Below are 133,089 nucleotides of genomic sequence, written 5' to 3' on the forward strand. Positions count from 1 at the left end.
CAACTGAAAGCCGGGTCAGACCTTGGCAAGGAAAGATAAATGCTGAAGCCGACGAGTGTACTATTCAGTTCTATCATTTGTTTGTTTCTTTTTCTGTTCTTGGGGTGAGGGATGGGGAAGTTAATATTGTTTCAAATGTATTTTTGTCTGACTGAAGAAGCATAATAGCTTAGGTTCAGTTTTGCCATATTACTGTAAAAGATGTTCAAATTTTACAGACTTGAATAGAAAGGCCTTTTCATTCTTAATGAATTTGGTTATTTGTTTGCTTGTATCTCAGTTACATTCATAACTTCTCTAATAATTAAATATATTTATTCTTAATTAATACTCTGTTATTGTTATTATTATTATTGGTTATTGTGTGAATTCAGTCTTACCGTGTACTAGTGCAATTTTCTTTGGTTATTCTCTAATCTATTCAGATGGGAATTATCATTGTTGTGACTTACAAATGGGTATTAGAAATTAACTACAAGCATAATAAAATTACTAGCTGAATTCCTGTTTTTTCGTGTTGATTAAATTTTAATTTTACATATTAAATTTTAATTAATCTAATGAATTCCTTTTAAAATCTTAAATACAGTATAAGAAGTTTTCAATATTCTTATTTGTCAATATTCATATTATATAAACTAAAATTTACTAAAAACCTTTAAAGTATTAAACACAAATAAAAAATAAAGACATCAAATTAACATAAATTTAGTAATAGTAACATATAACATTTATCGCACGGACTTAGTCTGGTGATAAATGATAAATATATATCTCAATTTGAGCCTTATGGACTTAGTCCGGTGATAAATATCTATCTTGACTTAGCTAGGTTTCAAGTTTGAATTCCTATTTCCTCATTTATAATTCAAAAGAAAAAAAAAAAAATTATCATTCAAAATAATAAAAAATCCTGAAATTTTGTTTCACTGTGAAAGCAACTTCAGTAACTAATGAGCTGCATGCTTTATATCATCAAGAATCTCCATTGGAGTCCCATGATTTATAATCTGAAACAAAACCCCATTTGCTTGCAGCTTCATAAATTGAATCTGCAATTTCTTGTCATCCCAAGTTGACATCAATGATGGGCATGGATTGGTGGGGTATATGACTTGGCTTGTATTGAATCTTTCTTCTTGTGGCTGGATATATTGATAAGGAGGGAAGTCAAGAACCATATTGCCATTGCTTGGTACACTACAAAATCAAGAACATTACAAGTCTGAGGTGGTTGCTGGCATTCTTAGAATTAATGGAGGAACCAGACTTGTGGGAGGTTGCAAGGAGGGGACACATCTATTGCTATGAGGATGGATGGTTCCACTTCAACTAGTCTTGTATATTACATCCTGCCAATTAATAATTGCCACTTAAATATCATAAATATCTAATGTTGTGCAACTGTATATCAATTAATTATTGGGCAAATCAGTACACTGGGTATTCTATTTCACACGCTTTCAGATCATGTACTAATCACAAAGCTTGTTAACACATTCAACAGACATTCTAAATGAGGCCTGCTTTAGTTATAGCTGATACAAGCAAATCTTCCAGGCTGCAAGCTCTTGCTAGTCAAAAGTTTTCAGATAGAATATTTCCACCATGACCCTTAAATAACAAGTGGAAATCCTGAAGACCATTACAACCATGAATGCCCATGAAGTAAAACCACTATATCCAGTCACTTTATTAGATCTTTAAGATAATGTACAATCTTTCCAGCAAGTAAATAATGATTTTGATTTACAATATGGGTTTGTTGTACAGCACTCATCAAAGAGCAAGCAAAAGTGGGAAACCATTAATGCAAGGAGAAATAAAGTTGCATAGTGCAGTACATGGGAAGCTATATGAGAAACTTAAGAGATTACTTGAAAGAATTGAAGAAGTTGATTGTGTCATTGAGTGCCTGGATGAAATCATCAACATCCTCTTTAGTGTTGTAGAAATGGAGACTAGCGCGTGCACTTGCATTTACTCCTAAATGCCGATGAAGAGGTTGCGCACAGTGGTGACCTGATCTGATAGCCACTCCATGCTGAGATATAGCATATTTTCCCAAATCATTTATGAGTTGTGCCTTCAGAATCTCTTGTAGCTCAAACTTGAAGGGATCTAATAAAGAATAGCACTAAGAGTAAGGAACTAACCTGTTGATCCAAAAAAGTTGCAATATCAGTTGGGTGAATATTCTCAACATTGAAGGAACAGAGAGCTGCTCGATGAACATTTTCTGAAGGTTTTGGACCATAGATACGAACACTGGGGACAGAGCTAAGGCTTTCATACAGATAATTAGCCAACTCCATCTGCAAATCAATGAACAAATAAACAGTGACCTTAATTAAAATTTCATGTATGATGCTTGATGGACAGCTAACACGATAATAAAAAATGGCTTGGTTATTTCATTCTCTTGGAGCCCCATTAAATCCAATCCATTTTGATCTTTCATCACGAATCAAGAGTTTATTGATCCAATTTTAATACTCTCTCTGTCCAATTTTGATAGACCTTTTTGACTTGCCTAAGGATTAAAAATTCAGTTCTTTTTCAATTAATAATACCACTGTTTTAAACCATTTTCTTACTAAAATACCCTTAATAGATTTTTTAATACAATGCCCGGTAATCCAAATATTGGTGGACTTGCCAATCAATCTATAATTTTTGAGACTTAAATAAATTTTTTTTTGTATTGGAACTAAAAAGTTTTGTATAATAATTTGCAATTTCAAAATCAAGTAAGTGAAATGAAGGGTATTTTAGACATTTAATCATTAAACTAACAACTAGAAAAGGAAAATTACCTTTATTTTTGGACAGACTAAAGGAAAAAATGGCGTATCAAAGTTGAACGGGAGAGTATTACTTAATGTTTAGCCTCAAGAAAAAGGAGGACATGTGATTCTGATAAACAGTCTGACGTATAAAACAATTACTTCATTGATGCTATGTTTGCAGAATACATGATGGACAAAAGACTATACTTTTAGCACTCCACCACAACCAGCTGAGTGCCTTGAATCCACCCAAATCCCCAAAGAGAAAGAGAGGAGGTTGTCGAGATAAGGGGTTTGACATTTTCACTTGTACTTGCAGAATAACTGAAATTACAAAATACAGATCTGTGCTTAAACTCTCTTCATTTCTTTTTCTTTTCTCAAGATATATCTCACATTGACACAGTTCCAGAGACTTGTACAAATGAAAGGAAAAAGACTTTGATTTAGCTGAACATGAAGATGAGAAACAAAATATAATGACTTTCTGAACTCACAACAACGGAATCATCCCCAACTTTGCAAGACTGCATGAAGCAAGAAAAATATTCAATACAGGAGGTCAAAAAATGCAACTTACCTCATAGTCATGAATCTTTTGCATGCCAATTCCTAACAAATAATCAATTGCTGCTCCTAGCCCAATTGCTTCTCCAATTGCTGGAGTTCCTGCCTCAAATCTATTCCACATAAAGATCAATTTAGACCCTAAAGCATTTATTTTAAAAAGCAAACAAAAAGTACAATGAACAAATTTCATCAAATGGCAAGTATTTCAAGCAGGAGTCCTTTTCACCATATAATTAAACTTAATATGCCATCTTAAACTCCTTCAAATCTTAGTCTTAAATAAGAAGATTCCTCAACATGAAGATACAGTTAGAAAGTGCAGTATGAATGCTCAATAAATACTACTACATCACTAATTAAAGCCTTAATGATAGATGATTAATGATGTATGTCAAAATGTAAATGATTAATATGAAGTTGAAATTAGGATGTAATAATGGACAAGTACCAGAATAATGCAAGGAAACCCCCTGATGAAACCATACCCTTGCTTTCTTTTTTTGTTTCTTTACTTGGGAGATAGGGGGTAAAAATATCTGGACCCTTATAAAACTTTTTTTAAGGTAGATGGAAAACACATCTTTCATTAGGTGACCAATAGTAATAACTGCATGGATACAATGTAATCTAATACGATCCTAAAAAGCTCCAAAGAAGAATACATGGTAGCAAAACGCTCCTTCTTTTGTTACAATAATAGTTCTTTTGATTTTAGGGAGAATTAGTGATAAATAATAATGGATCTGATCTTCTAACTGGCTTGAGCGTATGGAACTGCTTTGACTGCTAGGTAATAGGAGTATATGGAGAATCCATATAAACTTAAGAATATATTAACCCCCAGAACCAACCTTTATTCACAATTTGACATTCAAGTAAAAGAGACTCCTTTTTGTTGTCAACATCAACAAATAAAACATTCACCTTTTAGGATAGAATTAGATCCTACAGAGCAAACACAAGGATAAGCTTTTATTGGGCCAATAGTCACTGCTGCAGGAAAACTAGAGGAACCTGGGGTGATAACCCCTGCATGAATGGATCACTAGAAAGGAGGTACATGGTTGTATTATTTATTACTCAAAAATTTTGAACTTGAAAACAAATAGAAATGCACCGTCTGAAATATAAGAGGATTTCCTGTAAATAATTTTCAGATAGACAGCAGATATAAAAGAAGAGGCACAAAAAAGTTAAGAAAGCAGGTTGGAGAATTGTACAATAAATGCTGGTACCTCTTAGTTTTTGTTTCTCTCAAATTCTTTTATGGGTTTCATAAGAATATCTGTTTATTTCTCAGATGTATCTCATTCTGCATCACAGATGAGTTAAAGGAACTTTGAAGTTGAAAATTCATCACTAAGTTCGAGGTCTCTGCTTGCCCATTGCTAATCCTGATATGTAGGTGGCATTTAATATACATGCCACAAAATCCTTTTAACCTAATGTCAGGGAAAGGAAAGAAAACAGAGACTGCTAGTTCCCTCCCAGTCCAATCATTTAGTTCAAGATACTATATGTTGACAAGCAAACAAGTACACTAACCTTGATGGAGGATCTGCATAAGTAGAATGATCTAAGAATACATCAGCGATCATTTCTCCACCACCTGTGAAACCCAGCATCAAAGAATGTTAATATATTCTCATCCACTTCTTTTCCAAGAGCTATATATGCATAAAACTCTTAAAAATGCATAATGAAACTCTAGGAGAAAAAAATATAAGAATCCTATCTCCAAGTAAAAACTTACCTAAAAATGGAGGCATTGTGGACAAGATATCACTTTTACCATATAAGAATCCGATGCCTGTGGGCCCACACATCTGGAGCATGATTATTTCTTAACTTCATATACTTTCCTAAAGCTCATATTTCAGTATACATGACAACAATCTAACCTTGTGAGAAGAAGCAACAAGGAAATCAGCATCCAGCCCCTGGACATCAACCACCATGTGCGGTACGCTTTGACATGCATCTATAAGCACTTTTGCTCCAGCACCATGTGCCCAATGGATTATGTCTTCAACAGGAAGGAAAGAAGCTACAAAAGATGCATGCTTAGACCATATTATTAGCCATTTGCTCTATACATCAATAACCAGTTAATGAACTGGATCCAGAAATTTAATCATATAAATGCTAATCAACTGCACATCCTAGGACCAATTTCTTTTTGGGTCTTCAGTAGCAATCCGTTTTTTATTGGATTGGATTTGACTTTAGTAATTCAGTTTATCATGAGAACAAGTAAAAGGAACAACACAAATTGAGAATGTCAAACTTAACGTTGCACATGATTTCTTGAAATAATACTAGAAGATAAGAAATTTTTCCTAGTATAGTTCAAACTGTCTTCATGAAATAATCCAAGAACTTTAATACCATTTTCCTTCTTTCTTTTACAAGTTTTTATTAGAACCCAAGAGTTTATCTCATATCAATGGTAGTTTGTTCAATTTTAGTTTTTTTCATTGTTAATTTGCTGTGGATTACCAATGTTTATTTTCTATTATTAGCATGCATTTTACAACATAACTTGAACTTCAAGAATATCATTTAGTTCCATTCATCACCCTAATACATAGTCTGCCAATTTGATTTTCGGATGAGTTCAGAAAAAAGTGTCACCAAATGCTTTTGTAAGATTTTCACTGTTTTTAATTTCTGAAAGATTAACAAGTAAAGCACTCTTATGTTTCAGAAAATATTAGTTTGGGAGGGATGTCTAAACTTTCCTATTTGGTGGTCTTGAAGAAGAACGAGAAAATGTAAGATCTTTAAGATGTAATTTATGACCCCTTGCATCCCTATCAGCATGACTTAACACAGTTGGAAAATGATAGAAAGAAGAGAAGAGAATGAAAATCAGAATCAAAATGAGACATCAACTTCCATCCATCCTACTAAAGCATTTACAGGACCAGTCTGGCTATGTATTCTAATCGACAAAGATGGAGGCGCTAGTTTCCAGTCATGGTATTATCATTGAGTTCTGTGTCAATTAATTAGGTGAAAACTCAGAAGCATACCTTCTCCTTTATTAAAATTCTTCACTATGAAAAAGATACAAATATTACACATTTATGAGCAAAAGACTAGACGTGCATGTGAAAGAACTTCCATAGGCTTGCATGGATGATAAAAGAGAAAAACTAAGAGAAAATGAACAATATAAAGACATAATAGTTTGTGGTGGAAATATTTAGATATATCAACTGTCACAAAATGAAATTACTAAAAGCATATTGCTTTTCCTCCAATTGAATTGTTAGAGAAGAAGAAAAAAAGAAAGCAGTAGAAAGATACTAAAGCAGACAAACCTACCAAGAACGTTAGAGATGTGATGAACAACTACAAGTTTTGTCTTCTCTGAGATTGTTTCTTTTAACTTCAGTACATCAGGAACCTCATTTTCATTTAAATCTACAAATCTCAGGACGGCACCAGTTCTGTTAGCTACAAGTTGCCAGGGAACAATATTACTGTGATGCTCAGCAAGTGTGAGTATAACCTGGAAAAGAAAATGATACAAAGTAAGATGCTCATTCAAGATCTAACTCTAACAGAAACACCATGATCAATTCAAGTAGTAAAAAATTAAAATTGAAGACATCGCTATTAGGATATATAACTAGAGATTATTCCCAGCCAGGACATCAATAAATTGCCAATAATTAAACAACTTAAGCTTCTAAGTTTTCTCGACATCACAATCACATACTTGGGCTTTTGACTGCCAAGTCTCCATATAGCATTGCATGCCTTACAAAACTGGCAAACTACACAAACATATCATGTGTCCATGTGGTATCGTAAATGATCTCGGCAATTCCTCTATTAGGTCCAGCTTTAAATTACAGCTAAAACAGTAAGTACCTTGCTTTGCTTTTACATAATATTAAAATAACAGAAGTAGATTATATCAATACACAATTGCTTTATGACCTGATCCAAACTCTGTTGAAATGCTCCGTGCACCTATTAGAGGAGGAGATACTACAAAAGAAAACAAAAGAATGACGCTCAAAACTTTTCATTTCATTAAAGAACAAGGAATATTACGAGTCAAAAGTTGTACAAAGGAAGAACAAGGAAGGCTTTTCTCCAAGGTGCAAAAACAAACTCAAGAAGGCACGTTGTTCTCTATCTTTTCCTCTCTTCTTTCCATCCCAAACATAGGGAAGGAGGAAAGCTGACAAGATCAAGGTACCAGAGCAGAATACTCCCAAATACTGTCACCAAGTTGTCAAATTTAAGAAATCGTTAGAAACTTCGGTCATCTTTTTTGAGGACAGGTCTATATTAGGCATTCTATTGTCTGGTTGTGTGAAACCCGAGTGGGTCAAGGAGTTGCTTTTGATACAGGTTCTGATTTTTTGATTGTTACTATTGTTTTGGATTTCGTTGTGCATTGGTTTGAGGTTAAGTTTATTGTCCATTGCTTTAGTTAGCTAGTTTCTCTGAATTCTTGAAGTATGACTGATAAAAAGTTCGGTGATCATGCCTGAAATTAGGGTCAAAAATCACTGAACATAAATTTAATAACTCTAATTATTTTGATTGGAGTAAATCCGTGCGTCTTTATTTACGGACTGTTGATATGGATCACCATATGACGAATGATCCGCCTAAAGATGAGTCTAAACAAGCTTGGCTACGGGAAGATGCTCGTTTATTTTTACAGATTAAGAACTCTGTTGACAATGAGATTGTTGGCCCGATAAATCACTATGAATATGTGAAAGATTTACGAGAGTATTTAGAATTTGTATACTCTGGGAAGGGAAATATAAATCGCATGTATGATGTGTGTAAAGCCTTCTACCGAGCTGAGAAACAAGACAAGTCTCTCACGGGCTATTTCATGGATTTCAAAAGACATAATGAGGAGCTTAACATGGTATTACCATTTAACCCAGATGTGAGAGTTCAACAAGCTCAAAGGGAGAATATGGTTGTCATGAGTTTTCTAACTGGTCTTCCTTCTAAATTTGAGACGGCTAAATCTCAAATTCTCTCTAGTCCTGAGGTTACCTCCCTCCAAGAGGCCTTCTGTAGAGTACTTCGCATGGAAAATCCCCCACCTGTTCAACCCAACAGTGCTCTTGTTGGACGAAGTAATACTGATAGCAATAGTTGAGGAAGATCCAACAATGTTGATAATAATTCTAATACTCGGAGGCAGGATTCAGGCGGGGTTGTGTGTTACTATTGTCATAAGCCTGACCATCTGAAACGTGATTGCAGAAAATTGATGAATAAGAGTCAAGGAAATCAATCTGCACACGCTGCATCTACTCATGATGCATCTGAAAACTCTATTTTGATCTCTGCAGATGAATTTGCCAAATTCCAGCAATATCAAGAATCATTGAAGTCTTTATCTACTCCCGTCACTGCTATTGCCGAGTCAGGTAAACCAAACACGTCTTGTTTCCTTATCTTCCAATTGGGTCATAGATTCTGGTGCCACAAACCATATGACAGGTAATTCTAGCTTATTTTCTACCTTTCAACCATATAAATCTTCTCCTATGGTTACTTTAGCAGATGGATCAACATCTTCTGTTCTTGGTTCTAGCACCATTAACCCTACTCCATCACTTTCTTTAACATTTGTATTGAGTCTACCTCAATTTTCTTTTAATCTGATATCTAAGGAAATTTACCCGTGCTCTTAATTGTTGTATCTTATTTTATCCTGATTATTGCTTGTTTCAGGATCTTATGACGAAGAAGATTATTGGTAAAAGACATGAATCTATAGGTCTTTACATTCTTAATAAAGAAGTGCCAAAGTCTGTAGCATGCTCTGGAGTGGTCACCGCCAAGAGCCTTATTATTTCAAATGAATATTCCAAATCACTTTTGGGCTGATGCAGTTTCAATAGCGTGTTTTCTGATTAACCGTATGCCTTCAACTGTTCTTAATGGCGAGACTCCCCGTCATACCCATTTTCCAACCAAGTCAGTATTTCCTATTGAATCTAGGATATTTGGTTGTACTTGCTTTGTTCGTGATGTTCGCCCTTAAACCACAAAACTTGAGCCTAAATCTTTGAAGTGCATCTTTCTTGGCTATTTTCGTGTTCAAAAAGACTATAGATGTTATTGTCCTAGTCTTAATAGGTATTTGGGGTCACCTGATGTCATTTTTCTAGAGAATACAACATCCTATCCATCTTCCACATTACCAAGTCAGGGGGAGAATGGTGATGATATGTTGGTATATACTACCACATCTCCTGTTTCTATTTCAGATGTTTCTGCTCCTACTCGTCCACCAATCACTCAGGTCTACTCTAGAAGGCAGAATCCTCCTAATGCATGTCCTAAACCAGATCCTTCGCCATCGGATCCCGTGTCAAGTGATGATCTTCTAATTGTCATTCGCAAAGGTAAACATCAGTGTACTTACCCTATTTCTTCCTTTGTGTCTTACAACCATTTGTCACCAACTACTTGTTCTCTCATTGCATCTCTTGATTCTGTTTCTATTCCTAAGAAAGCTCTAGCCCATCCTGGCTGGCATAACGCTATGATGGAGGAGATGAATGCTTTAGGTGATAATGGTACTTAGAATCTAGTAGATTTACCTGCAGGGAAGAAGGCCATTGGGTGTAAGTGGGTTTTTACAGTTAAAATAGACCCTGATAGGTTAGTTGCTTGTTTAAAAGCTCGTCTTATAGCAAAAGGATATGCTCAAATTTATAGAGTTGATTACTTTTTTTCTTGTTGCTAAGTTAACTTCTGTTAGATTATTCATATCTATGGCAACCATTCACAATTGGCCTCTATTAAGAATGCTTTTCTTCTAGAGATCTCTAGGAGGAGGTGTATATGGAGCAACCTCCGGGTTTTGTTGTTCAGGGGGAGTATAGGAAAGTCTATCATCTTCGGAAATCTTTGTATGGCTTGAAACAGAGCCCGCGTGCCTGTTTTGGCAATTTCAATAAAACAGTTGAGAAATTTTGGATGATGAAAAACAAATCTGATCATTCTGTCTTCTATAGACAATTTGAGGGTAGAATAATCCTGCTAGTTGTCTATGTGGATGACATTGTTATTACTGGAAATGATGCTTTAGGTATTTCATCTCTTAAATCCTATTTTGATAGTCAAATTCACACAAAGGATTTAGGGATGTTAAAGTACTTCTTAGGTGTTAAGGTGGTGAGGAATAAGAATGGGATTCTGTTATCTCAAAGGAAATATGCGCATGACTTGCTATTTGAGACAGGTAAGTTGGGTGCTAAACCATGTAGTACTCCAATGATGCCTAATCTACAACTCACAAAAGATGGTGAATTGTTTGAAGATCCTAAGCAATACAAAAGCTTAGTTGGGAAGTTAAATTACTTAATGGTGATTCATCCAAACATTGCATATTTAGTTAGTATTGTGAGCCAGTGCATGTCTTCTTCAGGAGTTGATCATTGGAAAGCGATAAAATAAATTTTGTGTTCTTTGAACGGAGCTCCTGGGCGTAAAATCTTGTATAGAAATCACAATCATTATAGGATCTAATGTTTTTCAGATGCTGATTGGGTAAGATCAAAGATCTAGTTTTGGATATTGTGTCTTTGTTGAAGAAATCTAATGTCATGGAGGAGTAAAAAGCAACATGTGGTCGCACATTCGAGTGTAGAATCAGAATACCGAGCTATAGCACAGTCAGTGTGTGAAATAACATGGATTCATCAGCTTTTATTTGAATTAGGTTTTAAGATTTTCGTACCAACCAAGTTCCGGTGTGATAATCAAGCAGCTCTTCATATTGCATTAAATCCAGTATTTCATGAACGAACTAAATACATTGAAGTTGATTGTCATTTTATTCGTGAGAAGATACAACAAGGACTCATTTCCACAAGACACGTGAAGACTGGAGAACAATTGGGAGACATTTTCACAGAAGCTTTAAATGGGGCTTGAGTTGATTATTTGTGTAACAAGCTGGGTATGATTAATGTCTGTACTCCAGCTTGAAGGGAGTATTATAGCCTGTATATAGCTTAATTATAGGAGACTAAATTAGATTCCTAATAGGAGGTCTTCTTTGTATAGTTTTCCTATTTAGTTTAGAAGCCTTCGTAACGTGTATATATATGTGTGGTTATTGTCAATAAGACAGGGGTGAGTTTTCCAATTTTGCAATTAGAACTGGCATCGGTCATTGAATCTCAGAAAAGTTTGTTGGCTTCAGCTTCAACGTGGGTTGGTGACGACCAGAATAAACCTATAAAAATTTCTAAATGCATACAATGACATAAAATAAAATTTTCCACTACAAGTAATTGGCATGATAGCTTCTAGCCTTTTGAAAGATCAGTAACAGTTACCTTCATTTTTAGAAATTGATGAGTTAACAAAAGACATCATAAAAAGAAGCTAAAAAAAGTATAAAACACCCACCTCATCTCCTGGTTTTAAATTCGTAAAGCCCCAACTGTAAGCTACGAGATTAATGGCTTCAGTAGCATTCCTAGTAAAAACAATCTCTCTAGAGTCTGACGCATTTATGAAAGCTGCCACCTTCTTTCTAGCCAACTCATACTCATCAGTTGCTTTTGCACTGTACATAAAAACTCTTTTAAGAAAATTCATACTTTCTGCTAAGAAACACCAAATATAAATACAAAACAACATACCTTAAGTAGTGAATTCCTCGATGAACATTAGAATTATAAGATTCATAATAATTCTGTATAGCCTTCAATACAGAATTAGGCTTCTGGGATGTTGCAGCATTATCTAGATAGACAAGTTTTGATCCATTTACCTCCTGTACTGGAAACAAAAAATAAGTAAATAATTCACATATTACTATAAGTTGCAACTATAACAAGCAAACCCATAGAACTAAACTTCTCATTTTTTTTTTATTTTTAGAAAAGGGTTTTCATAAGAGTGACCTACCTGATGGAGAATTGGGAAATCAGGTCTAGTGATGTGGCCAAGAGATAAAGAAGCGTGAAGAGCCTGATCTCCTTCTGTCCCAGTTGTAGCTAATGCTGGTATAGCAAAAGAAGAGAATTTGGCTAATCTAATTGGAGAAGAATGAGTTGTGGATTTAGGATTTAGGAGTTTAATTGATGGAAGTTTAAAAACAACGCCATCCATCATCATCATCATTGTCTTCTTAAAAAACAGTATCCGAAGACACAATCTTTAACTAAAGTTTCCGACTTTTTCTTTTCTCTCTCTCTGTTCTGTCTGTGGTTCTAATAAAATTCTTTTAACTGTTTAAAGGGTTCAAATTTTAATATATATTTTTTTCTTCTGGAGTGAACCTGGACAGGAAAAGAAACCAGAAGCAGCCACAGGAACAGGTGAGGTTTCACTGTTCTTATTTTATATATATACAAATAATATATTCAATAATATATAAGACACTGTTAATTTATAAACATATTAAATATTAGCCATCAAAATTTATCTTTTAAAATAACTTACAGCATGTTGAATACTTACATAATATTATTTTCACTCCACCACTATAATTAAAAACTTTAATTATCTAAATATAATAAAACTAAGGATAGTTTATCATTTTTACATGGACTTATTGGTTTTTCAAATTTTAATATAATCTCATGCAACACTAACATTTCTGACAATATCAAATATATATATCAGCCACAAATTTAAGTCGACTCTAAACTAATTATTATTTTACTAACATTTTATAAAAAAAATTTGTATAGCGACGCCAACATGGATGTCTTTATATTATTTTTAGCTTAAAAAAACATCAAATATGTATATTATAATTTTTATATTTCTTTTTTAATTTGTAGTTTTAAAAAATTTATCTAATTTTTAAAATTTTAAAATTTAATTTTTTTAGTATTTTTTTGATTGTATATAAATTTTTATATATATAATTAATAAAGCTAGGAATTGTTGAATTCATGGTTGTTTTTGTAATGGGTTAAGAGAATAGTGGTGTCCTAATGATCTTAAAAGATTGGAGAGAAGAAAAATTTATAAGCTATTATATTGGATGTTGGTTTAATTATTAGTTCCTAGGATAGGACCAAGTATGAGAGAGTAGAAGAAAAAAGCAAAAGTATAAAAACAAAAGAAAAGAAATATACCTATGAAGCAAATGGAATATGATTTTTATTAAAATAATAATATATATGTAAAATAAAATAATAAAAATATTTATATAATTTACTTGAAATTAATATTATTTGATGCAAATGAAAATAATACATCATTGATCGAGAAAAAAATATATTATTAAGGAAAAATATACAATTCTAATTTTATGTCGATTTTTAGTAAATTTTGAAATTTAAATCTTAATTATTATTTTATTTTTTTATCTATAATACTTAAAAATATAAAAAATAAAAATAATTTATATAAATCTAAAACAATATTTATCCATAAAAGAATTATATAATTTTTAGTTAAAATTATATAATTTTAATATAAATCAATTAGTTCGGATGCAATTAAAAATTAAAATCATTAAAAAAATATAATATACATGCCGCAATTACAAATCTAATCTAATTATTATAAACTAAAATCATTAGAAAAATACAGCATGCATGCCACATTTTCAAATTTTAATCTTGTATCAATAATTTAATTATATTTAAAAACTGAAATAAAAAATACATTTTAACCATATTTTTCCATTCCAAATCATTAAAAATAATATTTATCAATTTTTTTTACAGACACCAATTTATAGAAATTAGTTTCTTTTTTTCTGTTTTAATCTACAATTCTAAAACTAACAATTTTTATAAAAATGAGTCTTTTTTCTTTTTAAATTATAATATTACTTTTAAAATATTTATATTATAATCTCCACTTTTGCATGGTAGAAAAGTTATAAAATTTAAAATTGAGGTATATATCAATAATTTTTCTGTTAATAATTTAATTTATATTAGAAATTATAATAATTTAAATAAAATTGTTAAATATAATAATATTTTTCTACACAAATATTAAATTAATTCATTAAGTTCCGTCTAAGCGCTGTGTTGTCACAAGCCTCCACCTTCTAACCACTCGAGCCTCCACCACTCAGCAGTCTTCTTCAACCTCGCAGCAGTCTGTTTCTTTTTTTCTTTTCTTTTTTGAACTCAATAGCAGTCGCAGCAGTCTCCGCCTCCTCTCCTCTGCATATTCCCAAGGTACTTCAATCCAATGCTACCAATCTAATTGATTATTTACAAAGTTCTTTCATATGCGGTTTTTGTCTGGCTCTCAGACAACTATCTTAATTTGATTTTAGTAGCTAATATGCATATATTTATATTTATATCCTTTAAACTAATTTACATGTTGGCTTTGCATTTCATTAGTTTACTTGCTCGAGCATCCTTGTTCTGTATAGTTATGGCTTGATCTAGCATCACTGTATATTCATGAGCTTAGCCACCAATTAAATTATTTTTGCATTCCTGTTTATACTCACATCTAAGTTCGTTCCTTTCTTAATGGAAATGCATATACTTAAAACTTTTCCATCTTTTCAGTTCAAATTTTCTTCATCTAGGTCTTTCTTTAACCCTTGAATTTTGTGTTTGCTTATGACTTCAACCCCAAAACTTGTTCAGTTTGTAACTGGACTCGATTTATGTTTTATCATTAACCCTCAATTTTATTAAATGACACTTGGAACTAGTACACTGAATACTGGGTTGGTATATCTTTTGGTGAAAATTCTATGATTTTATACTGATGTCAAGATTTATGTTTGTGCTGTTAGTGTTTGAGTTATAGAGGGGCCTACTGAAATGAGATAAATTATAGCAAGAAATTTAAGTTCTGATAAGCACATTTTGTCTTTTTCGTTACTCTCTTAAATATGTCTTCTAACAGTTTTAAGATTTTTGGAAATGCTAATAACTTTTCTTTTGTTGTTTGATATGGTGCACAATTCAGTCTGGTTTGGTTCTCATTTCAATCTTTGATTTTTAGTAATTAATTCTTTTGTCTGTAATGCCTTTTCCTTTTCTTTTTATTTGTGCACTTTGTGGAGATCATATTTACTATATGCTACAAATCTTTTATTGCATTTTAGTATTTAATATGTTAATTGTGATTTAATTTTTTCTTTCCAAAGGTGGTAGAAAAATACCCTTAAATTTGGAGTTGAAAGATGCATAAATTGGAATATTAGATATTGCATCTAATTTGTGTTTGATGATTTAGAATATTATTTTAAATAAGAAGAATTTATGCTTGGGTTGTATTAATATGTTGAACTTCTAATTTAGGATTTGATTAGTTTAGATTTTGTAATTCTTTTTTTTTTCTTTTATTAGTTTAATTTCTAGTTTTCGTTATCATTAATATTTGTTAATTTATTTTAGAGTTTAATTATTTTAAATAGGTTCGGTAAACGGGTACCTGTTCAATTGTCCAAATGTTCATATATAAACGGGTATCTAACGGGTAGGATACCCGCTACCCAATTAAAATATCCATAAAATTTATTTAAGAGCTATAGATATTAAATGGGTTTGGGTAGGTTTGTGGGTATTCCTATTCGGATCTGGGGCGGGTCTAAGTATGTGTATTCTAACCGGCTCAGGGTTCAGATATTCTTAAATGTGCGGGTACCCTACATGTTGCCGTTCCTATTTTGTTGCTCCCATGACAAGGCAAAGTATGGCTGTCTTTTTGATAGGTCAGTTTCTTTGTTTGTTTGTTTTAACATCCCATTTCATTCATGTGGGTGTGTGTTCCAATATGATCAGTTTTCTTAATTAATGTCTGTATCCTTTTGACTTTGTTGTGCTTTGCAATGAATTTTCAGTTCCACTTCTTTTTACACCAAAATGAATAAAATAGATAAAAGACTGAAGCTGGTCTTTTTTGTTACAATATTTGGTGTTAGATATTTAAAGTTGATTTTCTTGATAATTTTCTAGGATTCTGTAGATGCAAACATCCATGGGAGTGATTGATATCTACAACACTGCTTCTCTCTGCTTGATCAAATCTAGCCACAGTCTTCACCAATCTTTGCTTCCTCAAAGACGTATTTGCTCGTTTGAAGTGAATAATCGAAGAAGGGTTATTGCTATGGCCTCCTTCACACCTGTAGAGCATATCAATGAAGCTCAAGAGAGGGTAGCTGGCGATTCATTTATTCGTTCCCATTTGAGGAAACTGTCACCTTATCAACCCATTCTGCCTTTTGAGGTAATTTTGAGCAGCCTATTTAAGATTTCTTTTTGTTTGAACTGATTGGATTAATTCTTAATGGTTTTCCTTTTCTTTGTCAGAATTTGTTAAATATAAGAAAAGACTTTTATATTACTCAGAGTGTACAGTTGCTTTCAGTTTGAGGTGAAGTGGGTTAGGCCTTGCATATTCTATTTGTCATGTGTTTCTCTTTTATAAGTTTCTTTGCTTGATTGCACCACTACAAGTGTCCACTGTATAAGGTTTCCCATTTATGACTCCAAGGGAAGTCAGATGCATGTTGCCTTTCCATGCATTGCAAAGAGGTTTTTCTTTTTCCATGGTTTAAACCCATGACCAGTAGGCTAAAATGGAGCAATCTTACCATTGCACCAAGGCAACCCGTCTTCAATAAAGATGCGTGACCCTTCTTTTTTGTATGATTGATTTGATTGTTTGAGTAGCTCTCTCCTCAAGTATATTACTGCTAGATAAATTGTAATTAATAGTTTCTTGCTAGTGTTGACATTAGCTGACATTGTTTTTCTGAAATCATCACCACTAATATCAGTAAAGGGTGAGCCTTGATGCAATGTTGAGCTTGCTCTTTTGTGATCGAAAGGTCACAGATTCAAATCGTGGAAACAATCTTTCTTCATAAGGGCAGTGAGAAGGTTGTGTACAGCAAACTCCCTTCCTCTACTGTCACAAAAAAAGGTAGTGTTATACATCGAGGATGATGTGCTATCTATAATGTGGGCATAAATCTAGATTGTTCTGCAAAGCAGCAGTCTGATATGGTAAAATTGAGTACCCAAACATTAAAAACGTTGTAATTAGAACCATTGAGATAACCAAAAAGCTGCCACAGATGGTCACTTCAAAGTTGAGTTGGAGGTCTATCACTAGGTGGTCTCTAATGTGTACCAATGATGTCATGAGCACTAAATGTGATGCATGAACTGAATTTACACATTTAAGTGTACCAAAAAGAAAAAAGGAGTGGGTGCTGATCTGAATTTACAAACTAATCAACTTCAATAACTATGGAACTCAAGCAGAGGCATGATGTTGCTAACTAGTCTATAATTTTTGTGACCACCAAATCAAATCCGCTTTTTTGTTGGCTTTGAAGTAGTGTATCCTACATGCGATATCAGTAGTTAGCTAAAATCACTTGGTAGGGATCAACTGTAATAAATTAAATGGTTGAGGACTTCACGCCAAATCAAAATCTAAGAACCACACTGGATAATAATTTTAAGTTCAGGGTAAAATTGTGGACTTTTGCCCATAATTTCCAATGACATTGAAAGATAATTTACCCAGTTGAAGATTGCTGTTCATTTATGCTGAATCTAAGAAATGTTTGACTGGAATATTTGACATTGACGCTTCTACTGTTGTATAGCTACTAACCTTTTGGAGCCATGATATTAAATAATTAACTGCCTTTTTTCACTTCAATTTTCTTACTATGAGCTTTAAATGTATACATTAATTTTGTTAACTGCTTGTTGGTTGCGAGTTTTGTGAGTTTCCTATATGTTAGTGGATGCATGTTTGACTGCTTTCATATGTGATGTTGGTAACAGTATAATATCCTTTTTAATTATTTGGCCTTTCTACTTCAGGTTTTGTCAGCTAGTCTTGGAAGGAAGCCTGAGGATATTGTCAAATTAGATGCGAATGAAAATCCCTATGGTCCACCTCCAGAGGCAAGTCATAAAGCCCTCATATGGCCTTCATATCTTGAAAAGTAGAAAGTCTTTATTTGCAATAAGATGTAATGAAATTTTTATTTGGTTCTTATGATAAATAAATTTCAAAGAATAGTTGTTAAAATGGCAGGCGTCCGGTCTTATAATAGATAAATCTCAAACAAGTCTAGTGACATTTTCTTACAAGGTATGAATACCTAAATACTCTTTCATATTGTCTGCAGGTAGCTGAAGCTTTGGGGTCTCTGAAATTCCCTTACATATACCCTGATCCTGAAAGTCGCCGACTTCGTGAGGCTCTTGCCAAAGATTCAGACCTTGAATCCAATCACATTCTCGTAGGATGCGGTGCTGATGAGCTCATTGATCTAATTATGAGGTAAAACATGGTGGATCATTTATAATTGGCATTATCCACCTAACTTCAACAACTCACAATTTTAAACCTTTTGTTATTTTGATTGATGATATACATTGCTGGCAGATGTACTCTAGATCCAGGTGACAAGATTGTGGACTGTCCTCCAACCTTTACAATGTATGAATTTGATGCTGCAGTTAATGGGGCAGAAGTCATTAAGGGTAAAAAACAAACTTCTGTTAGTGCCTAATGTTGTCTCATTTTGAAGAATTCTCCTAGTTCATATATTCTTTTCTTGACACATGGATCTGAGTTATAATGGCTATTTAGTCCCTAAGAATCTGTTGTGCAGTTCATATCCCCACTGTAGCTCATAATCTTTTTGTCATGACTGCAGTTATGAGAAAGCCAGATTTTAGCTTGAATGTTGAGCTCATTGTTGATGCCGTTCTACGAGAAAAACCTAAATGTATATTCTTAACATCGCCAAACAATCCTGATGGGAGGTAATGTCTGTATGCTTTTCTACAGTGCTTCTTTTGTGGTTCTCTGACATGATAAAGTTCGGATTTCCCCTGTGTCCTTTGAATTCAACAGCTGCCGCATGATTACCTGTCTTTCACTTTGTAGCGGCACTTATCCATAATAGTCTGCATGTTAAGGAATTTGGCGTTTGTCATTTTTCTTCTTCAAAATTAGGATCTCACAAACTTGTTATTTAACTCACGCCTCTTGCTGTATTAATGATTTGGCAATCAAGCCGTGAACCCACACAGCCAAAAAGATCATGTCTAAGAAAAGAACTTCTCTGATAAACATTTTACTCTTTCACAAGTTAGTTAGGATCCTATACTGACTTAATTGCTGGTCCTTGACATGGCCTCAAACTCAAATGTATCTTTGAAAAATAGAAATTAGTCAGATAAAGCCAAAGCTTGTTACATTTCGACAATTCAATCATATCAATTTTAGGCAATTTTGGCCTTTCTTTTTCAGATTAGTTTCTTGTTTTATCCAATCAGTTCAAACTCAATACTGTATAGAAACAAATATTTTATTACTTAGTAAGATAACCTTCACAACCCCCCTCCTCCTCCTCTTAATTCTCCTGACTTTTTCTTGAATAATAGTAACTATGACGTTATTCATATTCAATTTTGAAAAGTTGTATAAAATTACAACTAATTTGAAGTTTTCCAAAATATAATTGATTGGAATCGTTAAAACACATACGGTCGGCTTTTTTGACCAATAGGCCCAAAAAGAGAGTGTAGTGATCATAAATTGTGCCAGTGTTTTCTCTCATCAATGAAGATGTCAAATGTGCATTTGCTCATGCAACCAATGATTCCTCAGACTTTAAATTTTACATTAATGTGGTTAAGCTGCTTGGTGTGTAAATTCTCAAAATATAGAATTTTAACTCCATGCATCATTATATTGTGAATTTCTAGATTCTATGCTGGCTTCTATGCTGACTTATTTATGTTGCTTGTCGCCTTTTGCTTGGCAGTATTATCAGTGACGAAGATCTCTTGAAAATCCTTCAACTTCCAATTTTAGTGGTACTTGATGAAGCATACATAGAGTTTTCAGGACTGGAATCTAGGATGAAATGGGTGAAGAAGCATGATAATCTAATTGTCCTGCGCACATTTAGCAAAAGAGCTGGTATGTCATCGGAGTCTGGTTACTGCAACAATTCCATTTCAAATTTGTCTTCATAACACCTTTCTGATACCATTGAATTCATTGAATAATAGAGAATGAGAATTTCTAGTTAATGACATCAGAAAATTTTATGATTGGTTGGCTTGCTGGCAATTACTACTTGCCTGATGTTCCTAACCAACTAATACTGATCTGTATGACATTTCAGGCTGCCTTTTAGATAGTCTTGTCCTATTTTGATTTAAATTCAGTGAATGGGATGCAGTCATCCTTTGATTGTAAGTCTTTTTTCTGTCTGTTGCTCGGTTCATTAACTTCCTGAATGGCTTTATGTTTTTGTTTCTTACACATGTTACAGTTGACATTAAATTTGGGAATTGATATAGCTTTTTCTCATCTATATTTCTAGTTTATAGATCCATAGGATAGTTCAAGAAAAAGGTTACTTTATCCACTGAATGCCCATATATGGTTGTATGCTTCCATGTTCTGAAGTTCATATGTGCATCTCTTTTTATCATGCCACCGCGTGTCTGACCACCACCTACATATCTTTTTGTTGCTGCTAGCTAATTGGGTGATTGCCAATTTGCCATGTAATCCACTGTAGATTTTCAACTTGAGGCTGGCATCAAAATTTGTTTTTCTCTGGAAGCAACCTCCTTGATTGCAGTTAGCTTAGATGCATTAGAACAGTCTTATTCAAGCTTTACATATTAGTATTTCCTTCTCTATATTTGGTCTTTTGGGAGCTAGTAGGGTCAACAGTGCAGATTAAAATCATTAGAACAATTTGTACAGGTTTAGCTGGACTTCGTGTTGGATATGGAGCATTTCCTTCGAGTATCATTGAATATCTGTGGAGAGCAAAGCAGCCTTATAATGTCTCAGTTGCAGCCGAAGTTTCTGCTTGTGCAGCATTAGAAAATCCTACATATTTAGAGGTTTGATTCTGTAATTGCAGCTTTATGTGATGCTTATTTAACATAATGCCTATAAACTGTATAATCTAATGTGATCACAACCTCCACAGACGGTGAAAGATGCTTTGGTACAGGAGCGGGAAAGGCTTTATAAGCTGCTGAAGGAAGTGCCATTTCTCACTCCATTTCCAAGCTATTCTAATTTCATTCTCTGTGAGGTTAAATCTGGAAGAGATGCTAAGAAGCTTAAGGTACATCTAAGCTTATGTTTCATTACTAAAATAACAATGGTTTTTGTTTCAACATGCATTTATTAACATCATTACCTAGCACACAACTGAAACAGTGCTTTACTTCTCTCAATTAAATGAGATGTGACCAGGCCTAGCTAGCATCATGTGTTTTCATGTCTTAATTTCTTTTTCTTTTTAATCTTTATCAACTCAGTTATGTTTGCATCCCCTGTAGGAATAAATCAAAGTATAGGAACTAGCACTTTCATTCTGTTCAATTTGCTTGGCAGAATCTCACAGGGTTTTCTTTTTTTTTTTTCCTTTTCTGTAAATAGTCAGGTTAACCCTGAAAAAGTATAAATTTATTCAGTGTGAAAGTCAGTTATATTCTACTGTTATGTATGATATATTTTGGGTTCAGGAAATATACACAATTGGTTTAAGATTAATGTTCCAGGCACTTTCATATTTGCTTTGTTTTCTTGTATATGAACTATCGATAACTTGTGTGAAAATCTTTATGGCTGCAAATGAAATTTACTGCAGGATGATCTCGCAAAGATGGGTGTTATGGTCCGCCACTACAATAATAAAGTGTTGAAGGGTTATATTCGGATATCTGTTGGGAAGCCTGAACAAACAGATGTCTTGATGAAGTGTCTCAAGACCTTGTATTGATTGATTCAGTGGTCAATTGTGTTCCACTTTTGCAGCCCTTCGTGGAAGCCAGAACAAACAAGATACTTGAATTAATTTTTTTCTTTTTTCTCTCAAAATCCCCCCAGTGTCGTCACAAGTGTATCTGGGTAGAATGTTCTATAATCATAGCAGAAGTGCAATTGCAGGGCTAATTTGGTTTTACCTCTTGCAAATTCTGCAGAATCCTAAGAATTGCCATGTAACCATTGAACAAGCTCACTCATCCGAACTAAAGAACCAGAAAACTGAATCGAATCAAACCTATGTTCTGTATATAAATAGTACTTGCCATGTGTTCAACTCAACATGTTCTGCATAAGTAGGGCTTAAAAATGTGAATTGACAATGACAAGAACAAAATTAGTTATGTTTTCTGATTTGTAACAAAGGGTATTCTCTAGGATAATTTCATTTATTTCCTTAACAAAGGTCGATTATGCATAAAGTAATCTAAATTTAACCACTAGACTGTAGTTACCAAGCACTTGATCTAAATTCAAGATTTTTTTTTTCTTTAAATGCTGTGATTATTTTTCATTTTATAAAAGAATTTTCTCTCTTCTACTAAAATAAGAACCATATTAAAAATAAGAAATGTCATGGGACAGTTTTTTTCTAAAAAAAATTATTTTTACAAATTGATTTTTCACATTTATTTACAATTTTTTCAAAATTTTTTATTTATATAAATTTTTATTTTTTAAAAAAATTTCATCAGAAAAAAATTAAGAGTGTATATGAAAATTATTAAAAAAAAATTATTTAATTACATTATTGCGAAACTAATCAATCAAATAAAATAAATTTTATATTTTTATTTTTAATATCTATAAATTAAATAATATTACATATTTTTTAATAGCAACTAATTAAAAATATATAAAAATATAATTAAAATAAAACTTAAAACGTTATTTAAATATATTAAAAAAGATAATAATTTTTTATTTATACCAGCTATTTGAATTTTTATGACAATGAAAAGGGCGGAGGAGGATAGAGATGAACGAGTATTTCGTAAGAATGCAGCCATTTAATTGGTTTCTTTAAATATCCACGTCTGCTGCCACAAATACAACCACCCTTGAGCTACAGTTCTGTTTTCTGCTGAACCGCAAATAAGACTACCATGCAAATTACCAAGTAGCTACAAGGATAAGAAAGACACAGAGCATAATTCTGCACTTTGACTCTGCAATTTTCATTACACCGAAGCAATTCAGAAAGATTACATTACAGCTGTTATGATAAGAATATAACCAGCAGAAGCAAAACCAGAGTGACAAAAAGGAACATCTAACAAATGTCAATGGAAAATCATGAACTTTTCAGAGCATGTGACCATGTGAATTCAAGTCCTCGACGCTCCTCGTAAAATTGAATCATACAGCAACATAGCCACATGGCGTATGCCTTTTTTTTTTTTTTTTTTTCTATTTTATTTTCTAAAGTGGTTAGTAGAGTTTCGGCAAAAAAGAAAAGCTATTATCGTTTCAATGAAGGAAGCAAGCACTCATAGACACGCTCCATTCGCGATGTCACCACAAGCTTGTATGTAGTTTGAATACTGGGTTTTCCCAGATCAAAGATATCCTGTTTCAAACTGTTGAACATAATAACTAGTTAGCTCCACAATAATTCATTTTCTTCCTACATACCCTGCAAACATAGTGACGTTAAAGTTAAATATGTAAAGATGGTAGACTCCACTAACCTTTGCCATTCACCAGTTTCTTTTGCATGTCTCTCAACAGCATGAAATAGACGATCTAAACTGCATAACATCAATCCGAACATGCATTGTGACTCGTTCTCCTGAAAAGTACAGAAAACAAAAATTTCTTATGCTCTTTAATTTAGCAGAATACTACTTATATCAATCCTCTCTCTCTCTCACTCTACACCCTAAACAGTAAGAGTAAGTCTCTGTCTACACTGATATAGTGTCCATTTAATTTACCTATAATAAAATGATAGGTCCAAATCACATGGGTTCTTGAACAATGGCTGTCAGATTCTTTTTGTTTCTTCCTTATACGTATATGCAGATATCAGATCAGGTTCCGAAAAATGATAGATGTTGATGACATTCATTAATTGAGATGACTATATTTGCACACAGGATATGCATGGGCAAGGCACAAGCATCCTTTACTGTAGGTAGAGATGGTAGAAAAAATTAATAAGGTCCTTGGGCTTTTGGCAAGTGGTAAAGGATGGCATGTAAAGGTTGAACTAGATGGTCCTCGTTTCAAAACTCTTTGCAGGCAGAAGATAATCCTTTAGACTGCTACAACTTGCACTGGAGAAGATAAAGAGAATATTGTCTTGTGCATATTGGTGCTTAAATATAGTCAATATATGGAAGTTCGAGAAACTAGGGAAAAAAATTCATTGCCACTTTTAAACCTTAGCAACTAAGAGAAACAAAAGACTCTTTGCTATTCTCAACTATGAAAAATGATAAATCTCTAATTTTCCCCTTTTCCTTTAAGCAGGGAACAGGTGAGAGAAAGAAGAGGAGGAAAAGAATAAATCAATAGAATCACAAGTAATTTATGCCTGCTAACCCACAGCCATGGATTCTCAATAAGATTTAACCAGACCAAATCTAGTTTCTTACCAGTCCTTGGTCAACAAATGTTTGGTACTGCATTATCCTTTTCTCAACCTCCACTAAGAGAAGCCTCCTTTGGCGCCGAGCAATTCTCCCCTTTCCTTCTGCTTTAGTATCCTGATTTATGCAGCCAAAGGTAGGAAATAGCATATGAGCAACCTGGAAATTAGTCGATTTGAAAAAAATTGATTGCTATAAAAAAAACGAAAATATTGGTTTATGTCAAAATCAATTAGCAGAATCTATCGATCTCAGTTATAATGATAAAAGCAAAGGTCCAGAAAATTGAATATTATTGTAAATACTGGTTCATTACAGCCATTGAGCCACTTCACAAAAAGTAGCAGAACAAGAAAACAGATGGAAAGAAACAAGACTTACCACATTAATACAAGTATTTAAAGGCAGTAAATTCCATTAACTCTGAAAAACATAGGCCCCAAATAGATAAAGGAGGACAAAAAAAAAGAACAAAGAGCTGAATATGCACGTGTTGAACAAATAATTCGTTTTGTATTCAAATCTTCTTTTCACTTGAATCATTATTTATCTAACATTATATTCTCTAAGTTGCTAAGAAAGGGATAAGATCAGTTGGTATACATAAAATTCTAGCATTCACTTATTTGTGAAATAGCATAATGTTACTCTAGCATTAACAATGGCACAAAATTTTATACTCCAAAAGTTGAACTATCAATTACAACGTTGGCTAATGTATTGATAAAGTGAAATCAAGCAAGTCAACCACAAAATGGGTCATAAGATGAACCAGGATCCCTTACCCCAGTGTGAACCACAATCCGGAACATGAAAATGTCAACCCCAAACTCTTGGAGGATAAAAATGCATTTGTGGGAGATGGGATAGTCTATATTAAATGAATAAATATGCTTTACAAGTTTCCAATTCTTGAAGAACCAGTATTACCATTGTCCAAGCAAAAGCACGTTTACCTTTTACCTTTGTTACCATTATCATTATCTTTTTCATATTTTTCTTTCATTAATAATCATATATCTATGAATTGACTTCTCATAAATGAACCTTAACCGAAACTGTCAATCTAAGCCTACTCACCCCGTTCAGCATAACATGAATTATGTGAACCAAATTCTAGGTTGAACCAAGTTCTAGGTTACATTGAACATAAGCAACTCAATGATTTGAATTAAAGTAAGAAGAGGCATCAACTGAAGTCGGATTGTGCAGGCTGAATGGAGAGTTAACATTTAGCTAATGGAAGGAACCACATCACCCATACTGCCCAATGCTAAAATAACATATAATTCAATTCTAACAGTAGGCTGAGATGAAAACTGGATAGATAACTATTATTTACCCGTTTAAACCATGCACGCACTAACATCAGCAAAGAAAGAGAGAGAAAAAATGCTGGCAAGGCAGCTAGAACAGCAAAGTTGATTTCGTTTGCCTTGAGAATCTGATCCAATTCAAGCATTGCCCTGTTCAATAAGCCATTTAGACAAACTGGAAAATAAGTTAAGATTGGATCATCTATTCAAGGTACCAGTTCTTAAACTCACGTCTCAATGTCCAGTTTTAGCTTCTGAACCTGCAATGGAGAGAACCCACTTTAACATCAATAAAATTACGAGCAGAATTTAATCTTAAACTAGCCTGTAGTACCTGGATGAGCAAAGCACGAGCAAGCTCTCCATTTAGCAGATTTTGAATAGGATGCATAAGTTCTTTCTCATACCTACATTTCAGAAAACCAAGGAAGTTGAGATTTATTCAAGAAAAAGAAAACAGAAAATGAACAAGTAGTCTAGCAAAAGTGGAATTACAAGTGACAATAGGACAGTAGTAGTTTCTTTTTAGATATTTAGAATTACGAAAGGTCTTAGGTATTTACCACCCTGCAAATCATTGAGGACAGAAGATCTGCATTACCCAACAACATTCAGATAGACTCAGAAGAGAGGACATTTGCACCCTTAATTTTTTTACAGATTTTCAATATTTCATTCTTTCAGTGGGATTATAGCCAGCAAATATACTTTAAAGAAGATAAATGCCAATATTATCTAACCACAACATTTTCCTGGTTTCAATGACCTACCCATGCTTGGAATTGTTGTTAATCATTTGGCAATAGCACACTACTTCTGGAGAATTTAATTAATGATAGCTAAGTCCATCTAGAGGGGTGTTAACAAGTTAGGAAGACATCATAAAGAAGAATATGTTTAGCACTATCATAATGAAGAATATATGTTAAGCACTAAAGGCCACCCTAACATTTTTGACATTGTTTGAAGGAGAGCAGTGAAGGCATCTCGAGATGTTTTCCCATCCATTTTGTGAGAATAGGTTTTTCAAAAATGTTGATCGCTAGCAGTTGAAATATCTCTCTCAGAGACTGAAACTTGTAACCATTTCAACCATTTCCTAATGCAGTTACATACTCCCATATGCATCTATCTTATAGCTTCTTCTGTATCTGCAATCAAAATATAGGCATCTACTAATAAGCTTAGAAAGGGAAAGGACCAAACCTGTTCATAACAATTTCAAGTAGTTCCTGATCTGATGCATTCTCTGGCAACATCTGACCCTTTGTCTGCTCACTAAAAGCCAATAACATTCTGTAGCCAAGTGAATAATTAAGTAAATATTAATTGTAAAATGAGCTCAGCAAAGCCAAACTATTATGTTAGAGGATTGGAGATTGAATGATAATAACAATCCTAATGATAACACTATAATGAAATATAGAACCCTTTCTGCTTAGCAAATCATTTGCTTTTTTCTCCATGATGATATGCAAGCTAATTACAAACCTGTTTCTGAATCCATCTGACATTTATTCCTTGTTACTTGTTCCTAAATTTCAACATCCCTCCATAACCTTCAATTATTACAAGCACAGACATAACTCCTGAATGGCCAAAATCCTTTATTTTTCAACAATGAATAAATAAAAGTCACTATAGGCACATACAGGGTGCCAAATACAAAGGAACAAAGATTGACATTAAGCAATGTGATCTAGGGTTTAATATCACAGATTTCTAAATATATAGTCCTAAACTAAGCAAAAGTATCCACCTAGCCAACCCCAAGTAGATTGGGATTGAGCTGAGTTAAATATGCTAATAGCACAAGGCCATAGTATTATGTTCAATTAAACCAAAATATCTTCCCCTTATCATGGTGAACATCTTATGCATTCTTCACCATCCCTGGGTCTTCAATTGTCACAAATAATTAAGCCTGTCTGTGACTCAAGCTACACGTAAGTAATGGATTTTGAGTGAGGTAAGATGCAAAGGGCTCAAAGCGAAAAAGGGTACAAAGAAAATTCTGTTCTGCTCAACCCAAAAGGATAACATAGGTTTTTTCTTTTTTTGAGTGAGGTAAAATGCAATGTTGTAGCACAATGAGGCATCACTATAGACTTTCAGGAAATGTGCTTGTTAAAATTGGGAAGCAGAATTTAACCTGTGCAAAGAATTGGCAGTCAACTGGACTTCTTCTATCTCCATCACCCCTTTGTGTCTCTTCCTAAATGTATCAAACAGTTCATCTCTTATAGACACAAGCTGATCATAGATAAAGTAAAAAAAATGATTACAACACATGATGTTTTCATATAATCTCTCAAAATAAAGGAAAAAAAAGAGGTACAGATGTTAGAATTCCGAATAAATGATTCACAAAATAGGCAAACAAATAGTAATACTGATATAGAACCTACCTTCGCACATGCAAAATGGCGACAATCAGCTAAACAACCAAATTTTGACTAAAACTATATCGCTTAGTATACCAAAAATAATCAAAAATTGCTAAGGAAGGTCACAAAAGTACTCCAACCGAAATCAAGTCCCTCAAAACATCCAGCATTTTCAAAATTTCAACACATTTCATTTACCTATAGCCCACTTAGTTCAGGAAAAGTGAGAAAGAGTAAGGTGAGAAATTTTAAATGTAAAGTTATGGAAGGGAAGGTAGTACTTAATGCTGATTAGTATCTTTAGCTTCATTGAGTTGAAATATTAAAAGGAAGAACGGTAAAGATTATTCAGAGCAATTGGAAGAAATTATTCTTGCAGCAAACACACCTCATCAACTAACTAATTTGGTGGAAAAATGGGAGGACTTTAGGGCTTGGAAAACCTTCCAAAACCATAATTCTTAATTAAAATTTTTCTCCCATAAAAGGAAGCATAGTTATCAATGGAAAATAGGTTAAAATTGAGAAGGGCACTTTTAGAGCCAATTACCTATGAAAAAGCAAGAAGAACTGTTTTTAATAATTAAGAGGTTTGGTCTTTCAGGGTAGCTAGCGTTTTTCTCTCTTCTACTCACCCTACCATGTTGATAAATAAATGTTTTGAATGTCTAAGAAAATGGAAGAGAAATTCTTTTTAAGGAATAATAATCCAACATTAAAAAAAAAAAAGACTATTGCAATGGATTCAAAACCTCCCATATGAAACTATAATTCAGGGAGGGAATTTCAACAAATATTAATCAACATGTTATTAATATCTAACTTATTTTCCAAAAGACCAGCTGGCTGGCTTTTTTGAATTCAGTATTGAAGACAACAGAAGTAAGTCAGAAGTTCTCAAAAGTGCAACTGATAACACAAAAGCAAGAGTTCAGAGGTCAAAGCAGCTTATACTGAGCAAGTTAGAATATACCGGTTGCTCCACATGTTCACTAAAGAAGCTAACAGTTGAGTCCTTTGCTTCACGAACCCAATTGTCAATATCTGAACTTCCCATGAAACGACTATGCCTAAGGAGCCACATAGAACAAACAGATAGACCAATTGCACCACAAGTGTAGCGAATCCAGTACTGAGTTACTTTCTTTGGCTTTTGGTGTTTGGCCACCTAGAAAAAGATTGCATATGCATTATGCACCTCAAAAACTGAATATACTGCTGCAAGAATTCTACTAGGGAGAGTAAACAACAAGGTGTCAATAATTTGTTTGCATGATAACAGGATGATGGAGTATTCTTACAATAACAGAAACATAGGAGTCCAATTTCTGTAGATTTTTGTTAACTAAGTTGATAGCATCTTTGATTTCACAACCCATCCACTGAGACCCTTCTGAATTAACTTCTGGAAGAGTCTCAAATAGTAAAGGAAATGAATAGCTTCCGTCAACAGAAGAATCAGTCTGCATAACAGTTGCATACGGAATGACAAGAATTAATTTGGCTGAATACATAATAAGTGGATAATGTGAACACTTAGGATATCTTGCAGCATCGGAAAAGCCAAGAATGTGGGGGAGTCAAAAAACCTGGCGTGTTGCATGTAGATGACCAATTGATGCCTCCAAATTTGAAAATAAACCATTTATTGTAACTAACAATGAGGAAAATGACTTTTCTGGATCCTTCACCAACGCTTCTCCACACCTGTCAACTTCCATGTATACCTGCAGGTATAATAAAAAAAATTGATTGACAATCAATTCAATATGTTCTTGAAAATATTATTACTCAGAGCTGCATCCACTAAAATCAAAAACGTTATGTATCTTGGTAGACTTGATATTTTTTGCTTATGAAAGATGCATGCAAGTTGACAAAGAGGGACTCAGGAGCCCACCTCCTACTAAAACATGCAACTTCATCTACTACAAAAACTAGAGAAGTTTATAATGTCAAATAGGTCAATAACTAATCAATACGCACCAAGCCAGTAAAAAAACTTCAAGATGTTTTCTACACTTCATCGCATTGCAAGAAAAAGAAGTTTTGATGAGCATTTGAAAACACACCAAATTAATATACCAAAGTTTATGGACAAGAGTCTAACATGCTTGTCTTCTATATAAAGGTCCTAATATTCCTCCCACTTATACAAAAAGTGAAAAGAATATTGGGGCGGAAGATATGGAGACAGAAAATTATAACCAGGGAAAGTCAAGATCTATCAAATTCATACATTATAAGGATTTCCTCTTCTAGTTCCAATTGGAAGCAAAAGGCCAGAAAGTAATTTGAACTGTACGGCTTGATCATGAATTCATAGCAATAAACAGGCTCAACTTATATAAATATTGAGAATTCATGCAACTAACCCCTCATTTGATAATTAAAATTTAATTAATTGTGTTGTGGTGTGTTGCAGAGTCGGGAAATTAATACAGTTCTGGTGGCCCTACTCCCGTTATTTAATAGCAGTATATTTGATGTGCCTTTGGCAGGTTCTGGACCCGTTTTACGAGGATAAATGTCCGTAATTTAGGGAAAGTTCTGCCGAATTTTCGACATATATCTCGAGTCTAAATAAATTTTAGGCAGTGTAATCTAAGGGTCTAGGCCTAGAAAAAATTTAAGAATGCCTATTAATTGAGTGTTTTCGTGAATAGATAATTCATCCTTCCCGCCAGATCTACCCGAGGCATAGGAGCGGACTGCGGGAGCGCGTCAAAACTGTGAGTTAAAGTCACATAATCTCTGCACTATTGTCATTTCTAAAAATTTAATACGATGCTTTAGTAATTTATGTATAACATGATTATCAGTATCGCATTATAAATAATTTCATTTAATTATTAATTTCTAAGAATAATTTTAATATTATTATTAGTGAAATTATATCATTATTTTAATATAATAATTAATGTTATTTGAATACAATTACTATTATTTTTACACACAAATTGCATGTTTGCTTTCCCCGAATTTCTAAATTTTTATTTCGGTATGTGTTGAATGATTATGTTAGACTATGATTAATATATACGTGTTATGATTATGACATTGGGATGAGGCAATAGTAGAACATGCCACCTAATGGGCTGCATTAGAACCGCATGCGCATCGGTAATAATCAGAGATAGGTAACAATGTTATTTTCGATTTTTGCCCCGGTCGAGTATAACTCTCTAGGCTGTGAAAGTTGACTACCGGAGAAAGGTCATTGGTCGAGCAATGCTCTCTAGGCGCCGGCTTAGTTGGGAATCAAGTGTTCAAACTGGATGTAAGAATTCTGGCCGAGCTTTGCTCTTTAGGCGCCAGATCTATTGGAATAAGAGAGCCGAAAGGCTGCTAGTAATTGGAGTTAGAGTCTATTGAGTCACTCGTCCCATAAGTGTTGAAATATATTTTAGTTTTAAATTATAGCATGTTATACTGAGATAATAAATATTATTTTATTGAGAAGACTGGAATGGAATAGTCACAGGATTATTTGATTTTAACTCATTCCCGAGACTGACAATTTCAGTTTTATTTTTCAGGTGACAGTTAGAGTTCTTTGTCGTCCTGCATTGTGATGGTCCAACTTCTTTCTTCATCGGGCTTATTGTAAATAATCTGTACTTTCATATTTTTAGTTATTTTATACTCTAGACCTTCCGCAGTAAAGTACTTTTAATTTGTTATGATTATTCTGGTCCACGATGGACGTGGAATGTTATAAAGACCAGTTAAAATTATTTATGACATGTCAGTCAGGATTAATATGATATTTTATAAGCATTTTATTGAATTATCGGTTAGTAAGGCTTACTACGGAATTCGGTGGCCTTAAGCCTACCCATTCCCTAGTGCCGGTCACAGACCCATAGGTCGAGTCGTCACAAAGTTGCTCACAGGTTGGTTTGACCCTAGCATGAAATCAAACATATAACTAACACTCAAGTTACAATCGTCACAAATAAAGCCTCTTATAGGCAATTCATCTTGGAGAATAATCTATCAGTTAATAACATAAAAAAAGACTATTGATATTATTAATGAGTTAACAAACATCATAAAGACATCCACACTGAAATATGGAAATGAAACAAAAGAACAAACAAGGAGCAAACCTCAGCCAAAAAAGTAGCAAGGCCGCGTCTTAATGTGGTTAAAACAGTGAGCCTTTCAGATATATAAGAAGATGCAGATTGGCAAACATGATGCAACGAAGGACCACCATCAGCTATACATTGTTGCAACAACTGAAGTGTTCCATCAATAAGAGCCCGTGGCCCTCTCTCAAACATCATAAAGTATAATTTCCGCGAATTTGATCCCTTAAAACCAATAAAAAAACACATAAATATTATTAACATTAAACACTAATAAACCAAACAACAAAATATGACTTACCTCAGCTCTGCTTTGCCAAAAGTGCAAATTCTTTTGAACACTATGCAAATTGATCAAAATGTGTTCAATTATATCCTCCAGAACATCATATACACCAGATGCCTCTTTCACTACCCTGTATAAACATCGAGCTACTTCAGTTTAGTTTCAGAGTTATCAATATAAATAAAAATCAACTGTTAAGAGTTATTCATACAGAGAAGATTCAGGAGAGTAGGAGGGTAAAGGAAGAGGGAGACAAGCTCTCCGCCTGCGAAAAGTGGAGAAAGCTGCTGTTTGGCGGCTGAGAAATGAGATTTTCCTGAGAAAATTGAAATTGGCTAGACTGTTCCATAGATAGTTGGAGTAGAAAGAGATTAGGAATTTGACGCCTTTAGTTTCTTCTTGAATAGCATGATCATCATCCATTGATGCTGCATTTTGAAGGCTTTTAGGTTCGTCTTCTGTAGCTTGATCGCTCATTGATACGGTGCTGTTGTATGCGTGATGACTATTTGGGATTTTGGGTTTATAGCGAAGGAAACTTCTCGTTCATTTATGGGAAAAGTTACACATAGACACTTCAACTATAGCTCCTAGACTATTTGAGCCCTTCTTTTTTTGGTTCTCAATAGGAACTTTTTGTTTCAAATTCAGCCCAGTTAAAACCCTTATATTAAAGGAAAAATTACAAAAATATCCATATTTTTTATATTTTAATAAAAAACACGGTATAATTTTTTTTGTTTTCAATTTTACAGTATAAAAATATTAAAAATATAATTTTTTTAATTTTTTTTAAAATACGGTTTTGATTATTTTTAAAATTTTTAATTATTTTTTAATAAAATAATAAGAAAATCAAAAAATAATTACACCGTATTTTTTTTATAGAAAATTTAGACAGTAAAAATAATATTTTTATTGATTTTAAGATATTTTTAAAAAATTTCTATATTAAATCCAACTTAAAGGTATAATTTATGCATATGTGGATGAGGGGCTCACCCGATTTAGTGATATGGAAGCTGAGTTGGCAATTGGATCCTACCACCTTTTAATTCTTTCTTTCTTTTTCTCTCCCTTGCAACTTAATCATAACCCTTTTTTTATTATTTGACTTCTTCTTTTCTTAGTTACTAAATAATCTCTTCTAAATTCTTTTCTATTAATTAATATCCATTTAGAAAACCACATATATATTCAAGAAACTCTCTTCCACACCAATGAGTGGAAAAGAGGTTGGATCCATTGTTATAAAATGCTTGTGCAAGGAGCATCATGGTTCAGATCAAAAGTCTTTCACTTCCCTTAAGGCTACGCCAAGCTTTCTTAATCACCATTTGATCTCTTTTCAAGAATCTCTTTGTCTTGTCATTTGCAAATTTGCTAGAGTTAATTATCTCAATAATTCAAAAAACTAATATGCAAGGATTAGTCTTTTCCGGTTGCTAACTAAAGATGTTGATTTTGGAAATGGAAGTGGTTTAAATTATACTATTAGTAACAATATTGAGAGCATATAAAAGGTTGCTTCTTTTTGCTAAGACATTAACTCAATCTCATGCTAACAATGGTGATGTTTTTTTTTTATATTCTAAGATATTGTGTTGAGACTATTTTTTTCTAGTTGGATTAATCTTTTTCCATAGTTGGATTACATTCTTAAGAGCTAAAAGTGGCTATTAATTTGTGTTAATCTTTTTTGAGGCCTTTTCTGAATTTTTCATGTCACTTAAGCAAAAGATGAAGAGAATAATAGTAATATGGTGGAATCATGGAATGAAAGTTAGATCACAAAAATTGGTGGTTTGATTGAATCAATTTTATTTGATTAATTTATGTTATGGAAGAGAAAATTAATATAAAAATAATGAAAGTAATAGAGATGTGAGGAAGGAAAAGTGAGATCCAAATTACCAATTTAACTTGTACACCTCGATAAAATAAACGGTTGTTTTGAATTGGGTTTAACATAAGTGTTTAAGTAGACCGGTTTTGAAACAAAAACTTTCTAGTGGATAAGGCTGCAATCGAACTAAGCCGAGCTAAATATCAACAAGTTTAGGCTTGGTTTGTTTAATTCTGGCAGAGAGCTCGAGCTTGATTCAAGCTTTTATAATAGAGCTCAAGCTCGGCTCGTTTGGAAAAAAATTAGGCTCACAAATAGCTCGACCTTGGTTCGCAAATAACTCGGTCTGGTGAATAACTCGAGCTCGGTTCAAATTTTATTCATTAAATGGTTGCATAATGAGAAAATTCGAGCTTGTTAAGCATAATTCGAGCTCAGGCTCTGTAATACCCGGAATTTTTATATATTTAATAATGAGTATTTATTTATTTAATTAATTTAATTTAATTTTTATTTTTATTTTTATTTGGTTTAATTTGAAATGATTCAATGGAAATTTTAATATTAGTCAATTAAATAAATTATTTTTCTATACCCAATTAGTTGAAATTTTAAGAATTAATTAAGTAAATTATTTGAAGGGTAGAATATATTTTTGGTTATTCTAATTTTTTTCCCAATGTATATGCATATGTATATGTATAAATAAAAATTATATATTAGAAAATTATTGTAGAAATTGTAAAGGATGTTTATAAAAGAATTTTGGGAAAATTGGTATTATAATTGATTAGTAGTATTAAATTTTAAGTTGGAAATTTATTACTTAAATTAATTTTGTGTTAGGACAAAATTGGAAATTTATTTTGGAATAAGGATTGAAAGTATAATTTTATTTTTATAGGGTTTTAATAGAAATTTGTGAGTTTGGTATTTTCGTAAATAAATATCTCGGTCAGGAGTATTTATGTAATTGTATATTTTCAATAATTCGGACTTGGCCCAAATTAAATAGTTAAGGGCTTAATTGAAAGGATAAAGAAAGGTTTAGGGGTTAAATTGAAATTCTTCAGGATGAAATTGTAAGTAATTAAGAAAGTTAAGGGACTAAATTATAATAATGAAACGTTCAGGGGTCAAATGTCGATATTGAAAGAAGAAAGAAAGAAGGAAGGATCGGGGAGAGAGAAAGAAGATCGGGAAAGAGAGAGAGAGAGGGTGTTGGTAGAAGAAGAAGAGGAAGGCGTTGGTCGTGGGTGGCGGCCAGTCGTGAGCAAAGAAAGCAGGCACGAGTGAGCGGCAGAGAATGGCCGGAGGAGAGAGTTCCGGCGAAGGAGAGGCAGCCGGTGTTTTTGGGTTTTTCCGGTGAGCTCCGGCGAGCTATGGAAGATCGGAGGACATATCCCGACTCTTCTCAGCTCAAGCTTTGAAATGGCACCGGTTTCGTGGCGATCGGGCTCCGTTTGCAAATCGACGACCGAGATCGTTTGAAAATCTCTCCGGTTGATCGGGTGTCAGATCGGAAAATGGGAAGTGGGGATCGTCATCAGTGCGTCGTTGTGAGTCCGATGGTGTGTTCGGATCGTCGATCGGACTCGGACCGAGCGATCGAGCGCCCTTAATTTTTCTCTGGCCTGTAATTTTGGAAATTCTTGATTTAATTTTGTGTCTATTGATTGTGTTGAGTATTTGATGATATTTGTGAGTCAAAAATAATTGTCTGTGTGAGTCGGAAAATAGTGAAGTTTGGGGACCCGACTTTCGTTGTTTAAATTGTTGGATATTTGAAGTGTTTTTCTGGCAGGTCCTGGATCCATTTTACGGGGGGTAAATGTCTGTATTGTAGGGGAGATTCTGCCGAATTTTCGGCAGAATTTATCCGAGTCGAGATTCTTAGATAGTCAATCCTAGGAATCTAGACCTAGGATTAATGATCGTTTGTTTAAGCATTTTGATAAATTGTTTTCCGTGATTAGATGATCTGTCTGTTCGGCTCGCTCCAACTGAGGCACCGGAGCAGAGCTAAGAGGTCGCCCAATCCTGTGAGTTAAAGTCACATAATCTCTACACTATTGCCAGACCTAATTTTGATATGTTATCTTGAAATTCATATTTAATATGATTATTAGTATCGCAATATAAATAATTTTATTTAATTATTATTTGCTGAGATAAATTTCAATATTGTTACTATTATATCACTATTTGATAGTTAATGTTATATTCACACAATTGTTATTATTATTTTTCCACATATCGCACGTTGTTTCCTCAAAATTCTGATTCTTTATTTCGATATGTGTTTAATAATTTTGCTAGACCATGATTATTATTATTATATTTGTTGAATGTGATTTGGGATGAGGCTTTAGTAGAACATGCCATCTGGTGGGTTGCATCAGGACTGCGTGCACACCGGTAATGATCAAAGACAAGTAATAAGGTTATTATGGATTTGTTTGCCCTGATCGAGCATTGCTCTCTGGACTGAGTTCAGTTGATTGCCAGAGTTAAGGTCCATGATTGAGCAACGCTCTCTGGGCGCCGGCTTATTTGGAATTCAAGTGTTCAGGCTAGAGGTAAGGACCCTGATCGAGCTTGCTCTCTGGGCGTCAGACCTGTTAGATTAAGAGAGCCGAAAGGCTACTAGAATTTGGGGTTAGGGTTCTACTGAGCCACTCGTCCCGTAAAAGTAAAAATATATTTTTATTTATTTATTTATTATGGTATGATTATAGTATGATTGGTATTTATGTGCATGGTTTGATATACTGATTTGAATAATTAATATTTTCTGTGAAGACTGCAATAGTCTCTAGATTATTTGATTTTAACTCACTCTCGAGACTGACAGTCTCATTTTTACTATTTTTCAGATTCGTGATTGTTAGTCTTCCCGCGACTCTCATTCGGTAACCCGACTCCTTCATCATCGGGTGATGTATTTGATTTGGTATGTAAATTGGTAAATCTTAGATTCTCCACAGTAGTAATAGTAGATGTATCAGTTGTAAATTTTATGAGTTTCGGGTGTTGCCTAATTTTTATGGCAGACCGAATTTATTATGTAAAATGTAGCTATTAAGATAATTTGTGGCTTTAATAATATTAATTTGAAATGAGATTTGTTTGAGTTATGAGTGTCAGGCTTACTACGAGATTCGGTGGCCTTACGCCTACCCATTCCCTAGTGCCGGTCACGGGTCAACAGAGTGGGTCGTGACAGGCTCGTTAAGCATTGTTTAATTAAGTTAATCAATATCAACATTTAAAAATATAGCAAAGAATGACGAAAGTATCAAATTTAGTAAAAAAAATATAAAGAATTTAAATTTACAATAAAAATAATCAAAATCAGTTTCTAAAACTATAGCAAAATATGCAAAAAAATATTACTAAAATAACATGAACAGTGAAAGTAAAGAACATCGGTGCATAAAAATTACAAGAAGACTATATTAAACATATCATAAGTCTATGATCATTTAAAAAAGCATATCAACTAGCCTCGCTGTTTCATTTTCAAGTGGCACTCATCTTTTAATGAATAATATTTATAAATTTAAAATAAATTTTTAAATATAAAATAGTCAAAGTGTGATATAATAAAATACCTAAATTTTTTTTATAATAATAAGTTAACTTATATAAATTACAGCTTTAATTTATTTTAGTTTAGTTTTCAATTTGAATATCATTTATAAATATAAACGTAAATTCAATCCAAAATTTTAATTAAATTAAAATTTTCTTAAAGAAATTGTAGGATCTAATCTAGACAAAACTGAAGAGCACGAGGTTAAAAAGAAAATACTTTATGTTAAGGTTAAGATATATATAAAATTTTACAATAATGGCAATACCACTAACTATATTTATTTAGACATAAGGTTTAATTTTTTCTTTCTATGCTAATACCTAGTTAGTCATGACCTATTATATACAAATTAAGATTTTAATAATAAATAATTTCTTTATTAAATTAGTTCAATTAGAGTATGCATTTAGAATATTTTTACCATTGTAAAAATGTAATTAAGTTTATAATACACAATAATTCACAAGTAAAATAAAAATTGTATTAATGAGTCAACTTTATTTTATTTAATTTGAAAAATACTCATTTTATTAAATTGTTATAGAATATATTTGTTTATTTATTTATTATTTTTGTTGTAATTCTTACTAATAGTAGTAGCTATATTTAAATGTTGTAGTTATATTATTATTGTTATTTTGAATTTAAGGTCGAGTTTATAAACGAGCTTGCTCACGAGCCTGCTTGTCGAGCTTATAAACGAATATGTTTACGAACTTTACAAACAAGCCAGATTGCGAACCTATTAGCAAGTTTTATAAACTAATCGAGCTCGAGCTTGAGCTCCCGAGCCAGTTTGCTAGCCAGTAAACGAGTAGATCTGTGAGCTAACGAATCAAACTCTGTCAAGTTCGAGCTTGGCTCGATAAAATTATCGAGCTCGAAATTAAGCTCGGGGCTCGGCTTGTTTAAATAAATGAACAATCTCGAACGAGATTTTATTGATCCGAACTCCGAATAACTCGTGAGACATTTAGTTCATTTATAGCCATACTAGTGGGAAAAAAACAATAAAAGCCTAAGTGGCTTACGGACCATAGATTAGTGCCTGTCTGGACCTTTTCTCTTTATTTATTGGCAAATTTCTTAATTTTCTAGTAAAGTAAGACTAGATGCATAAACTTTAAAATATTTCAATTATATTTCTAAAATTTTAAAAATGAAATAATTATATCTTTAGAGCTAATTCATTTTTTTAATAATGATGATGGTTTGATTTTTATTATCAAAATAAAAATATTATTATTTTATAATTTTTACTCTTACTCACTAAAAACATAGCTAATATTCCCTCACCTGTAAAAAAAATATAAATTGAAAAGAATTAAAGTAATTTTTTTGGCGTCCAACTACATCTTAACTCATGTTATTATACGTGAAATAAATAGAGTTAGCTTTAAGAACATAATTGTTATATTTTCTAAATTTTAGAGTATAATTGAGGTACTTTGATGTTTAATACTATGCATAGATAGAGGATAATCTAAAAAGAATGGAAGGAAAAAAAAGGAGAATTAATTTTAATCAATAGTCGGCAGCGAACCAATGTCTATGGGGTGCTCAGTTGTTCCAAGAGCTCGGCTGGTACTTACTAGCGTAGGCTGCCTTGCAAGTGTTTGAGCCAGAACACTCATAATATTTTTTTTCTTTATCTCTTTCACCTGCTAATTATACATAGTAATGGCGTCCTCTGGTGATAGCTGCCAAGGACTTTGAGGAAGACCTGGGGCCGGAGGTCGGTTATGAGGTGTGACATGCGAAGTAAAGATTAGAGCCTGAGACAAAGGTGTTGGAGGTCTTTATCCCATCTTCCTCTTCCAAGCAACCGAAAGATATTTGACTGGAGGCGAACCTTTTCAAGTGTAATTTCCACTGAAGATTTGCTCAAGCATGAAGTTGTTGAAAATATTTCTCCTCCAAGGCTGGGAGGACGGAATGACCGGTCTAAGCGGACCTAAGGATGACAGATTGCCTTGCGGAGGAATTTGGGGTCCAATTGGAGAATCACTGGTTCCATCCGCAGTTCCTGGTGGACGAACATCTCCACTCTGACCTTGATCAGATGCCAGTTAGCTTGGTTAGGTAGAAAAATGAAGCTTTTTACGCAAAGTTTCCCATAGACAACGCCAATTGATAACTCGGTGAATAAAGGCGAACTATCAACAAGATCTTCAAAGGTTGACCTTAATCTCCGAAATACCTGCAAAGATGGTTAGAAAGCGTCATACGGAATTGTCCGGCCACTCACTCTGATGATAAAGTCACTAATTTGCAAAAGGGTGGCTAAAGTGTATAAGGGTGTATGATAGCATGTACCTGCAAGTGTGGTGTCCCAATTTCTTATATAGACGTTGAAGGTCTTTTAGTCCTTTTAGGAGAGGAACTCCATAATTATAGGTCGTCCCAATCATATTAGATTTATATTCTTGTTTATTAGCAGAGTTCTAGGCCTGGTCGGATTCTATGACTAGAGTCCACCTAAGACACGATACCTTTCTCGGGTGGGACATGTTGGCTTTATGGTACTCGATTATCAGTATGTATGAGAAATATAATATTAGTAATTTAAATCTAAAATTTATTAACATTGTTAATAATTTAAATTGCTAAATTTTAAATATAATTTGATGGCTGCAAGTCAAGTTTAAATTTTCAGTGAATTCTAAAGCGCTGTAGTTATAGTGATTTTTTAGTATTTATATATATTTATTAAATATAAAATATAAAATTTTAGATTAATTTAGATTAAAATTATTTTTTAAAAAATTAATGTAAAAATTTTTATTATGTAATTTTATATAGAAGTTACATATTAAAATATTTTATATAAATATGATTCAAATTTTATAATTTTTTTTAAATAAACACATAAAGATATTGAAAAGTCACTCTACTCCAGAATTCGGCTAAATATTTTTATAATATCATATCTTTTTTAAATTAATATTACTTGTCATGTGCTTAAATTATTATTATAAAAATCTTCATATAAAAAGATTTAAAAAACTAGTATATAATATAATATTCATTAAATATATTTAATTATTTTATGAGTGATTCTTTTGTATTTAATTATTTTTATTTTTCAAAAAAAATAGTGAAAAGAAATATAAAGAGAGATAGAGTTTTAGATTTTTATGATAAAAATAAGAAAAATATTAAATAGAAAATATTAAATAGTAAATAATATTACAAATGAAATATTATAATAATGAGCATATGGTTAATATATCAATAAATAAAATTAAAAATATTATATCTTTTTTATTTTTTGTTTTTAATTTTTATAAAAATTTATGAATTATGTGAACTAAATAATTAGATTAATTAAATATATAATTAGAATAAGAAAATATTAATAATTATTTATTAATTCTAAGAATATGTTAGTTAGTTCATCCTTCGTTGCAAGATTTTATTAAAAATTACCGTTATATATATATCTCGGAAATATATAATATTTTTTGACATATATACTTATCTTTTGACATAGAAATTTATTTTGATACATAAGAGTCAAATTTATGGTAATCTATAGTTTTTCTATTAATTTACTAATTAATAAATTACATTTCTAACTAAACAATGATTCTAATTCTAAGAAATATTTTAATAGTATATTAACTGATAATTTAACTTCTTAATTAGATAAGAATTTTAATTCTATTTTAAGAAATAGCATATTAATTATATTTTAATATTATATTAACTAACAAATTAGTTTTCTAATTAAATAATAATTTTAATTTTAGCATACTTTAATATTATATTCACTAAAATTACATAATAATTATAATTCATAATCATAAAAAATAGTAATATAAATTATATTGATAGTATTAATTTATATAATACTAAAATTAATAATAAATATTTCAAAATAATTTTATTTTATTGCATTAATAAAATATTAAAATATTAAAATATAAGGACATCTAAAGATATTTAATTTAGTGTTATTTTAAAAATATGATAAATAAATATTAAATTTTTAATATTCTGTTAAATCTTAGGATAAAGTTCAAAAATCTACACTGTGATTTAAAGCTTGTTTCTTGAGGGATAAATATATTTTTTTGTATCAAATAGTATCACATGTTATATTTTCTTATTATTTTTTAGATACATATTTATATTTTTATTATTTTTTACGTAATTTTACTTGTATTTAATATATAAACTATTACTAAATTATGATTCTATAAACGACGTGGCATCTAACAATGATCAAAGAATTTATAAATATATTAAAATTTTATTCTGAAAAAATTATTTTTTAAGTTTGATTATAATTAAAGAATATATATTTTAAAATTTCTTATGATCACAAAATATCTAATTGGATGCTAAATTAATTAAAATTACTTATTTTATCAAATATTTATATTTCTATTAATATTTAGAATCTAAAAAATGATAAAAATATTGAATGTACCTAAAAAATATTAAAAAATAAAACACATACTATTTCTTTGATATAAAAAATACAATATATTCCTGAAATATAAAAGCGTGAAATCAAAAAATTATTTTTTAAATTTTATTCTATGCAATCTACCATTTATCACCTACATATTCTTTCTATTTAAATTGTTATATCATGAAACCCATGTCTATAATTTATTATGAACTAAATGTGCAACGCACGTGTAAATTTTTTTCTATACAAACACTACTTTTTCTTTATTATATCTCATCTCTTTATTTTCTTCTTATTATTATTATTATTAATTTATTATTATTCTTTTTATTTAATTTTATATTTCATTTTATTAGGACACTAAATTTATTTTTTTAGTAATATACTAGTATTTTTATAATGAAATGTCATATATTCAAAAACAACTCTTTGATTCTAACAAGCTACAACCGGGTACCTTAGACATATTCTTTTCTTGCATCGAGTCCCTAACCATCTCAGCCTCATGGAATCTACCCACTCCTGCATACATATTCGCCAAAAGTACATAATATCCAGCTTTTTCTGGCTTCAACCTTATTAATCTTTTTGCAATTCGTTCTCCTACCTCAACATTATTATGAACTCTACATCCTGCTAATATGGCACCAAGCACTGCTTCATCAGGTTCCATAGGTATATCACTGATAAACTTCTCTGCCTCTTCGAAACGTCCCGCTCTCGCCAAACAATCAACAATGGTAGCATAATGTCTCAGTTCAGCAACCAGTCCATAGTTTTGCATCATTTTGAAGTATGACCGTGCTTGTTCCACCAGGCCACCATGACCACACGCTGATAAGATGCCAAGAAATGTTACATCATTAGGTTTGATCCCTCTCATATGCATCTGATCAAAGAGACACAAAGCAACACTCACATTTCCACTCAATCCATATCCCAAAATCAAAGAGCTCCAAGAAAACACATCTCTTTCAGGCATTTTATCAAAAAATCTATGAGCATAAGCTAGCATTCCACATTTAATGTACATATCAACAATTGCATTCCCTAAACTTAACTCCAACCTCAAACAATTTCTCACGCACCACCCATGAACACTCTTACCATGCTTTAACGATCCCAATTGATCACACACCAAAAGCAAACTCACCATAACAACCCAATCAAGCTTAACTCTTGTACTATTATCAACCATCTCTCTAAAAACTTGCAAACCCAACTTTGGTTCCCCATTCTGAGCATACCCAGAAAGCAATGCAGTCCATAACACAGAATCTCTCTTAGCCATTTCATCAAACACTACTCGAGCATTAGACACATTACCAAAAGTGACGTACATAAAAACCAAAGCAGACCCGACAAACAAACTCACAGCCAGACCCATTTTCACACACAACCCATGTACTGAACTCCCCAGTTTACCCAACCCTGAACCAGCACATGCTCGCAAAACAAGAGGAAGCGAAAAATCATCAGGTTGAAAATGGGAGTCCCTCCTCATATCAATAAACAGATCCACAGATTTCTCGGGTAAATTGGAGCGAGCAAACTCACCAATAATGATATTCCAAGAGTAGATGTTCTTACATGGCATGTGGAAGAAAGTAGAGAGAGAGTGAGGGGTGAGTCTGTTGTGATGGGAATACATCAAAACAAGCTTCGAACTAAGGACTACATTGTCGTAGAGAGAGGTGCGAAGTAAACGAGCGTGGAGGTGGCGGAGATGGGTTAAATCAGGGGATGAGTGGAGAAGAGAAAAATAGTGGGAAATGAGACAAGTAGCACGCGGCGGTGGGGCGGTCCAAGTGGTGAAGAGCTTGTTGAAAAGACGAGGCTTTCTGGTTCCTCTTGGAGCTAGAATTAACAATGGCACTTGCATAGCCAACAACGCTGTAGGATTGCAGAAACAAGTCAGCTTCCAACAAATATGATTCCCGATTTATGGAATTCCTTTTTATATTTGATATATTAAAGTTTTTAATGTTTTACAAACTGTTTTTCCAAATTTATATTTTGAAAAGAATATCACTTTATTTGTTTTTTTTATAAAAATAATTTTTAGAACTCAAAAAATAATATAAAATAAAAATTAAAGTTAAAATAGATATTACTATAACATCGTTTAGTTTGTTGATATGGTGATTACATGGCAAAAGAAAAAGAAGTGTATGGTGATCCACTTCATCACAAATGTATGCTATGCTATGCCAACAAAAAATTAATAGAGGTCTTGATTTTATATGATTAAACCTTGTATGAGTTTTTTGTTTGGGGGCTAAGAAAATTTATAAGAGTTGCTTGTTTGGATGCTGAGAAAACAAAAAAAAAAAGTCCATTACTAAGTTTGTAATATTATCTCATTTTATTCTTTTTTTCCTTTTAATTTTGAAATATTTCAATGACATTATTTTACAATTTTTAATATAGTTTTTTTTTTAAATAAGAAAAGTGACGTTGTTACAAATTGTAATAAAAAATATATTTCATTATCAAAACATCTCAATTTGTAAGGATTTAGCTATTTTTACTATGATCAACCGTCATTATTATATTTTTCATGTTTGATAATATGAGTTTAGACCTTAACAACTTAAAATGTTATTTTTTAACTGTTAAATCGATATTATCGGATGAATAACTTTTTAAATTACGATTTAATGTTAAATATTGAAATTATAAATTATTAAGCTCCAAACTTGCGTTATTTGAACAATATAATAATAATAACAGCCGATCAATGTAAAAGTAATTGAATTATTATAAATCAAAATTTTTTGGTGGACGAGACACTTTCTTTTTTATCATTATTTATAACCATGTATTTCTTTTATTTAAAAAAATTACAATACTAAAAATTATAAAATAAAGAATCCACGTGCTATTTTTATAGGCTTAAAAAGAACTTTTGAAAAATTAAATAATGTTGAAATAGTATGAAGTGTCCCCAACGGTGGGCAAACCTATTGATTACCACGTGCCAAATACCTGCTTCTTATCATATCCGCAAGCAAACGAATACGGTATCAGCTATCCATCCCATGGACCACACAAAATCTATGTGCGTTATAATAAAATTTTATTATTATTAAATTCCAAACAAACAATCCAATAGGATCATGTTACACATTAACATGGACTATTTCTTAATCTAAAACAATCCAAGTCACATGATCTAACTAGAGTTATGATTGTGTCACACACACCCAATTTTGTCTCAATCCACAAATATATAAATTTTAGAAGGCAAAATTCTTAAACTTTCAGTCAAAGACAAATTTAATTATCTCTAGAATTTATAAAATAATTGATCGAGTTTAATTAGAGTTGATATGTAATTGTAGTAAATTTTATTTTTATATTGAATAAGATTATACACTTACAATATATTTAAAATTTTAACTAAATAATATAAAAAATAATAAAAATGATAAAATTGAATATATATTTTAATATTATGAAATGTGATGATTTACTAATGTAGAGCTCATTTAGAAATTTTATATATTTTATTAGAATTAAATTTAGATATCATATGAATTTGATTATATAGAATCTTAAATTTAATTTTTATTTGAATGAAAATACATAAATTTTAAGTTTATAAATGAGTTTTTTTTTTATGGATTTCAACCAAACATAATATTAAATCCTAGTTAAAGCGATAAGAATGTTTATTTTTAGATATGTGAATTGAGAGTATGAAGAAATAATAACTCTTGTTATTGAAAAGAAATATTAAAAAGTTTACTTTTAAAAGATATAAGAAAAAAAATATAGAAACAATTTCAATAAACCACCCTGTGGCTTAATATATTTTCTTTTTGCGGCTCAATATATTTTTATTTTTGTCACTTTGGTATCTTATAAATATAATTGTTAATAAATAATTGTTAAATTATATAATCATGTTCATCTTGATATAATATGAAAAGAACGTTGGCTATTTGCATGTCACGTTGGAATTTCTTAATAACATTATACAATTTGACTGTATTTACTGACAATCATACTTATAAAGTACTTAATTGGAAAAAAAAAAAAAAAACTCACAATACCTAAAGTAAAAATATATTAAAATACAAAGTGTTTAATGAAGTTTTCTCAAATATCTATAGTATATATAAAATCAAAAAGGAAAAAAATTTTAAACTGACTAAAATATCCTTTTAATTAATTAATAATTAATAATTTTATTTTATCATAATTCCCTTTTAATTAATTAATAATTAATAATTTTATTTTATCATAATTCTATATATACTTAATTTAATTTTCTATTTTTTAATTGAATTAATTAGTGATTGATCTTTTAATCTTAATAAAATTAATTAGTGCTTAATATATTTTAATTTTAATACTATCATAATTTCATATATAATATATTATAAATATAAAAATAAACTAAAATATCATATTTTACATTTTTAGTTGTTAATGACATCAGCCACCTTAAAGTAAAATAAATAATCTAACTAATCATATTTTGAGTATTAAATAAGGGACAACATATAGAATTTATTTAGGAAATATTCTATAGCATTATGAGCCATTGGATTAAAGAAATCAATGGCTAAAACCTTTTAAGAAATCTCAACTTAATCATGGGTTAGTATTAGAACTTTAAAAAGGCATAATTTTTTTTTAAAAAAAGTTATTAGCAAAATTCTTTTCATTTTTTTATAAGTTTCAATTAAGCTGTGTTTTAGTTTTTAAATATCGTTGTCTATTTTATAAAATTTTATTTAATATAATATTAATTTTTGAGGTCGAGATTTTTTGACATGTATGCTTAATACATAAGATTTTTATTTTGAGATGTGTACTTATTTTTAACACAAGATTCAAACTTATGTGTAATTTTATAGTTGTTTCTATTAATTAATTGATTCATAAATCACATTCCTAATTAGACATTGATTCTTATAAATTTCTAAAACCGAAATTTCTTTGACATGTATGTTTAATTTTTGACACATAAATTTTTTGTTTTAATATGTATACTTACTTTTAACACATAAGATTCAAGCTTATATGTAATTTAATAATTTTTTTATATTAATTTATTGATTCATAAGTTATATTTCTAATTAAATATTAATTATAATTCTAAAAATAATACATTATTTATATTTTAATATTATATTAACTAATAAATAGTTTTCTAATAAGATAATAATATTAATTTTATTATAAAAAATAACGTATTAATCATATTTTAGTATTATATTAACTAATAAACTAATTTTATAGTTAGATAAATTCTAATATAGAAAATAACATCTTAAATTATATTTTTGATATTCTATTTAATAATATATTAATTTTTCAATTAAATAATAAATTTTTAATTTTAAAAATAATAACATTAATTAATATAATATTAAAATTAATATAATTTTTTAATCAGATAATGATATTAATTGTATTATAAAAATAACATATTAATTATATTTTAATATTATATTAATTAGTAAATTTATTTTATAATTACATTAATAAAATTTTAAAATTTTAAAAAATTAAACATACATAAAATTTTATAAATTAATATTAAATATTAATTTTTATTAAATTATATCTATTAATTTAATTTTATAATTAAAATAATAATACCAATTATACAGTGCACCGACTAATTTGTCTGTAGCTGAAAGAGCACTTGATTTTGTAATAAATTATTAGTTATATATATTATATTTATAAATTACTACTATTTAATAAAAAGATATCCATAAAATAGTTAAATATTTTTTAATAACTTATATTATAATAATTTATGCGTATATCATACACGAGGAGCTATACTACTGTGTGCATATACATATACATATATGCATGTAAAGTATAATTTTCCTTAGACCAAGAGCGAAAACACTGTGACACGTACGGATACAATGAAATCTGCAAGTTAGCTCAAAAGTCAAAACAGCGCCAAAATTGACCAAAAAAATCGAGAGCACCAACTGCGTTGCACCATATGATTAAGATTCCCTTATATAAATATCTACGTCTCTTTTTCTTTATTATTATTTTTTTAAACAGCGACTTCTTCTCCTATATAACATCGTTTCTTGTTCTTCTTTTCTCACTCATTTATAAGCAAAAACAAAAAGAAAAAATTTCTGAATTCTGAAGAAGAAAATGGCAACTGCAGGTGGTATTCAAGAGGTACAAGGATCTGCTAATAGCGTTGAGATCGATAGCCTCGCTCGTTTCGCTGTTGATGATTACAACAAGAAACAGGTTTGGTTTGGTTTGGTTCTGTTTTCTTTTCTCTTTCTAGGGTTTAATTTTATTACTATTTCTTAAAAATTTAATTAATATGCGTTGAATTCTATATATGATTCAATTTAGGGTTGTAATTGCCTGTCATAGTAATATTGTGTTCTTTTCCTTTCTGCCTATTTGCTTGTTTATATTTATTATTAGCACTGAAGAAATTGAAACTCATTTTCTCTTTTTTGTTTTTAAAGTTTGATTTTAATGATAAATTATCTCTATCTTATTCGCTGTTTAGTTTAGTTTAATTTTTATTTTTAGGGGTATAATTATATTCTAATGATTATATTTTTACTAAATTTGCTTTTTTTCTTTTTCTTTTACATAATGATTGACATAATGTTTGGAAAGTCTAAAAATGCAAGAGTTCAGTTCAATCGAATTCAATTTATCAGTCAATTCTCATGTTTGGAAAGTTCATAGTTGATAGAATTCAATCTTTCATGCCAAAAATCACCATGATTTTGAAAGAATTTAATTTTTTCAGTTTGATTTTTATTATCTTTTGAATTGATGGTTTGCTGAGGATAATTTATTATTATTATTATTATTATTATTATTATTATTATAATTATTTGTTTTATATATTCTTTTTTAAATTTTGGGCAGAATGCACTCTTGGAGTACAAGAAGGTGGTGAATGCCAAGCAGCAAGTGGTGGCTGGGACAATGTATTATATTACGTTGGAGGTAATGGATGGTGGTCATAAGAAAGTTTATGAAGCCAAGATTTGGGAAAAGCCATGGTTGAACTTTAAGGAGGTTCAGGAATTCAAGCTTATTGGTGATGCACCTTCAGAGACCAGTGCTTAGCTCTAGGTTAGTGTTATTATTATACATGTACATCCTCTGCTTTGATTACTATTTCAAAACTTAGTGATTTGATATTATAACATATCAAACCGAAATTATTGGCCCAAGTTTCAAAGTGTTGTTATGGTGGTCCTTATTTCTTAGACAAATGATTTACTATAATTATTTCAACTCTCTCAATTAGTTACACCTATTTTATTGACTGTTATCTGTAGAAAATTCATAGTACAGCTGTTCTTGGAAGAAAATCATTACTTAAGCCAGTTGCTTTCCTGTTTATGCTGTATTGATGTAGGGCACATCCACTGAAATATCCTTTTCGCCCTTGCGGCGGGCCAGGGTTTGGTGAAATTAGGGATATTGAGGAGAATATATAGATTTTCTGTTGGATTAAAGATTGGCTATTTTAATTTTGTTATTTGACTTTGGCTGGGTTGTCTGGGGTACGTCTCCCCGGAAGTATCAGCCATCTGCTTTTTCCTCTACCCTTTTGCATGCTCTATAATCTGGTAGACTGGGGCAGTAATTTGGCCTTGTTGGACTCCGCTCTTATTTCTGGTGCTGATTATGTGTTCTCTATTCAGGTGGCTGAAGACTATGTATAGGATCTTGTGCTTGGAGTTGATGCTCAAAATAAAAGTAGATAATAATGTTAGACAGTAATTTCCTTTAATGCAACTGGATATAGTATTTACGACATTTCATATCCATCTATGTAATCTTGAAGCTTCTGTAAACAGATACTTATGAATGATTAATATATTTATCTGTGATCTTTATCTTTATCATCCTTACCCTGTTCCTCTTCTATATAGATTAGAGAAATGGCATGTGCCAAAGTATTTATTTGAGTAGGAATTGCATCTTGTAACATAACAAGTTCTTCTAATTGTTAATTAGACAATTGTGGTCTTTCCTTTTATTTCAATTCAATTTTGTTTGATAAACTTTCAAAGCATGGAAATTTTCATCAGAGACCCAGAAAGAAAATACTTGTTCTAACTGCTAAAGACACCAATTCAGACACTTTCTCAAAATTGAATCTTCTGCACGTAACAAGCCTCTTCATTGTCATTCTGTAGAGACACCATAAATTATAAGCACCTTCTTCTTGTAAGATAGACTACAATTCTAGGCAAAGTAAATGCCTTACTTAAAGAAACTCAGGAAAATGGATTGCTACTAAAGTTGTTACAGAATGTATACAAATAACAAGCTAAAAGAATGGAGAAGAACCCTTCTCATCCATATATATCCTTAACTACAATTGGCTTCTAATAGGTTCTTACATTCTTAACCACAGCTGTCTCTCTAACTATACCCTGCATAACTACCGTACCATATATACACACAAATTATTTCATAACCAAATCAAGTCTTCAGCTAAGAACCGTTTGCCTGGTATAATAAAGCATGCAACAGTCATGATTCAACTACACTAACCTTACCTCTTTAGAATTATAGTTTCATGTATATAAATCGCGAGAGGCAATTCTTTGGGTTCCACACAGGTCTTTTTTTCTGTTTCCTTTTCGCAGAAAGCCATGATTAAGGATGGATAATTTCATGACTGTATTTACTCAGCATTGTCATTTTTGAGGGTGGCTTTCTCTGATATTTGATTCTTGATGCTTCTATTCTATCTTCTAGTGAGCAACATATCAACTTGGAGTAGGTGTGTATCTACTGGTACCAATTGTATTCTGAAGCATCTTGCATTAAATATTTGATAATTAGTCAAGCTGAAGAAGACTTGAGCTTGATCTTGTAATTGCAGTATCAATATCATATGCTATTTAACTGACTTATGGTTTGAACTGTTCATAATACAGTTGATACAAATTCCCAAACATAGTTGCCTAAACCAGTAATCACAGTTTTAGTTTTAGCAAAACTGAATGATCTAATATGTTTTAGATCATTCTTGCATAGAGTAATCCTTGTGTCACTCATAGCAGTCTGATAGATCATCTTTATTGCAGAATTGTGGTTCTTAAGGAGAAATCCTGAAGGTGAGATCAATGGTATAAACTATGTGAAGTAGTTTTCAGTTCCCAATGTGTTGGTAGTACACAAAGCGTACCATTTTAACAAATTGTTTTCTTCTCACATCACAAAGCACCATCTTTTTAACTGTTGCATGTGGAAATATGAGTTATTTACAGGGCAGGTGGTAGGTTACTTGGAACTTTGGCTGTGCAAAAGCATAAAAACACCTGCATCTTCTATATTTCATCCATCCTGAACAAAGCACACACATTGTTACCATGTTAAATGTCTTGTTTTTGTCCCTTTTTCATCTTGCATTTAGATACAAATCTAATTTTAGATATCTAATTATTTTCCTTATCTAGCCTGTCCGTTTGCAATCTAAAGCTTTCTATGGAAATAAAAACAAAACGTAGGGCATGATGTGTACTATAACATGTAGGCATCATTCGATTTTAAGTTGCCCATGTTTGTTCATTAGTTGAAAGACAAGTCCATGTGATACATTCAGGCATTGTCTTGAGCAGTAACCCTTCAAGATTCTTGGCCACTCATTCCAAAACTTGAAGATTTTTCACAAAGTAATCTCATCTGTATCATGTCCATACAATCAACTGCAATGAACTCAACTCTACGTATTCTCTAATGATAGCTTGTGTTCAAACCAAAGCAAATATAACCCTCAAATTCTTGATTTGTTTTCCAAGTAATAACAACATTACGAAATGGGTGTTCGTCTTCCTGGAGCTGTTCTTGCCAAGCAAATGCTTCGCTGATCTGTCCTAACTGCAAATAAAACAGCTTCAACATCTGCAGAAGTACCGAAAGGATTCCTTTCTGTTTATGTTGGACAAACTGAGAAGAAGAGATTTATGGTACCTGTGTCCTATTTGAATCAGCCTTCATTTCAAGCTTTACTACGAATAGCTGAAGAAGAGTTTGGCTTTGATCATCCAATGGGTGGCTTGACAATTCCTTACAGAGAGGACATTTTCATTGATATTACTTCTGAGTTGAATAGATCATCAGACAAACGCATTGAAGCTAATTAATGACAACAATTTTGTACAGAAAACATTAGCCATGACTTGTAAAACAGTTTCTTCAGAACTGACTATAAAAGTAAATGTAGAGATTCTTATTCACTTACAAAATTAGAAGTTGTTTATTGCTTCCCTTTTCATTTTCATCTCTTTCCATTGGATTTGGAAACAGACATGGTTATCGAATTCCTTTTTCAGGAAAGAAAATGGCAAGAACCCTTGTACTTTCAAAGAACAAAGTGCAGGGAAAAGATTCCACTGTGTCAAACGACAGGGAAAAATTTTAAGATATTTCAAAACGAAAATGTTACCTGTTCTGTGATTTTATTTCTTTTCGAATAAATTAGGTGATTGTGGTTCAAACTTGAGACGTCACAACTCTGGAGACAACTCCAGTGCACTGAGCTAAAGCGCATTGGTACCTGTTATGTGATTCTTGTTGCTTTCTGTTCCTCTAACCACTATCTTTATTTCTACAGATAGGCTCTCTGGCAGAGTTCATCTTTCTGGTCTAATTTTCCTTTTCTTTTTCTTAGGATTATCATAAATCAACCGTCATAAACACCAATAGTTATCAAGAACGTTCATAAGAAAATCAGGACTCGCAGGGTTAGGGATCTAACTCAAGCTATCAATACTGGCTGGCCATTGGCTTTGTAGGCCATGCTGTTTCTCAACAAAAGCAACTTGAAAGGTATGAATGAATGATCAGGCCCCTAATTGATTGCTTTGAAGACAAGACCATGTGATTCCCTTATGAGCAATGCCCCAAGCAGATCCCATGAGATGGTGTTCAGCCATTACTTCAAAATTTTCAGGATAGGTCATTATACTATACATGTTCCCTACTACTTGATCAAAATCAGCTCAAGCATTCACAGTCTCTACTAGAGAACCAATCCAATTGTCTTAACCATGTCAGTGATCTAAAGATAACTTGGTCTTGCATCCAATTCAAAATGATATCCAATCTTTATATGGTTTTTCACTTAGTTTACACTGTTTCCTCATCAAATAACCATGAATGCATAAAAGGGTGCCTTTACTGTAGAAAGGTAAGACCAAGTAAAGAAACTATGTAAAGAAATTATTTTAGTTCCAATATATATAAGTAGTACAGGGCTGGTGGTAGGCTACTTGAAACTTTGGTTGCGCTAGATAACAAAAACAACTTCTATTTCTTTCTACCTATTTTTCATCCATTCTGCATAGAACAGACATTGTTACTATGTTATCTGTCTTGGTTTTGTCCCTTATCCATCTTGCACTTCAGGGTATACACAATGTCAGAAGTCATAATTATTTCCCTTATCTAGTTAGCTGTTAACAATTTAAAACTTCCACTAGAAAAGAAACATGTAGGGCATCCTGTTCTTTAGAATGAAGACTTAATATGAATCCTGTGTCTGTTGATTAGTTGCAATGACAAGGCCACGTGATCCCCTCAAGCAATGTCTTGAGTAGTGCCCACATCATGATTCTTGACCATTCATTGCAAATTTGAAGATTTTTCACAAGTTATATGATCTATATAATGGCCAGATAATCGATCACAATGAACTCAACTCTACACATTCTGTATTGATAGCTCTCATTCAAACCAAAGCAAACTCTACACACACTCCTCAGATCCTTGATTCGTTTTCCAGGAACTATATTGACATCAGAAAATGGGTATTCGTCTTCCTGGAACTATTCTTGCCAAGCAAATTCTTCGCAGATCTGTCCTAACTGCAAATAAAATAAGTTCAGCATCTCCAGAAGTTCCAAAAGGCTTTCTGGCTGTTTACGTTGGACAGACTGAGAGGAAGAGATTTATGGTACCTGTATCCTATTTGAGTCAGCCTTCATTTCAAGCTCTACTAAGAAAAGCTGAAGAAGAATTTGGGTTTGATCATCCGATGGGTGGCTTGACGATTCCTTGCAGAGAAGACATTTTTATTGATGTTACTTCTCAGTTGAATAGATCATAAGACAAGGCATTCAAGCTAACCAATGACAACAATTTTGTACAGATACATTACAAATGACTTGTTGGCTGTAAAATACATACGTTTTCTAATAGTAAAATTAGAGAACTATTTTGAAATTAGAACTTTTTCATTGCTTCATATCTCATTTTCTTTACTTCTATTAGATTCTGCAAAGATACATGGTTATCATATTCCTTCTCAGGAAAGAAAAATGGCAAAAACCCTTGTAGGTTTAATGAACAAACTACAGGGAAAATTTTCACTTTGCCAAATGGCGACAGGCAAAATTTATGACATTTCTGAAGGAGATTGTCTGTCTTTTTTTTTTTGAGCCAAAGGAAATTGTCTTGTGATCCTTATTCTTCTGGGATTGATTGGCCTTCGAACTTAAGATGTCACAGTCCTGGACGTGACTCCATTAATCTAAAGCTCATTGGTACCTATTCTACATCTTTCTTGTTTTACTTTCCATTCCTTTTTGGATTTATAACAAATCAATTATTATAAACACCATCTAGTTATCAAGAATGTTTAGAAGAAAATCAGGATTCGCGTAGTTATGGATCTAACTCGAGCTATCAACACTAAATTGCAATATGCATTGCTGGCCATTAGCTTTGTAGGCCATGATTTTCAACAGAAGCAGCTTGAAAGGTATGATGGGTCAGGCCCCTAATGCAATACTTTGAAGACAATACATATGGTTCCCTTATGAGCAATGTCTCAAGCAGACCCCATCAAATAGTTTTCAGCCATTACTTCCAAATTTTCAGGATATGCCACACTTATCATGAAATTAATTACATGCTGTAAATGCAGAAATGAAATAGAACTTAGCTGGGTTTAAGCTAAAGTTCTTATAAACTGAGCTAAATCTGAGCTCAAGTTCTTAAGAAATATGGAAATGATGAAGAGAAATTGAGAGGAAAAATATGTTTTTTTTCCTTATATTTTCAGCCTTTAACATTTGATTTAAATAAAGAAAGAGATTACAAAAGTTGTAATTCCCAATGCCACTAACGTAGGAACTTGTACAAAGTCAAACAAGAAATTAAATACTACATGGGAACTTACAAGCTATGGAAAATTTGCTGGAAACCATGTGCTTATTTTCAAGACAAGCTCACATGTTCCAACACTCCTCCTTGAGGTTGGTCTTGGAAGCTCCTAGTTGATTCTTCAAAAAATCAATTCTTGGTCTTGATAATGGTTTAGTAAAGAGATCAGCAAGCTGCTCTTTTGAAGAGCAATGCTGGAGCTTGATCTCCAAATTCTTCTCAGCTTCTCTAATGGAGTGAAACTTCACATTGATGTGCTTGGTTTGTCCATGTTGAACTGGATTTTCAGCTATAGCAATTGCTGACTTGTTGTCACAATAGATTGTAGTTGGTTTGTCTAGCTCAACACACAAATCTGACAAGAGCTTTCTAAGCCATATAGCTTGATTTGATCATTGATTGAGCTACAACTTCTTGTTTCTCTGAGTTCCAGCAAATTGCACCTGAGCCTAGCGAGAACACATAGCTTGAAGTGCTCTTCATGTCATCCACACTTCCAGCCCAATCACTATCAGCATAACCTTGTAGCTCAATTTGGTCAAGCCTGTGATACCAAATACCATCCTTCACAGTACCCTTCAAGAACTTGAGAACTCTTTTAGCTACTCCTAGATGCACACTCGTAGGATAGCTCATGAATCTTGAAAGAAGGCTAGCTAGATACATTAGGTTAGGTCTTGTAGCTGAAAGATACAGCAGACTGCCAATAATGCTTCTGTACACAGTTGGGTTTTCTAGCTTTTCTCTATCATTCTTTGAAAGCTTTTCATTCTGAGCTATTGGAGCTGCAACTTCTTTACAAGCTTCTAGCTTAAACTTCTTCAAAACATCAAGAGCATACTTTCTTTGAGATATGAAAATTCCTGAGGAGCATTAATGAATTTCCATCCCAAGAAAATAGTTCATTAAGCCCAAATCGAACATCTCAAAAACACTTTCCATTTGCTTCTTGAGTTCTGAAACAGCTTCTTTTTGGCTACCAGTAACAAGGAGGTCATCAACATATAATGAAACCACACTTCTTGCTTCAAATAAAGAGTAGCTTCATTATCACTTCTCTTGAACCCTTGTTGCATCAAGTGAGCATCAATTTTCTGGTACTAAGCTCTTGGAGCTTGCTTCAGCCCGTACAAAGCCTTTCTTAGCTTGTACACCTCATCTTCTCTTCCTCTCACTTGGAAACCTTCTAGTTGCTCTATGTAGAGCTCCTCCTTGAGCTCACCATTCAAGAATGCTGATTTCACATCGAGATGGAAAACTTTCCAGTCCATTTGAGCTGCAAAAGACAAAAACAACTAGATAGTGTCATGTCTAGCTACTGGAGCAAAGGTATCTCCATAGTCACTACCCGCAACTTGAGCATAGCCCTTCACAACTAATCTGGCCTTGAGCTTGTTGATTGAGCCATCAGAATTGTACTTGGTTCTGAACACCCATTTGACTCCTATAGCTTGCTTATTTTGTGGTAGCTCAGTGAGCAGCCAAGTGTTGTTCTTTTCTATCATTTGAATTTCAGCTTTCATAGCTTCAATCCATTCTGGATGCTTGGAAGCTTCATCAAAGTTAGCTGGCTCAGCGAAGACAAAATTGCATCTTTCATACACCTCAGGTAACGGTCTTATTCTGAGCACTTGAGTGTCACTAGTGTTGTGCACATCAAATAGCTCGTCATTGACGTTCTCTTCTTCTTCCGCTTCAAAAGTAAGAGCTAATAAGGAAGGAAGCTCATACTTCTTGACTTCATGTGAATCCCAATTCCAAAAAGAGCTCTCATCAAAGCTCATATCTCTGCTGAGCTCAATTCTTTTATTGTTGAGCTCAAAAATTCTGTAGCCTTTGGACTCTGTTGAATAACCCATAAATATACCCTTCATAGCTCTCTGATCTAGCTTCGTTCTTTTGACTGAAGGAATGTGAAAATAGCATATTAAGCCAAAAATTCTGAGATGCTCAATTGAAGGCTTGACACCGTTCCAAGCTTCATATGGGGTCTTGCCTTCCACTGCCTTCGTTGCAATTCTATTCAACAAATATACTGAAGTAGCTACAGCTTCAGCCCAAAAAGTCTTTGGTAGCTTCTTCTCAAATAGCATGCTTCTAGCCATGTTCATCACAGTTCTATTCTTTCTTTCTGAGACTCCATTTTGTTGTGGAGAATATGGAACCGTGAGCTGGTGTAGGATGCCTTCTTCTTGGCAAAAGGAGCTGAATTGTTGTGAAGTGTACTCTCCACCATTGTCAGTTCTCAACACCTTAAGCTTGCAGCTACTTTCAGTTTCCACTAGCTTCTTGAAATTTTTGAAAATTGAAAAAACTGAGGACTTGGTTTTGAGGAAGTGCACCCAAATCATCCTTGAAAAATCATCAATAAAGAGCACAAAGTACCTGTTTTCACTCAAGGAAGGTGTTGCCATAGGACCACAAATATCTGAATGCACAATTTCTAGCTTTTCAAGAGCTTCCCAGTGACTCGCCTTTTGGAAAAGGAGTTCTTTGTGACTTTCCGAGCTTATAGCCCTCACACTCTACTTCTCGAGCTACAATTTCAGGCAGACTCAAAACTAGCTCTAAATCATGCATCTCTTTTAAAGTTCTAAAATTGTAGTGGCCTAGCCTCTTGGGCCATTTCAAGCTATCATCCTCTTTTACACTAAATGCACATGTCTGAATAACATCTAGCTTCAAATAAAAGCTATTACCAATCATCTTGACTTTAGCTATCTCAACACCACAGGTATCTAAAATATAGCAGCATGCGTTTTTGAAATAGACACCATAACCTTTTCTAATCATTTGAGGCACACTAAGCAAATTTTGATTGAGCTCAGGTATGTAAAGAACATCTGAGATAGCTTTGATACCTTTCTTAGTGTTGATAGAAATTGAGCCTCTTCCTCTAGCTTGAACCGTTGAGCCATCTCCCAGCTTCACTCTGGTTGTTATTGACTCGTCAAGGCTATTAAAACTTGTAGCATCTGGTGTCATGTGGCTAGTACATCCACTGTCTATGAGCCAAGTGTAATTATGAGCTGTTTTGTTAGCTTGAGAAGCCATGAATAAATGCTCTCTTGGATGTGATTTCTCCTCCTCAGCTGCAAGGACCTGCTCTTGAGCTTGCGTTTGAGCTTGTTGAGCTTTCTTGGCTCTGTAAAACTTCTCGGTGTGGCCAATCTTGTTGCAAAAGCTGCATTTGTACTTTGGTTTTTCACCATCTTTGTACCAACAATCTTTTTCAACATGGTTTGTTTTCTTGCAAATGGAGCAAGGAGGAAGCTTGCCCTGTTTTGAGCTCGAATTTTCTGGAGCTCGATTTTTGTAGCTAGTACCTCTTCTATTTCTACTGTTTGGCTTCTTTCCTTTATGAGAAACAAAGAAAGAACCTTCAGCTGTCTCTTCATCTCTCATTGAGCTTCTTTGTTCTTGAGCTACTAATTTGCTAGTGAGCTCAGCTACTATTAGCCTCTGCAAATCACATGACTCTTAAATAACTGAAATTTTAGCTTCAAATTTTCTTGGTACGCTGACCATAATCTTCTCCACCACTCTCTGATCAGGTAGAGCTTCACTATACAGCCTAATTTGGTTTACAAGATCCATCATTCTTGATGAATAATCTTTCACTAGCTCATCATCCTTCATCTTGAGCAGCTCAAATTCTCTCTTGAGCGTCAAGAGCTTCACAGCTTTCACTTGGTCTGTGCCTTCAAAGCTCTCTTTGAGATAATCCCAAACAGCTTTGGGTTTTTCCAGGTCCATGATGCTGGTGAAAACATGATCTGCCAAGCTTGAGTGGATGCACGTCAAGGCTTTATCTTTCCTGAGGAGCTGTTCTTCATGGTCTCTGAGCTGAGCTACTGTTGGATTTGGCCTGAGAGTGGGAGGATCTTCATCTGTCTCAACCACTTTCCATAGACCTTGAGATTTGAGGTAAGTTTTCATCTTCACCGACCACAAATGATAAAGTGATCCGTTGAAGGTAGGAGCTGCTGGAGCTAATGAGCTACTTGAAGCCATTTTTCTGGTTTTGTTCTTGTTCTTGTTCTTCTTTTTCTTTTTCAAAAGTCTCACAAATCTTTCAAACACTCGGTATTTCTCTCCCTTACGTGTTTGATTCTCTAGATTTTATGTTTTTAGCCTCATAGCCCGTAGGACAAGAGCTCTGATACCACTGTAAATACGGAAATGAAATAGAACTTAGTTGGGTATGAGCTAAAGTTCTTATAAACTGAGCTAAATCTGAGCTCAAGTTCTTAAGAAATATGGAAATGATGAAGAGAAATTGAGAGGAAAAATATGTTTTTTTTTTTTTATATTTTCAGCCTTTAACATTTGATTTAAATAGAGAAAGAGATTACAAAAGTTGTAGTTTCCAATGCCACTAACGTAGGAACTTGTACAAAGTCAAACAAGAAATTAAATACTACATGGGGACTTACAAGCTATGGAAAATTTGCTGGAAACCATGTGCTTGTTTCCAAGACAAGCTCATATGTTCCAACACATGCCTGTTACCTACTACTAAATCAAAATCAACTCAAGCATTCAAAGTCTCTAATGAGGAACTAAGAATTGAATATTTAGCAATGTCTATGATCAAAAGATAATATGGTCCTGCATCTAATTCAAATTGATATCCAGTCTTTATGTGTTTTCTTTACTTGATTTATCCATGTACTTGTGGGTCACACTGTTTCTTCGTCAAAGAGCCATGAAAAGAAAGGGATATGCATGAATCTGTAACTACCATTTACTTGGTACAATCCTTGTTTTCCACAATTGAACATGATAATTTATTATCAGTTTAAAAACCAGGGAAACATTTTCTGATTTATTTGTTTAGTATTGCTTCTATCTACTAGAGCAACATACCGGCTTGACCTAAATGTGGGGCTTGGTGGTACCAATTGCATTCCTGAAAGCATAATGAATTTCCCTGAAGAAGGACCAAGGTTTGATCTATGAAAGGAAAGGACAGAAATCAAAGGGATTTGAATCATAATGAAATGCGTAAATATGCATCAATAAGCTGCTATAATTATGCATTATTTGTTGGACATAATTGACTTTGTACATTATAATGTCGGGCTGTTGCCCAAGAATAAGACATTGAAAATCATTGTCTTCTCTGTTCGTTGCACTTTCTTGGGATACTCTGAAACTCAAGAAAGATATCGATTTTATGATTTGGGAAGCAAAGAAAATAAGGATCTCCAGAAATGTCATTTTTTTAAGATACTTTTATTTTTTACTTCCTCTCTTTCTTTGTCATCTTTACATTCATCTGTTCCCTTATCCTATTTTTCTAACAATGTGCGGCCTGTCTTGACGTACCACCAAAGACCTCGAGTTCCCCTAACTACGCCTCTACCATCACCAACTTTGGACTCAGGTAATCTTTCTTCCTCTCCTTAACTTGTCTCATCCACTTCACCACTATCATCACCCACTGCACCATCATTATTGCTTGCTTCATCACCAACTCCACATGCTACACCACCTACTGCACATTAGCACCATCACCACCCATTGCGCCGCCCCTACTTGGACGAGATCCATCGTGTAATTAAAGCTCTTGATCGTCTTTGTTTATTTACTACACTTGATCCATTTTCTATTTCTCGATCTAATAAGCAAGCAGCAACAAGTGCAGAGTGGTGCAATGCTATGACAAAGGAACTCAAAGCATTGGAAAATAACCACACCTGGAAAATAGTTCCTTTTCCTATAGATCATCCTGTGGTGGGTTGTCGATAGGTCTATACTGTTAAAGTAAAGGCTGATGGTTCATTAGATCATTATAAAGTCCATATTATAGCTCAAGGCTTCAATCAAGAGTATGGCACCGATTATGATGAGCCTTTTGCTCCGGTTGTAAAAATGAGTACTGTTCGCACTTTGATAGCCGTAGCTAGAATGCACAATTGAGACATCACCCAAATGGATGTGAAAAATGCTTTCATCAATGGTGATCTATCCGAGAGACTGCTTATATGCGTCCACCTCCTGGATATCCTACAACATCAAATATGGCTTGCAAATTACGTAAGGCTCTCTATGGCTTGAAACAAGCATCTTGTGCATGGTTCTTCAAATTAAAAAGCGTGTTGCTAGCTATTAGTTATCAACAGAGCAGCAATGGTTACTCCTTGTTTATCCATTCCACTTCTCAAGGCAAGGTCTTTATTCTCATCTATGTTAATGATATTTTGATTACTGGAGGTGATCATTCTCAACACCATCAGCTCAAGAATCTCCTTCAACAATCTTTTCAGATGAAAGATTTAGGGTCTACTGCATATTTTCTTGGAATTGAGATTTCTAGATCATCGACTAGCCATTTTCTTAGTCAATGGAAATACATTAAAGACCTTATGTTGGAAGAGTCACCCGTGTTTAGAACTGGTTCAATTCTTGTTAGTAACATTCCTATTATTTAGCATTACTTTACTGTTTCCAATTAGTTATTACCATTTTAATGGGCTATTTTTCTCATTTTCAATTAGAGTTGTTAGACTATTTAAGTCTCATGTGATTCATCAATAAATTAATCAACTTTGTCTTCACTTTATATTGCTATGTTTCTAAACTCTATAATTGGTATTAGAGCCATAAACTGAAGCTTGATTTGTATGTTTAAGTGTGAAGTTAGGAACTGCAGTATCCTAACGCAAGAAAGAGAGTAAAAGAGGGAGAGTGAAACACTTAAGAGTAAACACTTAGGGAGTGATTGAGAGATGGCAGAAGAAGGAGCAGCAGCTTTCTTCAACCCAGCATTCCTAAGTTCGATGAAGATTACGACCATTAGAGTATACTAATAGAAAACTTCATGAGATCAAAAGAGTATTGGCATCTCATCGCCATTGGTTACACAGAGCCCAAACATGGAGAAGTTTTGACTACTGCACAAAAGAAAGATCTTGATGACCTTAAGCTCAAGGATTTGAAGGTGAGAAATTATCTTTTTCAGTCCATTGATAAAACAATATTAAAATCCATTCTTCAAAAGGATACTTTCAGACAAATATGGGAGTCAATGAAACGAAAGTTTCAAGGAAATGCAAAGGTTCAATGTATACAGCTCTAAGCACTACGACGTGAATTTGAAGTTTTGGAAATGCAAGTTGGCGAACTTGTCTCAGATTATTTCTCAAGGGTGACGATAGTCGCTAATAACATGCGAAACAATAGAGAGGACATGTCAGATATTTAAGTTATAGAGAAAATTCTACGTTCTTTAATGGAACAATTCAACTATGTTGTTTGTTCTATTGAAGAATCAAAGGATATTGATGTTTTGTCGGTGGATGAATTGCAGAGCTCTTTCATCATGCATGAACAGAAATTTTGAGAGAAAGATAGTGAGGAGCATGCTTTGAAGGTCAGTTTAGATGAGAAATCTACCTTACGAGGAAGAGATAAAAACACCACCAGAGGACGTGGAAGAGGAAAGGGAAGATCGAGTTTTAATTGAGCCACAATTGAATGTTTCAAATGTCATAAGCTTGGTCATTTTCAGTATGAGTGTCCATTATGGGATAAGGAAGCTAATTTTGCTGAGTTTGATGATAGTGAAGAACTATTGTTGATGTCATATGTGGAGATGTCCAATATGAGAAAAAAGAAAGTCTAGTTCTTAGACTCAGGATGCTCAAACCATATGTGTGGAGATAAATGTGGTTTTTGGGAGATGGATGGTGTGTTTCGGCATATGGTGAAACTTGGAAACGATACTAAAATGAATGTACTCGGGAAAGAAAATGTGAAGCTGGTGGTGAATGGAACAACTCATGTGATCACAAATGTATTTTATGTTTCTGAACTTAAGAATAATCTCTTAAGCTTAGGGCAATTGCAGGAGCGGGGCTTGACCATTCTTATCCAATCAAGGATGTGTTGCATCTATCATCCACTCAAAGGTTTGATTATTCAAACAAATATGATAGCAAATAGAATGTTTGTGGTAATTGCTAAAGCATAACTTCAAAAGGAATCATGTTTCAACACTACTACACAAGACATCACTCACTTGTGGCATTGTAGGCTTTATCATCTCAGTTATAGAGGATTGAACACGCTGAAATCAAAAGAAATGATTTCAGGGCTACCAATGTTACCAGAGTCTACAATAATGTGTACTGATTGCATGAAAGGCAAGCAACATTGAGCTTTAATTCCAAAAAAGAGTCAATTGGAGAGCAACTCAGAAATTGCAATTAGTTCATGTAGACATTTGTGGTCCTATTTCACCGGCTTCCAATAGTAAAAAGCAGTATGCATTGTATTTTATTGATGATTTCACTAGAAAAGCATGGGTATACTTCTTGTTAGAGAAATCAAAAGCATTTCATCCCTTCAAATGCTTCAAGATGCTTGTAGAAAAGGAAGCAAGTTTGCCTATTCAATGTCTGCATACAGATAGAGGAGGTGAATTTAACTCCATGGAGTTCACTGAGTTTTGCAAATTGAATGGAATAAAGAGACAATTAACGATGGCTTACACCTTACAGCAAAATGGCGTAACAGAGTGCAAGAACAAGACTGTGATGAATCTTGTGAGATCCATTTAATCTGAAAAGAAAGTTCCGAAAAATTTCTGGCCTGAAGCAATTAGATGGGTGGTGTATGTTCTGAATCAGTCTCCTACTTCAGTTGTTAAAGACATGACTCTAGAAGAAGCTTGAAGTGGAGCAAAGCCATCGGTAGAGCACTTTAGAGTGTTTGGGTGTGTAGGGCATGTCCATGTCCCAGATGCTAAATGGACCAAGCTCGAAGATAAAAGTATGAAATGTATGCTTTTTTGTGTTAGTAATGAATCTAAAGCATATAGATTATATAATCTTATCACAAACAAAATTATTATGAGCCGAGATGTAATTTTTGAAGAAGATAGCCAATGGAATTGGGAAGAACAGTATGAAAAGGAACTGTTAATGGATTTAAATTGGGCCGACAACGAAAATAGCATTCATGATGAAGAGAACATAGAGGAAGAAGAGGCTGCCATAGATGACATTGAAAGAGCTGGAACTGAACGCGTCTCTTCAAGCACCATTAATGAAGAAGGCATGAATGCTAGGGAGGGAAGAAATAGACAACCTCCTATATGGATGCAAGATTATGTTTCAGGCTACATTTCGACCGAAGGTTTTTCAACTGAAGTAGAGGAAAATATGGCATTTATTATGTCGTCAGATCCGATGAGTTTTGAAGAAGCAATCAGAAGCTTAAAGTGGAGGTTAGCTATGGATGAAGAAATTCAATCCATTGAGAAAAATCAGACTTGGAAACTAGTAGAGTTACCAGCAGGAGCAAAAAAGATAGGAGTAAAATGGGTTTACAAAACTAAATTAAACGAGCTCGGGGAAGTGGATAAATACAAAGCGAGATTGGTGGTTAAAGGTTATGCACAACAACATGGAATAGATTATACAGAGGTGTATGCTCCTGTAGCACAAATGGACACTATCACAATGATCATAGCTCTGGCTACAAAAGGCTGGAAACTCTATCAACTAGACGTCAAGTCTGCCTTTTAGATGGAGAATTAACTGAAAAAGTTTATGTGGAACAGTCGAAGGGGTACGTGAAGAAGGGGAGTGAGCAAAAAGTGTACAAGTTACATAAAACACTTTACGATTTAAAGTAGCTCCAAGAGCTTGGTTTAACCGAATTGAATCTTACTTTATCAAAGAAGGATTTCAGAGAAGTCACGGTGAGCAGACCTTATTCGCCAAATGGAGCTATAAAGATAAGATTCTAATTATGAGCATCTATGTTGATGATCTTTTGTTTATAAGTGATGATGAAGATATGATGTATGAGTTCAATAGTTATATGGAGAAGGAATTTAATATGATTGACTTAGGAAAAATGAGGTTCTTTCTTAGAATTGAGATTGTGCAAAGATCAGTTGGTATCTTCATATGCCAAAAGAAATATGCAGCTGATGTTTTGAATCGTTTTGGTATTGTCTGAATATAATCCAGTTTGTAATCTTATAGTTCCAGGACATAAAATATTGAGAGATGAAAAAGGAGTCAGCACCCATAATACGATATTGGCAAATTTTCTTCATCTCACATCATAATGTACCATTTTTCTAAACTATTGCATGTGGAAAATTAAACATAATGGCATATATGAATTATGTTGGATCCTATTATTTTTCCTATTAACAATCTAAAAAAATTTCTTTAGCAAGGAAAACAAACGTATGTTCTTATTACATGATCTTTGAAATTTTCCCATGTTTGTTGATTAGTTAAAAGACAAAACCATGTGATACCTTCAAGCAATATCTTGAGCAGTACCCCACTTCATGATTCTTGGCCATTCATTCTAAAACTTGAAGATCTTTCACTAGTAATCTCATCTATGTAATGTCATTACAATCAATTGTAATGAACTCAACTATGCACATCCTCTATTAATAGCTTTTGTTCAAACCAAAGCAAACATAATCCTTAGATTCTTTATCTGTTCTCCAAACTATAGAAGTATTAAAAAATGGGTGTTCGTCTTCCTGGAACTGTCCTTGCCAAGCAAATTCTATGCCGATCTTTTCTAACTACAAATCAGACAACATTAATATCTGCAGAAGTACCGAAAGGCTTTCTGGCTGTTTATGTTGGACAAACTGAGAAGAAGAGATTTATGGTACCTGTATCCTATTTGAATCAGCCTTCATTTCAAGCTCTACTACGAAAAGCTGAAGAAGAGTTTGGCTTTGATCATCCAACGGGTGGCTTGATAATTCCTTGTAGAGAAGAGATTTTGTTGGATGTTATTTCTCAGTTGAAGAGATCATAATCAATGACAGCAATTTTGTATAGAAACATTACCATTGATTTGTAAAACAGTTAGCTTAAGACCTGACTATAAACTACATGCTTTCTTTACTAGTAAATTAGAAAATCTTATTCATTCAGAATAGTTTTTCTACCAGTAAGTTTAGAGATTTTAATTCACTTGTGTTGAAAGTAGAGAAAAAGTAGGTATGGCCTCAGACACTGCACAGACAGAAAAGCTTGTACAGGGTTGCTCATCACAGGCCCTGAAGAAAGGGAGCAACCATCCCTGTGACAGGGGAAGGCCGCTCCAACCTTTCCTAGAGAAGAAAGGGATGTTGGACAGAGATACCAAGGCAACCAAGTAGAATAGGGTACCGTTGTATATGTGTATATAAATACCAGCACAATTAATTGTACAAAGATCAGAATCATATAAACAACCAATTCATCATTTCAATTTTCTACATGGTATTAGAGCAGGTCTAACCTGTACCCATCATCTACCATTTTTTTTTCTAGCCATGTCTCAAAATGACAAACTAACCAACATAACACTTAAAGGAAATTCCAACTATTTCAAATGGTCGAAATCAGTGTACATTGGCCTTAGCAGTAGAAGAAAGCTAGGGTTCATCATTGGGACCAAGCAACAGCCGAAGCCAGAAAGGCTAGAGGCCCCAACAGAGGAAGAACTAGACAGAATGGAGGAATGGCAAACGACTGACCATTTGGTCATGTCAATGCTTACAAACACTATGGAAACCCAGATTTCCAGACTCTGTATTTTAATAGAGTCATCAAAATCAATCTAGGACAAAATGCAGAGCCTATAAGGCCACCAACACAACTTCGCACACATTTTCAGACTCAAGCAAGAGTTATCACAAATCACACAGGGGACCAAAAGCTCATGTCAATATGCAACAGAAATACTCACAAGGTGGGAAGAGTTGCAGAATTGCCTTCCGCCATCAAACGACATAGAAGAGATACAGAGATGAGAGGAACAGGATCTCGTATATACCTACCCGGGAGGTCTGGACTCAAGCTATGAAGGCTTGAGATCATAGATCCTCCTCGGAGCGGAACTCCCCAAAATCGATGCTGTAATAGTAAACATACAGCACGAGGAGACTCGAAAAAGCACAATAAACCCTGTCCCCAACCTCATAGACAGCCAAGCCTTCAACATTCGTCGAGAACCACCCCGTACGAGGGGAGGACCGAGCGCCATCGTGCGCTGTGACCACTGCCAAACGCAGGGTCACTCTTGCGATGGTTGCTGGCACCTCTACCCACATCTGCGGCCATTTCGGGAGTGGGAAGGCCTTGGGGGAGTGAGGAGAGGGGGCAGAGGAGAGAGACGGGGTGACGGCAGAAGAGAAAACCCTAGAGAAGTGTTACATGTCGAGAGTGGGGGCGGGAGTGTTTATGATATAGGGTTAAAGGAGTCTGGTATATATACTGGGTTAGATAAGCAAACCCAACCCGACTCCATGACTCGACCCGGCAGCGAGCAACCCGACCTGACCCGCCTTTCCGCTGCCCCCAATTCTAACCCGACCCGTCTCAACCATGGATCTGACCCGACAGTCTCTTTTCAACTCAATCAACTACTGTCTCAAATCCAGGCTCTGGTTCAAAATCAACAGCCCAGTGGGTCAGGTTCGGTATCTAAATCATTTAATTATGTTCCAACAAAATTAACACACTGCTCTACTGATTGGATTATTGACTCTGGTGCTTTTGATCACATGACATGAGATTTAATAAAATTGCAAAATTTCTCTCCTGGAAAAAAATTTCAACATGTGACAGTCGCTAACGGGCATAAAACTCCAATCCAAGGTAGTGGTAACACTACATTACTCAACCAACATCTAAATAATGTCTTATTTATTCCTGATTTTAAATCTAATCTATTATCCGTTGGACGAATCACTAATGAATTCAACTGCAATGTTATTTTTTCACCTTCTTCTGTTCTGTTTCAGGATCGCACTACAAGGATGATGATTGGTGAAAGATATTATGACAATGGTCTATACTATCTTAAGAACTCCACCAATCAACGTTTTGTGTCTGCTAAAACAGCCGATCAGGGCATGTTAATGCATTTACATTTTGGACATCCATCCGACTCTGTCTTAAATACATTATTCTATTATAATTTATATTCCAGTCACTGTGAGACTTTTAAATTTTTCAAACACACTCATCTCCCTTTTCCTCTCTCATCTCGTACCTCTGAAAAACGATTTGAATTAATGCACTCTGATGTTTGGGGCCCGGTCCCTGTTACTTCTTACAATCATTTTAGGTATTTTGTCACCTTCATTGATGACTACACTCGCACAACTTGGGTCTATTTATTAAAAGGCAAAAATGAAGTTTTCTCATGTTTTCAAGAATTCTTTCACTTTGTTAAAACTCAATACACTGATAGTATTAAAACTTTTCGTTCTGACAATGGTATAGAATATATAAATCAACACTTTAAAAACTTCTTTAAAAAGGAAGGCATCCTTCATCAGACTATATGCATTAATACCCCTGAATAGAATGGGGTCTCTGAAAGAAAAAATAGGCATCTGCTTATTGTCACTCGCACCCTGCTTTTTCAAAATAACGTTCCTTCTATTTTTTGGTCTGATGCTCTCCTTACTGCTACCTATCTTATTAATCGTCTTCCAAGTGTCAGACTCCACAATCTCAGCCCCTTATAAATTCTCAAAAACTGAAAAATTGAGCTAGGGCATATTCGTGTTTTTGGTTGCATTGCTTTTTTTCACATTAAGCGTCTTCACAAATTTGAAAAAAGCTCTGCCAAAACCATCTTTTTAGGTTACTTCATAGGCAAGAAGGGATACAAATGTTATGATCCCCTCACTCACAAAGTCTATGTTTCCAGGGATGTCACTTTTTTGGAACACAAACCATATTATAAACCTCATGATATTCATAGTACTAGACCTCAACACTCTCAAGGGCCATCCACATTATTTCCGCATAATTTTTCTTTTTCAGATCTCAGCAGTTCCAGTCAAGACACTCATCCGGAGGGGTAGCCTCCTCTCGACTTAAGGTCAATCCCTTCAGGGGGAGAAACTATTACCAGAAGCGAGGAAATTGCACCTCCACAAGAAGAGATTGCCTTAAGACGATCCACTTCGAATAACTAGATCGTCTGTCAGGTTAAGGGATTACGTATCCCATAAGGTATCGTATCCAATTTGCAAGTTCATCACTTATGATCACATGTCTCATAACTATCAAGCCTATCTAGGAAATCTTACGGCACATACAGAACCCACCTCATTCTATGATGCCAACACTAACCCAAAATGGTGTAAGGCCATGAAGGAAGAACTATCTGCCTTAGAAAAAAATAACACTTGAGAAATTGTCCCTTTACCATCAAATAAAAAACCTGTAGGATGTAAAAGGGTTTACAAGATAAAATTTAACTGTGACGGATCAATCGAGCGATATAAAGCCAGTTTAGTAGCCAAAGGGTTTACTCAAACCTATGGCGTCGATTACCAGGAAACCTTTGCTCCTGTAGCAAAAATGAACACTGTTCGTATTTTATTATTTGCTGCCACTAACTCAGGTTGGAGTCTATTTCAAATGGATGTAAAGAATGCCTTCCTCCAAGGAAATTTAGAAGAGGAAGTCTACATGACTCCCCCTAGGTCACAAGTCCACATTAGAGTCGTCATTGGTATAGAGCTAAACAAAGCAATTTATGGTCTAAAGCAGTCTCCAAGAGCATGGTATGCCAAGCTGAGCTTTTTCCTTCTTAATATTAATTTCGGTAAATGTACTTCAGATTCCTCAATGTTCATCAAACACAATCACTTATGCACCATTATTATCTTAGTATATGTTGATGATATCATCATAACCGGTAACAATAACAAAAAAATTGAAAAGGTTAAGAAAAAGTTAAAAAGGGAATTCGACGTCAAGGACCTTGGCTAGCTTTCATACTTTCTTGGAATAGAAATAGCCAAATCACAAAAAGGTCTATTTCTATCTCAGAGAAAGTATGTGCTCGACCTCTTAAAAGAAAGAGGGAAACTAGGAGCTAAGCCTACGTCCACTCCAATGGAAACTAATGTCAAACTTAAGTTAGAAGATGGTAACCCATTAGATAACATAGGACATTATCAACGGCTAGTAGGGAAGTTAATTTATCTAACTGTCACTAGACCTGATATCTCCTATGCTGTAAGTATGGTAAGCCAATTTATGCATGCCCCCCGTACCAGCCACTTGGATGCTATTGATAGAATTCTTAGATACCTCAAAAGCACTCTAGGTCAAGGTATTTGGATGAAAAACAGCCACTCTAATACTATAATTGGTTTCTCTGATGCAGATTGGGCAGGAAGTAGTGATAGGAAGTCAACAACGGGTTTTTGCACATTCGTAGGAGGAAACCTAGTAACATGGAAAAGTAAAAAGCAAAGTGTAGTGGCAAGATCAAGCACAGAGGTAGAATATAGAGCCATGGCATCCACAGTAAGCGAGCTCACTTGGATCAAACAAGTGCTCCTTGATATAAGGATTGATTATAAAGAACCCATGTTGATGTACTGTGATAATCAAGTTGCCCGACATATCACATCCAATCCAGTATTCTATGAACATACTAAACACATTGAGGTGGACTGTCACTTCATCAGGCAGAAAGTATAGTTAGGCGAAATTAAAAATCCATTTGTCAGGATTCATGATTAGTTGGTCGACATATTTACAAAAGCTCTAAATAAAAGTAGTCACCAGACTATCCTCAGCAAGATGGGTTCGATCAACCTCTACGAACCCAACTTGAGGGAGAGTGTTGAAAGCAGAAATAAAGTAGGTATGGCCTCAGACATTGCATAGGTAGAAAAGCCTGTGCAAGGTTGCTCATCACGGGCCCTGAAGAAAGGGAGCAACCATCCCTGTGATAGGGGAAGGCCGCTCCAACCTTTCCCAGAGAAGAAAGGGGCGTTGGACAGAGATACCAAGGCAACCAAGTAGAATAGGGTACTGTTGTATATGTGTATATAAATACCAGCACAATCAATTGTAAAAAGATCAGAATCATATAAACAACCAATTCATCATTTCAATTTTCTACAACTTGCGATTAGAAGTTGTGTATTGCTTTCCTTCCTTTTCCATTTTCTTCTCTTTCCATTATATTTTACAATATAATTGATGATCAACTTTCCTTTTAGTGAAGAAATACGACAATGACTCAGATGTAATCAGTCAATGAATGACAGGGAAAAGGTTCCAATGTGCCAAACAACAAGGAAATTTTTTATGTCACTCCGAAACAAATATCTTAACTGTTATGTATTTTCATTTTTCTTTTGGATAAATTGGCTTTCACTGGAATTGGACTTGAGATGTCACAGGCCTGGAGATGACTCCAGTACCAATGAGCTTTATGGTGATTCTAGTTCCTCTCCCTTCCTTTAGCTACTATTTCTGTTTTTGCAGTTAGGATTTCTTGCTGAATTCTACATCTTTCCTATCTTACTTTCCATTATTTTTAGAACTTATTACAAACCAATTATTATTAGAAAGTAGGGATTCATATAGTTATGGATCTAACATAATTTTTCAACTATTGGCTTATCCCACTAGTAGGCCATGTTGTTTTCCAACAAAAGCAAATTGAAGGGTATGAATGGTCAGACCCCTAATTGATTAGACAAGACCATGTGATTCCCTTATGATCAATGTCCCAAGCAGGCCCGAGCAAATGTTTTTCAGCTGTTACTTTAAAATTTCAGGATACATCACACTAACTATGAAGTTATTTACATGCCTCTTAACTACTTTAAAATCAGTTCAAGTATTCACAGGTAACTTGGTCTAATTCAAAATGATTTCCTATCTTTATGTGGTCTTTTACTTGGTTTATCTCTGTACTTGTAGGGCATGAATTGCTTGGTACAGTCCTTGTTTTCCTTAACTGAACATGACATTTTATCATCCTTATAGAATCCAGGGTAACTTTTCCTGATCTATTTGCTTGATAACATATCAGCTTGAACTAAATGTTGGACTTCTGAAACCAATTGCACTTAGAAGGATTGCCAATTGATGAAGCCAAAGAAGAACCTAAGTTTGGTGATCTAATGGCAGTAACTGAGTCGCCTAACATCAATAACCACAATCCTGAATTAGATAATTTTTCCTTTAACAAAACCTGGCTGAATAAGTAATACACAAAGCATAATATATGAATAAATTAGCTTCATGTCGCATATGGAAAGTTGTCCCAGTTATCCTGAAGGTATGCCACTTGAAACTTTGGTTGTGTAATATTATAGCAACAAGTTTTATTTCCTATTCCATTCTGCATAAAATAGACGTTATAACTATATTATGTGCCTTAGTTTTGTCTCTTGTCCATCTTGCACTATGAAAGGAAAGAGCATAAATTAAAGTAATTGCCAGATTTGCTATTGTAAATTAACTGCTACATTTATGTATATATTAGCTGCTGTAATTGTGCAATATATATTAGCTATTATTGACTTTGTACAATATAAATACAGGGTTGTTGCCCAAGAATAAATAATCCAAAATCATTCTCATCTTGTCTTTTTACTCATAGTATTCTTTGTTAACATAGTATCAGCGCACCAGGTCTGATCCATCATCTCTAAAATCAGAAATTATTTTTTTTTCTTCGCAACAGTTGGGTTTCATCCCCAATATCTTGGGTTTCATCCCTAGTTTCTTATTTTTTTGCAGAAATTCATTTTTATTCAGTCTTCTCTTGATGGTGTTACATAATCATCGGCTGGCCATCAGATTTGATGGAAAAAAATTACTCATTGTGGTCATCTTATATGAAGAATTTCCTGGAAGGACAGGATCTTTGGGGTTATATTGATGGCTTCATATCTAAACCTATAGAAGAATCATCCATTTCTAAATGGGTCATCAATAATGAAAAAATTAAAACATGGATCATGGAGTCTGCGGAGAATTCTATTGCTGCAAATCTTAGCTCTTTGTGGGATTACTTATAGAAAATCTACAAACAAAGTAACGAGGCTCGAATTTATCATATAGAACAAGAGATAAGTATTCTATCCTAAAACTCTCGTAATATTCAAGAATTTTATTTGGCTATGACTAAACTTTGGAATGAGATGGATATGATCAATAACAACATTCCTAAAGAAGCTTTTGAAATAGTTGTGCAACTCAGATAACAACACCGAACACGTCAATTTTTGATGAAGCTTCGTTCTGAATTTGAACATATTCATGCATCCATTCTTAATCGTAAAACCAACCATTGCATTGATGATATCATGGCTGAATTAGTTGCTGAAGAAACTCGCCTATAGTCATTATCATCTCATGATTCAACATAGGATGTGGCTCTTATCGCTAGCACTTAAAAGCCCAAAGCTCGTGACATTAGCAAGGTTGAATGTTTTAATTGTCATGAGATTGGGCACTTGGCTTCTCAATGCAGGAAAAAGAAAGATTCAGCAGCTCCTTATTGTCATTATTGCAAGAAAGATGGGCATGTAATAGAGAATTGCAGAAAACGGCCGCCATGATAGAATTTTAAAGAGAGAGAAATATTAAGGTTTGGGACGTTCTCCCCCGCTTTTCTCTTTTCTTTCCTCTCTTCGTTCTTTTAATTAATTCCCCCTATTACCGCCAACACGGCCGTGTTCCTGACCGTGTTGGGGACATGATTTGGTATTCCTGGTCATGTTACTCTCTGTGGTCATGCTCCCTAAGAACTACTTTTCCTTTGATGTTTGATGCACCCAACACGGCCGGGACCGTTGTTGAAACCAACACGGCCATGTTCAGCTTCCTCATGCTCGTACTTAGCTTGTTTCAGCAGCTTCAACGTCCAATTATGCTCCAATTCTTCCTTTTATCATCCTTTAACTTCTTTTGGACCTAATGCACACAAACAGATGCATAGGGTGAGTGTTGGGACCAATTCACATCCAAATGTCCATAAAATCAATCTTAAAAATCCCATTTAGATGTGTGTATTTTACACACATCAAATAACCCCACACTTAGCTCATTGCTTGTCCTCAAGCAATCAAAAGTAAAATAAGGAAAATAAATCACTAAGGAACAACACTTAAGCTGACAGACAAGCTAGAGAGCTCCTGTACATATCCTTAACAAGCGTAAGTCAAACAAAAAGAAACGAAGTAATCAATTCAAGTATCATAACCAAGATGCCAATAATTTACAAAATACTGTCTCAACAAAATTATTCAGAACCAACTCCTCACCAGATTCACTCTAAATCAGTCAAAGTGTTTAAAGGGTGGTGTTTAATCGCTCAATGCATTAATTATTGCCTTACTTACTATATGCTTGCTCTTAAATCCTACTCCTACCACTTATGGAGAGTCAACAACTATGTCAAAAGGTCTTTATAAGGGTTGTAATGGGGATTAGGTAGGGGTAGATAAATTTGATAAGAGTTGAACCTATGGTGTTCTGCAATGAAATACATGACCTGCACACAAGCCACAATGATCACAAGGGGTAAACAATGGACAGTAGTCCAAGGTGGGAAATAGAAATCAAGTGAAAATGTTTAGCCCACTTACTTTCTTTCTTTTCATCACCTTTCCCTCTTATTCTTATATTTATTTTTTTTCTCTTTTTTTTCTTTTTTTTCATAAAGGAAGAACATTCACATAATAGAGTAAATTTATTTTGGATTGAAGAAAGCTGCTAAAAGATTCCACACTATTCCTAAGACAAAAATTCCCAATAAAAACAAGTCATATGCAAAAGCATAACCAAAGCATAATAAAACTAAGTGGTAATGGAATATGATAAAAAAATGGTGAAAGAAGGGGTTATCTACAGAATCAATAAACGAAGGAAGGCTATTTGGCTAGAATAAAAAACCTAAGTGCCTCTATCGTACCAAAGTGTTAAACTCTCCTTGTGGCCCTCATAAGCATTACCGAGCAAGTTCTAAAAGTAAAGACAGTAATTGGCACTCTCAACAAGAAATAAATACAAGCATATAAAGTGTATGCTTACAATTTAGGCTTAATTTCTCACAAGTGTGCTTTTGAGTAGGTTCCAAACAAAAATCATCAAAACAAAATTAAATAAACCAAAGCAACTTAGTGCAAAACTCAAACTAATTATCTTACATTCTTCCGCAAAACTCAACACTATCGGTTTTACCTGATCACATGGACATAAACAGGATTTCAAAAGCAAGTCAATAGTAAGAGCATTGAAACAAAGTGAAAAAATTTCAAAATTTTACAAAAAATTGCATAAAGAATAAACAAATAACTGAGATGGGATAAATGAAATGCGATGTATACACTAAAAAAGGATCTGAATTTCATATACAAAACAATAAAAACACGAAAACCAGTGTATATAAATATCACCACCCCACACTTGAAGGACACACTGTCCTTAGTGTACAAAATATAAGAAATGAAAAGGAAAAGAACTATCGACTATAGCTCCGGGAGTGAAAAGAGGTGCATCGCCAGTACTGGATGAGTGGCTACTCGAGGATCGAAAGTAGTGTCACATGCAGGAGCTGGTGGATCGGCCAGGAGCGGCCGTCAATAGGAGGCTCGTCAGTCACTGTGTTGAAGGGTGCTCGGTCGGAGAGGGAGGGCCACCGGTGGATCATCCGCTAGAGGGATGTCAAAATGGCTCGCTGCTCGGAACCCGGCCTACGTGGATGTGCAAAGTCCAGAGCAAAAATATCATCAAACATGTCATTGGCCATAGAGGCCTCTAACCTACCTCCCTGCTCAATCAAGGCCTGAAGCATAACCCTCTGCCTCTCAAACTGAGCCATCATCTGGCTCTGAAACTCACTGATGCTGTAAAAGGTCCTGCTAAAAAGCCTCTTATCGAATGAAATGCTGCTGCTGCTCCTCTGCCAACCTTTGCACTGTAAGCTGCAGCTCTCTAAACTCAATTGGAGAGACTCCTAAGACAGCTGATGAAGAACCAGAAGGAGCTGAAGTAGATGGTCTGGAGGAAGACTCCAGAATATCAGAAGAAGGTGGGACATCCTATGTACTATGGGCTCGTGGGGCAGGTCGCTCCTCTCTGAGTGCTGCCAAGAGAGCATTCCTCAGTCTATACTCTGGTCCTAGTGGACCCTGCCTACGAGTCACCATCCCCATACTAACCAATTGGGGAAGTCCCAACGTCTCCATCACCCTCAGCTCTATCAGATGTGGTATCGCCTCCTCCAAAACTCCTTAACTCCTAGCCAGTCGAGTAATGTAAGTCCCAAAATAGAAAAATACCTTCTTTGAGTTGTTGCAGAAGGCACTAATCTGTCTAGCTAACAAGTATCCTATGTCGACGGACTGGTGCTGGTGCATGCTGTAAAGTATAAATAGGTCCGGCTGGGTAACTACACCACTGCTATCTCCCCTGCCAATGATGGTCCTAGCCAGCAATGCATGCAAGTACCATAGTCCCTCAGGCAAGTTAGACGCCTTGGACTGGCTGGCACTGTACCCCTCAGTGTCATCAAAAATTTCGGCCCACATATGTGGATATGACACACCAGGCGTGTGTATACAGCGACTATAAACCTCTCCAGAGCATCCTCCTCAGTCCACAAGCCCAAGTCTACCCCAAACTACTGTACACTCATCATGAAAGTCTACTTTGCTAGTCTGAAACTGATCGCATCTAGTTGTTGGAAGTCCCGCAACTGGCTCTATAGAAAGAAAGTGCTGGCAAACTCCACAGTCAACTCCCTATATGTTGGTTCAACTATTTCAAAGAAATGCTAAAATGGGGGCATCTCAAGATATCGGCGGACTGCAGCTGTAAGTCCGATGGTTTCCAGTGCTGGCCAGTCTATCCTACGCCCCTTTTCCAAATCTTTGTGCCTCATTGATTGATATCTCTGCTCAAAGGTGGGCTGCCCTTGGAAAAGTAGGAATCGATGGCGCTGCAGTGGTCTAATTTGGCTTGAACTAGTCAGTGCAGCGCCTGATGATCGAGAGGAAGAGGAACCATCGGTCCGCCTCCTTTTGTAAACTCCTGATCCTCGTCTGGTGGACATGGTACCTGAAAAAGAAATTTTTAGTACTAAGGATCAACGAAATTCTGGCAGCATAACGACATAAAATGAACAAACCGAACGATTTAACTTGATAAAATTAAACTGCTCAATTTCCTGCAAAGAAAATTTAATCCACAACACTGCCAACCAATGCTAACCAATTAAATTTTCAATTCATCCACATGGAGTTTAACTTCGCCATAATCCATCACAAGGCAAACCAACATGCTAATATAAAACAGATATAACATAGTCCACTATAAATAATAGAGCCTATTGTTTAGCTACCAACAATAATAATAAAAAGGAAAATAAAGAATTAATCACAATCATGAATAATGGTAGAAAAGAAAAATGGAAAATATGAGCAAGTTATGTATATAAACTAAATTAAAGAAAATAAAATAAAATTAAGCACAAATATGAATGTAAATGCATGCACCAAATAATAAAATAAGGAATTACTAAAAGAAATTGAAACACAAATTCGAACACAAAGATAAACATAAATTCGAACTAATATCAAAATAAAATAATAGAAAATGAAGTTGGAGGGTACTTACTTGACAAACGCAATATCCAAAGCCTTCGAGATGAGAAATAAAAAATGAGAGAGTAAGATAGGAGAGAATTGCTAAAACTAAAAGGAGAGCAAAATTTTTGGAAATTTCGAAATGAAGTGGTATATATAGGTAGTGTACGGAACACGCCCGTGTTCACCAACAGGGGCCGTGTTCATGAACACGGTCTGGATATCGGGCCGTGTTAAGAAAATTAAAACGTGCTGACTTACCACTTCTGAGAACACGCCCATGTTTATGGAACACGGGAACGTGTTGGGGACACAGTTGAGCATAAATGCCCGTATGGCCTATTGTGAACGTGTTCATCTTAGTTTGTTTTTCTTCAATTAGAACATGGGCCGTGTTAATGAACACGGTCCTAAACACGCCCGTGTTGATCTCTAAAAAATACAAAACTTGCGATTCTCAGCACTTTCTCACTCTTTCTCACCTGCACAACCAATAAGTCCTCAACTCATACACTCAACATAAATAAAAATTACCAAAAATAAACTGTAAAATCTAATCAAACTAAGTTCAAAATAAAGGGTAAATTATTAAAATTGAAAAATAGAATTTGGGGTGCCTCCCAAAAGTGCTTCTTTTTTATGTGACGAGTCTTCTTAGCTGGACTCATGGTGAAAAGCAAACGGTAGGGATTGATGATCATCCATCCTTCTTCCAAGCAAATGTCTTCGAGTATCCGCTTAGAGGGATAATCGTCAATTTCCTCTTCCCGACTATCAAGCAAGCTGCCAGTATGATGGGCAAAACTCGCTCCTCGTATAATTGAACGTAGTCATGATGCTGTAGGGGCTCTTCTAATTTGAAAGCTGGAGTTTCAACAATTGGAAGGATCGATGGTTGGGCAATTTCTTTAGGAGTGTTGATGGTTTTCTTCAGTCCTTGGCTTGGTTCACTTGCTAGAAGAAACTCGAGCTCCTCCAAGACTTCTTCATTGGATAAATCGTGCTCATCTTCCATCATCAAAGGAACTTGTGGAAAATCTACCAACAATTCCTCTAACTGCAACTCAGCATCATCAACTGTACATTCCTGTTGATAGTCTTTCAGAGGAATTATATTCGCCTCTTCCTTTTTTGGTTCCATCTCCATGTTCAAGAAATCGTCCTGCATAGAAGGATCATCGTCAAACATAGTAGATAAACCAGAAAAATTCTCACCTGAATGCAAAGTGATGGTGCTCAAGTGTTCCTCGGATTCAGTAGCGTTTGATGGAGTTCCCAATTGTTCTTCAGCTAGTAACTTGAAGATCAAGCCTACTTGGTGCTCTATTTTCTTAATTGAGGCTTGTTGACTTTCAAGTACCCTCTCTGTTTGTTGGAATCTATCATCAAGACTTGTAATGAACCTTATCATTAGCTCCTCCGATACTAACTCTTCATCTTGAGTTGAGGGTACAAGATTAGGCTGTTGATATGGTTACTGAAATTCTGGTGGTTCTAGGCCATCTAAGCTCCATCCAAAGGGTGAATGAGTGCTCCACTCTTGATTGTAGGTGCTTCCATACGAGTCATTTGGCCAACTTCCCGTATAATTCACTTGTTCATAGTTATAAGAACAATGAGCAACATCACTATACAATGGACAATCATTACTCAAATGTAAACCACAATAAAATTCACAAAAAACTTGAGATGAAAGGATAGGAGTGGAGATTTGATCGGTAGCCTTGTAAAACGATTCCACTCGAGCTTCTAAAGATGCACGGGTATCCCGATTTTTAGCACTCTCTTGGTTCTTAATCCCATTTTCCAATGTGTCATACAAAGAGTTTAGCATTGAACCTCCTTATTATCCACTACTTGAATCATAAAATTAACTAAATAAATATGTATAAATAAAAGAAATTAAATAATAATAAAAACCATAAAATAAAATAATAAAAAAATGACTAAATTAAAAAATAGCAAATTTCAGTCTAGTTTTCAAACATTCCCCTGCAACGACGCCAAAAACTTGATGTGTGCTACTTGTGTTAGATACAATCTAAGGCAGTGTACCTATCGATGCAGTCTAGCACTAATGGCAAGTATCAAGGTCGTATTCCTCGGAAAAGTGAAAGCCCAAAGTTACTCCTTTGTTCTTTGTTATATTAACCTAAAATGAGTGATGAATACTTTCTAAACTAACTAATAGCTACAAGCTAAGTTCTAAGGGAGATGCATGAGTAATTGATAAATAAAATAACCAAGACAGGAAAGCAAACCCAAAGGGAACCTAAACTAGTTGGCAATCAAACAAAAGATAAAGGATTGGTTAGTCTAATTATGGTACCCGTGGACGAATTCTTAACCGAATTCGGTTTCTCTCTCGAGATAACCAAATTCCTAAACCTAATAACCTAAAGTTGGAATCTTTTCCTAACGATTGATTCTTAAATTAGCATTAAGCTTTAATCCGCCTCTATTAAGCTTTGTTAATTCTTAATCTGGTTAGTTAATTATCCTTATCTCTAAGCGATTATTAACCAGTTCTTGCTATTCAAAATTCCAATTACCAAATGGACTTCTCAATCACACAAAGCAATCTAAACACACAATTCACAACGTCTCATGAATAATGCATTATCTTATTAATACTGAAAGCAAGAAGAATACAAAACTAACCCAAACAATCCAACAATATAATACTAAGCCAACATAGTAAAGAAATCCCAATGGATTTAATTAATCTAGCTAATCATGTTCATTATCAAAATACACAAGAATTCAATTACAACAATGAGTAAAGGTAGAGAAAACCCGATTACACCCTTGGAAGAGAGTAAACAGCCCCAATTTCTCTTACTCGAATTGAATCGATTCTTGTTCCTCTTGCTCGATTTGAAAACCAATCAACGAACCTCGCCCAATCTTCAATCATTGAAGGGAATCTAATTGAAACCTTGATCCAAGTCTCCTTTTCCCTTGGTTCCAGCTCAGAAAACCCTTAGAGAGAGAAATATTAGGATTTGGGATGTTCTCCCCCGCTCTTCTCTTTTCTTTCCTCTCTTTGTTCTTTTAATTAATTCCCCCTGTCGCTGCCAACACGGCCGTGTTCCTGGCCGTGTTGGGGACATAGTTTGGTGTTCCTGGCCGTGTTACTCTCTGTGGCCGTGCTCCCTAAGAACTACTTTTCCTTTGATGTTTGATGCACCCAACACGGCCGTGTTGGTGCCCGTGTTGGGAACACAGCTAGTGTTGAAACCAACACGGCCATGTTCAGCTTCCTCATGCTCGTACTTAGCTTGTTTCAGCAGCTTCGGCGTCCAATTATGCTTTAATTCTTCCCTTTATCATCCTTTGACTTCTTTTGGACCTAATGCACACAAATAGATGCATAAGGTGAGTGTTGGGACCAATTCACATCCAAATGTCTATAAAATCAATCTTAAAAACCCATTTAGATGTGTGTATTTTACACACATCACACATGCTGCCTCATCCTCATCTAACGGTACCGTTGCAGCCGTACCTTCTGATTCATCTGATAACAATTCTGGTCAGTGTTCAATTCTTTCTCTAGAATTATTGCAACAAGTCATTCAAGCTCTTCATGCCTCTGGTATTGGTAAGATTACTTTAGAACTTCTATGGATTTTAGATTCAGGAGCAACATATCATATGACTGGTAATCTGAGTACTCTTCATCATTCTATTCCTTATGATAGAGGTGAAACTATCACCATTGCCAATGGAGAAACTATTCCTGTAAAAATAATTGGTTCACTAATCATTAAACCTCCTGGCTCACCATTTTTATCTTTTCTAATATTTTCTATGTTCCTAAACTCTTAGCCAATCTTATTTATGTAAGCCAATTGGTGAAAAATAATTGCATTGTCTCATTTTTCTTCTCTAGTTGTATCATACAAGACCTACGGACCGGGAAGGTGATTGGGATAAGCCATAGAAAAGGGGAACTCTTCGTCTTAGATTTGGGACATTTTTCCAACTCAGCTACTTGTTTACTTGCTCCATCCTCTAATGATATGAATTTAGCTAATAAACTTTGGCAGCTTTGGAATTGTCGTTTAGGACATCTTAATTCTTCTAATTTACGTTCTTTATTTTTCTCTAGTGTGCTGGACAAATTTAATAAAAAATCAGATATTAATATGTCTTATGAAGATTGTGCTCTTTCAAAAGCTCATACATTGCCTTTTAGCCATAGTCCAAATTTTGCTTCTTCTCCATTTGACATTATTCATTCTGATGTATGGGGTCCATCTCCTATTGCATCTTTAACTGAAAAAATATATTATGTTCTCCTTATTGATGATTGGTCCCGTTTTTCTTGGGTGTATTTTTTACGTGGCAAATCTGAAGTTATGGAAGTTTTTAAAAACTTCCATGCCATAGTGAACACCCAGTTTAACAAAAAGATTAAGAATTTTCATACAGATTCAGGGGAAGAATATGTTTCTACTGAATTTTCCAAATATCTATCTTCTGAAGGGATCATTCACTAGTTAAGTTGTCCTCATCAGCCACAACAAAATGGCATAGCTGAGAGGAAGCATAGACATATTTCAGAGATTGCTCGAGCTCTTCTGCTATATGCCAAATTACCCAAGATATTTTGGGCTGAGAGTATTTCCACAGCTGTTTACTTGATTAAAAATCTACCCACTCCATTATTAGGTAACATCTCTCCTTTGCAAAAATTGTTTAGCTATCCTCCCAAGTACAATCTACTTTGAGTTTTTGGATGTACTTGTTATGCTCTTTTTCCACCTTCAGAACGTTCAAAATTAGATGCAAAATCTGTTCGTTGTATATTTTTAGGATACTTTGAGACTCAAAAATGTTACCGATGTTATGATTGGGAAGCAAAGAAATTAAGAATTTCTAGAAATGTCATATTTTTTGAAGGTACTTTCTATTTTTCTACTTCCTCTTCTTCTTTGTCATCTGTACAAACATGTGTTCCTTTGTCTTGCTTTCCTAACCATATGCAGACTATCTTGACGTACCAGCGAAGGCCTCGAGTTCCTACAACTATGCCTCTACCTTCACCAATTCTGAATTCAGGTAATCTTCCTTCCTCTCCTCCACCACCATTACTATCCACTCCACCATCATTAATACATACTTCGCCACCATTACCACCCATTGCACAACCTTTACTTCGAAGAACCACTCATGTAATTAAAGCTCCTGATCGTCTTTGTTTATTTACTGCACTTGATCCTTTTTATATTTCTCGATCTTATAAACAAGCAGTAAAAAGTGCAAAGTGGTGCAGTGCTATGAATGAGGAACTCAAGGCCTTAAAAAATAACCAGACATGGGAAATGGTTCCTTCTCTTATAGACCATCCTGTGGTGGATTGTCGATGGGTCTATACTGCTAAAGTTAAGGCTGCTGGTTCATTAGATCGTTATAAAGCTCGTCTGGTAGCTCAAGGCTTTACTCAAGAATATGGCATCGATTTTGATGAAACTTTTGCTCTTGTTGCAAAAATGACTACTGTTTGCACTTTGATAGCCATAGCTGCAGTACAAAATTGGGACATCACCCAAATGGATGTCAAAAATGCTTTTCTCAATGGTGATTTATCTCAGACCGTTTATATGCGTCCACCACTTGGATATCCTACAGCATCAAATATGGTTTACAAATTACGCAAGGCTCTTTATGGCTTGAAACAAGCACCACGTGCATGGTTTTCCAAATTAAAAGGTGTGTTACTAGCCGCTGGTTATCAACAAAATCACAATGATTCCTCATTGTTTATTCATTCCTCCCTTAAAGGCAAGCTTTTTATTCTCATCTATGTTGATGATATTTTAATAACCGGGGGTGATTCTTCACAATGCCAACATCTCAAGACTCTACTTCAACAATCTTTTCAAACGAAAGATTTAGGGCCTGCTGCATATTTTCTTGGAATTGAGATTTTTAGATCTTCAACTGGGTATTTTCTTAGTCAGCGGAAATACACCAAAGACCTTATTAGTTTAGCTAGTCTTACTGATGAAAAAGTTATGGATACTCCACTTGAGCTTAATGTCAAATATAGTCGCACTGATGGTGAACCACTTTCTGATCCAGCTCTTTATTGCAATATTGTTGGTAGCTTGGTATATCTCACTGTTACTAAACCTGATATTGCACATGCTGTGTATATTGTTAGTCAATTTATGTCAGATCCTCATATTTTACATCTTACTGACGTTCACCATATCATTCGCTACGTTCGATCTACTTCAACCATGGGTTTATATTATCCTTCGAGTTCTTCTTCAATTTTACATGCCTTTTCTGATGCTGATTACGCAGGTTGTCCAGATACTCGACGATCTATCACTGGATATTGCATTTTTCTTGGACAGTCTCTTCTTTCTTGGAAGTCCAAAAAGCAGCCAACTGTGTCCAAATCTTCCACTAAATAAGAATATACATCCATGTCATCAGCTTGTGGTGAAATTATTTGGCTACAAAGACTGTTACAAGATTTTGGCATTTTCCTTACCTCCCCCACTCCTTTGTATTGTGACAATGAAAGCGCCGCTAAAATTACTAGTAATCCGATTTTTCACCAACGTACTAAGCACATTGAAATAGACTGTCATTTTGTTCGAGAGAAGTTTGAACAAGGCCTCATTACTCTTCCTCATGTTTTATCTCGAGAACAATTGGTTGATTTCTTTACAAAATCACAGACCAACCAACAAACTAATGTTGTTCCATCATCAGTTTGAGGGGGGAGTATGAAAGGAAAAAGCAGAAATTAAAGTAATTGCCAGATTTGCCATTGTAAATTAACTGCTACATTTATGTATATATTAGCTGATGTAATTGTGCAATATATATTAGCTATTATTGACTTTGTACAATATAAATACAGGGCTGTTGCCCAAGAATAAATCATCTAAAATCATTCTCATCTTGTCTCTTTACTCATAGTATTTTTTGTTAACATGCACTTCGGAACATACATAATGTCAGATGTCTTAATTATTACCCTTATCTAGCTAGCTGTTAATAATCTAAAATTTCCATAGAAATAAAAAGTGTAGGGCATCCTGTTATTCGATATGAAGACAGTATGAATTCTGAGTTCCCCATGTTTGTTGATTAGATTAAAGGACAAGGCCATGTGATTCCCTCAAGCAGTGTGTTGAGTAGCACCCACCTCATGATTCCTGACCATTCATTCCAAAACTTGAAGATCTTTCACAAGTTATGTGATCTATATAATAGCCATACAATCGATCACAATGAACTCAACTCTACACATTCTCTATTGATAGCTTTTATTCAAACCAAAGCAAGTATAACCCACAAATTCTTTATCTGTTTTCCAGGATCCCTATTGACATTAGAAAATGGGTGTTTGTCTTCCTGGAGCTATTCTTGCCAAGCAAATCCTACGCCGGTCTGTCCTAACTGCAAATAAAACAGGTTCAGCATCTTCAGAAGTACCGAAAGGCTTCCTTGTTGTTTATGTTGGACAAACTGAGAAGAAGAGATATATGGTACCTGTGTCCTATTTGAGTCAGCCTCCATTTCAAGCTTTATTAAGAAAAGCTGAAGAAGAATTTGGGTTTGATCATCCAATGGGTGGCTTGACGATTCCTTGCAGAGAATACATTTTTATTGATGTTACTTCTTAGTTGAATAGATCATAAGCCAAGGCATTCAAGCTAATCAATGACAACAATTTTGTATAGATAGCTTACAAATGATTTATCATACTTTTTCTAATAGTAAATTGGAGAAATCTTTTAACTTGAAATTAGAACTTGTTCATTGCTTCCCTTCCGTTCCGTTTCCTTTTCTTTCTTTTTCCATCAGATTTATCAAAATAGTTGTTTATGGAAATGCGTTTCTTCCTTTTAACTACTATTTTTGCTTCTGGAGTTAGGAATAGGATTTATAGCTGCATTTTACATCTTTTCTGTCTGATTTTCCATTATTCAGGAACTTATCACAAACCAATCATTGTAAATACCATTTAGTTGTCAAGAATGTTCATATGAAAACACATAGCTATAAATCTAACTCAATCAGTCAATTACCATTAAACTGCAATATGCATAGCTGGCCATTGGCATACCTCAGCAGTTACAGGCCATGTTGTTTTTCAACGTAAGCAACTTCATAGGTTTGAATGGTCAGCTCCCTCATTGATTACTCTGAAGACACGACCATGTGTTTTCCATATGACCAATCTCCCAAGCCGACCCCAGCAAATGGTTTTCTGCTATTATTTCAAATTCTTTTCTTTTAGGATTTTTAATTTTAGCCACGAATGATGTGCAGGGACAATTATATAACTATTACCAACTACCTGCTTACAGTCAAGAGTCAAAATCAAGCATTCACATTCTCTGGTGAGAAACCAAGAATAGTGTCCAATTGTCCCAAGCATGTCTGTAATCTAAAAGTTACTTAGTTTTGCATCTGTGTCAAAAAGATTTCCAATCTTTGGGTGGCCTTTCATTGGCTTATCTTTCTATTTGTAGGGCTTCATGTTTCCTCATCAAAGAGCCAAAAATATAAAAGGAAAACTTAATTCCATTGAGATAGAAAAACCAGAATTAAGACATGCTGAGCCAATAATTACAGGCTTGTCAATACGAGCAAATTAAAAGCACCATCATGCATTGGCCAAGTTAAAAGATAAATTGCCTTTGTCAGTACCAAACTATTGGATTTAATACCCTATCGGTATCGGTACTACAATATCTATAACTTTTTCCATCTATTTTTGCTGATGTTGGCCATTGAAAATGGAACATTCACAATTGATTAGTTGCATCAGCAATATTAAATCATTTAAAAAATAAATCTGTATGCATAAGCTGCAAGTTTTTGGTTTCTCTCCATGATTGACCAGAAGCAAACGGAAATCTCTTCTACTTACTTTTTTCACAAGCTAAAAAAACACCAACATGCACTGGATAAGTTACTTAGAAAAGTAAAATTAAACACTTGACAAAAATACACTTATAGCAAGGTCCATGCAGCAAACAAGAAAACAATTTCAATTTTCCTACCTATTTCCATCCATTCTGCACAGACTAGACATTGATACTATGTTATGTGTCCTAAGTTTGTCCCTTACCCATATTGCACTTCAGAACATACATAATGTTAGATGTCATAATTATCACACTTATCTAGCTAGCTGTTAAAAATCTAAAACTTCCACTAGAAAAGAAAAATGGGAGGGCACCCTGTTCATTAACACGAAGACATAACATGAATTCTTCAGAGTCCCCCATGTTTGTTGATTAGATAAAAGGACAAGGCCATGTGATTCCCTCCAGCAATGTTTTTGAGTAGTACCCACCTCATGATTCCTGACCATTCATTCCAAAACTTGAAGATCTTTCACAAGTTATGTGATCTATATAATAGCCATACAATCGATCACAATGAACTCAACTCTACACTTTCTCTATTGATAGCTTTTATTCAAACCAAAGCAAGTATAACCCACAAATTCTTTATCTGTTTTCCAGGATCCCTATTGACATTAGAAAATGGGTGTTCGTCTTCCTGGAGCTATTCTTGCCAAGCAAATTCTACGCCGGTCTGTCCTAACTGCAAATAAAGCAAGTTCAGCATCTCCAGAAGTACCAAAAGGCTTCCTGGCTGTTTATGTTGGACAAACTGAGAGGAAGAGATTTATGGTACCTGTGTCCTATTTGAAACAGCCTTCATTTCAAGCTTTACTAAGAAAAGCTGAAGAAGAATTTGGGTTTGATCATCCAATGGGTGGCTTGACGATTCCTTGCAGAGAAGACATTTTTATTGATGTTACTTCTCAGTTGAATAGATCATAAGCCAAGGCATTCAAGCTAATCAATGATAACAATTTTGTATTACAAATGACTTGTAAAATAGCTTGCTCCATAACTTACTATATAATATCATACATTTTCTACTAGTAAACTAGAGAATTTTATTTCACTTGAGATTAGAAATTGTTCATTGCTTCCTATCTCATTTTCTTCTCTTTCCATTAGTTATGCAAATAGCTGGTCATTAAATTCCCTTTCAGGAATTGACAGGGACTCATACTTTATTGGCCAATTAATGACAGGGAAAATACTCCATTGTGCCTGATGAAAGATCTATGGTCATGCCAAAATGAAAACTGTTCTGTGATTTTGCCATTAGCTTGTCGAGCTATCCTGCTAAGCATATTCTTCTGAGGTATGTTTTTACCCGCAAATAAAACAGCATTAAGATGTTTACATGTGCCAGAAGGCTTTTTTAGCAGTCAAGCTGAAGAGGAGTTAGATTAACAATTCCTTGCAGACAACATAATTAACTTCATGTCACTTTCAGTTTTGATACAGCTTGATAAGGTGTAAATGGACAATAATATAGAAAACTATTTTGTAAGAAATTGGCAGTTTAAGTGTAAATATTCTGTTTCTTCAGAACATAAGAGTTCTGCTAAATGGGACCAAGAATATATTTGGAAATTGCTGTTTTTTGTTTTTACTTTTTTCTTAAATACAAATTTCAATTGCAACAATTTCGATTCTGACATTTTTATCTCTGTAATCCTATATTTATCTCCTTTCAGTCAACTTAAAATTCCTCGTATTATCAACCAGCAAAAAATCTTTTATCAGCTTCCTGATAGTTGACAAAGGTAACAATAATTCAGTGAAGCATATGCTGATCTTACATTTCTTTCATAGTATTAATTGAAGATTACCAGCTTATATTATCCTGACAACTTCTGTAGATTCTTCACAATTCTTTTTTGTTTTCCCTTTCATAGAAAGCTAAGATCCTGGATCGGGACCTTGCAATGCCTTTTTAGCACAAGAAAAGTATGCAATGTCTCTTAGTTTTAAGCTATTGTTTAGAGAAACAAAGCAAGTGACATTTGCTGTAGATGGAAGAGCAAATACAAGTAACTAAACATTCTGTTGAAAGTGTAACAGAACTATCAATAAACTAGAACTAAAGATGGTGTCAAACAAGCACAGCAGTATGGTCCATGCATACTCCAAAAACTTTCAATCAAACTGTTACTCTGCAAGGAAAAACTCAAATACTTAAACATCTCCTTTGAGGCTTTTCTTGATCATAATTAAACTATTATTTTAGACCTCCAACTTCAAGCTTTGTTCCTGGCATTCCTTTAGTAAAAATATCAGCTAGATGTTATTTGGACCTGCAATGCCTCATCTCAATTTCATTATCTTTCTCAGCCTCTGTTAACTTAGATAGAGAGTATATTGACAAAAGAGAGCAAATTCTGATATATCTATTCATTAGCAAAAGCTGCTATTTGTAGCAGAAGTTTCACATACAGAAGTATGGCCCGCACCATACCTTAAGAACAACTACACCTGATACTTGACAATACTAGTAAAACATATTCCTGATTTTAAGGATGATCTTTCCTTTTAAACTATTATAGTGAAGATCATCATTACATAACAACAATTTCAGCAAATTTCATTCAGAAAAGACAACATAATGTCTCTGATCCATCTTCCACTTCAGAACATACATAATGTCAGATGTCATAATTATTACCCTTATCTAGCTAGCTGTTTACATTCTAAAACTTCCATTAGAAAAGAGAAATGTGGGGCATCATGTTCTTTAATATGAATTCTGAGACCCCGTGTTTGTTGATTAGATATAAGGACAAGGCCATGTGATTCCCTCAAACAATGTCTTGAGTAGTACCTACCTCATGATTCTTGACCATTCATTCTAAAACTTGAAGATTATTCACAAGTTATGGAGATCTATATAATGGCCATACAATCGACCACAATGAACTCAACTCTACACATCCTCTATTGATTCGTTCAAACCAAAGCAAGCATAATCCTCAAATTCTTGATTTGTTTTCCAGCAACTATATTGATATTAGAAAATGGGTGTTCGTCTTCCTGGTGCTATTCTTGCCAAACAAATTCTACGCCGGTCTGTCCTAACTGCAAATAAAACAGCATTACTATCTGCAGAAGTACCGAAAGGCTTCCTGGCTGTTTATGTTGGACAAACTGAGAAGAAGAGATTTATGGTACCTGTATCCTATTTGAATCAGCCTTCATTTCAAGCTCTATTACGAAAAGCTGAAGAAGAGTTTGGCTTTGATCATCCAATGGGTGGCTTGACAATTCCTTGCGGAGAAGACACTTTTATTGATGTTACTTCTCAGTTGAAGAGATCATAATCAATGACAACAATTTTGTATAGAAACATTACCATTGACTTGTAAAACAGTTAGCTTAAGAACTGACTATAAATTACATGCTTTCTTTTACTAGTAAATTAGAAAATCTTATTCATTCAGAATAGTTTTTTTACCAGTAAGTTTAGAGATTTTAATTCACTTGCGATTGGATGTATTGCTTCCCTTCCTTTTCCATTTTCTTCTCTTTCCATTATATTTTACAACATAATTGGTGATCAACTTTCCTTTCAGTGAAGAAATACGACAGTGACTCAGATATTATCAGTCAATGAATGACAGGGAATAGATTCCAATGTGCCAAACGACAAGGAAAATTTTATGTGATTCCGGAACAAATATCTTAACTGTTCTGTATTTTCTTTCTTCTTTTGGATAAATTGGATTTCACTGGAATTGAACTTGAGATGCAACAGGCATCGAAATGACTCCACTACCAATGAGCTTTCTATGATTCTAGTTCCTCTCCCTTCCTTTAGCTACTATTTCTGTTTCTGCAGTTTGGCTTTCTTGCTGAATTCTACATCTTTCCTATCTTACTTTCCATAATTTTTAGAACTCATTACCAACCAATTACTATAAGAAAGTAAGGATTAACATAGTTATGGATCTAACTTAAGTTTTCAACATCAATTTGCAGTATTCATAGCTGGCTATTGGCTTATCCCACTAGTTGTAGGCCTTATTGTTTTTGAACAGCAGCAACTTGAAGGGTATGAATGGTCAGAACGCTAATTGATTAGACAAGACCCTGTGATTCCCTTATGATCAATGTCCTAAGTAGGCCCCACCAAAATGTTTTTTCAGCCGGTACTTCAAAAGTTTCAGCATAGAGCACACTAACTATGAAGTTATTTGTAGGCCTTATCTCCTTATAAAATCCAGGGTAACTTTTCCTGCTTTATTTGCTTGTTAACATATCAGCTTGAAGTAAATGTGGGGTTTGGTGGCACCAATTGTATTCCTAAAACCATATTGCACTTAGAAGGATTGCCAATTGGTGAAGCTGAAGAAGGACCTAACTTTGGTGATCGAATGGCATTAACTGAGTCGCCTAAAATCAGTACCGCATTCCTGAATTAGATAATTCTTACTTTAACCGAACCTGGCCTTAATAAGTAATACACAAAGCATACTATCTGAATAAATTAGCTTCATGTTGCATGTGAAAGTTGTCCCAGTTATCCTGAAGTTTTGCTACTTGAAAATTTGGTTGTGTAAGATCATATAAAAAGTCTTATATTTCCTACCGAACTTTCATCCACTCTGCATAAAACAGACATTATAGCTATGTTCTGTGTCTTAGTTCCGTCTCTTGTCCATCTTGCACTTCAGAACATACATAATGTCAGATGTCTTTATTATTACCCTTATCTAGCTAGCTGTTAACAATCTAAAATTTCCATTAGAAATGAAAAATGTAGGGCATCCTGTTCTTCGACACGAAGACATAGTATGAATTCTGAGTCCCTCATGTTTGTTGTTAGATTGAAGGACAAGGCCATGTGATTCCCTCAAGCAGTGTGTTGAGTAGCACTCACCTCGTGATTCTTGACCATTCATTCCAAAACTTGAAGATTTTTAACAAGGTATGGAGATCTATATAACGGCCATACAACCGATCACAATGAACTCAACTCTATACATCCTCTATTGATTCGTTCAAACCAAAGCAAGCATAATCCGAAAATTCTGATTTGTTTTCTAGAAACTATATTGATATTAGAAAATGGGTGTTCGTCTTCCTGGAGCTATTCTTGCCAAGCAAATCCTACGCCGGTCTGTCCTAACTGCAAATAAAACAGGTTCAGCATCTTCAGAAGTACCGAAAGGCTTCCTTGTTGTTTATGTTGGACAAACTGAGAAGAAGAGATATATGGTACCTGTGTCCTATTTGAGTCAGCCTCCATTTCAAGCTTTATTAAGAAAAGCTGAAGAAGAATTTGGATTTGATCATCCAATGGGTGGCTTGACGATTCCTTGCAGAGAAGACATTTTCATTGATGTTACTTCTCAGTTGAACAGATCATAAGACAACAATTTTGTATAGATACATTACAAATGACTTGTAAAACAGTTAGCTCCAAAATTGACTGTAAAAATATCATGCTTTTTCTACCAGTAAATTAGAGAAATATTTTTTAACTTGAAATTAGAACTTGTTCATTGCTTCCCTTCTCTTTCCTTTTCCTTCTTTTTCCATTAGATCTTACAAAATAGTTGTTTATGGAATTACTACTATTTTTGCTTCTGCAGTTAGGATTTATTGCTGCATTCTACATCTTTTTTGTCTGATTTTCCATTACTCAGGAACTTATCACAAACCAATCATTATAAACACCATTAATTGTCAAGAATGTTCATATGTAAATCAGCATGCACATAGCTGTAGATCTAACAGAAGCAGTCAAGTAACATTAAATTGCAATCTGCATAGCTGGCCATTGGCTTATTTCAGCAGCTGTAGGCCATGCTGTTTTTCAACAGAAGCAACTTGAAGGGTTTGAATGGTCAGGTCCCTCATTGATTACTTTGAAGACAACACCATGTGTTTTCCATATGACCAGTCTCCCAAGCAGACCCCAACAAATGGATTTCTGCTATTATTTGAAATTTTGTTTTAAAGGATCTTTTATGTTAGTCATGAATGATGTGCAGGGACAATTGCATACGTATATAACTATTACGATTACCTGCTTACAGTCAAGAATCAAATCAAGCATTCACATTCTCTGGTGAGAAACCAAGAATAGCGTCCAATTGTCCCAAGCATGTTTGTAATCTAAGAGTTACTTTGTTTTGCATCCGTTTCAAAAAGATTCCCAATCTTTAGGTGGCCTTTCATTGGCTCATCTTTCTACCTGTAGGGCTTCATGTTTCCTCATCAAAGAGCCAAAAAAATAAAAGGCAGGCGCATCTGCTTCATTGATGGGAAGATAGGAGCATGTACTGGTACCCCATGAGTATGCTTTAAGCAGATCAAAGCACTGATTCTTGGCCACTAACTCCAGATTTCAATGGATTTTAAGCTAATGGTTTCATCTTGATATATGTATTTTACATAGTTTATTGACAACCAACTCAAATCTCTCCATTTTCTGCTTGTACCATTTTTTTTCTTGAAGCAGCCAAAATCACAAACTTCTTTTTGTTGGTTCATTTATTTAAAGATATACCAACAAGAAATCTAGGCCAAAACTATTTGTAGTTTGTCTCTTTTTTCTTGCAAGTTGGTGTCCTCAAACAAATATATGGCTCAGTTCCTACCTAAATAGCTTCAATAGTATTCTTTCACTTCTGCAGGTTTCACCTTTTCTTCTTTTTTAATGTTGAAGTGCAATAATTTGGACACTTGCATTTCCCCACATACTTTTGCATCTAGACATTCTCATTCATCTCCTCTCAGTCAAATTAAAGTCCTCATATTATCAACCAACAAAACATGACTTTTATGAACTTCCTGATAGTTGACACACATAAATAGCTACTTGTTTCCCTGCTAATACAGCAATGAAGCAGATTCTTCGGCTATAAGATTTATTGCCAAATCAAACTTAATGCTAATATTTGTTAGTTTCTTTATAGAATGCGAAGCAAATGAAATTGGATCAAGAAGATGTAAATGCTGGAGCACTCAATTCCATTGAGATAGAAAAACCAGAATTAGTACATACTGAACTAATAATTATGAGCTTGTCAACTAGCACAAGCAAACTAAAAAGCACCATAATGCATTGGCTAAGTTAAAGATAAATTGCCTTTGTCCCAATTGGTATCAGTACTTCAATACCTATAACTTTTTCAATCTATTTTTCCTGATGTTGGCCATTAAAAATATAATATTCATAATTGATTCATTGCATCAGCAATGTTAACTCACTCAAAATATAGGCTACCATTCAGAGAAAGAATGCTCATAGGCCCACTGTATGCATAAGCTGCAATTTTTCGGTTTCTCTCCATGATTGACTAGAAGCAAATGGAAATCTCTTCTACTTACTCTATTCACAAGCTTCACATACATCATTCTTCAATCAATTGCATGCATATTCTTTGCAAGGAGAACTATGCATATCCACCAGAAAAGCAGAGTTAAAATGTCCTACCCTTTTGTGCCATAAAGTAGAGTCGACATAAGAAGAAAAAACATGTGCCTCAGGATATGTTTGTTTCCAATCTGTTATGACCGTGGTTCATGGAATTATAAAAAAGACAGAAGAAGGAAAGAGGAAGAAGAGTATAGAAGAAGAGGAAGAATGGCAGTGAGAAGAATAAGAAGGAAGAGAGGATATTTGTTCATTCATTATCACAACGGAAATACAAACAACTATTTATGCACTGCAGAATACAAAATTTCTAATACAAGGATAACAAGTGTAATGTATATCTGTCCTCTCTTTCTAGCCGTTATTCCTGAATTCCTTGCTCCAAATTTTGTGTTGATTCCTCTCCATTCTGTTGCATAGCTGCCCTATTCTGTTGCACTTTTGCCACCTCATTGTTCTTATCATTTTTTGCTAATTGAGCTATGTTAATCAACGTTGGGCTATAGTTGTGAGCTTCTGTATGGGCCACAATCATAACACAATCTAATGAAAAACTCTTGTTCTTCATCATGACAGTAATAAGTTTAACACCAAAAGGATCAAAGATTAAAAATCCTTTGTCCTTATATAGCAAGAATAATTCCTTTCAAACAATTGATTAACATTGAGTAGATTTTGATATATCTCATACACATATAAAGTAATAGACTGCAGGGGTTTGTATTGAAATCACTCCCTTCTTGTGCCAAGATCCTATCACCATTGTCAATCTTGATCTTAGTTCTGCAAGTTTTGTCTAGACTGAAAAATAAGCTTGAATATGTTGTCATATAGTGAGTATATCCACTGTCAATGTGCCAAACTCCATTGCTATAACGAGATTTTCCTCCTCCTGAGCTTGTTGTTGCATCTGCTACTTGAGTTTGCTGACATTGTTTCTGCTTATTCCTGCAAACTTTTGCAATATGGCCTTTTTTATTGCAAGTTTTGCAGTGAGGGTAAGGTCTATATCAGCAGCATTTCTCTGTCTGAATTGTCTTATTACAATGAGAGCATGGTGGAAGTTTTCCTTTCATTGCTCAAACCTTGCTGCTTTCTCCCTGTTGTCTCTGCTTGTTGCCACTGCTTCCAAGATGCACGTTGACATTAGACTGACAACTATCATTAGTCTGTCAGTAAACTCCTTCACATTTCTGTCTCTAACATCCTCTGCATTTCAAACTTTCTTTTAAGATTGAGTGCTTCATTTTCCTTGTTTTATCATTACCGTGGCACTCCTTTAAAATAATCCCAAATCTCCTCAGTGTTGCAACAGATAATCTTGTCACAAATAACATCAGAGACTGCAGAGTGAATGCAGGTATTGGTTTTATACTTCCTTGCTTTCTCTGGATTGAAATGTCTAACTCGAGCAAGACTTGCATCATCTGTCAAATATCAGAGCTTCAACAAAATTCCAAAGATTAAAGGCCTGCAAATAGCATTTTATTGCCCATTTGGAGTAGTTGTTACCTGTAAGAATGGGAGGTGGTATAATGACAAAACAATTTGCATGAGCATTTGTCATATCTCAGAAGGAAGAAAGATTTATTGTTTGGTTTTGAAGAAAAAGATGAACAAGCAGAATGGTTATTCTCTCTTTAAAAAGACACATTTGTTGCTCACAGATCCCTTCAATGAAAAACAAATGAAATTGGATAAGAAGATGTAATTGTTAGAAAACCTAACTTCATTGAGATAGGAAAACCAGAATTAATTCATCCTAAGATAATAATTACAGGCTTAGCAACTAGCACAAGCAAACTAAAAAAGATGCATTCTCTAAGTTACTTAAATCCTACTTAGCAAAGTAAAACAAAACATTTAACAAAATACACTTGTCTCTAGACAAGCAAGGTTCATGCAGCAAACAAGAAAACAATTCCAATTCTCCTACCTGTTTCCATCCATTCTGTATAGAGTAGACATTATAACGATGTTATGTGTCTTAAGTTTGTCCCTTACCCATCTTGCACTTCAGAACATACATAATGTTAGATGTCATAATTATCACCCTTATCTAGCTAGCTGTTAACAATCTAACACTTCCATTAGAAAAGAAAAATGTAGGGCACCCTGTTCATTAACACGAAGACATAATATGAATTCTGAGTCCCCCATGCTTGTTGATTAGATAAAAGGACAAGGCCATGTGATTCCCTCAAGCAGTGTTTTTGAGTAATACCCACCTCATGGTTCCTGACCATTCATTCCAAAACTTGAAGATTTTTCACAAGTTATGTTGATCTATATAATGCTCATACAATCTATCACAATGAACTCAACTCTACACATTCTCTATTGATAGTTTTTGTTCAAATCAAAGCAAGCATAATCCTCAAATTCTCGATTTTTTCTCTAGGAACTCTATTGATATTAGAAAATGGGTGTTCGTCTTCCTGGAGCTATTCTTGCCAAGCAAATTCTTCGCAGATCTGTCCTAACTGCAAATAATACAAGTTCAGCATCTCCAGAAGTTCCAAAAGGCTTCCTGGCTGTTTATGTTGGACAAACTGAGAGGAAGAGATTTATTGTACCTGTGTCCTATTTGAATCAGCCTTCATTTCAAGCTTTATTAAGAAAAGCTGAAGAAGAATTCGGGTTTGATCATCCAATGGGTGGCTTGACGATTCCTTGCAGAGAAGACATTTTTATTGATGTTACTTCTCAGTTGAATAGATCATAAGACTAGGCATTGAAGCTAATTAATGACAACAATTTTGCATAGTTAGATTATCAATGACTTGTACAATAGCTTGCTTTATAACTTACTGTATAATATCATACATTTTCTACTAGTAAACTAGAGAATTTATTTTTTCACTTGAAATTAGAAGATGTTCATTGCTTCCTATCTCATTTCCTTCTGTTTCCATCAATTTTGCAAATAACTGGTCATCAAATTCCCTTTCAGGTATTGACAGGGACTCATACTTTATTGGCCAATTAATGACAGGGAAAATACTCCATTTTGCCTGATGAAAGATCTATGGTCATTCCAAAATGAAAATGTTAGCTGTTCTGTGATTCTGCTATTAGCTTGTCGAGCTATCTTGCTAAGCATATTCTTCTCAAGTATGTTTTTACCGCAAATAAAACAGCATTAAGATATTTACATGTGCCAGAAGGCTTTCTAGCAGTCAAGCTGAAGAGGAGTTAGATTAACAAGTCCTTGCAGAGAACATAATTACCTTCATGTCACTTTCAGTTCTGATACAGCTTAATAAGGTGTAAGTGGACAATAATATAGAAAACCATTTTATAAGAAACTGGCAGTTTAAGTGTAAATATTCTGTTTGTTGAGAAAATAGCAGTTCTGCTAACGGAGACCAGGAATATATTTGGACATTGCTGTTTTTGTTCTTACATTTTTCTTAAAAACAAATTTCAAGTGCAGCAATTCGACTCTGACATTTTTATCTTTGTAATCCTATTTATCTCCTTTCAGTCAACTTAAAAGTTCTCATATTATCAACCAGCAAAACATGTCTTTTATCAACTCCATGATAGTTGACACAGATAACAATGATTCAGTGAAGCATATGCTGATCTTATATTTCTTTCATAGTTTTAACCGAACATTACTAGTTTATACTATCCTGACAATTTCTGTAGATTCTTCACAATTCTTTTTTGTTTTTTTCCCTTTCATAGAAATCCTGCAATGCTATTTTAACACAAGAAAAGTATGCAATGTCTCTTAGTTTTAAGCTATTGGTTAGAGAAAAAAATCAAGTGATATTTGCTGTAGATGGAAGAGCAAATACAAGTAACTAAACATTCTGTTGAAAATGTAACAGAACTATCAATAAACTAGAACTAATAATGCTGTCAAACAAGCAGTATGGTCCATGCATACTCCAAAGACATTCAATCAAACTGTTACTTTGCAAGGAAAGACTCAAATACTTAAGCACCTACTTTGAGGCTTTTCTTGATCACAATTAAGCTCGGATTTTAGACCTTCAACCTCAAGCTTTGTTACTGGCATTCCTTTAGTTAAAAGATCGGCTAGATGTTCTTTGGACCTGCAATGCCTCATCTCAATTTCATTTTCTCTCTTAGCCTCTGTTAACTTAGATAGAGTGTATTAACAAAAGAGAGAGAATTTTGACATATCTATTTCATTAGCAAAAGCTGCTATTTGTAGCAGAAGTTTCACACACATAAGTATGGCTCGCACCATACTTTAAAAACAAATACACCTGATACTTAACAGTGCTAGTAAAACATATTCCTGATTTTAAGGATGATCTTTCCTTTTAAACTATTATAGTGAAGACAACATAATGTCGCTTATCCATCTTCCACTTCAGAACATACATAATGTCAGAATTATTACCCTTTTCTAGCTAGCTGTTTAAAGTCTAAAACTTCCATTAGAAAAGAAAAATGCAGGGCATCCTATTCTTTAACATGAAGACATAATATGAATTCTGAGGCCCCATGTTTGTTAATTAGATAAAAGAACAAGGCCATGTGATTCCCTCAAACAATGTCTTGAGTAGTACCCACCTCACGATTTCTTGACCATTCATTCTAAAACTTGAAGATTATTCACAAATAATGGAGATCTATATATGGCCATACCATCGATCACAATGAACTCAACTCTACATATCCTCTTTTGATTCGTTCAAACCAAAGCAAGCATAATCCTCAAATTCTTGATTTGTTTTCCAGGAACTATATTGATATTAGAAAATGGGTGTTCGTCTTCCTGGAGCTATTCTTGCCAAGCAAATTCTTCGCCGATCTGTCCTAACTGCAACTAAAACAGGTTCAGCATCTTCAGAAATACCAGAAGGCTTCCTTGCTGTTTATGTTGGACAAACTGAGAAGAAGAGATTTATGGTACCTGTATCCTATTTGAATCAGCCTTCATTTCAAGCTTTATTAAGAGAAGCTGAAGAAGAGTTTGGCTTTGATCATCCGATGGGTGGCTTGACAATTCCTTGCAGAGAAGATATTTTTATTGATATTACTTCTCAGTTGAATAGATCATAATCAATGACAACAATTTTGTATAGATAGATTACCAATGACTTGTAAAACAGTTTGCTTTAGAACTGACTGTAAATAATATACTTCTTCTACCAGTAAATTTAGAGATTTTTATTCACTTGAAATTAGAAGTTGTATACTGCTTCCGATCTCATTTTCTTCTCTTTCCATTAGATTCTGCAAAGATACATGATTATCATATTCCTTTTCAGGATGAAAGATGGCAAAACCCCTTGTATTTTCAATGAACAAACTACAGGGAGAAATTCCATTGTTCCAAATTACGACAGGGAAAATCTCATGACATTTCTAAACGAAATTGTCGTGTGATCATTTCCTTTCTGGGATAAATTGGGTGATTGTGGTTTAAACTTGAGACGTTTGTAATGTGATTCTTGTTGCTTTCTCTTCCTTTAACCACTATTTTCAATTTCTATAGATAGACTCTCTAGCTGAATTCTTCATCTTTCGTCTTATTTTCTTGGACATCACAAAGCAACTGTTACAAACACCACATAGTTATCAAGAATGTTTATAAGAAAATCAGGACTCACATAATTAAGGATCTAACTCAAGCTATCAACACTGAATGGCAATATGCAAAGCTGGCCATTGGCTTTGTAGGCCATGATGTTTCTCAACAGAAGCAACTTGAAAGATATGAATGGTCAGGCCACTAATTGATTGCTTTGAAGACAAGGCCATGTGATTCCCTTATGAGCAATGTCCCAAGCAAACCCCATCAAATGATTTTCAGCCATGAAATTAATTGTTGCCTACTACTTGATCAAAATCGGCTCAAGCATTCACTGTCTCTAATAAGTAACCAAAAATCACATTCAATTGTCTTAACCATGTCAGTGATCTAAAGATAACTTGGTCCTGCATCTAATTCAAAATGATATCCAATCTTTCCATGGTTTTTCACTTTGGTTTATCTCTGTATTTTTGGGGGCACAAACCACCAAAAAAGAAAGGGTAGCCATTATGGGTTTTAGGAGAAATCTTAGAAGATCAAGTAAACAATCTATGCAAAGCAGTTGATAGTTTTCAATATACAAGTAATACACTAAGCATACTATCTGAATAAATTAGCTTCTTGTCACATACAAAATAAATCTCATTTTCTAAATTATCCCCATGTAGAAAATTGTTCCAGACCAGTCACATAGAAGGCTGGTGGTAGGTACTTGATACTTCGGTTGTGCAAGACCACAAAAACAAGTTTTATTTACTACCACCTAATCTTCACCCATTCTGCGTGGAACCGACATTGTTAGCCTGTTACCATATAATGTATCTTAGATTTGTCACTTATTCATCTTGCACTTCAGAACATGCATAAAATGTTAGATTAGATGTCTTAATTATTACCCTTATCTAGTAGCTGCTAATAATCTAAACCTTCCATTTGAAAAAGAGAAAGAAAAAAAACAGAGAGTAGGGCATGCTGTTCTTTAACATGAAGGCATGATATGAATTCTGTGTCTCTCATGTTTCTTTGATTAGTTAAGAGGACAAGGCCATGTGATTCCTCCAATATACTACCCACCTCGTGATTCCTGACCATTCATTCCAGAACTTGGAGAATTTTCACAAGTACATGTGATCTATTTAATGGCCATATAAATAGATCACAATGAACTCAACTCTACTTATCTTCTATTCGTAGCTTTTGTTCCCCAAAAGAAAAAGAAAAAAAAAAAAACCCTCTTATATCTGTTCTTGAATTGTTTTTAAGGAACTATATTGAGATTAAACAGTGGGTGTTCGTCTACCTGGAGCTATTCTTGCCAAGCAAATTCTTCGCAGATCTGTCCTAACTGCAAATATAACAGCTTCAGCATCTGCAGAAGTACCAAAACGGTTCCTTGCAGTGTATGTTGGACAAACTGAGAAGAAGAGATTTGTGGTACCAGTATCCTATTTGAGTCATTCTTCCGTTCAAGATTTACTACGAAAAGCAGAAGAAGAGTTTGGCTTTGATCATCCAATGGATGGCTTGACGATTCCTTGCAGAGAAGATTTTTTTGTTGATGTTACTTCTCAGCTGAATAGATCATAAGAAATTGCATTGAAACTAATCAGTGACAACAATTTTGTGTAGAATACATTACCAATGGCTTGTAAAACAGTTTTCTTCAGAACTGACTGCAAAATCATACTTCTTTTATATATATTTTCCTTCTCAATTGCTTCTCTTTGCATTACATTCTGCAAGATGCATGGTTATCAAATTTCATTTCAGGGAACAAAAATGTCAAGAACCCTTGTTTTTTGAACGATCAAAATGACAGGGAAAAGATTCCACTGTGCCAAATGACAGGAAAAAGCTCTCATTTCAAATCGAAAATATTAACTGCTCTGTGATTTTTTATCTTTCTGCAGGTAGGCTTCACAGCTGCATCTTACATCTTGCTTGATCTAATTTTCCCATATTCAAGAACTTATTATTTATTACAAATCAATTATTATAAACATTATTAAAAAAATCTGAATTTACTTAGTTATTGATGTAAATCGAGTTATCAAGTATGAGTCCAAATATTCATAGCTTTCCATTGGCTTATAAGCGATGTCCGAAGCAGAACCCAGCAAAAGTAGTCATTATAGTTGTGATTATTTTTGTCAATTGTCATAGTAAATTTCATTAATTCTGCTATTTATGTTTTATGATATTTTGTTGATTTGTTTCCTTTTTCAATAAAAAAAAAATAAAATTAAAGAAAATATTGGCACAGACACATAACTTTTATTATTTAGTTATTTTAATACTTTAATTTTTAATTTAACTTAATAAATATCTAAAATTTATTTTCATAGCCTATTAAATTTTTAAAATTTTTATTTTAATCTAACAGATACTTAAATTTTATTTTATAATAATATAAACGTATTAAATAAAATAATATATCAAAAAGTATTTAAATATTATAAATAATATACATTGAGGAGTCTACAGGTTAAATTCACAGTTAAGATTTTAAATGATTAAACAATCTAAATTCAAGTGTTTAAATGTACATTTGGCAAAAAATTGTTTGATTAAACTAAAAATAGCCCTAAAATCTCCCTATTTATTAAAACCTTCGGCAAAGCAATATTTTCTTGTGCATCAGTGGGAACTTATACCGTGCGCACCGGACCACATTGTAATGTGGTATGGTTAGTACAACACTTGCGTCAAAATTTTGATACATATATCGGAGTTCTGACATGCATTTTTTAAATTGTTTATGTTCATTAAACATGTATTAAATATTTATTTTTTAAATATTAAATATTTATTATTTATTAATTTTATTTTATTAAAAAATATTTGTACCATAATATAAATATTTGCAAGATAATTTTATTTTGAAGTTTTATTTTTTTACTAACTGTAAAAACGATTTATATTATATTTATATTATATATGTTCCTTTAAATAAATTAATAAATATTTGTTAACAAATTAATGAATATTATATCTATAAATGATGAATACTTATATCAATTCCAAAATTGTTTCAATATATATCACAAAAAAAAAACCAACTTTTATAAAGAATCAACGTCATTTCATCTTAAAATAAATATTTCATAGTGATTTGAGAAAAAAATTAATTAACATGTAGATCATAAATGATGAATATCATTCATTAAAATAATAAACATTTAAAAATTGATTAAATATAAAATGAACATTATCACAGTAAATAATAAGTATTATCTTATGAATGATGAATATTAATGTCCATTGTAAAAATGTAATACTTTTGATTATCAATTATATATTGATGAAATATTTAAATTTTAAAATATACAAAAGAATTTAATTTCATTCACTAATAATATAAAAATTTAATATATAAAGAGTTCTTAAAAATTATATTATATTAATTTTAATATATCAGTTATTTTATCATTCGTCAAAAGTATATTAATTTTTAATTTTTCAGAGTATGACTAATTGAAAAATAAAAAGAATGTTACTAATTATGTTAATTTTTAAATTCTATTTAAGATGTGTTACTATAGTTTCACGCATTTAAATATTTTTATTATTTTTAACACATAAAATTTAAATTTATGTATAAAAAAATTTAAAATGATATTAAAAATATTTATTTAATTATTAGTCATAGAAATATTATATTTACGTTATTAGTTAAATTCAATAAATAAAAATTAATGTCATGACTGGATCTGTGGGCCGTGACCGACACTAGAGAATAGGTAGGTTTAAGGCCACCGAAATCATAGAAAGCCTAAATAGCCAAAGATTTAAATAAACGCATACATAATTATATACTATTAAAACAACCCAACAGTTCACTCACAAATCTGAACATAATTAAATTAATCCTCCAGTTAGATTACTAGCGAATATCCTATAATTTTTAACAGTCTAGAATTTCAAATAATTTAAAATAGAATTAGTTAAGATTTAATTGCAGTAAGCCCGAAGGGGAAAGGAAAGTCGGGTTGCAAAAAGCAGTCAACGGAGGACTTAGCTATCACCTGAAAAATTTAGAATTGAGACTATCAGTATCGGGAGTGAATTAAAATCATATATCTGAAGTAAAGCAGCCATAAATGTACGTAAGCAATGGTTGACAAAAAATGATAGAACGTCACAAAATAATAAGTAAGTGTCATAGCATAATTTAAAATAATTAATTTTTAACTCATAAGGGACGAACACTTCAGCAGAACCCTAACCCCAATACTAGCAGCCTTTCGGCTCTCTTATTCTAATAAGACTGGCGCTCAGAGACCGAAGCTCAACCAGAGTCCTTAAATCCAGTTTGATCACTTGACTCCCAATAAAGCCGGCGCTCAAAAAGCAACCCTCGACCAGGGATCTTTCCTCCGACAATCAAATTCTCACAGCCTAAAGAGTTATATTCAACCAGGGCAAATTTTAAAAATATTCTTTTGTTACGTGCTTCTGATTAATACCGATGCTTACGCGGTCCTGATGCAACCCATCAGGTGGCATGTTCTACTGCCGCTTCATCCCGAGTCAATACACAATCATAATATCGACATTGTAAAAAAAGATATATAAATAGCAAGCAACATAACTATGATTCAATTACTTATTAAATAATATTAAACAACACATAATTTACAGTCATAAATTTAATTAATTAAATAAATAGTAAATAGATAATTAATTTTATAAAATAATTATTTAAATAAATAATAAATAACTAACCTAAAATTTATAAATCAATCAATGAAATAAATAAATAATTTAAATTTATAATAAATAAATAAATATATATATATATATATATTTATTTATTTATATAAATCGAAATTGCTATATAAAAATTTAGTATGACACATTTATAGAAAATATATGATTTTAACTCACAGTTCTACTGCACTCCGCAGTATGTTCCTACGCCTTAGGTAGAGCTGCCTGGATAGATGGATTATCTATTCATGAAAATAACTCAACTAATAATATAATTTTTTCCGGGCCTAGACTCGTAGATTAGACTGCGTAAGAAATTCTGACTCGAAAATTTTACCGAAAATTCGGCAAAACCTTCCCTAAAATATGAACATTTACCCCCTTGTATAATTGGTCCAAAACTTGCTAGACACACTTCAAATATTTCACAATTATTTGGCAGGAATCAAACCACTAAAACTACATTATTTTTCCGACTATGCAACACAATCTAAATCACAGTACAAAAAATTAACAGTCCGATAAAAATAATAATATTGTTTCCATATCACACAATATTTCTCACATTTAATTTAATTAATTACAATCTTAATTTACATAACGAAATATTAACTCCTTCTATAGTAGTTCTAGGATCATGCTACTAATTAATTAAATAATTTAATTAATCAATTATAACTAATAATTAATAACAAAATATTTTCTAATAATTCTAAAATAATTTTTGAAAGTCTAAATAAATCTATACCTAGTCAAACAAGAACTTCTGCTTGTTCGGGAAACAGCGGGGTCCAAATGCCGTTACCGCCAAACGGTGTCGGATTTCGTATTTCGAGAACCCTACACAAAGCTTGAAATGCGGGGAGTTCAAACACACCAAAATCACAGCATAACTATTGTCGAAAAATGCTAGATCACAGAAGAGAAAAATCTACTCCGGTGAGGCTATACAGCGGCTGCTGGTGGAGGAAAAACGGCAGGGAGGAGTTTACTTGGATTGTCGACGGTGGGGAGCTCGTTTATGGGTTCGACAGGCGAAAGGATGGCGATAGAAGGCTTCACTTGCAGCGGCAGCGAGGAGGAGCAATCCTCTCCCCGATCTCGATGTCAACAGTGAGAATGAGAGAAGTAGAAGACTGCGCTAATGATAGGAAGGAGAAGAAAGAAGTTTACGGCTGTTGTAGGAGGTGGCAGCGGAGGCAGAAATGGGAGAAAGTGACGGAAAAGGGGGAAGAGGGTGGCAGGGAGAGAGAAGAAGAAGGGGAAGAAAAACAAAACTTTATGATTTTCTTTAATAATAAAAGAAGGGCAAATGAATCCCCCCTTTCAAAAAGTTACTACAATGACACCTTGACCTAATTATTTTACTCTTTTATTATTTTTATTATTTATTTATTCTATATATAAAATAATTAATTTATCAATATTTAATATAATATTAATTTAAAAATTTATTAAATTATTTCCGATAAAAATTAAAACAATTAAAATTTAAATTCATAAATATTATAATTAATTTTTATAAATAATATTAATATGTCCCTGTTTTCGGCCCAAACTACAAAATAGACCGGGGTGCATGGCATAAATTGCCCGTTTTAACACCGAAATTCTTGAGAAACTTAATTCTCCAAACTAACAACAACAATAATAATCTCTTATTATTATTATTTAAAAAAAAATGTTTGAAAACTTAAAAGTAAACTTTGAAGTCTTTATTTGAGCACTTTTCTTTTCTCCTATTTATTTGAATTTCCTAATTGGAGAAAGATTTTCCACGCACCCTAGACAGGAGAAGAGACTTTTGTCTTTGTAGCCGCAGTTTACTTCAAATTGCAAGTGAAGAAGGAAGAGACGAAACAAAAAAAAATGACTGAAAACATAGAGCAGATTAGAGTGAAATTCTTGAGGCTTGTCTATCGATTAGGACTTTCTCCTAAAGGTTCTACAGTTGCACAAGTGTTATATAAGTTGGTCCTAGCTGCAGGGATACATGATAGGCACAAATTCAGCGATGAATCTGACAAGGAAATGGCCATGCAACTTGAAGCAGCAGGCAAAGATGATTTAGACTTGTGTTTGAACATTTTGGTTATTGGGAAAACTGGAGTGGGAAAAAGTGCAACAATTAATTCTATTTTTGGAGAGAAGAAAGTAATGATCAGTGCGTTTGAACCTGCTACAACTAGGGTTGATGAGATTGTTGGGACAGTAGATGGTGTCAGGATCAGAGTTCTTGACACACCAGGTCTCAGAACCAATATGAAGGGAGCAGCTGCTCCTAACAGGAAAATATTAGCATCTAAGATAATAAAAAAGTTCCCTCCAAATGTTGATCGGCTAGACGTCTATAGAGGATCAAATCTCAATGATTTCACATGGTTAGCATCTATCAGTAAGTCTCACTGTATCAATATGGCAAAATGCCATTGTCACTCTGACACATGCTGCTGCTCCTCCTGAATAAGCATCAGGTTCTCCCTCAAGTTTTGAGATGTTTGTTGATCAACGTTGCCGTGTTGTTTAGCAGGAGATCCATGGTCAGTGTCTGGTGCATCCGAGTGTGATGCTTCCAGTCTCTCTTGTTGAGAATCATCCCTTGTGTCGGAAGAATGAATGAGGAGAAGCTGTTCTCACCAATGGGCAAATCTGGAGATCCCATTTATTGCTCTTGTGTTACTCACTAAAGATTTTATCAGAAGCAGGTTTTATGATCAAGCCTCGAGGTTCTCCTGATAAACTGCCTCTGTCCCAGTTTGTGTCTTCTCTACTGCAGTATCACCCTCATCCAAAACTCACTGTTGAGCAGGCTGGTAAGGATGATGTTTACTCGGATGTGGAGTTGTTAGCTTTATCAGATTCTGCTAAAGAAGATGAGAATGATTATGACCAGCTTCTACCATTGAATCCGTTAAAGAAATATCAGGTTGATAAGCTTAGCAAAGAGAAAATTAAAGCATATCTCGAGGAGTAGCATAATCATGCGAAACTCCTTCAGAAGAAGCAATGGACAGAGCAGGTGAAAAAGTTGAAGGAGCTCAAAAAGAAAGGCAAAGAAAGCAGGATCGATCATGGCCACAGTGAGGAAGATAGAGGTCCAGCAACTAAGCCAGCTGTTCCCATGCCTGACTTTTACCTCCCATCTTGCTTTGACAGTGACTGCCCTTCCTATAGGTACCGGATGTTGGAACCCACATCACAGGTTCTAGTGAGGCCACTTCTGGAATCACAGGGATGGGACCATGATATTGGGTTCGATGGTGTTGGTCTTGACAGTAATCTTGTTATTGCTGTCAAGTTACCAGGTGCATTTTTCGTTCAATTCATAAAGGATAAGAAAGAGTTCTGAATCCACCTGGATTCCTCAATATGTGCTTAGCATGGAGAAAATGGATCAACAATGGCAGGATTTGAAATCCTGAAAACTATTAGAGAGCAGATTGTATATGTCTTGAGAAATGAAACCGAATTCAAATTCCAAGTTGAACAAAACATCTGCTGGGATGTCGATTAATCTGTTGGGCAAAAATGTTGCCACAGTACTCAAAACTGAGGACCAGATTTCTGCTGGAAAACGTTTATCCTTGGTGGGAAGGGCTAGTGCAGTGAAGTCTGAAGATGATACAGCATATGGAGCCAACTTTGCAGTTTGTCTCAAGAGTAGAGACTTTCCTTTAAAGCAGGATCACTCCATCTTGGGTTTGTCTTTGATGAAGTGGAAAGGTTAATTGGGTCTAATGGCAAACTTACAATCTCAAATCTCCATTGGTGTGAATTCCGAAATGGCTATTCAAGTTAGAATGAACATAAGCAAAATGGAGGCATTATCATCAAGACTAGCAGCTCAGAACGGCAACTTACCCTCCTCAGTATTATAACAATGGTTTTATCCATCTTAAGGCGTTTCTGTCCTGGTTCTGATGCAAGAAACTAAATAATATGCTACATTATTAGAGGTGCCTTTTGGGCATAAATTGTCATAAGTTTAGCTGAGGTTTCAATCTGCAGAACATTCCAGTTATATCCTGTACTTACATGGAGATGTTAAATAATGATATTATGAAGCCTGCCTATAGATGTTTTATGAGTTGATAATATATATATATATATATATATATATATATACACACCATTCTGATTATAGTCTTCATAAGGCAACTGCCACTACTTACGGACCCAAACCTGGGTGATCTACCCATGACTAGGACGAAGCTTGGGTAAAACCAAGTGGAGATATGGTTTATTGATCTTACAAGAACATTCCCAGATGTTAGACAAGAAGTAAATGAATCTAATTTGCATTTCTATTTCCAACTTCAATAGTGCTTAAGGTGTAAATGGATAACTTGTTGATGTATTTGAATATGATATTGAAAATAGATCTATTTTGTAACTATGAGCTGTCTATGGTTAGCTTAATTAGTAAAAAAAAAATTTTAAAAAAAAAATAAAAAGCCACCTCTTTCATGCAAGTATGTAAAAAATAATAATCTTCTATTCGTCTTTTCTTTTCTTCTTTTCTTCTCTCATAACTCAAAAATATTATTAAACACCAACAATGGTATCAGAGCTTCTTCTTGAGGGCTGTGAGGTTCTACTTGCTATTTGTGAGTGATTAAACACCGAGTGAGAGTGAAACATCGTGAGATTGAGAGCTTGAGAGTTTTTTTGAGTGGTTTTAATGGCTTCTTTTAATGCTCTTTCAACTTCTGTTCCTATTTTCACAGGAACTCATTATCATGTGTGGGCAGTTAAGATGAAAGTTTATTTGAGATCTCTTGGCTTGTGGAAGGTTGTAGAAACTGATGAAGATCCACCAGCACTGAGACAAAATTCCACCGTTGCTCAGCTTAAAGCTTATGATGAAGATATCTTAAAAAAGGATAAAGCTTTGATGTGTATTCACTCTGGATTAGTTGATCACATCTTCACCAGCATTATGGATCTTAAAACACCAAAAGCTGTTTGGGATAAATTCAAGGAAACTTATGAGGGAGGTGACGGAGTCAAGAAAGCAAAGCTTTTAACTCTGAAAAGGGAGTTAATGATGTTGCAAATGAAGGATGATGAGCTGATTAAAGATTATTCAAATAGGCTTATGGATATTGTAAATCAAATCAGACTTTATGGTGAGAAGCTACCTGATGAAAAGGTGGTTGAAAAGGTCATGGTCAGTGTTCCTCAAAGATTAGAAGCCAAAATTTCAGCTATTGAGAAATCTTGTGACATGACGAGTCTAACTATTGCTGATCTTGTTAGCAAGCTAGAAACGCAAGAACATAGGGTTTCTATGCGAGCTCATGAAGCGAGTGAAGGTGCTTTTCTTGATGCTCACACAGGAGTTAAGTTCAACGGCTCTGGAAAGAAATTTGAGAGCTCAAACAAAAGCAAAGCTATTGATTCTTCCACCAGTGGTCACAATGGAAAGTTTCCACCATGTCCTATTTGTAAGAGTACAAATCATGCTGAAAAAGATTATCGTTTCAAGGACAAAGAAAAGTCTAAATTTCAATGTACTTTTTACAAGAAGGCTGGACACACTGAAAAATTTTGTTGGGCTAAGAAGAAGCAAGCTCAACAGCAAGTGAATGCAACTGAAGAGAACACATTTGTTTATGTTTCTTAAGATGCTGAATCATTTCATAACTCCATTTGGCTTGTGGATAGTGGGTGTACCAGTCATATGACACTTGTGGCTGCATACTTTAATTCACTTGATAAGTCTTTTTTAAGACAAATGTGAAGTTGGGAAATGGTGCTACGGTTCAGGTTCAAGGCAAAAGTTCAATTTCAGTGAACACTTTACAAGGTAAAAGAACAATCCATAATTTCTTTTTATTCCTGATTTAGATCAAAGTCTTTCGAGTATTCCTCAAATGATTAAAAATGGTTTCAGTGTTCAGTTTAAGAGTGATGTCTGCAACGTATTTGATGTTTGTGGTTCTAAGTTTGCTGCTTTAAAAATGAAAAACAATAGCTTCTTTTTGAAGCTTGATGTTGATTATGAACATGTGTGCATTGCTAAGGCTAATGTCACTCCTCTTTAGTATAAAAGGATGGGGCATTTTAATCTTAGAACTTTGAAGTATATGCAGTCAAATGGTTTTATGACAGATTTGCCTGAACTGAATGTGTATGATGATAAATATGATAGTTGTCAACTTGGAAAGTCACATAGGTTGTCATTTTCTCATGATGGTGTGAAGAGAGTAACTATGAAGTTAGAGTTAATTCACTCTGATTTGTGTGGTCCAATGCAAACTTCTTCTATGAATGGTAGCAAATATTTTATATTATTTATAAATGACTTAACAAGAATGTGTTGGGTATATTTCTTGAAATCTAAGTTGAATGTATTATCAACATTTAAAAAACTCAAGAAATTTATAAGCTGAAGGTTATAAAAACATATAATGGTAGAGAATACGTGTCCAAGGAATTCAATGATTTTTGTAAAGACTCTGGAATTCATTATCAACTCATAGTTCCTTACACTCCTCAATAGAATGGAGTGTGTGAAAAGAGAAATAGAACTGTTTTGGAGATGTCAAGATGTATGTTATTTGAAAAATATCTTCTGCATACATTCTGGGTAGAAGCTGTAGCTACATCTGTGTATCTGTTGAACAGGTTAGCAACAAAGGCTGTGGATGGGAAAACTCCTCTTAAAGCATGGTTTGGGGATTAGCCTTCTGTGAAACACCTTAGAGTGTTTAGTTCAGTTTGTTTCAATCATATACCTGCCAATATGAGAACCAAGTTAGATGAAAAGACTTGGAAAGGAATCTTTGTTGGTTATTCTTCTCAATCCAAGGGGTACAGAGTCTTTAATTTGAACAGCAAGAGAATTGTGGTAAGTAGAAATGTCATTTTTTATGAAGATTCTTATTAGAGTTGGGAGAAGAATGATGTCCAGAAGCATGGTAGTGGACTAATGCTTAAAGAGGCTGTTATAACTGATGATTCTGAGATTGAAGTGGCTAGTGATGAATTTGGTGTAGGTGATATAACTGATGCTGAGGTTATGAAAACTAAATCCTTAGCAAGTGTGTATGAGAGGTGCAATTTTGTCTTTGCTGAACCAACAAGTTTTAATGAAGCCGCAAAGGTACCTGAATGGATTGATGCAATGAAGGCAGAAATTTCTGCAATTGAGAAAATTGATAATTGATTCTTGACTGATCTACTTGGTGACAAGCATGATATAGGTGTGAAATGAGTATTTAGGACCAAGTTCAATTCTGATGGCACTATGTTCAAGCATAAGGCTAGGTTGATTGTGAAGGGGTATGCACAGATAGGTAGAGTTGACTATGGTGACACATTTACACCTGTTGCTAGACATGATACCATCATATTGCTCATTATTATTGCAGGTCAATTGGGTTGGAATGTGTTTCATTTGGATGTGAAATCAGCTTTCTTAAATGGAGAGCTTGAAGAAGATATCTATGTCTGTCAACCTGAAGGTTTTGTGGTTGTTGAAAAGGAACATCAAGTGTACAAGCTTAAGAAGGCTCTTTATGGCCTAAAACAGGCACCAAGGGCCTGGTATTGCAGAATTGATTCTTATTTGCAGAAATTGAGTTTTCAGAGGAGCATTAATGAAGTTACTTTGTATCTTAAGAAAGATAAGAGTGTTGCTTTGCTTGTTGTTTCTCTTTATGTTGATGATTTTTTGGTGATGGGGAGCAATGAAAAAGCTATATCAGAATTCAAATTAAATACGCAAAAAGAATTTGAGATGTCTAATCTTAGCTGATGAGCTACTTTCTTGGGTTGGAAATTAATCAAAGCAAGGTTGGTATCTTCATTTCACAATATAAGTATGCCTTAGATGTTCTAAGGAAATTTAAGCTGGAATCTTGCAAGGGAATTGATTCACCATTGCCTTTAAACTTGCAGTCGTCGAAGAATGATGGTAAGAAACTTTGTGATCCTTCTATATTCAGAAGCATAGTTGGAAGCTTATTTTACTTGATTGCAACATGACCTGATTTAATGTTCCCTGCAACATTGTTATCAAAGTTTATGAGTTCACCTATAGATGTGCATTTGGGAGTTGCTAAGAGGTTCTTAGGTATGTGAAAGGCACAAGTAGTGAAGGGCTGAAATATTTCAAGATAGGAAGTGTGAAGTTAATTGAGTATTGTTGTAGAATAATCTAGAATATTATAGAATATGGAGTAATTAATAGAAGATAAAGTGTAATTAATTAGAGATAATTCTAGAGATTAGAATATTCTAGAATAAAAACTTCTCCAATTATATATATATACTTCCATGATCAATAGAAAAATAATAAAAATTTCATATTTATTTTCTACTTTTACATGGTATCATAACCTAATCTGATTATCCGATCCTCCTTTACTTCAAATTGCGCAAGTGAGCAATCATTTGTTAAAAATAATTTTCTGCCCTAGTGAGCAGTACTGTGAGATTCTTGTGGTGTTTCTTGCTTTGTTGCCTGTGTTTTTGTTATTTAGACATTGCTATTATCCATTTTGTTCTCTGCTACCTACTGGTGTAATCATGAGTGGTACCAAATCAGTTTCTGTCACTACTGGTATCATTCTGGCAATGACAAAATTACGGATTAAAAATTAAATTGGTTCAATTTTTGTTGATGGAGCAAGAATATAAGTGTGTATTTACGAAGCATCAACAAGGCTTATCACCTAACAGATACTCCTCCGAATGACAATACCAAGGAAGCTTGGTTAACGATGATGCCCGCATATTCTTACAGCTGAGGAACTTAATTGACGGTGAAATACTTCCTTTCATTGATCACTGTGAGTATGTTAAGGAATTAATGGATTATTTGGATTTTATGTATTCGGGTAAAGGCAATATCTCTCATATTTATGATGTGTGCCAGAGCTTTCATCATACTAAACAGCAAGATCAATCTCTCACTGCTTATTTTATGAACTTTAAGCGTACTTATGAGGAGCTTAATGTTTTATTGCCCTTTAGTCCTGACGTGACAGTCCAACAGGCTCAACGAGAACAAATAGCTGTAATGAGTTTTCTTGCTGGTCTCCGTCCTGAATTTGAGTCGGTAAAATCTCAAATTCTTTCCAATCCCCAAATTCCAACGTTGCAGGAGACTTCTAGTAGGGTTGTTCGCAATGAATCAACCCCATCAGTTGCTCCATCTCAGCCGACTAATGCCCTCATCAGTCGAAATATTGATTCTGGGCGTTTCAATAGGAACATTAATAAAGGGGAAAGTTCAAGTAATTGGGTTCCAGAACAAGGGGGAGTTGTCTGCTACTATTGTCATGAGGCTTCAAAGAAATCCGTCTGCGCATATTGCAGCTACTACAACTCCTTCTCCTCAACCAACTCATAAGACAATCATGGTTTCTGCAGATGAATATGCTAAATTCTTAAGATATTAAGAGACATTAAGGTCCTCCTCGCAGCCTATCATTGCTATTATCGACTCAGGTAATCCAAGTCAATGTCTTCTTTCCTCTTCATCAAAATGGATCATTGATTCTCGTGCTACAGATTGTATGACAGGTAACCCCAATCTATTTTCCTCTTTTCAACCACATTCCTCTTCTAGCACTGTTAATTTAGCAGATGGATCGCCCTCACGTGTTATTAGCTCAGGCATTATTAATGCAACTTCATCCTTTTCTTTATCATCTGTCTTACATCTTTTACAATTTTCCTTCAACTTAATCTATGTTAGCAAACTTACTAAAGCATTAAATTGTTGTATCTCTGATAGGTCATAAATAGTTATACTTATTGTGTTTAATTCCCTTACATTTTGATTGGATAATGTGCTTAGTTATGTAAATTGTGTTTATTCTGATCTAGATGGTGAAATATCAAGAACAGCCAAAAGACATGTTTTAAAGCATCACTTGTCAAAAACCAAGTTTTTTGAAGGAAGAGCAAAAATTTGGGCAGAAGATCATTTTCAATAAGGCGTGACCATGCTTTACAATCCGTGAGCTACTGGAACCTGCAGAAGATAGCTTAAAATTTTCCAAGATAAATTCGTGGTGGACCCACTTTTATATAATTTCCTCTCTTTTTGGAGGTGCTGGATAAAGAGAACTTTCTCCCATTTATTTAGGATTTTAATTTGTTTATATTACTCTTTATCTCATCCTTCCTTATAGGGATAAGATCATATATAGGAAGTTTATTTCTTTTTAATAAGGATTCTCTTATTAGGGTTTAGGTTTAACTTTCTATATAAAGATGCTAGTTCTACCAAGTAAAGGAGTACTCGATACTTGATATTCTTATTCTTCTTCTAGTCTCTATAACTCTTTTCTTATGAATTCTTACTCCACCATGAGTGACTAAGTTTTTAGTTTCTAATTCAAGAGTAAATAAATTCCAATTGTGATTTTGTGAGGCTTTGTGCTTAACAGAATTCTTCTTTAATTCAAGTATTCTTTATTTCTTGTTTTTATTATTTATGAGTTTTTGATATTGATTAAACTGACAACTCAACTTTGATATTGATTTTTCTGTTGCTAAACTTTGAGTTTATGATCCGTAATTGTCATGAACGATTGACACAAATAGCAAGGAGCTGGCTCATGTGTGTGTGATTGTAGCTTATTCGAATTACATAGCTTGCATGATAGGCTCTAGGGAAATAAAGGAACAAGATTAATTCAATTGCAGTTATCTCAATTAATTAATGTTGGTTTAGTCATTCTCATTATTCTTAACGCTATCATTAAGTTGATATGGAATGCTATTGTACCCAGTTGACTAATGGTGAGTTTTGATTTGGATGTTGGGTTTGAGTCAATTATATTAGGATAATTACACTTATTACGGCTTTTTCGAATAAGTAGACTAAGTACTTGAATAGAAGAATTGATATTTTAGCCTATGATCATGATTATAATTTGATGGAATTAGCACTCTTGAATTAGAAATTTGTTAAGATTAATTTTAATTTACTTTAATATTCAGCCTTCATTATTTTCTGTTTATTTATAATTTTAATTCAAACATTCAAGATCCCCCCATTTTTATTTTACTTTGAGAAACTATCCACATTGGTTCCTTTGAGATTCGACCTGGTTTTACTATTTCTACAAGTTAGTTTAGGAAAATCAGTAATTTATTTTGAAAGGCTTCAACAACCCGTTCAAGTTTGGCGCCGTTGCCGAGGAACTTATTTTAGTTTCTCATTGTTTAATTTATTTGTTTATGACTTGTTCTTCTCAGGCTATTGATTTGCAGTATAATCCTGAAATTGAGAAGACAGCGCGTCGATTAAGAAAGGAGACTAGGCAAAGAAAAAGTTGTCTCATAGAGGAATTGGAGATAGATTTGGCTATTGGTGACACATCTATTTTTCAAGAAGTTGCAGAAAATATGGCGAACAGAGCTCTCAAAGAGCTAGTCGCGCCGGATTTGAATCAACAACCTTTATGCATTACATTTTCAAATATTGCAGTTAATTTTGAATTAAAATCTGGCTTAATTCACTTACTCCCTTCTTTTCATGGATGTCCAAGTGAAGATCCTCATAAACACTTGAAAGAATTTCATATTATATGCTCCGGAATGAAGCCACATGGTGTGATCGAAGAACAAATAAATCTTAGAGCTTTTCCCTTTTCTTTGAAAATAAAGCAAAAGATTGGCTCTATTATCTGCCCTCCGGTTCAATAACAACATGGAATGAGATAAAAAGATTGTTTTTAGATAAGTTCTTCCCTGCAACAATAGCTGCCAACATCAGAAAAGAAATTTGTGGCATAACACAGTTCACTGGAGAAAACATTGTATGAGTATTGGGAAAGGTTCAAGCAACTGTGTGCTAGCTACCCCTATCATCAAATTTTTCAGCAACTCTTAATCCAATACTTCTATGAAGGATTATTGCTAATGGATAGGAGTATGATTGATGCAGCAAGTGGTGGAGCTTTGATAGACAAAACACTTGAAGAAGCCAAGCAATTGATTTCAAACATGGCTGAAAATTCTCAACAATTTGGTACAAGAGCTGATGGAGCTACAAGGCGAGTTAATGAGGTAAGCACTAAAAATCTTGAAAATCAAATTTCTGATTTAACTCCTTTGGTTCGTCAAATGGTTGTAGGGCAATTGTAAATGGAAAAAGTTTGTGGAATATGCTCAGTTCAAGGACATCCCACCGATATGTGCCCAACATTGCAACAGGGCTTGATGCAAGAGGCTAATGCTCTAGGCGGATTTACTGGTCAACCTCAAAGGAAGTATGACCCTTTTTCTAATCATTATAATCCTGGATGGAGAGATCACTTGAATTTGAGCTATGGAAACCAAGGAGGACAACAAAATTATCCTTTCCAGAATTTCATTAGACCACCTCAAGTTCTCCAAAAACCTCAAGCTTCAAATTCAGGTATGTCTTTGGAAGATATTGTTAAAAATCTTGCTAACCTCTTCAATTTCAACAGGAAACAAGGTCAAGCATTCAGAATTGAGGCAATCAAATTAATCAATCTGGAAAACTACCTTCACAATCAGAGATAAATCCAAAGGAGAATGTTAGTGCAATTTTTTTAAGAAGTGGAAAGGAGATTCCTTCAAGGTCGATTCCACTTAAGGAAAGTAAACCGAGCAAGAAGAAGGAAGAAGAAGCTTCCTCTAAAGCATCATATGGGATAAAATTCGATCCTCCTCTATCTCTTTCATCTCACACTCCATTACCTCCTTTTCCTAGCAGATTAGCTAAACCAAAAGAAGATGAGCAAGAAAATGAGATCTTGGATATATTTAGAAAGATGGAGATAAATATCCTATTATTGGATGCTATCAAGCAAATTCCTAAATATGCAAAGTTCTTGAAGAAATTGTGCACAAACAAAAGAAGGATGAAGGAAAAGGAGAAATTGGTGGTAAGTAAGATGTATCGGCTATCTTGCAAAAGAATATGCCAGAAAAAATACAAAAATCCAGGTATGTTTTCATTACCTTGTGTTATTGGTAATACGAAAATTAAGTGTGCCATGTTAGATTTGGGAGCTTCCATTAATGTCATGCCATTTTCTATTTATCAAGATTTGAAACTAAATGACTTTCAAAAAGCTGGTGTAGTGATTCAATTAGCTTATCATTCTTATATTCATCCCCTTGGAGTTGTTGAAGATGTTTTGGTGCAGGTTAATGAGCTCATATTTCCTGTCGAATTTTACATTTTAGAAATGGATGGTAATTCCTCATCAAAATCAACTTCGATTTTATTAGGACGACCATTCATGAAAATTGCTAAGACAAAGATTAATGTAGATGAGGGTACTCTCTCCGTAGAGTTTGATGGAGAGATTGTTAAATTTAATATTTTCGATGCAATGAAATATCCTAATAATGTACATTCTCTTTGCCATATTGATGTAATTGATCCAATTGTGCAGGAAGTATTTGCAAAAAGAAGTGTTAGCGAATGAGCAAGAATTAGATACACAATCTAATTTAGAAGGAATTGGTTATGAGATTGGTCAAAAAGTATTATTATATAATTCTCGATTGAAGCTTATGCCTGATAAGTTTCGTTCTTGATGGATCGGTCCATTTGTTGTTACTAATGTGTTTCCCTATGGTGCAGTGGAAATTAAAAGCTTGGATTCGAATAAAATTTTCAAAGTGAATGGTCATAGATTGAAAATCTTCCATGAGGGTGAAATTGCTCCATGTCTCATTAGTTTTCCTTTGAATCATTCCACTTATTTGGATGACTCAAATATTTCATCATTCCGTCGAGCATAACGAAGTTAAACAATTGCGCTATTGGGAGGTAACCCAAATGCTTTCTTTATTTTTATTTATACTTTTTATTTTCTTTCACTTAATTTATTTTATTTTCTAATATTTTTTTTTAATGAAGAAGTTCAATTTTTTTCTGGCAGAAGACTGATTTCGATAAGGCGTGACTACGCCTTTTACAGCTCTCCTAGAAGCATTAATTGAATTTTTTTTATAGAAGCTCGTTTCTTATAAGGCGTGACCACGCCTTATTTCCAAACATCTTCTGTTTTGTTTTAAAAACTAATGTTAATCTTACAGAAGCTCGTTTCTTATAAGGCGTAACCACGCCTTGTTTCCAAACATCTTTTATTTTTGTTTAAGAAAATAAATAAATAAATAATAAAAAATATAAAACTGTACTTCAAGTTACAGAAGCTCGTTTCTTATAAGGTGTGACCACGCCTTGTTTCAAAACATCTTCTGTTTTGAAAACTGCACTTAAAATTACAAAAGCTCATTTTTTATAACGCGTGACCACGTCTTGTTTCAAAACACCTTCTGTTTTGTTTTGAAGTTCATTTTTTTTACAGAAGCTCGTTTCTTATAAGGCGTGACCTCGCCTTGTTTCAAAATATCTTCTGATTCATTTTGACTTCTCTACTTCATTTTCTTTATTTTTTTATTTTATTTATTTATTTAATTATTATGGAATCAAAAAAAAAAAAAAGAAGAAGAAGAAAGAAAGTTTTATTTTACAGCAGCCACCAACGTTTTATTTTCTTTTGCAGCAGCCATCACCAAAACTTCATATTTTCACTGAGCGGTTCTATCTCCTTTCCCACCATCACCATTGACTATTCAGTCCGTGTTGCTCGCAAATCAGGGGAGTTTCATATTTCTTTTCATTTCTTTTGTGAGCCATTTTCTTTTTGATACATTGAGGACAATGTATAGTTTAGGTGTGGGGGAGGAATATGATAATTACATTATTTCCTTTTCTTTTTGAAAATATTTTTTTTTTTATGCTTATAATTAGATATGCTTTAATTCATATGTGCTAATTCTTCTTTTGCAACCTTGAGTTTTGTTTTGACAACCTAGAATACCATGTAAGTTAGATATACATTTTTTGTTTGAGTTTTAATGCGTGAAAGAGATAAGCATGATTATTATTTCTTTAAAATTATCTTATGATATCTCTTTAGTTTATTGATTGAAAAATGCGCAAGACTTGATACAAATTTGAACATTCAAGTGAGCTTTTAAGCCAAAGAGCAATTCATTATATTTTGCTCTAATTTTTTTTTGTGTTATCAAACTTAGTATGATTATTCTAGAACTTGCTTGTAAATGCACGTTGAGAATACATCTTTGGATTGATGCTTTAATATGAAAAGGGCAATTAGGATTAACATATTCTTAGACTCTTAAAATACCTACCCTATTGATTTTCCTTTTAGTTAGCCACTTTGAACCTATTTTTCATTTTCTTTTTTCTTGTTTTTAACACATGTTTAATCCAAGACCTTTCGTTTGCTACCTCTATTTTTCTACCCTTGTCAAGACAAGAAGGAAGTGTTGCATGGTACAAATGAAATAGAAAAAAAAAGAGATAAAATAAAAAAAAAGAAAAAAAAAAGAAGAGGGAAAGAAAAGGAAGAAAGGGAGAGAAAGAAAGTTGATATTTATTCCTTTCATGAAAGAGGATAATTGGAGAAGTATTCATCAAATATATTGAATTGAATTATTACATGTTATTTCTCCAAAGTTTTTAGTGCTAATATAAGATGTGGGAATAAATCTCAAAGTTTTTGTAGTGTGTTTTATGGTTATGTGGCATAGTTATCATGCAGGTAACTAACCTTTTTGTCTTGATTGTGAAACACTTTAATTTTTTCTTTTATCATACCCTTTCCTAAGCCACATTATAACCCTTGTAAAGTCCCTTTGATTTTTGCATCTAATTCATGTGTAGTGGTGAAGACTTGATTCATTAGTAAGTCTATGGTAATAACATGCTATGTTTTGATTCTGAGAGTAAATGCACCCTAAACACTTTGAGAGTATTGAGTGAAACCATGTTAGGGTGTTAAGTCTCGTTGCTTTGATTTTGATGAATTAGTGAGATACTTGTTCTTTTTACAAAATCTATCCTATGAGTACTACTCTCTTGATTGTCATTATTATTCAACTCATTGATGTATGTTTAACTTATTTGGTATTTGTGGAGATTAAAAGAGATAAAAAGGTTGTACAGAGGAGAATTGGTATGTTGAATTGAGGTATACTTGAGGACAAGCATAAATTAGGTGTGGAGGAATTTGATAGGTCATAAATAGTTATACTTATTGTGTTTAATTTCCTTACATTTTGATTAGATAATGTGCTTAGTTATGGAAATTGTGTCTATTCTGATCTAGATGGTGAAATATCAAGGATTTAGTGAAATTCAGCCAAAAGACATGTTTTAAAGTATCACTTGTCAAAAACCAAGTCTTTTGAAGGAAGAGCAAGAATTTGGGCAGAAGATCATTTTCAATAAGGCGTGACCACGCTTTACAATCCGTGAGCTGCTGGAACCTGCAAAAGAGAGCTTCGAATTTTTCAAGATAAATTCGTGGTGGACCCACTTTTATATAATTTCCTCTCTTTTTGGAGGTGTTGGATAAAGAGAACTTTCTCCCATGTATTTAGGATTTTAATTTGTTTAGATTACTCTTTATCTCATCCTTTCTTATAGGGATAAGATCATATATAGGAAGTTTATTTCTTTTTAATAAGGATTCTCTTATTAGGGTTTAGGTTTAACTTTCTATATAAGGAGGCTAGTTCTACCAAGTAAAGGAGGGCTGGATACTTGATATTCTTATTCTTCTTCTATTCTCTACAACTCTTTTCTTGTGAATTCTTACTCCACCATGAGTGGCTAAGTTTGTAGTTTCTAATTCAATAGTGAATAAATTTCAATTGCGATTTTGTGAGACTTTGTGCTTAATAGAATTCTTCTTTAATTTAAGTATTCTTTATTTCTTGTTTTTATTATTTATGAATTTTTGATATTGATTAAACTGACGACTCAACTTTGATATTGATTTTTCTATTGATAAACTTTGAGCTTGTGATCCGTAATTATCATGAACGATTGACACAAGTAGCAAGGAGATGGCTCATATGTATGTGATTGCAGCTTATTCAAATTACATAGCTTGCATGATAGGCTCTAGGGAAATAAAGGAACAAGGTTAATTCAATCGCAGTTATCTCAATTAATTAATGTTGGTTTAGTCATTCTCATTATTCTTAATGCTATCATTAAGTTGATATGGAATGCTATCGTGCCCAGTTGACTAATGGTGAGTTTTGACTTGGATGTTGGGTTTGAGTCAATTATATTAGAAGAATTACACTTATTACGGCTTTTTCGAATAAGTAGACTAAATACTTGAATAGAAGAATTGATATTTTAGCCTATGATCATGATAACAATTGGATGGAATTAGCACTCTTGAATTGGAAATTTGTTAAGATTGATTTTTATTTACTTTAATATTCAGAATGATATTTAAGAATTTTCTATCTATTTATAACTTTGATTCAAACATTCAAGATCCCCCCATTTTTATTTTACTTTGAGAAACTATCCACATTGGTTCCCGTGGGATTCGACCTGGTTTCACTATTTCTACAAGTTAGTTTAGAAAAATCAGTAATTTATTTTGAAGGGCTTCGACAACCCGTTCAATCTTATTTTTTCCTGACTACTGTCATTTCAGGATCTTATGACGAAGAAGACTATTGGTAGAGGACATGAGTCAGGAGGACTATACATATTGGACACTCAGGTGCCTAAACCCATTGCATGTTCCAGTGCCCTCAATCCATTCGATATTCACTACCGATTGGGTCATCTATCACTTCCGCTACTTAAGTAGTTATATCCTTAATTTTCTAGTATACCTACTTTAAATTGTGAGTTTTGTCAGTTTGCCAAACATCATTGTGTGTTTTCAGGTCCAAGAGTCAATAAACGGGCTTGTAGTCCTTTTAAGTTAGTTCATTCTGACATTTGAGGTCCTTGTTCTGTAGTGTCTAAAACTGGATTTCGTTATTTTATCACTTTTATAGACGATTATTCTCCTGTTACTTGGCTTTATTTAATAAAAAATCATTCTAAGTTATTTTCACATTTTTTTAATTTTTCTGCTGAAATTAAAACACAATTTAAACTTTATGTGCTTAACTTAAGAAGTGACAATGCAAAAGAATACTTATCCCACTCTTTTCAAACTTACATGACTCAAAATGGTATTCTTCATCAAGCTTCTTGTGTTGATACACCTTCTCAGAATGGTGTAGCTGAAAGGAAAAATAGGCACCTCCTTAAAACAGCTAGAGCTCTTCTATTTCATACGCAAGTTCCTAAATCATTCTGGGCTGATGCGGTTTCAACCGATTGTTTCTTAATCAGTCGTATACCATCTTCTGTCCTTCATGGTAAGCCTCCTTATAGTATTCTGTTTCCTAATAAATCTTTATTTCCTATCGAATCACGAATCTTTGGGTGTACATGTTTTGTCAGAGATGTTTGTTCTCATGTTACAAAATTAGATCCTAAGTCTCTTAAATGTGTCTTTCTTGGTTATTCTCGTCTTCAGAAGGGATATCGTTGTTATTGTCCTGATCTTAATCAATACTTGGTATCTACTGATGTTACTTTTTTGAAAGCACTCGGTTTTTCTCTATATCTCTTTCTTCAGAACAAGCTGAGGATGATGATTGGTTGATTTATACGACTACTAGCATAGTAGCTGCGGACTCCAATCCACCACAAATTCAGCGACCACCTATTCACCATGTCTATTCCAGAAGGCCGGTTTCCAGCGATTCATGTCCTATACCTATGGCTTCTTCATCATCAGATCCTTCTCCCGACTTGGACCTTCCTATTGCCATTCGGAAAGGTAAGCATCAGTGCACTTACCCCATTTCTTCCTTTGTAACTTATGATCATTTCTCACTTTCTTCCTATTCTTTTATTGCCTCTATCGATTCCATCATTATTCCCAAAACAGTGCATGAAGTCACTCTAGTTGGCGCTACGCCATGATAGAAGAGATGAATGCATTAGATGCAAATGGTGCTTGGCACTTGGTTGATTTATCTGCAGGCAAAAAGGCGATCGGATGTAAATGGGTATTTACCATCAAAGTGAATCCATATGGGTCAGTGGCTCGCCTCAAAGCCCGCTTAATAGCAAAAGGCTGTGCTCAGACTTATGGAGTGGATTATTCTGACACTTTCTCTCTTGTTGCTAAAATGGCATCTGTTCGGATTATCATCTCTCTGGCCGCTACACATGACTGGCCATTACATCTACTGGACATCAAAAATATTTTTCTTCATTGTGATCTTAAGGAAGAAGTTTACATGGAGCAACCACCTAGATTTGTTGCTCAAGGGGAGTTTGGGAAGGTATGTCATCTTCACAAATCATTATATGGGTTGAAACAAAGCCTGCGAGCTTGGTTTGGAAAATTCAGTGAAGCTGTTAAGACATTTGGGATGAGAAAATGCAAATCTGATCACTCAGTTTTCTGTAAACACTCAGAATCTAGCATCATTCTGTTAGTGGTATATATGGATGATATTGTCATCACTAGGAGTGATTCTACTCAATCTGCTTATAGATGGTGAGATTACACTTATCCGTCGATTCAAAGTAAAATGGTGGGATAAATTCAACCACCAAGACAAACTGTCCCTAAAAGCCGTTCAAAACTTCTTGACCAAACATAGCTTATTGCCTCCTCCTAAAGAACAAACAATGTTCTTGGCACAGAAGTCTTTTCTCCTTCCAAAGCTTGCTGCAGCCCAAACCGAAGAAGATTTCTTACAACTTATAAAACAGTTGTCTGAGACAGCTTCTTCTAAAGGCAAATCCAAAGCCTCATCATTATCCTCTTCCAATGCTAGTACTGCTGCATTCGATTTGGATGATCCAGCGGGAGACGATTGTTATGGGATACTCAAAGTCTCATAAATATTATCTCCTTCTTTAAAAGCCCATGGGTTGAAAACCAGAAATGGTAGCCCAAGGTTATTTGTGTTGGGCCAAAAAGCCCACACTAAAGCCCAGAAAAAGAAAAGAAAAAGAAAAAAGAAAAAGAAAAAGAAAAGAAAAGAAAAGAAAAAGACAAAAGACAAAAGAAAAAGAAAAGTCAAAAAAGTAAAATATTCCTTCAAAGCATGGCCGACAACTTTCTCAAAAGACGGTTGGCATTATCAAAAGACTCCAAAGCATGTGAAGCATCTCCACAAGACTCCAAAGACAAGTGGAATCATTTCTACTCCACTAAGCAAAGCATCCAAAGCCCGTGACAAGTATCCAAAGCTCCAAGACCTCTATATATAGAGGAGTCCTCCTTCTTCATCCCTCAGAACTTAGAAGAGAGAAGAAAGAATTCTAGAAAGAGAAGCTCTTTTGTTATCTAGTTCTCACAGAAGAAATTAGAGTGAAAAGAGTGAGTAAGAGAGAGAGAAATCTTGTAACTCCTCTTGTAAGTCTATATTCTTCTTGTTTCAAAGTTTTACAAAGTTGTATGTTTATTTAAAGCTTTCAAAGTTGTTTATATGTTCATGTTCAAAGTCTGTTATTATTAATAAAGCAATTCAAAGTTTATCTTCTTTATCTATCTTCTTCTTCTTTCCCCATCATCAAGCGTATATTCTGTGCTTGCCTCGTAAGAGGATCCTGCACATCAGAAACTTGCTGATTGTTTCTGTTCAAATTTATTTTCAGATCTATAAGTTTATAGGCTGGAAAACAGATTCTGCAAGAGCATTTAAAGCTCCCACAGGCTGCTGAAAGCGTGAATCTGGTTACAACGCCATGAACTTAGATCTAAATCTTCACTGCTTACTATTTCCTTCTACTTCCATGATCAATAGAAAAATAACAATAATTTCATATTTATTTTCTACTTTTACAGGTATTCTGATGGTGAATGGACAGGGAGTTTGGATGACACAAAAAGTACATATGGGTTTGTTTTTAACCTTGGCTCAGGTGCAATCTGTTAGAGTTTAAAGAATCAACAAGTTGTGGCCCAGTCAACTGCAGAAGTAGAATATATTGCTGCTGCAAACCAAGCAATTTGGTTGAGAAATTTGCTTTCTGATCTTGGTTTGAGCAAGAAAGTGCTACTATTGTTTTGTGTCACAATAAGTCAGCTACTGGTATTGCTGAAAATCCAGTTCAGCATGGAAGAACAAAGCATATCAATGTGAAGTTTCATGTTATTCGTGAGGCTGAGGAAAATTTGCAGATCAAGATGGAATTATGTTCTTTAGATATGCAAGTTGCTGATCTGATGACAAAGATCTCTTTCAAGGAATATAATTTCTTTTCTCAAGCATGAGCTTGATATGTCCAATATCAATCTCAAGGTGGAGTGTTGATGTATTTGAGTCTAATATTGGGAATAGATCTATTTTGTAACTATGAGTTGTCTATGGTTAGCTTAATTAGTAAAAGATAACTAAAAAAAATAAAAAAGCCACATGTTTTATGCAAGTATATAAAAAGAATAGTCTTCTGTTTATTTTCTCTTTTCTTTCTTCTCTTCTCTCATAATTCTAAAATATTTTTAAACACCAAACAACTAACCTATTACAGAACATAATCTATTAGGCAGACATTGCAAGCAGGGTAAATACATGGTTTATTACCAAAACAATTCTATTCAGTTACAAAAATATTATTTGGAAGTTATTATGCTGCTTCTTTTTCTTTCTTTGTTTTTCTATTGAAACTCAAATCTTTGTAGTCCATTAAAGAAAAGCATCACAGAACCCTTCTCATGACTGAACTGACTTATATAAATTGCCAAAATCAGCCATCAAATTTCAGAGGAAATATGCAGCAATTGATAGCAACTCAAATAAGGCTGTAAATAAACCAAACGTCTCGCGAGCTATTCAAAACTTGTATTGATAAAAAGCTTGTTCGAGGTCGTTCATTAATTTAAATGAGCCGAGCTCGAACTTGACAGAATTTGATTCGTCAGCTCGCAAACCTATTTGTTTACTGGCTCGCGAATAGGCTCGTGAGCTCGAGCTCGGTTCGTTTATAAAGCTCACGAATAGGTTCGCAATTTGACTTGTTTATAAAGTTCATGAACATACTCGTTTATAAGCTCGACAAGCAGACTCGTGAGCAAGCTCATTTATAGGCTCGAGCTCGAATTCAAAATAATAATAACAATAAAATAATAATAATAATAATACAACATTTAAATTGTAGCTATTATTATTAGTAAGAACTATAATAAAAATAATAAATGATAAATAAATATATTCTATAACAATTTAATAAATTGACTACTTTTTAAATTAGATAAAGTAAAATTGCTTCATTATTACAGTTTTTATTTTATTTATTAATTATTGTATATTATAAAATTTAATTACATTTTTACGATGGTAAAAATATTCTAAACGCATCTTCTAATTACACTAATTTAATAAAAATTATTTATTATTAAAACCTGAATTAGTATATAGTAAATCATAACTAACCAGGCATTAGCATAGAAAAAAAAAATTAAACATTGTCTAAATGAATATAGTCAGTGGTATTATCATTATTGTAAACCTTATATATATATCTTACTTTAACGCAAAGTATTTTCTTTTTAATCCCATACTCTTCAATTCTTAGATATTTCATATTTATCCAATTCGAATCTTGGAATCAATAGAGTGGACTATCGGTGTTGAATCATATAATTTCTTTAAGAAAATCTTAATTTAATTAAAATTCTGGATTGAACTTAAATTTATATTTATAAATGGTAATTAAATTTAAAACTAAGTTAAAATAAATCAATACTGTAATTTACATAACTTACTATATTATTATGAAAAACTTGTAGCTACTTTATTATATTACACTTCGACTATTTTATATTTTAAAATTTATTTTAAATTTTATAAATATTATTTATTAAAAAGTGAGTACCACTAAAAATTAAAATTATGGGATTGATTTATATGCTTTTTTAATTTAACACATATTTATGATATGTTTAGTATAATTTTCTTACAATTTTTATATATTGTTGGTCTTTACTTTCATTATTCATATTATTTTAATAATATTTTTTTTACATTATGTGCTATGTTTTTAAACACTGATGTTAAATATTTTTATTGCAAATTTAAACTTTTTTTATTCTTTTTACTAAATTTAATACTTTCGTTATTCCTTGCTATGTTTTTAGATGTTGCTATTAATTAATTTAATTATTGAAAAATGCTAAACAAGCTCAAACTCGAGCTTTTCTCATTATACAAACACTTAATGAATCAAATTCAAACAAAGTTCGAGCTATTCATCGAACTGAGCTAGCTGCGAACCGAACTCGAACTATTTGCGAACCTAATTACTTTCAAACTAGCCGAGCTCGAGTTCCATTATAAAAGCTCGAATCAAGTTCGAGCCTCTGCCAGAATTAAACAAACCAAACTTGAACTTGTTACTGTTCGGCTCGGTTTGATTACAGCCCCAAGCTCAAACATTCAAACACAGATTTTGGAGCATAAGGTTTGATTAATCTTCATATCATTAGCAAAGCCAATTATCTTTCTAACTATTGTTAGCTCCTGCTATCGGAAAATATATTACAAGTTTCTGGAGAAAAGAAAAAATGAATCTCCAATTCATTGAAGGCTAAAATAATCCTGTCAGCCCTACTACCAGATCCTTACACTTCCTTTCATCAGCCTGAACAATCCTACCTTCAGATCTACAATTCTATATCAGAACTAAGAACCTAGAGAACATAAACAGTATACAGCATGGCATTTATCGTGCTTCAGTCTTCTTCATCATAATCTTCCTCGTCCTCATCTATTCTTCTATTTAAGTAGGCAAGATGAATGGGATCAATATCCATCTTCTCACTGTCTGCAAGTGACCAGCTAGATAGTTCCTCATGCTTCATTTCAGGAATAGATTTTGCTGAGGAACTTATGGGGCCAGCAGAAAACAGTGTTTTTGACTCCCCATTCTCGTCTAAGTCTACATTTAGGTCGAAGTCATGAATTGGCATTTGTGTACTTTTACTGGCTGGAATATCACCTTTGAAGTCTTCAGGCTCATCAAGATTATCAAGTCTTTCAATGATTGGACTAAGGTTGTCATCATCATGACTAATGTCTACTTCATCTTCAAATTCCTCATGCTGTGCAGCTCTCTCTCCCTTTGTAGCTCTACTACCTCGTCTGCAGTCTCTGCCTCTGCTCCTGCCCCTGACCCTGCCCCTGCCCCTGCCTCTGCCACTGGTACTTGTGTGGGTAACCTCGTGCTGCCATATAAATTTCAAATATAGGTTTAATGCAACTATTTATCAATATGTACATGTTGGCACATGTACACTAATCAAATTGTTAATAGGCAGAAGATATGATCAATGAACACCCAATTGCACTGAACATTATAATTGAACAATATGGAAAACATGTTTAATCATCCAGCCCATAAAGTAATTTTTCCCTTTCTAAATTTCACTACTAGAACTTACCATTATGCTCCTGTTATATTCTGCATCACTGTCATTATCTTCATCATCAGCAACTTTCCTGCATTGCATTAACAATGCCTGTTAATCATTAAGAAGCCTAGCAGGTTTCTCAACAAACTAAGATGATACTAGATTCCATTGCAAACCTTCGTTTGGCAACAGTGCAATCATCCCCAGCAGCTCCAGAACCGCCTAAATCAGGAACTTTACCAACAATCTCCCCCAGGAAATCAAAGATATTAAATGTATGCACACACTGTTTCCTGTAAATTTCAAGGTAGAAGTTAGATAACATCTATGCTTTAAAATTAGGAAGACATAAGAAACAAAAAAAAAATGCGTATATAGATTTCTGAAACCAGGACAAAATCATTAACTCCTAATGCATGCATGCATGCAGATGATCACACAAATACACAAACAGCGATCGTGTGTGTATTTGTGTGATCATCTGCATGCATGCATGCGCCTGCAGGCACGTGTGTGTGTGTGAGCTCACTAGAGAGATAGAGGGAGAGAAATCTCATATGTCCAGACTGGCACCAAGAACCTGATAATCCTGCCAAAACCAGCTAAAAGATTCACTTACAGGTGCAATGAATTCAAGGTCTTGGCTCCCCTTCTCAAAGTTATTGCATATGTCCGATCACATAGATCTTGTAAGAATAGCTCCAAAGCTTTAGCTGTACATGCCATTATTAACAAAAATAAGCAAGCACACAAATAAACAGAAAGGTAAAAATGGAAAAATCTCCTTCACAATTGGATCATACAATGACTCCTTCCAACCAAAGAAAAGGTATAAGAATGAAGAGAATGACAAAAATACTCACAAACAAGAAGAGGCACAGCCAGGGCAATTTTCCCTACATCGTCATCAGCTTGCATAATCTTCTTAATCCGAGCCTGACAATCAAAATAGCAAGATGTGGGAAATGATCAGACTCCAAAAGCTTAAATAATAAAAAGATCAAAACAAAATATAAGGTAGAAATTGGAAATAACAACTGCATTAACAAGTTCAGTTTGACATTGCTAAATTAAATCTTGATGCACTAAATAGGACCACCAAAAACATTAAAACCATCTTTCCTCAAACAGGAAAACAGACAAATTACCAATATGTAAGTCCTATTTTTAAAACAAAAAAAAATAATAGTATATTTACTACATTTATCCTGAGTAAATGCGAACTTATTAGCCAACAGCATGAAAGAGGTGAGCCGGCCAGAATGACTTGAAGTCCAATTCCAAATTAGTTGGGGTGGTCTACATGCATCCATTTTTTCCGTTCTAGTTGATTTTGAGCTACATCTCCAGGAAGATTAGCGGCTACTAAATCCTTTCACAGTACTTCTCTCCACATCATCTTAGGCACACCCCTCCCTTCCTCATCATCCACAACCTCAACCTTATGTAACATTTGCCACCACATAAAATATGGATCTAAAAAGCTGCTATTTAATGAAAAGGATATAACCTAAGTCCCTTTACAGATGTTGTTCCTTAAATGGCATTACATAGCACGACAGAACAAAGGCAGCAGCAGTTGCACTCTAATCCGTCTCATGGGTCGTCCTTGCATTCATGACCCAGAAAAGCTTTATAAAAAGGAACAAGCTTTGAATGATTTTCAGCTTCTGCACTGCCAACTATTTCAATGTGTTATATTCATCCATTTATCAGGATTCCATCTCAATTACAATTAAACCAATGAGTTATATAACACCTACAAGCAACTTAGTACAACCTTTCCTTTAACGAACACACCATTACTGAAGAAAATCAACCAAATTATTGTTAAAAACAAGCTCTAATAACATATGCGAAATAGTAACACTACTGCCACTAATACTCGCACAGCATACAATTCGAACTCAATACAAAAAGAAAAAGCAAAGAAAATGAACTCTATCAGCATGAACAAAACCCAGTAAGAAACAGACACTAAAGGGTATATGTTAAAAGCACCAACCAACCATGGTAGCATTTCTTTTAATATAGAAAAAAAAAAAAAAACAGAGAAAGAGAGAGCTTACAGCAGGGAAACGAGTATCCAGTTTCTTCTTCATGCTGACAAAAAGAATACGAGAAGGTGAAAACCCTTTAGCTAATCTTCTTTGCTTTCTGGTTTAGATAAGAATATGGCAAACAAGAAGAAGAGAAAACTTGTCAAAGATGGAATTGAATTTGAAAACTTCCAATATAAGAAGAAGCAGAGAGAATTGATTTTTTATAAGAAAGAACGAAACTCTGGAAACCTTTTGCTTTCATATTTTAGTTTTCGTAGTTTGAATATGGATGTGGGCTTCTCCAATCGCGAGAAACTCAAAAGCCCAATTTCTGCCACTACAAACACAGACCTAATTACTGTTTCTTTGACTCTTAGCATTTGCTTTTGCTAAAAGCAATTTTTGTTTCTTTCTTCTTCTTCTTCTTTTTTTTTTTTTTATAATTTTTAAGCCCCGTTTGGCATAACTTTTCTAATAAATATTATAATTTTTTTAAATGTTTTACTTTTTTTCTTTAGCAATTCTAAAAATTGCTTTTGGATGAAACTGGGTTTTGAAATGATTTCTAAAAGTTAGATTCTAAAAATCAGGTTCTAATAAAAAATCAAAAAAAATCAAAAACGAAAAGCTAATTTAGAAAAGTTATACCAAACTAAGCCTTAATTGCCCATAAAAGAGATTTTGTAAGTGAAAGAAAAACAAAAGTATTAATATGTCTACTTAAAATTGGAGCTACATGATAAGCACATTCTAAATTCACATTTAAGGAAATTTTAGTACTGACAAGTAATGAATGCTTCACTTGGTCAGTCACCAAAATTGATTAAAAAGTAGCACAAAGGTATTTAATTTATTAGATAAAAATAAAGCGAGTAAGGATTGTATTTGTATTAGTCTTTTATTGAGATATTTTTTTGTATTAATAGGTGAGAAATTTGGTGAGTTGAGTTATTGCATCGGTTGCATTCTTTTAATTAAATTTTTATCGAGTCTAATAATCAAAAAATTAAAAAAAATTAGTATATATAAAGTAAGAATTGGATTTATCTAGCATGTCTTTTTAAACTTGCAAGGAAACTCATATTAGATCAGATTAGTTAAGTAAGAGTTCTATTTTTTTAAGAACTTTGGATATGTTTTTAAAAGATGTCAAATTGTATTCCTTTTTCAGATTATGATTAATTAAAGTTTTTACTTTCTTTCAAACCAAAATTGTTTGTATTTTGTGTTTTTGTTTGAATGCAAACTTACTTATTAAGGAGTTGATCTATTCTTGTGGCGTACTTTGAGATTGGAGTTTAAAGGACTTAGTTTTCCTAAGGTTCTAATTCTTGATCATCTTACAATTTGATTAGATGATCTTAGGGTTTGATTTCAAGTTGATCTTTGGATTTTCAAGTTAGTGATTCACAGGTTCATAAGAATTAGAATTCGCTAGTTCTACTCTTAGAGGTTCTTTTAACATTTAGTATTAGAGTTTTTGGATCTTGAATCAGATTATCTATCATTCTTTAATGTTATTTCATTGTGTTCTTTAAATTTTCAAGTGATTTGATTCGTTTCTTAATAACAATCTTAACTGTTTTTGTTTAGCTGAGTTTCTAATAAATAAAAGAAAAAAATAAAAATTGAAAAAAAAGGACAAAAAGAAAGAAAAAAAAAATAGAACGGACAAAAAGGTACTGTCCTTTGTTGCAGTTAGATTGTCCCAGCTATAAATTTCTTGTCTTATTAGGACCCATTCAATCTCTTCACCTGGACACCCCATATGTTAGGAATCTTTTGTCTCTTTATTCCTCGTATTGCCTGACAGGAATTTGTGTTTAAACGGACAATGTTGCCCGACGGTGTGACTCTCTCTCATGTTTTGATTATCAAGTATACATTCATTGAATTTGAAATTTGCATATCAGAGACATTAAAACTCCATCCTTCTTCCATGACTCGATGAGTCTGAAAAACAAGATATAAGAAGAACCAACTTCATTAAGTGCAGCAA

At 33.8% G+C, this 133,089-nt stretch overlaps 16 protein-coding genes and 2 pseudogenes across 24 annotated transcripts in view; 14 read left to right on the plus strand and 4 right to left on the minus strand.

The window, feature by feature from the left end:
• Positions 1–274, plus strand: part of LOC8268789 (translation initiation factor eIF-2B subunit gamma) — a 7,998-nt gene extending 7,724 nt beyond the window's left edge. For all 3 annotated transcript variants that reach the window (XM_048376261.1, XM_048376243.1, XM_048376263.1), the window contains exon 13: positions 1–274. This exon is cut by the window's left edge and continues 175 nt beyond it. The gene's annotated coding sequence lies outside the window, so the exon portion shown is untranslated.
• A 1,395-nt stretch (positions 275–1,669) lies between these two features.
• LOC8268788 (cysteine desulfurase 1, chloroplastic) lies at positions 1,670–12,703 on the minus strand. 3 transcript variants are annotated; one of them, XM_048376144.1, is made up of 10 exons: positions 12,285–12,699; positions 12,017–12,150; positions 11,781–11,940; positions 6,690–6,876; positions 5,261–5,406; positions 5,113–5,185; positions 4,905–4,968; positions 3,370–3,469; positions 2,157–2,333; positions 1,670–2,044 (listed from the first exon to the last, which is right to left on the minus strand). In XM_048376144.1, the coding sequence occupies exons 1-10, from the start codon at positions 12,498–12,500 to the stop codon at positions 1,874–1,876; spliced, it is 1,428 nt and encodes a 475-aa protein (XP_048232101.1). In that variant the 5' UTR covers positions 12,501–12,699; the 3' UTR covers positions 1,670–1,873. The 3 variants fall into 3 exon arrangements, with proteins under 3 accessions (XP_048232101.1, XP_002523229.1, XP_048232152.1); XM_002523183.4 differs by having other exon boundaries at positions 2,157–2,315; positions 12,285–12,697; XM_048376195.1 differs by lacking the exons at positions 1,670–2,044; positions 2,157–2,333 and adding an exon at positions 3,098–3,239 and having other exon boundaries at positions 12,285–12,703.
• A 1,657-nt stretch (positions 12,704–14,360) lies between these two features.
• LOC8268787 (histidinol-phosphate aminotransferase, chloroplastic) lies at positions 14,361–22,410 on the plus strand. 3 transcript variants are annotated; one of them, XM_048369831.1, is made up of 10 exons: positions 14,361–14,527; positions 16,284–16,547; positions 18,164–18,247; positions 18,475–18,629; positions 18,735–18,832; positions 19,009–19,117; positions 20,125–20,282; positions 21,084–21,226; positions 21,316–21,456; positions 21,985–22,410. In XM_048369831.1, exons 2-10 carry the CDS (start codon positions 16,284–16,286, stop codon positions 22,114–22,116), a joined length of 1,284 nt encoding a protein of 427 aa, XP_048225788.1. In that variant the 5' UTR covers positions 14,361–14,527; the 3' UTR covers positions 22,117–22,410. The 3 variants fall into 3 exon arrangements, with proteins under 3 accessions (XP_048225788.1, XP_015577270.1, XP_048225787.1); XM_015721784.3 differs by having other exon boundaries at positions 14,362–14,527; positions 16,274–16,547; XM_048369830.1 differs by lacking the exon at positions 14,361–14,527 and adding an exon at positions 15,906–16,029 and having other exon boundaries at positions 16,274–16,547.
• An 883-nt stretch (positions 22,411–23,293) lies between these two features.
• On the minus strand, positions 23,294–33,357 carry LOC8268786 (protein DGS1, mitochondrial). Of its 2 annotated transcripts, XM_002523181.4 has the most exons (14): positions 33,049–33,355; positions 32,853–32,967; positions 32,570–32,776; positions 30,047–30,184; positions 29,759–29,920; positions 29,431–29,625; positions 28,223–28,323; positions 27,277–27,366; positions 26,405–26,477; positions 26,302–26,330; positions 26,097–26,220; positions 24,761–24,871; positions 23,852–23,952; positions 23,294–23,740 (listed from the first exon to the last, which is right to left on the minus strand). In XM_002523181.4, the coding sequence occupies exons 1-14, from the start codon at positions 33,312–33,314 to the stop codon at positions 23,623–23,625; spliced, it is 1,830 nt and encodes a 609-aa protein (XP_002523227.2). In that variant the 5' UTR covers positions 33,315–33,355; the 3' UTR covers positions 23,294–23,622. The 2 variants fall into 2 exon arrangements, with proteins under 2 accessions (XP_002523227.2, XP_048234521.1); XM_048378564.1 differs by lacking the exon at positions 29,759–29,920 and having other exon boundaries at positions 33,049–33,357.
• A 6,423-nt stretch (positions 33,358–39,780) lies between these two features.
• On the minus strand, positions 39,781–44,675 carry LOC8268785 (pentatricopeptide repeat-containing protein At4g14170). Of its 2 annotated transcripts, XM_048376978.1 has the most exons (3): positions 44,259–44,675; positions 43,159–43,535; positions 39,781–40,481 (listed from the first exon to the last, which is right to left on the minus strand). In XM_048376978.1, the coding sequence occupies exons 1-3, from the start codon at positions 44,581–44,583 to the stop codon at positions 40,236–40,238; spliced, it is 948 nt and encodes a 315-aa protein (XP_048232935.1). In that variant the 5' UTR covers positions 44,584–44,675; the 3' UTR covers positions 39,781–40,235. The 2 variants fall into 2 exon arrangements, with proteins under 2 accessions (XP_048232935.1, XP_002523226.3); XM_002523180.4 differs by having other exon boundaries at positions 43,159–44,667.
• Positions 44,676–48,745: 4,070 nt separating this feature from the next.
• LOC8268784 (cysteine proteinase inhibitor) lies at positions 48,746–50,584 on the plus strand. Its single transcript, XM_002523179.2, has 3 exons — positions 48,746–48,947; positions 49,593–49,802; positions 50,381–50,584. Exons 1-2 carry the CDS (start codon positions 48,846–48,848, stop codon positions 49,794–49,796), a joined length of 306 nt encoding a protein of 101 aa, XP_002523225.1. The 5' UTR covers positions 48,746–48,845; the 3' UTR covers positions 49,797–49,802; positions 50,381–50,584.
• A 1,926-nt stretch (positions 50,585–52,510) lies between these two features.
• Positions 52,511–52,930, plus strand: LOC112535499 (annotated as a pseudogene).
• A 1,402-nt stretch (positions 52,931–54,332) lies between these two features.
• LOC107261589 (auxin-responsive protein SAUR21-like) lies at positions 54,333–54,939 on the plus strand. Its single transcript, XM_015721814.3, has one exon. The coding sequence runs from the start codon at positions 54,499–54,501 to the stop codon at positions 54,799–54,801; it is 303 nt and encodes a 100-aa protein (XP_015577300.1). The 5' UTR covers positions 54,333–54,498; the 3' UTR covers positions 54,802–54,939.
• An 11,426-nt stretch (positions 54,940–66,365) lies between these two features.
• On the plus strand, positions 66,366–66,668 carry LOC107261583 (auxin-responsive protein SAUR20-like). The gene has a single exon (XM_015721800.1). The coding sequence runs from the start codon at positions 66,366–66,368 to the stop codon at positions 66,666–66,668; it is 303 nt and encodes a 100-aa protein (XP_015577286.1).
• Positions 66,669–85,421: 18,753 nt separating this feature from the next.
• LOC107261587 (auxin-responsive protein SAUR21-like) lies at positions 85,422–86,044 on the plus strand. Its single transcript, XM_015721808.3, has one exon. The coding sequence runs from the start codon at positions 85,635–85,637 to the stop codon at positions 85,920–85,922; it is 288 nt and encodes a 95-aa protein (XP_015577294.2). The 5' UTR covers positions 85,422–85,634; the 3' UTR covers positions 85,923–86,044.
• Positions 86,045–87,593: 1,549 nt separating this feature from the next.
• Positions 87,594–88,204, plus strand: LOC107261581 (auxin-responsive protein SAUR21-like). The gene has a single exon (XM_015721798.3). The coding sequence runs from the start codon at positions 87,798–87,800 to the stop codon at positions 88,098–88,100; it is 303 nt and encodes a 100-aa protein (XP_015577284.2). The 5' UTR covers positions 87,594–87,797; the 3' UTR covers positions 88,101–88,204.
• Positions 88,205–89,961: 1,757 nt separating this feature from the next.
• LOC107261580 (auxin-responsive protein SAUR21-like) lies at positions 89,962–90,594 on the plus strand. Its single transcript, XM_015721796.3, has one exon. The coding sequence runs from the start codon at positions 90,170–90,172 to the stop codon at positions 90,470–90,472; it is 303 nt and encodes a 100-aa protein (XP_015577282.1). The 5' UTR covers positions 89,962–90,169; the 3' UTR covers positions 90,473–90,594.
• A 1,511-nt stretch (positions 90,595–92,105) lies between these two features.
• Positions 92,106–92,910, plus strand: LOC107261579 (auxin-responsive protein SAUR21-like). Its single transcript, XM_015721795.3, has one exon. The coding sequence runs from the start codon at positions 92,220–92,222 to the stop codon at positions 92,520–92,522; it is 303 nt and encodes a 100-aa protein (XP_015577281.1). The 5' UTR covers positions 92,106–92,219; the 3' UTR covers positions 92,523–92,910.
• A 3,922-nt stretch (positions 92,911–96,832) lies between these two features.
• On the plus strand, positions 96,833–97,429 carry LOC107261586 (auxin-responsive protein SAUR21-like). Its single transcript, XM_015721807.3, has one exon. It carries the CDS (start codon positions 96,959–96,961, stop codon positions 97,259–97,261), a length of 303 nt encoding a protein of 100 aa, XP_015577293.2. The 5' UTR covers positions 96,833–96,958; the 3' UTR covers positions 97,262–97,429.
• A 1,774-nt stretch (positions 97,430–99,203) lies between these two features.
• LOC107261578 (auxin-responsive protein SAUR21-like) lies at positions 99,204–99,991 on the plus strand. Its single transcript, XM_015721794.3, has one exon. It carries the CDS (start codon positions 99,280–99,282, stop codon positions 99,580–99,582), a length of 303 nt encoding a protein of 100 aa, XP_015577280.1. The 5' UTR covers positions 99,204–99,279; the 3' UTR covers positions 99,583–99,991.
• Positions 99,992–100,566: 575 nt separating this feature from the next.
• LOC107261577 (auxin-responsive protein SAUR21-like) lies at positions 100,567–101,771 on the plus strand. Its single transcript, XM_025158097.2, has 2 exons — positions 100,567–100,597; positions 101,343–101,771. The coding sequence occupies exons 1-2, from the start codon at positions 100,567–100,569 to the stop codon at positions 101,642–101,644; spliced, it is 333 nt and encodes a 110-aa protein (XP_025013865.1). The 3' UTR covers positions 101,645–101,771.
• A 3,902-nt stretch (positions 101,772–105,673) lies between these two features.
• Positions 105,674–108,701, plus strand: LOC107261576 (annotated as a pseudogene).
• A 19,432-nt stretch (positions 108,702–128,133) lies between these two features.
• On the minus strand, positions 128,134–131,685 carry LOC8268779. Its single transcript, XM_048375321.1, has 7 exons — positions 131,340–131,685; positions 131,118–131,205; positions 129,912–129,984; positions 129,668–129,761; positions 129,225–129,341; positions 129,079–129,136; positions 128,134–128,862 (listed from the first exon to the last, which is right to left on the minus strand). Exons 1-7 carry the CDS (start codon positions 131,468–131,470, stop codon positions 128,371–128,373), a joined length of 1,053 nt encoding a protein of 350 aa, XP_048231278.1. The 5' UTR covers positions 131,471–131,685; the 3' UTR covers positions 128,134–128,370.
• Between the last annotated feature and the right edge of the window lie 1,404 nt (positions 131,686–133,089).

Source organism: Ricinus communis, chromosome 1 (assembly GCF_019578655.1).
Source record: "Ricinus communis isolate WT05 ecotype wild-type chromosome 1, ASM1957865v1, whole genome shotgun sequence".
In the NCBI taxonomy this organism is placed as follows: domain Eukaryota; kingdom Viridiplantae; phylum Streptophyta; class Magnoliopsida; order Malpighiales; family Euphorbiaceae; genus Ricinus; species Ricinus communis.

What these genes read in the sequence shown, in the direction of transcription:
- LOC8268788 (XM_048376144.1), bottom strand. Translation starts at nt 12,500, where the DNA reads ATGATGATGATGATGGATGGCGTTGTTTTTAAACTTCCATCAATTAAA. An exon ending in CACAATGCCTCCATTTTTAG is followed by an intron (nt 4,969 to 5,112) that starts GTAAGTTTTTAC and finishes TGGGTTTCACAG; the next exon opens with GTGGTGGAGAAATGATCGCT. An exon ending in TATGCAGATCCTCCATCAAG is followed by an intron (nt 3,470 to 4,904) that starts GTTAGTGTACTT and finishes TATGTGGAATAG; the next exon opens with ATTTGAGGCAGGAACTCCAG.
- LOC8268787 (XM_048369831.1), top strand. Translation starts at nt 16,284, where the DNA reads ATGCAAACATCCATGGGAGTGATTGATATCTACAACACTGCTTCTCTC. An exon ending in CCTATGGTCCACCTCCAGAG is followed by an intron (nt 18,248 to 18,474) that starts GCAAGTCATAAA and finishes TATTGTCTGCAG; the next exon opens with GTAGCTGAAGCTTTGGGGTC. An exon ending in CTCATTGATCTAATTATGAG is followed by an intron (nt 18,630 to 18,734) that starts GTAAAACATGGT and finishes CATTGCTGGCAG; the next exon opens with ATGTACTCTAGATCCAGGTG.
- LOC8268786 (XM_002523181.4), bottom strand. Translation starts at nt 33,314, where the DNA reads ATGAGCGATCAAGCTACAGAAGACGAACCTAAAAGCCTTCAAAATGCA. An exon ending in TACTCTCCTGAATCTTCTCT is followed by an intron (nt 32,968 to 33,048) that starts GTATGAATAACT and finishes ATGTTTATACAG; the next exon opens with GGTAGTGAAAGAGGCATCTG. An exon ending in GTGAACATGTGGAGCAACCG is followed by an intron (nt 28,324 to 29,430) that starts GTATATTCTAAC and finishes ATCTATGATCAG; the next exon opens with CTTGTGTCTATAAGAGATGA.
- LOC8268785 (XM_002523180.4), bottom strand. Translation starts at nt 44,583, where the DNA reads ATGCAAGTGCCATTGTTAATTCTAGCTCCAAGAGGAACCAGAAAGCCT. An exon ending in AAGAAAAGAATATGTCTAAG is followed by an intron (nt 40,482 to 43,158) that starts GTACCCGGTTGT and finishes CCATCTTTGCAG; the next exon opens with GTATTTCGGAGATTAAGGTC.
- LOC8268784 (XM_002523179.2), top strand. Translation starts at nt 48,846, where the DNA reads ATGGCAACTGCAGGTGGTATTCAAGAGGTACAAGGATCTGCTAATAGC. An exon ending in ATGATTACAACAAGAAACAG is followed by an intron (nt 48,948 to 49,592) that starts GTTTGGTTTGGT and finishes AATTTTGGGCAG; the next exon opens with AATGCACTCTTGGAGTACAA.
- LOC107261589 (XM_015721814.3), top strand. Translation starts at nt 54,499, where the DNA reads ATGGGTATTCGTCTTCCTGGAACTATTCTTGCCAAGCAAATTCTTCGC.
- LOC107261583 (XM_015721800.1), top strand. Translation starts at nt 66,366, where the DNA reads ATGGGTGTTCGTCTTCCTGGAACTGTCCTTGCCAAGCAAATTCTATGC.
- LOC107261587 (XM_015721808.3), top strand. Translation starts at nt 85,635, where the DNA reads ATGGGTGTTTGTCTTCCTGGAGCTATTCTTGCCAAGCAAATCCTACGC.
- LOC107261581 (XM_015721798.3), top strand. Translation starts at nt 87,798, where the DNA reads ATGGGTGTTCGTCTTCCTGGAGCTATTCTTGCCAAGCAAATTCTACGC.
- LOC107261580 (XM_015721796.3), top strand. Translation starts at nt 90,170, where the DNA reads ATGGGTGTTCGTCTTCCTGGTGCTATTCTTGCCAAACAAATTCTACGC.
- LOC107261579 (XM_015721795.3), top strand. Translation starts at nt 92,220, where the DNA reads ATGGGTGTTCGTCTTCCTGGAGCTATTCTTGCCAAGCAAATCCTACGC.
- LOC107261586 (XM_015721807.3), top strand. Translation starts at nt 96,959, where the DNA reads ATGGGTGTTCGTCTTCCTGGAGCTATTCTTGCCAAGCAAATTCTTCGC.
- LOC107261578 (XM_015721794.3), top strand. Translation starts at nt 99,280, where the DNA reads ATGGGTGTTCGTCTTCCTGGAGCTATTCTTGCCAAGCAAATTCTTCGC.
- LOC107261577 (XM_025158097.2), top strand. Translation starts at nt 100,567, where the DNA reads ATGGGTTTTAGGAGAAATCTTAGAAGATCAA. An exon ending in GAGAAATCTTAGAAGATCAA is followed by an intron (nt 100,598 to 101,342) that starts GTAAACAATCTA and finishes GAGATTAAACAG; the next exon opens with TGGGTGTTCGTCTACCTGGA.
- LOC8268779 (XM_048375321.1), bottom strand. Translation starts at nt 131,470, where the DNA reads ATGCTAAGAGTCAAAGAAACAGTAATTAGGTCTGTGTTTGTAGTGGCA. An exon ending in CTAAAATATGAAAGCAAAAG is followed by an intron (nt 131,206 to 131,339) that starts GTTTCCAGAGTT and finishes TATCTAAACCAG; the next exon opens with AAAGCAAAGAAGATTAGCTA. An exon ending in GGCTGTGCCTCTTCTTGTTT is followed by an intron (nt 129,762 to 129,911) that starts GTGAGTATTTTT and finishes TGGCATGTACAG; the next exon opens with CTAAAGCTTTGGAGCTATTC.